The sequence below is a fragment of the Amblyraja radiata genome, chromosome 24 (genome assembly GCF_010909765.2).
Source record: "Amblyraja radiata isolate CabotCenter1 chromosome 24, sAmbRad1.1.pri, whole genome shotgun sequence".
In the NCBI taxonomy this organism is placed as follows: Eukaryota; Metazoa; Chordata; class Chondrichthyes; order Rajiformes; family Rajidae; genus Amblyraja; species Amblyraja radiata.
In genome coordinates this window covers 37527447-37644481 of record NC_045979.1, presented here as the reverse complement: position 1 = coordinate 37644481, position 117035 = coordinate 37527447, and the positions used below count along the sequence as shown (strand labels likewise).

Here is a 117035-nt window from a genome sequence, read left to right as displayed (position 1 = left end):
TATCCTATCGCATTGCATTATTGCTTGTGTGTATATTATACACACACATATACACACTAAACCTTTGTGTGTTTTTTTACTATGTTAAGGTATCTGTTATACTGCTGCAACTAAGAACCCCACTGTCCCATTTCAGGACATATGACAATAGAACGCTTAACTTGTCTACACTGAAAATTCAAAGAGGTGCACAACTTCAACACCAGAGGAGGTTTCTTTGCGCCACTTGCTGGTTCCAAATCGTGTTGCACAATTTCATTCAAAGCAGCAAAGAGAAAACATTGAAAATAGGCGATGAATAAAATAATCAAATGGACAGTTAGATAGCGGTAATGTGAACACCACGACAAATATCACCTGCTGTACTGTAGCAGTGTAGGAGAATTAAAAGACAACGTGTGGCAGCAGGTAGCGCATCCAGTGATCCGGACATTGAAGGAATGTTGCTTTACAAAGATAGACACAAAATGTTGGAGTAACTCAGCGGGACAGGCAGCGTCTCTGGAGAGAAAGAATGGGACTCGAACCGAAACGTCACCCATCCCTTCTCTCCAGAGATGCTGCCTGTCCCGCTGAGTTACTCCAGCCTTTTCTGTCAGTCTTACTTGAAGGAGTGCAGGCAGTGAGGGGGTGGGGGACGGATGACGGCCGGAACCAAGGGTCAGGATTGCCGCTCTCCACCCGGCGGAGCGTTAGTGGTGCAGCACAACCGCTCACTCCGCTCCTTCAGCTTGTCCCTTCACGTTGTAATATTCTCCTGGCTGCGGGCGGCGTCCTGCGGGCTGTGTCCGTGCCTTCCGGCCGCTCCCGGCGGCTGTGGCCGCTCCCTCCGGCCGCTGTTGACCAAAGGTCCTGTCGCCCCGGGTTCTTGCTGCTGACCGAGCGACTGACCGAGACGCCGCCGGTGACTGACTGACTGACTGACAGCGGATGCGGCCAATCAGTGCGGCGATGGTGCCGGAAGGGGCGTCGGCGGTGACTGACTGACAGCGAACGCGGCCAATCAGTGCGGCGATGGCGCCGGAAGGGGCGTCGGCGGTGACTGACTGACAGCGGACGCGGCCAATCAGTGCGGCGATGGTGCCGGGAAGGGGCGTCGGCGGTGACTGACTGACAGCGAACGCGGCCAATCAGTGCGGCGATGGCGCCGGAAGGGGCGTCGGCGGTGACTGACTGACAGCGGACGCGGCCAATCAGTGCGGCGATGGTGCCGGGAAGGGGCGTCGGCGGTGACCGACTGACAGCGGACGCGGCCAATCAGTGCGGCAATGGCGCCGGAAGGGGCGTCGGCGGTGGCCGTGCCGGTGACTGACAGGAGAGGGGGCCAATTGGGGTTGAGGTAGTGCCGGAAGGGGCGGGTTAAGTACACTGTAGGCCGGGAGTGAGGAGGTGAAGCCGCTCCCGCCCGCAGTCACTCACTCACTCGCTCGTCCGTCCGTCCGTCCCGCCTCGGCCCTCGCCGCTCCAGGCCACCGACCCGAGTACCGCCGTCATGTTCATCATCAGGTCCGAGTACGACAGGTGGGTGGCGCCGCTCGCTCGCTCGCTGCCCGGGCCCGGGAACCTTGGCCATGGGGCCTACACTACACCTGCACCTCCCTCTCTGTGGAGCTGGGCCTCGGCCGTGTGTGCGCCTGGGCCTCGGGGAGCTGAGCCTGGTCTAGGAGCCCCCGGGCCGCTCCCGCTCCACAACCAGCGCCATTACAGGGAGCGAGAGTCCTTTCACTTTCTGCCGGAGCCGCCGCCGCCGGCTGCTGAGTCACGGCCTGGGCCCACAGCCGGCTGCCTTGGGACAGAGGCCCAGGGTCCAGGGCCACCCGCCGGCTCCTCTCCCCGGCCGCGGCTGCAGGGAGCCATTGCACCCTGCACATAGACACAGCTATAGGATCTTTGCTGGAGACACGCTAATTCAAGCAGGAACACACCTGCATGATAATACACCTGTGTATAGTACACGTCTATACACTTGTATACAAAGGTACACAAAAATGCTGGAGAAACTCAGCGGGTGCAGCAGCATCTAAGGAGCAGCTCCATTGATGCTGCTGCAACCGCTGAGTCTCTCCAGCATTTTTGAGTACCTTCGATTTTCCAGCATCTGCAGTTCCTTCTTATACGCTTATATACATCCTAGACCCAGCTGCCGGGAGCTAAACTAAAGATCCTAGTATCTTTGAGCTAAACTCCATTCGGCCAGCAAGTTTCAAGGACAATGTTTCTTGGTCCTCCAAAATATTCCAAATGGAATTTAAACTGGAGGTGGTGGAGGGAGGACTTAAACCAGAAAGAGTTTTTGGGAAGAAAGAGCTACCTTAAATGTAGTTGCATCTGGTTTGGTAACTATGGTAGGGTGGAGATTACTCCATGCTTTGATTGTGCAGGGGAAGAACGAATTGTTGTACACATCTGTCTTGGTAGCTGGAATCTCAAATTGGATCGAATGCCCTCGTCTGCTCCTAATTGGTTTGGGTTTGGGAGCAGACGAATCAATTGTTCAAAGCAACCTTCAATTGTTCACATGAAGATAGACACAAAATGCTGGAGTAATTCAACAGAACAGGCAGCATTATTATCCATTAACAGAACTGACCTGGCAAACCCATTATTTCTGCCTGCTCCTGTCCCATTGAATTCGTTTCCACAGACCTAGACTCCATCCGATCCCCTCTGGATGATCCTTCCTGCACATCCAAATTCTCTCATGTCATGCAGTCAGGGCGCTTGTTGATCAGACTTGTGGCTTCCTCTCCCAGGTCCAATGTGTCTCCTAATGAGTGTTCCAGGATTTGATAGAATTTCTTCAAATTTAAACCATCGTAAAGTGGAGATTTCATAGGAAGGATCTGCAGATGCTGGTTTACACCAAAGATAGACACAAAATGCCGGGGTAAATCAGTGGGACAGGCAACATCTCTGGAAAAAAGGAATAGGTGACATTTTGGTTGAGACCTTTCATCATAAAGTTGACATTGACAGGTTCTTGATTAGTAAGGGTACCAAAGGATACAGGGAGAAGGCAAGAGAATGGGTTTGAGAGGGAAGGTTCGATCAGCCATGATTGAATGGCGGAGTAGACAAGAAGGGCTGAATGGCCTAATTCTGCTCCTTTGACATGAAATACCCTTCCATTCTCTGTTCTGCAGTACAGTGGTACCATATTGTTAGTTCTGGTCCCATCCAAGTTGTCTATCATCTTCCTGTTGCAACTGGACATTTGGTTGTATTTTTGAGTTCTTGGTACTGGGCCAAACAGATCAAGAGCAATGTGGGATTGATAGTTCTTAGTAGTTCTCACATGGACCTTGCTCTTCGTGTGAGTCTGATCATCAGGCCTCATCGTTTAATGTTGTGTATTGTATATATTGTTGATGTTCAAGCTTGATGGTTGCTTTGAAGAAGCTGTTCTTGAACCTGGTGGCCACAGTTTTCAGGTTCCTGTACCACCTTCCCGATGGTAGGAGTAAAATGAGAGGATGGCCAGTGTGATGTTCTCTGGAGAACATGGATAGGTGACATCTTAGGTCGGGTCAGATTCAGTCTGAAGAAAGGTCTCGACTGAAACGTCACCTATCCACGTTCTCCACAGATGCTGCCTGACCTGCTGAGTTACTTCAGCACTCTGAAACATCACCTATCCATGTTCTCCACAGATGCTGCCTGACCTGCTGAGTTACTCCAGCACTCTGTGAAACGTCATCTATCTATGTTCTCCACAGATGCTGCCTGACCCCTGAGTTACTCCAGCATTCTGTGAAACGTCACCTATCCATGTTCTCCACAGATGCTGCCTGACCCGCTGAGTTACTCCAGCGCTCTGAAACGTCACCTATCCATGTTCCTCAGAGATGCTGCCTGACCCGCTGAGTTACTCCAGCTCTTTGTTTCTTTCCTTGATAAACCAGCATCTACAGTTCCTTGTTTCTACACTGAAATACAAGTTCTATGATCTGGAGTTTAGTTTAGTTTTATTTTAGCGATACAGTGTGGAAAGAGAGCCTTCAGCCCACCAAGTCCGTGCCAACCAGCGATCACCCCATACGCTGAAACTATCCTACACACTCGGGACAATTTACAATTTTTACAGAAGCCAATTGACCTACAAACCTGTATGTCTTTGGAGGGTGTGAGGAAACCGAAGCACTCGAGCACACAGGCTGCAGAAGCAATTGGGAGAGGTGGAATTGGAGGAAGCACAAGGGTGAGATTGTGGAGCTGAACCACATTAGCTGGGCTGAGTGATCACCTGTGTTGCGTGATTCTCTTTGAAGAAATAACACACTATGGTTTCATTTTCCCTTTCAGAGGTGTTAACACATTCTCTCCAGAAGGCCGGCTATTTCAAGTTGAATATGCTATCGAAGCCATTAAGGTATGTTTCTGGTGTAGAATGGGTGGGTTAAGCCCAACGATAGTCTCATGTTCTGGGGAAACACACACTGGAAATGATGGTTAATTATTTTATTGGTTATACTTTTAATCTAAGGGAGAATTTCACACATAAAATTGTCCATTTCCAACCATGTTAAAACATAGCCATGTTTGTATTACACCTTTCAGTGCGAGTCGTCCTAACACACTTCACAGCCAGTGTTTAGAGAGTAATACTGTGTGGAAACAGGCCCTTTGGCCCAACGCCCACATTGGCCAACATGTCCCAGCTACACTAGTCCCACCTGCCTGCGTTTGGTCCATATCCCTCCAATCTTGTCCTATCCATGTACTTGTCTAACTGTTTCTTAAATGTTGGGATAGTCCCTACCTCAACTACTTCCTCTGGCAGCTTGTTCCATACACCCACCACCCTTTGTGTGAAAAAGCTACTCCTCAGATTCCTATTAAATTTTTTCCCCTTCACCGTGAACCTACGTCCTCTGGTCCTCGATTCCCCTACTCTGGGCAAGTGATTCTGTGCATCTAAGGATACTGCCTTTATGCTAGATGGGATGGGAGTTTTTTAAAAGGATCAAATGAACCATCAAGTTCTGTTGTCCTTTTTAAAGTCAAAACAACACAGGCGTCAGCAATGCCTCAGCAGTACGTTCTCGTTGCTGAGTTGGATCTTGGTCCTACCTCATTGTCATTCAGTTTACTTGCTTTACTTAATAATGTTTATTTTATAGATACAGCATGTAAATGGGGCCTTCAGCCCTCCAAGTCCACGCCAACCATCCATCACTTGTTCACACTAGTTTAATGTGTAGGAAGGAACTACAAATGCTGGTTTAAACCCAAGATAGACACAAAAAGCTGGAGTAACTCAGCGGGTCTGACTCACTGAGTTACTCTGGCTTTTTGTGTCTTTCTTCACACTAGTTCTATGTTATCCCACTTACTCATCCACTCTCCATAGACTAGTGACAAATTTAGAGACCAATTAACCTGCAGAACCCACACGTTTGAGATCTGGGAGGTTACAAGGAGAACGTGCAACTCCACACGTCTAGTAGCCAAGGTCAGATCACAAGCAGTCTCTGGTGTTGTGAGACAGTGGCAGCTTCATGATGTTAGAGAAGCCATCCTACTGTATTTTTAAACGAGGTCAATTTAATTTTGAAGAGATAGTGAAATTTATGCTCTTTCTGTTTCCACAGTTGGGCTCAACTGCGATCGGAATCCAGACAAGCGAGGGTGTTGTTCTCGCCGTCGAGAAGAGGATCACATCTTCACTGATGGAACCCAACAGCATCGAGAAAATAGTGGAAATTGATACACACATAGGTGGGTACATTGTGGAGGGGGGGGGGGGGGAGAGCAATCAAAGACAATCAAACTTTTGTTACTAATTCCGACGGACTATTTTTGGTTTATTATTGTCACATGTACAGTGACAATACAGTGAAAAGCTTTGCTTTGCATGATGCAATTAGATAGACAATTTAGATTAGATCCTTTATTTGTCATTCAGACCTTTCGGTCTGAACGAAATATCGTTGCCTGCAGCCATACATATAATAATAAACAACAAAACGCACAATAAACACAAATCACCTCCTCACTGTGATGGAGGCAAAAGTCTTAAGGTTGCTGTCTCTTCCCTCATTCTCCCTCTGCGCTGAGGCGATATGTTGTTACCCCACCGGGCGATGGTAGTCAGTCAGTAATCAACAGAGCTCCGCGAACGGGCCAGTTCAAGCTCCGCGGCCCGGGGTGGTCAAAGCTGCCGCCCTCCAGTCCAGCGGACGCAGCTGTTGCCGCGGGAGCTCTGGAAAACAGGCATCAGCCTGTGACCAGCGATAAATATATACATAAATACAATCAAAAGTACAATAGGTAGAGCAAAGGAGAAGATACTGAGCGTGGAATATAGTTCCCAGCATTGTAGCAATATTCTGGTTCGTTTACTGAGGATAGACAATTTATAATTTTGTATGTTAAAAATAATTGATGTGCATTAAATATAAAAATGTTTGAAGTGAAACTACAAAACCTTTCTGTAAGGTTTTGTACTAAATGTTAATTTTCTTTGTAGGATGTGCAATGAGTGGATTAATAGCTGACGCCAAAACCTTGATCGACAAAGCACGTGTTGAGACGCAGGTAAATGTAAAGCCACGGATTCAACTTTGTTGTTGAAGTTTCTATGAGATCAGGTGTCCGCTGATTATTATTTGTGTTGACGTGGTCTTGGAAGAGCGCATGCTTTTTTTATCGCGAATATTTTATGTTCACTTTTAACTATTTTAACTTGAAGTTTCTTAAATAGGTGAAATGAATATTTTTTTTCCCAAAGATAGACTAAAGTGCTGGAGTAACTGAGGGTGTCGGGCAGTATCTCTGCAGAAAAAGGCAAGGTGACGTTTCAAGTTGGGACTAAGCCCTTTTCTCTAGCAATGCTGTCTGCCCAGCTGTGTTACTCCAGCACTTTGTGTCTATCTTTGGTATAAACCAGCATCTGCAGTTCTTTATTTCTAAAACATATTTTCCGTTCTTTAGAATCACTGGTTTACCTACAATGAAAACATGACGGTTGAGAGTGTGACCCAGGCCGTCTCCAACCTGGCCTTGCAGTTTGGTGAAGAAGATGCAGACCCTGGTGCAATGGTAACAGCCCCGGCTACATCTGTACCCACTGTATCACACGACTACACTATATCTGTACCCACTGTATTACACTACATCTATACCCACTGTATTGTTACGTGAACATTGTATCACTGAAGGTTGTAATGGTCGTCCTTCACCGTCAAAACCCATGAAACGTAGTTCAAGCAACAAACTCACACAGGAAATCCAAAGTGCTGAGAAAATAGCGGGTCAGGCAGCATCTGTGGAGGAAGTGGACAGATGATGTTTCAGTTCAGGACCCTTCAGATGGTGAGGGGGGGGTGTAGGAGGAGGAGGTGGTAAAGCTGGCAAAGAGGGAATGAGGTGGGACAAAGCCTGGCAAGTGATAGGTGGGAGCAGGTGATTGGCAGATGGGTGAAGTAAATGACAAAGGCTGGAGGTGAAAAGGAGACAAACGGGTGTCAGATAAAGAAAGACGAGTGAAATGTAACGCTAGAGGGAGGGGTATGGGTGGAAGAGGAGGGGGGGCATTAAATGGGGGACGGGGCTGGGAGATGTGTGTACAGAGGAGAGGAAAGGAGCAAGTGACTGGGAGGAAGGAGTCCATGCTGTGATACAGGTGGGGGGGGGGTGGTTGGATATTACCTGAAATTGGAGAATTCAATGTTCATTCCATTGGCTTGTAAATTTATATTACCAGCATGTTTAATTTTGAATTGGCCAAATTGATATTTGCTGAGCACACTTTGAGTGGAGGTATTCGTGTTTGATCGCACGAGTCCTCCATGAAAATGTTCCAACATGCACTATTTTAAACTGAGGGAGGCAGAGAAACGTAAAAGTAGGAATAGGCCATTCAGCCCCTCGGGCTGCTGCACCATTCAATAATTCATGGCTGATATTTACCTCGGTACCACTGTATTGTACAAGGTCGATATCCCTTGATTCTCCTAAGCTCTAATAATTTTATCACTCGCTGCAAGACTAATTTTTAATTATTATTTATGATGGTTTAGGCGGCATAGTGGTACAGCTGGTAGAGCTGCTACCTCTAGGCGCCAGAGACCCAGGGTCCTGCCTGTGTGGAGTTTCAACGTTCTTCTTGGATGTCCGATTTCATCCCACGTCCCCAACACGGGTTTGGAGGTCAATTGGCTTTTCTAAATTGCCCTTGATGTGCAAGGAGTAGATTAGAAAGTGAGGTAACGTAGAACATGTGTAAACGGATGATTGGTGTGGAATCGGTGGACTGAAAGGCCTGTTTGTGTGCTGTTAATTAATTAATTAATTAAAACTTTATCTAATACTATTTTGTTTTTCCCCCAGAGCCGACCGTTTGGCGTGGCGTTGCTGTTTGGAGGGATTGATGAAAAGGGACCACAAATGTTAGTGTCATTTCTCTTGAGAGTTTGTTATCTTATTCTAGATGGTTTATTCCAGCATGTTGAAAGTGCCATGGCATACTACTTAAACTTGGATGATAATCTTGAGTTTCTTTCTGACTTTGGTACTGAAGAAAAGATTCATGGTTTTGTAACTCCCTAGTGTGTAGGGAGTGGATGAGAAAGAGGGATAACATAGAAGTAATGTGAATTATGATTGATGGTCAGTATCGACTCGGTGGGCCGAAGGATCTGTTTCCATGCTGCCTGTTTCAATCAATCAAACAAATCATGGAGAAACAAGAGACTGCAAATAAAAAGACACACAGCACTGGAGTAACTCAGCGGGTCAGGCAGCATCTGTGGAGAACATGGATAGGTGACGTTTCACAGAGTGCTGGAGTAACTCAGTGGGTCAGGCAGCATCTGTGGAGAACATGAATAGGTGATGTTTCAGGTCGTGACCCTTCAGGGACAATGGGGTCCTAACCTGAAATGTCACCCATCCAGATTGTACAGAGATGCTGCCTATTCAACCCTGGATAACTACCCGGAGATAATAATAATAATAATACATTTTATTTATGGGCGCCTTTCAAGAGTCTCAAGGACACCTTACAAAAATTTAGCAGGTAGAGGAAAAACATGTAAGCGGAATGAAATAAATAGTAGAGACATGACTAGTACACAAATTAAAGACAGAATTCAATTCAAAACACAATATGAGGCAATTCAAGCACAGATGAAAAGGGAGGGGGACGTGGGGCTAAGGATAGGCAGAGGTGAAGAGATGGGTCTTGAGGCGGGACTGGAAGATGGTGAGGGACACGGAATTGCAGATCAGTTGGGGGAGGGAGTTCCAGAGCCTGGGAGCTGCCCTGGAGAAGGCTCTGTCCCCAAAACTGCGGAGGTTGGATTTGTGGATGGAGAGGAGACCGGCTGATGTGGATCTGAGGGACCGTGAGGGTTGATAGGGGGAGAGGAAGTCAGTGAGATATGGGGGGGCCAGATGGTGGAGGGCTTTGTAGGTGACCAGGATTTTGTAGGTGACCCGGTGGGAGATGGGAAGCCAGTGAAGTTGTTTGAGGACTGGAGTGATGTGATGCCAGGATTTGGTGTGGGTGATGAGTTGGGCGGCTGCGTTCTGGACCAGTTGGAGTCGGTTGATGTAGGTGGAGCTGATGCCAAGGAGAAGTGAGTTGCAGTAGTCCAGTCGGGAGGAGATGAAGGCATGGATGAGTCTTTCAGCAGCGGGAGGTGTGAGGGTGGGTCTGATTTTGGCGATGATGCGGAGGTGAAAGAAGGAGGTTTTAATGACATGGTGGATGTGAGGCTCAAGGGAGAGGGTGGAATCAAAGATCACGCCAAGGTTGCGGGCCTGGGGAGATGGGGAGACAGTGGTGCCGTCGATGGTGAGAGTGGGGTTAATGATTTTGCTGAGTGTGGATTTGGAGCCTATGAGGAGGAATTCTGTTTTATCGCTGTTGAGTTAGAGGAAGTTATGTTGCATAGATAGACTAGAACGGGAGTCAAGGGTTATGGGGAGAAAGCAGAAAAATGGGATTAGGTGGCAGAGATCAGCCATGATTGAATGGCGGAGTATACTCGATGGGCTGAATGGCCTAATTTACTCCTATAACGTGAACTAGAGAGCAGTCTGAGCTATCTTTAACAGACTTTACTGGACTTTATTTTGAACTAAACGTTATTCCCTTTATCATGTATCTGTACACTGCGACCGTCTCGATTGTAATCATGTATCAGCTTTTCACTGCATCCCGGTACACGTGACAATAAACAAAAGTGTTTCAATGTCTTGAGCAGGTATCACATGGATCCGTCGGGGACCTTTGTACAGTGTGTTGCCAGAGCCATTGGTTCTGCTTCAGAGGGAGCGCAGAGTGCCCTGCAGGAGGTCTATCACAAGGTAGGCAGCCACTCACCTGTCTGTGGGGGATGTAATCGCCCGTGTGTGGTACCCAGTCTCCGCTCCCACTGCCGCGATATTCTCATGGCCAGTCCAGCCGAGGTTCTGGCGTACGATGATGGCTGATTGCAGCGTTCAGGGTTGGTAATAAACCTTGCGGTGCTGTATCTTTCCCAAGAATTAATTTAGTCATTGAGCTGTGCAGCATAGAAACAGGCCCATCGTCCTATCCCATCCTTGCCCAATCCCATTAGGGTGCTCGCCCCACTTGCCTGCATCTATTCCATATCCCTCTGTGTGTGAGTATCTGTCCAGATCCTCTTGAGATAGTCAATAGTCAATTTTATTCGTCACATACACCCGATGGTGCAGTGAAATGAATTTGCCAGCAGCGGTACAATTAAAAAAGAACACACAATACACAATAAGATTTAACACAAACATCCACCACAGCATTCTTCACTGTGGTGGAATGCACAGTCAATCCTCCTCCTTGTTCACCCGGGGGCCATAAAACCCTCCATAGTTGTCGGATGTACAGGCCCTCTCATCGGGAGGGTAGAACACACTCCACGGCTTAGAGGTCCCAAATCGGCACTTCAGGATGTTGTAGGCCGCAGGCTGGCGGCCGGAGCTCTTCTCGAGCTCCGGATGGTAAGTCCACGCCGCGCCCGTGGCTTCAGGATGTAACAGTCCGCGGGCTAGCGCTCGGAGCGCTCCCTTCTGGCGACCCCCGGCAAGGGTTCACCCGCTCCGAGGTGAAAAGTCCACGCTGCGCCCGCTGCTGAAACTCCGGGCCTGACTTCGGGAAAGGTCGCTCCAATCCATTGTGGTAAGCGGCGAGGGAGGCGACATGAAAAAAAGTCGCCTCTCCGTGGAGGAGGAGGCCAAAAGCGGTTCCCCCCCTTCCCACCCCCCACACAAGACACACCAAGAGACACCAAAAGAAACACTTGGACACACTAAAAAAAAAAAACAAAAAAGGAGAAATAACGAACAAGCTGCTGGCAGGGCAGCCATCTCACAGCGCCCCCACCGACCTATATATTGTTGCTATTCCTGTTTCCACATCATCTGTAGATCATTCCCGTTACCAACTGCTCTTTGTGTGAGCCATTTACCCCTTAGATTCCCTTTAAACCCCCTAGATTTGCACACGTGGGAAACAATATCATCATCATTTTATTTACCTCTGTCATGTCACCTCTCGGCCTTCTTTGCTCCAGGGAAAACAGACCTCGTCAGTACAGACCCCCTGCTGATAACTCTGATTACATGGGTAGGACAAGCTACATGTGTAGGACAGGTTTGGAGGGATATGGACCAAGCGCAGGTAGGTGGGACTGGTGTAACTGGGGCAAGTTGGGCCGAAGGGCCTGTTTCCACACTGTATGACTCTGTAACTCGATCCCTCCAATCCAGTCAACGTCCTTGTGAAGATTCTTTTTATGCTCTTACTAATTTAACCATGTCGTTCTTATTGTGTGGTGACCTGAACTGTATACTACGTTTCAACCTTCACAGGTGTTTTGCACAGCTGTAACGTGATGTCCCAACGTTTGTACTTGGTGCCTCCACATTGACAGCAAGCACGCCATGCCTTGCCTGCTTTCCCTGCCCACGCCTTCCCTGCCCCGCTCACTCGTATTATGGTTTTGTAGAACTAAATCAAGAGATTTAAATTGATCTCTGCTTAATTGGCTTCCGGTGTTATTGCTGTCATTTTTATGGAAATATATTGCCCTTTCTATTGAGTTAACACGTTTGCTACACGTTGTCTGGCTGGCCACTTGCAGGGGATACATTTGAGCTGCAGTTTTAATGAGCAGCTGTTGTGATGAGTTTAAACCAACATTGGTAGTGGATGCACAAATGATGTTAACACTTGATTTTAAAATTTCAGTCGATGACATTAGACGACGCAAAGAAGGAAGCGCTCACCATCCTCAAACAAGTCATGGAGGAAAAGCTCAGCGCGACTAATATTGAGGTATGAACATTTGCGCTTGATGATGCAGAAGTTCACATGTTATAGGAGTAGAATTAGGCCATTCGGCCCATCGAGTCTACTCCGCCATTCAATCATGGCTGATCTCTGCCCCCTAATCCCATTTTCTGCCTTCTCCCCATAACCCTTCACACCCGTTCTAATCTGCCTTAAAAATATCCACGGATTTGGCCTCCACAGCCCTCTGTGGCAATGAGTTCCACAGATTCACTCCCCTCTGACTAAAGAAGTTCCTCCTCGCTTCCCTTTTAAAAGAGCACCCTTTAATCCTGAGGCTGTGACCTCAGGTCCTAGACACTCCCAGTAGCGGAAACAACCCCTCCACATCCACTCTATCCAGGCCTTTCACTATTCTGTGTGTTTCAATGAGGTCCCCCCTCATTCTTCTAAACTCCAGTGAGTACAGGCCCAGTGCCGACTAACGCTCATCATAGGTTAACCTCATTCCTGGGATCATTCTTGTAAACCTCTTATGGACCCTCTCCAGAGCCAGCACATTCTTCCCCAGATATGGGGCTCGAATTTGCCCACAGTACTCCAAATGCGGCCTGACCAGCGCCTCTTGGAGCCTCAGATGCAGTAAGCCGCCAGTGTACTGGGACACTGCACTTCCAATTAGTGACTAAACACTGGCTGCTGAAGGTTGGGAAAGTTTATGCTGATCACCTGAGCATGTGTGAGTGACGGGCAGCTATTTACCCACTGTGTCCCCTCGCAGCCCAAACCCCCCTCCCCCTCCTCTGAGAGCCTGCCAAAAGTTGCCGCAAGATACTAGGAAGATGCCAAAGTCTCCTGCCTTGTTCCCGTAAGTTCCAGGGTATTTAATAAAGCTTAGAGCTGTACTGTAGCTGGTAAGATCTGCAGTTTGCCAGACTCTGTTAACTGCTCCATTCTCTTTTCAGCTCGCAACAATAGAGCCTTTAAAAGTATTCCACATGTATACAAAGGAAGAACTGGAGGAGGAAATTAAGAAAATTTGAATTTGGGCCCTGACTATTGTTTCCTTGAGCATCAATTCAAGCAATCGAAGTTCCAAGCTCCGGAGATTTGTGGAATAGAACTTGTTGTAGGACTGAGCAATTTCAGATAAAGTTACTGCATATGTAATATGTTTTATCCAGTTTTTTTGGGAAATCTCTGTACATAGTGCATTGAAAACCATTATTATCAACCAAATGGGACGAAATAAATTTTTGTTACTGATGCTGAGTTGTCAAATCTTCTGTTCAAGCGCCTTGAGTATTAGAAAGGCGCTATATAAATCCCATCCATTATTATTTATATTATTAAATATATAAACTCTTGTTAAAAGTTATAATTAATTTACTTGTCAATTTGTCCGACCAGCTGAGTCCCTCCAGCACTTTGTTTTTCTCCAGATTCCAGCATCTGCACGACAGGCAATAGACAGGGTGCAGGAGTAGGCCATTCAGCCCTTCAAGCCAGCACCGCCATTCAATGTGATCATGGTTGAGGCTTGCATCTGTGGATGTTTTTGGAAGAGTGAGGGGACAATTGAAACCCACGATCCTGAGGGTCTTCTCGGTGAAGGGAGAGGATGGTTCCTCAAGGGGATTCCAGAACCAAGGATTGCTGTTTAAAGATAAGGGAGTTACCCAGTTAAGATCAATGAGATTATACTGTTTCCAAGGGTTGCGAGTCTTTACAACTCTCTTCCACAAAGGGGCAGTAGAAGCAGAATGTTTTATGATCCGTTTGTGTTCACATACTCGGGGACACAATTATCTGCTTGTTAGAGTTATTGTGCTTTCAGCTGTGAATAAGCAATTGAGGAAAACTGAAAAAAGGATCATAATGAACCCTTTAAAGTAAATATAGTATTCAATGTAAAAAGATTCAAAGTGCTGAAGTAAATCAGTAGGTTAGGTAGCATCTCTGGAGAGCATGCATAGGAGACCTGTAGGGTTGGGACCCTTCCTCAGACTGGTAGGTCTGAAGAAAGGTCCTGACCTGAAACGTCACCTATCCATGTTTTCCAGAGATGCTGCCTAACCGGCTGATTTACTTCAGCACTTTGTGTCTATTTCAAACTCCTATAGAGCCGCATCATGACTCTTATACTCAATCCCCTGTCCAATCAAGACAACCATACCTTCTTTACCTCTCAGAAGATAAACACAAATGCTGGAGTAACTCAGCGGCACAGGCAGCATCTCTGGAGAGAAGGACTGGGTGACGTTTCTGGGTGTAGACCCTTCTTCAGACTCGACCACTTGGGCTCCCATTTTTAAGAACTCGCCTCATTGATTTGTGTGGTTGGGGAAATAGCGTCATGGAGTCTTTCAGCGTGGAAACAGGCCCTTCGGCCCAACTTGCCCGCACTGACCAACATGCCCCATCTGCACTAGTCCCATCTTCCTGCATTTGGCCCATATCCCTCTAAACCTGTCCTATCCATGTACCTGTCTAAATGTTTCTTAAACGTTGGGATAGTCCCAGCCCCAACTACCTCCTCTGGCAGCTTGTTCCATACACCCACCACCCTTTGCGTGAAAACGTTATCCCTCAGATTCCTATTAAATCTTTTCACCTTAAACGTATGTCCTCTGGTACTCGATTCCCCTACTCTGAGCAAGAGACTCTGTGCATCTGCCCAATCTATTCCTCTCATGATCTTATACACCTCTACAAGATCACCCCTCACCCTCCAGCGCTCCATGGAATAGAGACCCAGCCTGCTCAACCTCTCCCTGTTGCTCACACACTCTAGTCCTGGCAACATCCTCCTAAATATCTGCACCCTTTCCAGCTTGACAGCAAATGAGAGAAATAGACACGGATGTGTTTGAACAGCAGACGTTACCGAGGTGATGAATGTTGCACGGAGTGGAGTGTTCCTGCTTGTGATTATCCTCAGTTTGTCCCGGTGTTATCACTCTCAATTGAAGGGTATGCATTTAGTGCTGGTGTCAGGAGCTAAAGTGCAGCAGGATATCCGATGAGGCACTCGGCCAAAACATCATCTGTTTGAAATGAACCGTCACTGCTCGAGCAGGGACTTTCCTGTGTGTGGTTTTGTTAGTCGGGCGGGCGGGGGCGGGGGGGGGGGAATGACCCAACATTCTTCCCTCTGCGTTCAAGAAGGAACTGCAGATGCTGGAAAATCGAAGGTACACAAAAAAGCTGGAGAAATTCAGCGGGTGCAGCAGCAACTATGGAGCGAAGGAAATAGGCAATATCTCGGGCCGGAATCCTTCAGACTGAAGAAGGGTTTCGGCCCGAAAAGTTGCCTATTTCCTTCGCTCCATAGATGCTGCTGCACCTGCTGAGTTTCTCCAGCTTTTTTGTGTACATTCTTCCCTCTGCCGCATTCTCGCCACTGACTCGGTTTGACGAGAGAGTTGGCGGTTGTGGCTCTAGTGTATTAATGCCAGGCTCCGTCCAGATGAGTCTCTGGTGTAGGTTTATTATTGTCATTGTGGACGGAAGTTGAGTGAAAAAGGATGCTATCCAAACAGTAGATCATACTACACATAACTACCATCAACTCAAATCCAAGTACAATGGGTAGAGCAAAGGGGCAGATACAGAGCGCAGAATATAGTTCTCAGCATCGTAGCGCATCAGTTCCAGCGACAAGGTCCAATGTCCGCAATGGGGTAGAGGTGAATCGGACATTACCCAACATTCAGGTTGATCAGAATAAATTACCTGTTATAAAAACAAGAAGTTGTATGCCTTTATGTAATTTACATATGTGCAGACACATCATAAATAACATCAATTAACCCAGGATTAAGACGGGAATTTCATATGTTGTTCAAAGCCAACATTCACAATTAAGTGCCATCAGCTGTTTAATGCTCTTGTTGGTTCTGAGGTCACTCTGTCCCAACACACAGTTTGACAGCTCCATTGCTTTTTCACAAAACGTTGTGATCTACGTGCATGTGTAAATAAACTCTCTTGCTTTGCTGACTATTAGCGACTCCCTTGTTCAACCCCACCCATGCGGGTCCTGTGGCTTTACATCACAGATGTCACTATGTCTATTGTCAAAGTGGGACCAGCATTAACGCTGTGATATTAATCTCTACATCTCCAACAAGCACAGAAGCATTCACTTTCGGTTTAGATGTTAGGTTTAGATTTATTATTGTCGTGTGTACCGAGGTAACGTGAAAAGCTCTGTTTAGCATGCTATCCCAATAAATCAGATACATAAATATAATGAAGCCAAGCTCACGTACAACGCAAAAAGAAATGTACAGAATTTAAAATAGTGTTCTGAGCAGTGATCACGTTGCTCCATAAGCTATGAGGTTCAGGTGAATTATTGTCACCTGTGCCAAGGTACAGTGAAAAGCTTTGTTTTGCATGCTGTCTAATTAGATCAGATAATGCTGTCCATAAATAAAACCAAGTGGAACTCACATACAATAGGTAGATACAGGTAAATATAGGTAAAGGAGAAGATACAGAGTGCAGAATATAGTTCTCAGCATCGTAGCGCATCAGTTCCAGAGACAAAGTGCAATGTCCGCAATGGGGTAGAGGTGAATCGGTCAGTACCCTGGCTTCTGGAAGGACTGATAACAGAGGAGAAGAAGCTGTTCCTGAGTCTGGTGGTGCGCACTTTCATGTTTCTGTGCCTTCTGCCGGACGGGAGCGGGGAGAAGAAGGAATGACCGGGGTGGGACATTTCTTTGATTTTTACTTTTAGATGAAAGTAGAACCTACAAGAAACAGTCAGTAGGTGTGACAGACATTGGCTGATATGAGGTTCGTTTCCAGTATCTGGTGTTTTGATTTCCTTTGCTGTTGAATTCACTTCCAGGAATGCCAACCATGAAGCCTTATTCCCCCTCTGTGGGTCTCTCCCCATCCTGCTGTCACTGAATTCCACAACCACTTCTCCTTCCTTGACACCAGGGTGATGAATCTGTGGAATTCTATGCCGCACACGGCTGTGGAGGTCAAGTCAATGGATATTTTTAAGGCAGAGATAGATAGATTCTTGATTAGTAAAGGTGCCAAGAGTTATGGGGGGAACACATGAGAATGGGGAGAGAGAGATAGATTAGCCATGATTGAATGGCGGAGTAGACTTTTTTAGTTTTGTTTTAAATTTAGAGGTACATTGCCCTTCGATCCATCGAGTCTGCACCGACCAGCGATCCCCGCACATTAACACTATCCTACACACACTAGGGACAATTTATACTTAAACCAAGCCAATTAACTGACAAATCTGTACATCTTTGGAGAGTGGGAGGAAACTGAAGATCTCTGAAAAAATTCACGTCGTCAATGGGAGAACGTATAAACTCCGTACAGATAGCACCCGTAGGCGGGATCAAACATGGTTCTCCGGCACTGTGAGGCAGCAACTCTACCGCTGCGCTACCATGCCATCCTGAAGGGCTGAATGGCCTAATTCTGCTCCTATCACTTATGACCTTATGACACATGTCTCCAGCCAATGAGATAGTTTCAGAAACATTGGGATTCCCTAATTGGAGATATTCTTTCTATTCCCACCGCTCCCTCTCTGCCGCAGAAAGCAAACATGATTCCTCACTTCTGAAGAAGTGTCCCGATCCTTTCTCTACTGCTGTTGCACTATTGTGGTCATATTGCTGTAGTTGTACTGTTGTTGCTGTTGTTGTTGTACTTGTTGTAGTACCATTGTTGTACTGTTGTGGTAGTACCATTGTTGTTGTGGTACTATTGTTGCTGTTGTAGTACCATTGTTGTTCTTGTACTGCTGCAGTAGTACTGTTATTATTGATGTTGTTGTTTTGTAGTAATATTGCTGTTGTTGTATTATTGTTACTGATGAAGTACTATTGTCCTGGCAATTTGTAACTTTTTCAATGTCCAACTTTCCGTTGCCATTACTACACGGGAATGTGGGAGTGATCTTACGCAGCCAAAAGAATTGATCTTCTAGACGTTATTTCCAGCGTTCTTTATTAAAGTAGTTGTACAGACAAAAAGATGAACATACCAGATCCTTTTTATTCTTATACAAATTATAGCTTTCCGTTCTTACTATCTGGTAAGAACTGTGTACTCTCCAACTCCCGTGGCTGGTCTGATCTGGCCACTCCCTCTCCAACTATTATATATGCCACAGGGCGCAGAAGATTATTGGGACACTGCTACCAGCCTTGGAGGGCATCTACTACACACGGTGCCTCAGGAAGGCCGTCAGCATTCACAAAGATTCCTCACACCCTTGTAATAGTCGTTTCGAACTCCTACCTTCCGGCAGACGTTACAAGGCCTTCTACGCCCGCACCTCCAGACTCAGGAACAGCTTCATCCCCAGAGCTATCGCTGCTCTGAACCGGCCCTGCTGAGTGCCCCCCCCCACCCCCATGAACTGTTTCCCTCGAGTGGTCATGTCGCACATCGGCCCGACACAGACATATTTGCACTTTAGACTGTGTTACTGTTCTTTTTTTAAAAATAAATCATGTTTCTCGGGGTATCTAAATTTTATTAGTTGTTTCAGATTCAGATTCAACTTTATTGTCATTGTGCAGTGTACAGTACAGAGACAACAAAATGCAGTTAGCATCTCCCTAGAAGAGCAACATAAATATGAGCAATAAATAAATCTATTTACGTGCATACAGTCAAAGTATTTTTTTCCTGGTGGAGGAGTGTCCGGGGGTGATTGGCAGTCACCGAGGTACATTGTTGAGTAGTGTAACAGCCACAGGGAAGAAGCTGTTCCTGGACCTGCTGGTCCGGCAACGGAGAGACCTGTAGCACCTCCTGGATGGTAGGAGGGTAAACAGTCCGTGGTTGGGGTGAGAGCAGTCCTTGGCGATGCTGAGCGCCCTTCGCAGACAACGCTTGCTTTGGACAGACTCAATGGAGGGGAGTGAGGAACCAGTGATGCGTTGGGCAATTTTCACCACCCTCTGCAGTGCTTTCCGGTCGGAGACAGAGCAGTTGCCATACCATACTGTGATACAGTTGGTAAGGATGCTCTCGATGGTACAGCGGTACAAGTTCACCAGAATCTGAGGAGACAGATGGACCTTCTTCAGTCTCCTCAGGAAGAAGAGACGCTGGTGAGCCTTCTTGACCAGAGTTGAGGTATTGTGGGTCCAAGAGTGGTCATCGGAGATGTTGACCCCCAGGAACCTGAAGCTGGAAACACGTTCCACCTCCGTCCCGTTAATGTGGATGGGGGTGTTATGACTATCGGATGGAAGCTGCATACCAAACCTCGCTGCACCATTGTCCAATGAATTTATTATTGATGTTGATGTTGATGGTGTTGATGTTGATGGTGATGGTGCTGCGTCACCAGCAGCGCGGGGGCGGTCCCAGCGCCAGGTCACGTGGCCTGATTGACGCGGCGCGCGAGCAATGGGCGCTGGGCCCGGGGGCGGGACATCCGGCGGCGCTGGGGCGGGGGCGGGACATCCGGCGGGCGGGGCGGGGCTGAGCGGTCGCCATGTCGGGCTGTTAGTGTCCGCGTCTCCGCCTCGACATGAAGACGCCGCCGCTGTTGGCGGCCAGGACGCTGCTCGTCGTCGCCCTCGCCCTCCGGCTGTCCAGCGGGGTCACAGCGACGGACGACGGGGTCGCCTGTCAACCGGGCAGCGACTTCCAGGGCGACCTGATCAAGCACACGCACGAGGTGAGCGCGCTCCCGCGGCAGCGCGGCCCATGTACACCTGTCACCACCTGTCCCACCTGCCCCATCCCCACCTGCCCCATCCCCACCTGCCCCATCCCCACCTGTCCCATCCCCACCTGCCTGTCCCATCCCCACCTGTCCCATCCCCACCTGCCCCATCCCCACCTGCCTGTCCCATCCCCACCTGTCCCATCCCCACCTGCCCCATCCCCACCTGCCCTGTCCCATCCCCACCTGTCCCATCCCCACCTGCCTGTCCCATCCCCACCTGCCCCACCCCCACCTGCCCCATCCCCACCTGCCCCATCCCCACCTGCCTGTCCCACCCCACCTGCCCCATCCCCACCTGCCCCACCCCCACCTGCCCCACCCCCACCTGCCCCATCCCCACCTGCCTGTCCCACCCCACCTGCCCCATCCCCACCTGCCCCATCCCCACCTGCCCCACCCCCACCTGCCTGTCCCACCCCACCTGCCCCATCCCCACCTGCCCCACCCCCACCTGCCCCACCCCCACCTGCCCCATCCCCACCTGCCCCATCCCCACCTGCCCCACCCCCACCTGCCTGTCCCACCCCCACCCCCACCTGCCCCATCCCCACCTGCCTGTCCCTGCCCCACCCCCACCTGTCCCCGGGCCACCGGTCCCAACATCACCTGTCACATCCCCACCTGCCCGATCCAGGGTCACCTGGGCCATCCCCACCTGTCCCATCCCCACCTGCCTGTCCCACCCCCACCTGTCCCACCCCCACCTGTCCCACCCCCACCTGTCCCACCCCCACCTGTCCCATCCCCACCTGCCCCATCCCCACCTGCCTGCCCCATCCCCCCCTGCCTGTCCCATCCCCACCTGCCCCATCCCCACCTGTCCCATCCCCACCTGTCCCATCCCCACCTGCCCGATCCAGGGTCACCTGGGCCATCCCCACCTGTCCCATCCCCACCTGTCCCATCCCCACCTGCCTGTCCCATCCCCACCTGCCCCATCCCCACCTGCCCCATCCCCACCTGCCCTGTCCCATCCCCACCTGTCCCCGGGCCACCGGTCCCAACATCACCTGTCCCATCCCCACCTGCCCCATCCCCACCTGCCCCATCCCCACCTGCCCCATCCCCACCTGCCCCATCCCCACCTGCCCCATCCCCACCTGTCCCATCCCCACCTGCCTGTCCCATCCCCACCTGCCTGTCCCATCCCCACCTGCCCCATCCCCACCTGTCCCCGGGCCACCGGTCCCAACATCACCTGTCACATCCCCACCTGCCCGATCCAGGGTCACCTGGGCCATCCCCACCTGTCCCATCCCCACCTGCCCCACCCCCACCTGCCCCATCCCCACCTGCCCCATCCCCACCTGCCCCATCCCCACCTGCCCCATCCCCACCGGTCCCATCCCCACCTACCCCATCCCCACCTGTCCCATCCCCACCTGTCCCATCCCCACCTGTCCCATCCCCACCTGTCCCATCCCCACCTGCCTCATCCCCACCTGTCCCATCCCCACCTGCCCGATCCAGGGTCACCTGGGCCATCCCCACCTGTCCCACCCCCACCTGTCCCACCCACACCTGTCCCACCGCCACCTGCCCGGCCCATCCCCACCTGCCCGATCCAGGGTCACCTGGGCCATCCCCACCTGTCCCATCCCCACCTGTCCCAGGGCCACTGGTCCCAACATCACCTGTCCCATTACCACCTGCCTGATCCCCACCTGCCCTACCCGGGCCACCTGTCACCACCTGTCCCAGGGCAACCAGCCCCACCTGCCCGGTCCAGGGCCGCCCATGCCATTACCTGCCCTACCAGGGGCTACATGTCCATCACTTGCACTGCCCTGGATGGTGCATCCTCTTTCTCGATCTGAGAGGCGGGTGGTGCAGTTGTGGAGACTTTATTTAAAAAGTAAAAACAACCTGCTGGAGGAAAACATGAGCAAACAAAGTGCTGGAGGAACGCAGGTGATCAGGCATCTTCTGTGGAGGGGTTGGACAGATGACTTTTCAGGTCAGGACCTTTCTTCAGACAGTCCATTCCCTCCCCAGTTGCTGCCTGACTCATCATTCTGAAGAAGGGTCTCGACCCGAAACGTCACCTATTCCTTCGCTCCATAGATGCTGCCTCACCCGCTGAGTTTCTCCAGCATTTTTGTCTACCTTCGATTTTTCCAGCATCTGCAGTTCTTTCGTAAACACTGAGTTCCTCCAGCACTTTGTGCATTGCACAGGATTCCAGCATCTACAGTTGCTTGAGTCTCCATGCTGGGGGAACTCAGTGAATCAAGCAGTATCTGTGAGTCCTTTGCCAAGGTCTCCAACTGAGGCGTGGACCATCCTTCTACCTCCACAGATGCTGCTCAACCTGCTGAGCTCCTCCTACAGTTTGCAGATGATGTGATCTGGTGTAAAAAAAAAACCAATGTTGGAGTAACTGGAAGGGTCAGGCCGCATCTGGAGGTAGTGAGATGGCTGACATGTCGGGTAAAAACCCTTGCAGCAGGGCTGCCAAACAATCGCCACCAATGGAGTCACGAGGTGTTTTGTTCCAGATTCCATCATCTACAGTCTCTTGTGTTTCCAGATGTAGAGATTGTTGCATTTAGTGTTTATGTTTCTTGTGCCAACTGCGGCACCTACCGTGACCAGATCTGTTAATGTTGTAATCTGTTAATGTTGAGGCAGGTCGTACTTTCTGTCTGATGTTGCCATCTGGTCGACAGGAGATTTGTTGTGATGTTTTAATGAATGGTTGGTTATCTGTTGGCATCTCCAGTGTCGGTGGGAGTTCTGCACTGTCCAAATGGTTGCCAGATGCGGTGGGTGATGTGGTCTCCGGCCCTGGTTCTGGAAGGATTCCATTCCATTCTCCCACTCCACTGATTCGATCACTCAGGTGCTTTGTGTACCAATGCTTCCAAGATGTTTTTCTTAACTCGGTCGGCATGGTGACGCAGCGGTAGAGTTGCTGCCTTACAGCGCCAGAGACCCGGGTTTGATCCTGACTGCGGGTGCCGTCTGTACGGAGTTTGTACATTCTCACCGTGACCGCGTGGATTTTCTCCGAGATCTTTGGTTCCCTCCACACTCCAAAGACGTAAAGGTTTGTAGGTCTGAAGAAGGGTCTCGACCCGAAACATCACCCATTCCTTCTCTCCAGAGATGCTGCCTGACCCGCTGAGTTACTCCAGCATTTTGTGTCTACCTTTGATTTAAACCAGCATCTGCAGTTCTTTCCACAGGTTTGTAGGTTAATTGGCTTGGTATAAATGTAAATTGTCCCTAGTGTGTAGGATAGTGTTGGCGTGCGGGGATCGCTGGTCAGTGCGGAACTGGTGGGCGGAAGGACCTGCTTCTAGACTTTAAACTAAACTAAAACTAAACTCCCTGGTTTTCCCTCCACTTTGACGTGCTTGTCAATATTGTCCATTTCCACCTCTGCTCACACTCAGAGGAAGGATTGGGTTCATTATGTGGTGGCATTCCACCTGGCCCAACCTCCGCAGTTGGCAAATTGTCCTCCCTGAATCTCTCGGCTTTAGTAAGATTCTATCACCAGGCAGATCCTCTCACTTGTCCCCTACCAACCTTTGAAAGAACCAATCCGTCTGTGACACTCATCCACCAACACCACTGTTGTCACTTCCCCTTCTCACCGCACCTTCCTGTGTCAATAATATCACTATTCCACTGCTTGCATTGTTCAGTCCATCTTGGTTTGCACCCTCTCGTAATCTTTCGTGCTTTTCTCATTACCCTGTTAATAGATGTAGCATTGGAAGTTCATATGAATGAGGCCTTGAGCCAGGGCTTCATCCTACTCGATGTCATGTTATGAAGTGTTGTTTCCTTGAATGTAGGAGCAGGGGATTGATTATCCAGTGTATTCCAGCTAATGGGTCTCGACCCAAAACGTCACCTATTCCTTTTCTCCAGGGATGCTGCCTGACCCACTGAGTTACTCTAGCTTTTTGTGCCTGACCTCAGTTTAAACTAGCATATGCAGTTCCTCCCCACATATATTCCAGCTATTATTCTCTCTGTGACCAAATTAGATCATCTGATGATTATCGCTTGTTATTTGGGAACTTGCTGTATGCTTGTCTTGTTTTGTATGTTGCAACAGTGACTGCGCTTACGAAAATACTTAATTGGCTGAAAAGTATTCTTGCTTCAGCAGAGATAGACACAAAAAGCTGGAGTAACCAGCTCAGCAGGACAGGCACCCTCTCTGGAGAGAAGGAATGGGCGATGTTTTGGGTCGAGAACCTTCTTCAGACTTCAATCTTGCTTGAGCAGTGATTGTTTTTAATGATTTATTTACCAGTGTTTGCATTTGAAGTGTTTTATAATGTTCTGGGGTCTGACAATGCTCAAGAAATTCCTCCCATTCTCTTCCTAGGATTGCCAGTCTTGAAGTTCGGTTTTACTCTCTTGTATTGCTTTCTTTTTGCATTGGGTCAGACTGAAACTTCCTTGTGTCAGACTGAAACCTAACTTGTCTCGATAGGCGCAGCAGCTGGCCTGTTGAGTATTGCAGCTTTCTGCATTACTGAGCCAACCATAGATTATAAATGAAAGCAGAACAAGTGTACATACAGTGCCCTCCATAATGTTTGGGACAAAGACCCGTCATTTATTTATTTGCCTCTGTACTCCACAATTTATAAATACGAGGTGTTGTTTAATCATTAGAACAATCTTGTTTTACACAAAAAAATACAAGGTGCTTGAGTAAGCGGGTCAGGCAGCATCTCTTGAGAACATGGATAGGTAGCCCGAAATGTCGCCTAATCATGTTCTCTGGAGATGCTGCCTGACCTGCTGAGTTACTCCAGCACATTGTCTTTTAATGTTATGTCAGAATTTAAACTCTTAAAAGGTTATTAATGAAATGACACTCCTGTAATCCTGTTCGTGCAGTTGAAAATCCTTTGTGAAAGAATTGTGAACATACTGGTTTTTCACCTCTAACACACCCCATATTCTTTCAAAAAAACTACTTTTAATGAATGTAATTCTGTATCCACCATGGGCGTACAAGATTTACATTTAATTGATATATCTGGCAGGAGGCTAGACGGTTTATTCCATGAAATGACTGTTATTGGAAATGTGCTGTCAAGTCTGTTGTAGGTCAAGCTCATGGGACGTGTTTTCAATGTTTTAAGGAGGAATTTCTTTACACAGAGGGTGGTGAATCTGTGGAAATCATTGTCACAGATGGTTGTGATGTCCAAGTCATTAGGTTTTTTTAAAGCAGTTATTGATCCGTTCTTGATTAGTAAGGGCGTCATAGCTAATGGGGAGATGGGTGGGGTTAAGAGGGAAAATCAATCAGCTATAATCGAATGGTGGAGTAGACTAGAGGGGCCGAATGACCTAATTCTGCCCCTATTGCATATGGTCTTGAACTTGGTGTGTATAAAATAACATTTATGCTCCCTGTATAAACTTTGCTTTATACTTTGTAAAGTGTGGTTAGATGCCGAGTGAGGTCAGTAATTGAGTAGTGGTACAGGGTGTTTCACCTGTTCCTTTGTTTTAAGTCTTGTGTATTTTGGGAAATACTAACAGGCATGTTGAAAAAAATCATGTTTTGGGTCCTAAACATTCGTTTGGTTTAAAAAAAAATTAATTTGATTTTTGTTTCAAACCCTGATGATTCATAAATTGCAGCTGTGAAAGTATTGATAGTTTTTTTTTGTCAGGTAGGAATTAATCTGCTTTCCTTAAAGTGTGGGGGAGTCTGATGTTGCAGTTTCACAATTAAACTTGCTTTTGCAGAGGTTGCCAGGTTGATAACATGCTGAGTTTTGCTGCAGTATTTGTGCTGATTACTGTTCAAAGCAGTCTTAAATTTATGTACAAGTATAATAGCAACTTCGAGTTCTAAAATTGTTTCAGAGTTCCATGACTGAGGAATCTCTGTTTGAGTAGAAAATTGCTGTTTGTAATCTGAGCAGTACTTATCTCGCCATATCTAGCTGAGCTTTTAATTATTTAATCCATTGTGCTGTTGCTGCAATCACTCGCATTGTCAATGTTTAATCCGTTTGTACTGATGGCATCAGTCAGTTTTACTGATGCTGGACATAAAATGCTGGAGTAACTCAGGGGAACAGGCAGCATCTCTGGAGATAAGGATTGGGCGACATTTTGGGTCAAGGCCCTTTTTCGTTCCTTCTCTCGAGAGATGCTGCCTGTCCTGCTGAGATACTCCAGCATCTTCGGTTTAAACCAGCATCTGCAGTTCCTTGCTACGCAGTTTTACTGATGCATCAGACTGGCTTGCTTTTCACCTAACTTTGTTCGTATTTTGTTTTCTTTTTTGAAAAATCCTGCCTCTACCGCAATTTGCCTCAACGTCCAGCTTTGTTGGCTTTAATAAATTAATTACTGTTCAATGTGTCGCCAGTTGTTGGCTCATTTTGATTTCAACAAGATGCTTCTTGTGTGGCGTTCTGAGCATCTGAGAAGTTTGCAAAAAAAAAAATAATTCAGGAGGCAGAAGCTGTGGTTCTAATAGTTTAAGGCAAAACATGATTACATGCTGAGTGAGGTCAGTAATTGAGTAATAGTACAGGCGCGGTGGAGTTGCTGTTAGGAAACCTGAACGGAAACCTCTGGAAGCTTTGCGCCCCATCAAAGGTTTCCGTGCGGTTCCCGGAGGTTGCACGTGGTTGCCAGAGGTTGCAGGTAGTGGAAGCAGATGGGGAGACGGACAAAAACCTCCGGGAACCGCACGGAAACCTTGGGTGGGGCGCAAAGTCTCCAGAGGTTTCCGTTCAGGTTTCTTAAGTGGGACAGGGGCATTACAGCGCTAGAGCACCGGTTTGATCCTGTCTACGGGTGCAGTCTGTACGGAGTTTGTTACGGGTTGAGATCCGAAACTTGCCTATTTCCTTCGCTCCATAGATGCTGCCTCACCCGCTGAGTTTCTCCAGCATTTTTTCATTTGTTTTGATTTTTATGTTGGCAACTAGAATTATTTTGCTGAACCCTTTCTTCCTTCTAATTTTAATTTACTGAATGGCAGTAATGTTACATAAATCTAAACAGAATATCTGATTTAAAAACAATCTTCCATAGTAAAAGAAAAAAAGTGTTTCCTATTCTGAATTACTAAAACTCGAGCTCAACTACAAGTTCTGTTAATTTATTTTAGTTGTTGCTTTAAAGATTTTGGAGGTCTGTTAAACCAAAAGCTTGGTTAAAGTCAAATAATGGACAAAAACTGAAGGTTATATCTGAACTTGTTTTAGTTTAGTTTATTATTGTGTAACAAGGTACAGTGAAAAGTTTTTGTTTGTATGCTATCCATTTGAAGAAAAGACTGAGCATGATTACAGAAAGATACAGTACAGAACAGAAATGAACCCTGTGAGTGCACCATTTCATCAACTGCCCATTTACACTAATCCAACGTAATCCTTTTCCAAAATTGCACAACTCATCATTGTCTCCTAATTCAATGCGTTCCACATCGGTTGAATTCATACAGCATTTTGTGTTCTGCACAAGATCCTGGCATCTGCAGTTCCTTGTGCCCCCAACACACTCAGATTATACCACTCAGCGACACACTTGAGGACAATCCACAGCGGCCAGTTAATCTACCGACCAGCGACTCGCTGAAAACACTGCCGCGAGGGAAACAGTTAACATTCTCGGTCAATGACCCATTTGGAACCCGCTGACCGGTTGTTGTCTTTGCAGATTTCAAGTTTAACAGGGTTTTAAGAAAAAGGATACCGCAAATAAGATTGAATGTGCTTGGCCTGTAGCTTGCCTTTGCTTTCTGGTTTTGGTTGTCATGGTAACATGGGTTGTCATGGGAATTCTCTGCCACAGAAGGTGGTTGAGGCCAGTTCATTGGCTATATTTAAGAGGGAGTTAGATGTGGCCCTTGTGGCTAAAGGGATCACGGGGTATGGAGAGAAGGCAGGTACAGGATACTGAGTTGGACGATCAACCATGATCATATTGAATGTCGGTGCAGGCTCGAAGGGCCGAATGGCCTACACCTGCACCTATTTTTTTAATGTTTCCATAGCTCCCAAAACCGGACATCTCAACAGGATATAAATTGCCATGTACACATTAAACTCATTTTTCAACTTTGCAGAATGTTTGCGGGGCATGATACCATAAAGCCAGCTGCACAGTTCACTTTAATTTGCAAGATTATTGAATTTTTCTGTCTGATACAAAAGTAGATATCCGGTGTTGTCTGCATTTGAATACAGAAGATTATTATGTAATTGGGTCCCTTCCTAGTTCAATGTCCGTACTGTGACTTGGTTTTGTTTCATTGTACGTTGAGTTTGGCTGTTTGGCAGAGTTTTCCATTGGTATGGCAGGTTATCAAATACAAAATAGACAAAAATGCTGGAGAAACTCCTCGGGTGAGGCAGCATCTGGAGCGAAGGAAATAGGCGATGTTTCGGGTCGAGACCCAAGGGTTGTCATGGTAACCCTTGGATCTCGACCCGAAACGTCTGCCTATTTCCTTCGCTCCATAGATGCTGCCTCACCCGGGGAGTTTCTCCAGCATTTTTGTCTTCCTTCGATTTTCCAGCATCTGCAGTTCCTTCTTAAATACAAAATAGATGTTGTTTGTGAATTTGAACTTCATGTAGGACAGGTCAGCGTTGTGGTACAAAGATCTCCAGAGAGCTGTAGAAACAAGTAACTGCAGATGCTAGTTTACGAAAAGAGACACAAAGTGCTGGAGTAACTCAGCAGGTCTGGCAGAATTCCTGGAGAATCAGAGTGAAGTCACACGGCAATTGGAGGGCGAGCACCTCATATTTTGCTTGGGTAGCTTACAGGCCCGGCGGCATGAGCATTGAATTCTCAAGTGTTAGGTTCCTTCTCTCTCCACTGGCTCCCCGTGCAGTTCCGTATACATTTCAAGACCCTCCTCTATGTCTACAAAGCCCTCAATGGGCTTGCCCCTTCCTACATTAAAGGTCTTCTCACCCACCACTCCACCTCCAGGTCCCTCAGATCGGCCGACTTGTGGCTGTTGAATATTCCACGGTCTAGGCATAAGCTCAGGGGCGACCGCGCCTTTGCGGTTGCAGCTCCTAGACTGTGGAACAGCAGCATCCCCTTTTCCCATCAGAACTGCCCCATCCATCGACTCCTTTAAGTCAAGACTAAAAACTTATCTATACTCCCAAGCCTTTCCTGACGTCCACTGAGCGCAGGCTATACGTATATATGTATGTAGTTTGTTTGTTCATACTATTCTTATAACAAATGTAAAGCACTTTGGCCAACGAGAGTTGTTTTTTAAATGTGCTATATAAATAAATGTGACTTGACTTGACTTGACTTCTCTCCAGAGATGTACCCATTCCTTCTCTCCAGAGATGCTGCCTATCCCACTCCAGCTTTTTGTGTCTATCTTCGGTAAATTCTGCATACATACTCCCCTCTCCCTCTCTCTCTCTTTCCACCCCGCCCACTCCCACCACTAAAAGTTGGTTAACCAGTTTGATGTTGACAATAATGTATCCTATTTGGGTTCACACCTGACTCTAGCCAACAATTCACCTATCGGGGAACCTCCTTGTCTGAGGTCATTTACTGCCAGCCCGATTTGTCCTGTTTTCTCTCGCTTCCTATATATCACCTTCACTACAATCAGTCCAAAGATGGGTCCCGACCTGAAACATCACCTCCATTTTCTCCAAGGATGCTGCCTGAACTGCTGAGTTACTCCATCACTGTGTCTTTTTTTTCTCCAGAGAGGTGGTAATTTATGATTGCCTGTTGATGGTCCTTGCCGCTGATACCAAATCAACTCCTCCTAGTGCAGACATCTTCTGTGCATAGATCAGATGTCCTTATTTTTAACCTCTCGCACCCTGTTTCCTGTGTTTCTCCGACTAGTTACAGATGTCCACGTGTATTTACTCTGCTAGCTCATTGAGCCCTTACACGCAAGTTGCTCTTCATATTTGTTTTATTGAAACTAGCTTATGACTTGAGCCTTTTGAAACCAATCAACGGGAAAGCTAGAAACGCTGTGACTAACTTGTTATTTGAATACATTTGTGTACGCAGATTATTCTGGATTGTAGCTCAAGGGCATTTGAATACTTCACCAGTGTTGAACTTCAAAAGAGATATCGTTGCAACAAAAAATATTGCATTAGTTCCTTTACCCAAGTGCAGGACCAACTGAATGTATTGACTGGTTCTATAGTTGAAGAGTAACACAGCTTGGAAACGGGCCCTTCGGCCTAGCTTGTCCATGCTGACCGTTGTCCATCTAAGCTAGTGCCATTTGGCCCATATCCCGTAAAACCTTTCCTTGGTGTGTACTTGGCCAATGTCTTTTTCAATGCTCTTACTATACCTGCCTCACCCACTCTCTGACAACTCGTTCCATGCATGCAACACCCTCTGTGACAAGACGTCTCTTTCTTTTCCCTCTCCCCCACCTTCCACCCAGCCTACATGCATGCCCTGGTTTTGTCAGTGTTAAGCTTCTCAGCGCTTTGACTGAAGGACTAGAGTTCAAGTTCAACCACAACTGCTGGAGAAATGCATGAATCTTAAAAATGTAGGATTAAAGTGCTGCTTTCAGCAATGGTGACTATGAAATGTTGCAAACAAACACTTTGCATAGGTTTTCCCCCATCGCAACGGAAGTTGCTCGTACAAGAAGCAATTGAACTTGGTCTGTTAATGCTGCCATTGCCTGCAACACCCACATCATATGAAGGGAGACACAAGGACCAGGAACAATACACAAAGACCTGGAGGAGCTCGGCTGGTCAGGCAGCATCTGTGGATGGAATGGACGGACGATGTTTCCAGTCAGGACCTGGATTACGTCTGGAGAAGCATCTCGACCCGAAACGTTGTCTGTCCGTTTCTCCCCAACCCAATTGCTGCTTGAACTGATCTATTTACTGCGCAAAGATAGACACAAAATGCTGGTGTAACTCTTTGGGCAGGGAGCATCTCTAGAGAGAAGGAATAGGTGACCTTTCTGGGCAAAACCGTTCTTACTGGGCAGTTGGTTGTTCACATCACCCAAATGTTGGTCTAACAAATATTGGGTCCGTTTTTCTCAAGTAAACACCATATTCTGCACTCTGCATATTCCGAATCTGACCTTTCTGGCCTGGACCTCCTCCATGGCCAGAGTGAGGCCCACCGTAAATTGGAGGAGCAGCACCTCATATTTCACTTGGGCAGTTTACGCCCCAGCGGTATGAACATTGACTTCTCTAATTAAGGTAGTCTCTGCTTTCTCTTCCCCTTCCCAGCTCTCCCTCAGCCCACTGTCTCCGCCTCTTCCTTTCTTCTTCCCGCCCCCCCACACCCTCACATCAGTCTGAAGAAGTATCTCGACCCGAAACATTGCCTATTTCCTTCGCTCCATAGATGCTGCCTCACCCGCTGAGTTACTCCAGCATTTTTGTCTACCTTCGATTTTCCAGCATCTGCAGTTCCTTCTTAAAAATATTCTGCACCCTGGTATTTTTCTCTTTGCACTGCCTGTTGTACCTGTGTACGGCTTGTTTTGTACACGTATATTATGATTTGACTGCATAGCACGCAAACAAGGTTTATTGCTGTGTTTTGGTACATGTTTGAGCAATAAACCTTTACCAATGTTGTGAAACAATAGGGTTTGTTTCACTTCTATGTATCCTATCTTGTTTGTGATTCTAGATTAACAACGTTTGTGTGTTGATTTAAGGGTGAATTATGGTATTGTTGTGAATAATTATGTTGGACTTTGTTTCATTTCCTCGTGATTGGGGAATCTGCAAGTTTAATCTACATTTTTGTTTTATGCCCTATGGGGTTGCCCTAACGAAACATAGTTGGTTGAACTGTAATCTTAATTCTTTCAACTGCAGGACATGCATCTCCCAGAGTTAGTTTTCTGGCCAGTGTTTGTGAAATTGAACTAAAACAAAGAATGCCCTAACTGAATGGCCAGTTAGTTACCCTTGACAAGGAGCTTCAGTTGAATCTAAAGTGGCATCTCCCAGGTCTTTCATTTATTTGTAGATCTGGTTTGTTTTTTTTGGAATGAGGTAGTTACCTTATGTTGCGTTTGAAATGTTAAGATACATTCAGTTTAAAACAAAAACTGCCAGTTTGAAAATCCCTTTCAGAGTTGAATCTCTGCTTGTCCTTTGAGTATATTTGCAAATTAATTGTTATATATGGAAAATAAGGGCACTTCTGATTATCGGAGTAGGTTGCCTGATTTGGAAATTTAGTCAAAATCGCCCCTCCTAACACGCGGTGTCCACGGGGAGTTTGGAGGCCTTCCGTGAACGCTGGTCGCCGCGCGCGGGAGGTCGAGTGTTTTGTTGATAAAGTTGGCAATATATTAATTTGATGATCGTTTGTTTGTAAACTGTCAACATAGGCAGTCTTTGATTGTGTTAATACTCTGTATGTTTATTTTTATTTTTTGAATAAAAGTATTTGTATAATTTAAAAAATGGTGAAATGGATTGCAGCCAACAAAATGCCAACTGCAGAAGTTTCTCCTTGTCCCTCTTGGATGACCTGTATTTAATTAAAGTTCCATCACTGTTGTGTTTTTGTTAGTATGTTTTTAGAATCTGCAATAGTTGTTTCAATTCATTCCAGCACTGTTTTTCTTCAGCAAAAGGTTTACAAAAAACCTGTGGGAATACAGTACAATATAATTGTGTAGAAATAATGTAAAATTGTAATTTAATCCATTTCTATTCAGAGTACTGGTGGAAACATGTACACCAGTACAGTGAGATGTCAGTTTAGGACAATCCAAGCTGCTTTTTTTTTTTTTCATCGTTTCCAGTCTGCCCATTCATTTCTGTAAAGGTAGAAAGGAAGATAAATCATTAAGGTAGATCTGCACATTTTAAAAGCAAAATCAATGTTGCTGTCACCACTAGGGCCTGTTTTCATTGCCTGATATCAATCGCCTTTGATAAGGTGACTGTGAGCTGCTGCTGTTCTTATCATGATGGCCATCCCACAATGCTGCGATTATATGTCCACATCAGTAAGTGATTGGGAAGGTAACCACAGGTTCCTCCGAATAAAATGAAGTACCTTTAGAGAGGAGATGAGGAGCAAATTCTTTAGCCAGTGGGTAGTGAATCTGTGGAATTCGTTGTCACAGACGGCAAAGTCATTGGGTATTTTTAAGGCAGAGATTGAGAGATTTTTGATCAGTAAGGGCGTCAAGGATTATGGGTAGACGGCAAGAGAATGGGGTTGAGGGGAAAGATAGATCCGCCATGATTGAACGATGGAGTAGACTTGACGGGCCGAATGGCCTAATTCTGCTCCTATGATTTCTGAAGTTGCTACTTTCATCAGCATTGATACAGGTCATTGATTTAGGAAGTGCTGTCAGGGAAGCCTTGGATAGACGATTACAGGTGATGAATTAATATTTCGAGGGAAGGGTTGGGTGCTAATGACGAGGGTTGCCTTGGCCTGGATAGTTTCGGATGGTTGGAGCTGCACTCCTCTGATCAAGTGGGGAGCTTTCGATCTTGCTCCTGATTTGCATCTTCTATTAGTGATGGGAAGTTTAGGAAAGTTGGGAAGTGGGTTGCTGACATGTTACCCAATCTCTGATTAGCTATTGTCACCGTACTATTTGTGAAGCTGGTTTCTGGTCATTGATTCTTGTGGCGGTGGGATCTCAGTGGTAGGTCATAGTATTTGAAGGATCAATGGTTATTTGGCGAATGTGTTGCGATTGGAACTGCAACTTGCAGGATATCAGTATATCCTGTATACCACCAGTATATCAGATCCAGGCTGATCTGATCCAGGCTTGGGTGTTGTTTACCTCTCTGGCCCCCATAACCTTCTGTTCTTGCTATTAGTTTCGTATTGTCATGGATACCGAGGTACAGTGAAAAGCTGTCCATCCACAGATTTTTTCTCTCAGTCAATCTTGATCTTGAATATAATTAATTTGTGTTTCAGCTCCTGCTAGTTAGAGAATTTCAATGATTTACATCTCTCTCAACAAATAAATGATTCCTTTTTAATTGCATGATATCTCATTGTGAATTGATGTTTCCTAGTTCTCTATCTCCACAAGGGAACCATCCTCCCAGAATCTTAAGATGTTGGGTGCTTATCGAACCATTACTGTGCTTCAATAAAATAACTCAAATAATATCAGCCGAATTATTGATCCTCTCATTTTCTTAGAAAATACAAGAATACGATTCACGATCAGCTTTCAACAACTATAGTGATATTAGCCAATCAATCTGCCAACCTGTGCAACTTTGGGAGGTGGCAGAGAACTGGGGAAATTCACAGGGTAACGGGAAGAACTTGCAACCTCCACATCACACTGCAGCTCAGGAGATAAAGGATGGATGACGCTTCTAGTCAGGACCTTTCTTCAGACTGCTCAGGACTTAGTGCGCTGATTAGAGCTTTTGGGTAGCTTCAAGACAATTACTACGGGTGTCAGATGTTATGGGGAGGTAGGAGAATGGGCTTAGGAGGGAGAGATAGATCAGCCGTGATTGAATGGCGGCATAGACTTGATGGGCTGAATGGCCTAATTCTGCTCCTATCACTTATGACAAGACCTACCGTGTCCAACAGTATAAATATAATGCGGAATATGACAGGACTAACTTTTTAGTTCTTTGCAATAAAAATGCTGAATGTATTCTTTATTTCTGCAGTACCGGTTTGTGGATCTGAGTGGAACTGTGACGTTGGCATGGGTCGGCGATGGAACTGGTGTAAGTATTAACTGAGCTGCATTTTTAGTTTTACGTGTGTGTGTGTGTACGTTGGTATGCGGTTGTATCCACGGAAAAAATAGCTCTGTAAATTTTTTCTTGCTGAAACGAAGAAATAACTCTCAAGAGCTGGGCAGCTATTTAAAACAAAATCTTTAATGTCTCACATCAAAGAAAGTTTCTGTGTGTAGGAAGGAACTGCAGATGCTGGTTTAAACCAAAGATAGACACAAAAAGCTGGAGTAACTCAGCGGGTCAGACAGCATCTCTGGAGAAAAGGAATAGGTGACGTTTCGGGTTGAGACCCTTCTTCAGACTCAAAAAGGGTCTCAACCTGAAGCGTCACTTATTCCTTCTCTCCATAGATGCTCTGACCCGCTTAGTTACTCCAGATATTTGTGGCTCTATCATCGAAAGAAAGTTTCTAGATTGTTTAAACATAGATCTCGTGGAATGTAAGGTAAATCTGTTTAAATTTGAGAAAACAGACCTTAGATTTAACCAGCGCACATGTTGAAATTTCCATTAAGGTATTGGGTGACTGAAATTTAGTATTTGGGTCACGCAGCATCTCAGGAGAGAAGGAACAGTCTAATGAAGGGTCTTGAGGTGAAACGTCACCTATTCCTTTTCTCCAGAGACGGTGCCTGACTCGTTGAGTTACTCCAGCATCTTTGTGGGCAACACATTGCTTTGATCATGGGCTGGTGGAGTTAAATAATGGGGTTTAACTGTATTTAATTTGTTTTTCATTCGCAGGTGCTCTTAGCATTAACCACATTTCAGGTGCCCTTCTTGGGAATTAAATTTGGACAGTCACGGCTGTACAGAAGGTAATGTTCGTCTTCATCTTTCAATGTCTTTTGAAATGGAAATTTGGACTGTCTATGGTAGTTACTTTAAAAAGTTTGAAAGCCAGTTATTGATTGTTGCTCAATTGGAAGGTGTGATGCTGAGAGTTGGGTAAGTGTAAGAGACCAAGGGCAGAAGTTGGAGTGGAATGGAGATGGAAGCAACAGATAAACATAGAAAATAGGTGCAGGAGGAGGCCATTCGGCTCTTCAAGCCAGCACCGCCATTCATTGTGAGCATGCTGATCGTCCCCTATCAATAACCCGTGCCTGCCTTCTCCCTATATCCCTTGATTCCACTAGCCCCTAGAGCTCTATCTAACTCTCTTAAATCCATCCAGTGACTTGGCTTCCACTGCCCTCTGTGGCAGGGAATTCCATAAATTCACAACTCTCTGGGTGAAAAAGTTTTTTCTCACCTCAGTCTTAAATGACCTCCCCTCCTAATAACTAGGAGTTCAGATCACCCTTGGTGCAGATTGAATAGTGCTGTTCCCAAAAGGGTTTGCCTGATCTGCGTTCAGTATCCCCACTGTAGAGGATGCAGTTTAGTTAGGCTGTTGAGTCACTGTTTGGATAGTTGACACAGCGTAACAATTTCTTCCGGAATAGCATGACATTTTAACTATTAAATGTATTCCTGTTTCAAACCTGTATTTTCTAAACATTAATGGCTGCCCATTTGCTGGGATTTTGATATAATCGTGGCTCTAATTTGAGTAGAATAGATTTTGCTTTAATTTAATTACCTGTTCTTCGGGTAGTTAAAATTAAAAAATAACATTAAAAGTAAAATTAAGATCTTGGCAGGTTGTGTCCAGGATGTGACAAGAGTAGGAAAAGAAAAGGTGCCACAGACTAGTTCACCTGATGTATCAAATTGCTGGAATCTATCATTAAGGATGTGCTAACATGGAATCCAGTTGCTGTAATGTATTTGGATTTTTAAAACAAAGCACCAAGCAAGAATGTTTGCGGCTCAGTAAAGGATTGCAGGCTGTGTATTGGCATGGGCAGTGAATCAGTGGAAGAGCAGTCAGGAAACAAGGGTTATTGTTAGACTGGCAGGCTCACTAGGATGTTGCAACATTTACAATTTGTCAATATAATCAAGATGAAAATGTGCAGGATATGCATGTTTGCTCATGGTGCAGTGAAAGACTGAGCTGTGAGAATTTGCAAGTTGGCAGAGTGAGGGCAAGAGAGGGATTAACAGGGCCAGACTATGGGAGTCTGTTTCCAACCAGCTAGTGCACCCACCCTTCTCAGGAGAGGGGCTCCAGCACTTGTAAATGGGAGATATTTTTAATGGAGAGTCTTTAGAGTCATTCATTAATCCCAACATAACTCAATCATCCACTACCTGGAATATGCTTTAGGACATGGAATCCCAGGAATTGGGGATGAGGTGACCAGGAGGCACTAGATCAGCTCCATCTTGGGAGGCAGTGGATCAGGCATAAGGGTGACATGGCCTACATCTGCATTTCTTAATTTCCATTGTTGATGTTCTAGGACACGATGTGGGTGCAATATGTTAATTAAGGCATTTTTAATAGTTATTTACTTTATATTTAGCGTCACATACTTTAAATGTCTTTCAGCGATAATTACGGGAAGAACTTCTCTGATATTACAAAATACATCAACAATACTTTCATTCGCACTGAATTTGGAATTGCTATTGGTCCTGAAAACTCTGGAAAGGTAAATTCCTCTTGCTTGCTAGAGGATCCATTCGTAATGACTGGCGACTGGAAGTTCTGGGTTACCCCTCCTTGAGATGATGTATGGAGAAATCACCCAATCTTGCCTTTTAGAGTCATAGAGAGAGGGCAGCGCAGTGGCACAGTAGTAGAGTTGCTGCCTAACAGCACCTTGACCCAGGTTCAATCCTGTCTCCAGGTGCTGTCTGTACGGAGTTTGTCCATTCTCTCTGTGACCGAATGGGTTTACATCCGGTTGGAAACCTCCAGTTTCCTCTCACATTCCACATTGAATAAATTGGGATTTCAATTAGATGCACATCTGTCCACAGGCATTCAGTTGATTTGAAACGTCTTTGTGAAGATGGTATATATCAACTTGCTTTTGTAAATGTGTGGCTATTGGTTAAACCTCGTACTCAGAAGCACGTTGTTAATGTGGATCTCTCAGAACTCGGTGGCAAAGCACAGAACGGGACTTTTGACCCACAGAGTCCACGCTGGCCACAGAGTCCACGCTGGCCACAAAGTCATTGCTTATTCTAATCCTATTTTATCCTATCTCATTTAATTTCCCTCTCATATCCAGGAATTGTCCTTGAGATTCTACCACTCGCCCACATACAATGGGCAATATACCCTTTTGGGAGCATGCTGAGAAAAGCCACGTGGCTGCAGGGATAATGGTCATTCTATAGTGACTGCATGTGGTCATGCCCATTCCATAGGGACAGCACTAAGGTCATAAGGAATAGGAGTAGAATTAGGCCGTTCGGCCCATCAAGTCTACTCCGTCATTCGATCATGGCTGATCCATCTCTCCTAACCCCATTCTCCTGCTTGCTCCCCATAACCTCTGACACTATTCTTTACTATTCAAGAATCTTATCTATCTCTGCCATAAAAATATCCACTGACTTGGCCTCCACCACTTTCTGTGGCAGAATTCCACAGCTTCACCACCCTCTGACTAAATACATTTCTCCTCATCTCCTTCCTAAAAGAACGTCCTTTAATTCTGAGGCCTCTGAACTCTGGTCCTAGACTCTCCCACTAGTGGAAACATCACACTAGAGTTGGGATTGAACCAGAGCTGTGAAGCAGCAGCTTTATCTGTCCCAGTGTACCTCCCATACTGTGAGAGGATTGACAAAATAACTTGACAACATGGCCTGCATTTCAAATCTGACTTTAAGTGTGTGGCTTTTAAATTCTGAATGTGTGTTCTTTACAGGTGATCCTTACAGCTGATGTGTCTGGAAAGAGCAGTGGAGGAAGAATATTCAGATCAAGTGACTTAGGAAAGAATTTTATCCCCACAAACCTTCCTTTCCACCCACTGTTGCAAATCCTTTATCATTCAACGGATTCGGAAAATCTGCTGGCATTAAGCATATACGTAAGTGATCTGAAGCGAAAATGGTTGTTAATTGTTTAGGAAACACAAAATGTTTTCAATTTCCAGTTAAGGCTTCACTGAATAAGAGATACATTATTGTTTCATACATGAAAAACAGGTACATTTAGTATTTGTACATTGGCAGTATACTTAAATTCTGTGCTATACAAAACAGTCACAGCCACCCTGTACCCAAAAAGGTACAGTGGTGCAGTGGCAGAGTTGCTACCTAAGAATGCTCGAGACCTGAGTTTGATCGTACGGAGTTTTTACATTCTCCCTGTGACCACGTGGGTTTTCCCCGGGTGCTTCTGTTTCCTCCAAAGACGAAAAGGTTTGTAGTTTAATTGGATTTAATAAAAATTGTAAATTGTCCCAAGTACATAGGATAGCGTTCGAGACCATACTGATCGCTGGTCAGTATGGACTCAGTGGGCCAAAGGGCCTGTTTTTGCTTGGTATCTTTAAAGTTAAAGTAGTCCCTTCTCAAATCCTATAATCTCATGAAATGGCTTTGGCATTTATTTCTCCAGTGATGTGGCCTGGCCCGCTGAGTTAGTCCAGCACTTTGTCCTTTTGTTTGTGATCTGCAGCTCCTTGCGTTCACAGTTTGTTATCAACTAAGTTTGCATCCAACCTATGCCCTGTTTGAAGACCAGATTTTCTCCCCTTTATCCACCTCTTTGGTTGTCACCGTCAAGATTAATCTAACATTGATTTATTACTGGAATTGGAGTTGAGCAGAGAGAGGGGGAGGGAAATAAGAAAAGGCCATTGTTTCAGCCAAAAAGTATCCAGTTTTGTTAGGGGTTTCAAATTTAATTTTGTCAGTGAACTGGGAATGTTTAAACAACAAAAACCCTGGCATTTGAAATGTGCATGCTGATGCAGGTTTATACCATTATACAAATAAGAACATTTTAGCATTTAGTTTATTCTTGACACATTGATTTATGCGATTGATTTTCTGCCTGACTTATTATTCGTGACATTCCAGAACGTGTTGTGGTTTTCCTCTGATTTTGGTGAATCGTGGAAAAAGATTCATGACTTTGTGTGTCTTGTTAAGTGGTAAGTATAACTTGTCTGGTAGTTGTCTTAGTGATGGAGCTTATTTACATTTGCAGTAAATAAGTAGATGAATTCTCATTTAACTTGGCAACATTTTCAAGTATAATATGGTCCAAACTCTCTGTAAAAGTGAAGTGAAAAGACAATTATAATATTTGGAAGTAGTCAAAAGTGCTGGAGAAACTCAGCGGGTGAGGTAGTGTCTCTGGAGCGAAGGAAATAGGCTATCATTTAGAGGATGGGGAGTTTATAAAGCAGGTACAAGGAGTTTGTTTGAAGGTCTTATTCCAGTTTGTATTAAGTGGAAGAGATTACATGGGCAGAACTGAAGGTTACCGGTTGAAATATTACGGTGTAGCGACAGCAGTAATTCAACGGAGGCGAAGATATAGGGATTTGCAATTTGAGAACGAGGAATTTGAATTTAATTTTTTGAAAAGGAAAAGCAATTTGGGTTTGTTCGCCTTTCTTAGTTATTTATTGCCCATCCTTAAATGGAAGAAAGGCCACTTGAAGTAGCTGAGAATAGTTGGCCTGGCCAGTGGGCTGAGGCAAGTGGCCTTCCATCCATTTAAAGATCAGAGGTGAGGATGTTCTGTTTAAGGTGAGAGGGGCAACATTTAATAGCAACATAAGGAGCGAATGCTTCACTCAAGGTGGTGGGTACAGGGAAACCATGTTCCAGGGGAGGTCGTTGTGGTAGAAGCATTTAAAAGGATAGGAAAGGTTTAGGTGTATACGAGCCAAATGAGATTAACTTAGATGTTGCATCTTGGTCAGTATTCACAAGTTGGGCCGAACGGCCTGTTTCCGTGTGGTATAATTCTTGTATTGGTGTTTAGCAGGCGGCTTGTGTCATGGGCCTAATATTAGTATATTGAGCTATTTCAAAAACAATTGGGGAATGATGAATTAATATTGGCTATGTAAATTATGAAACTTGGATGTAATGCCATTTGCTCCTTGTCTGACCAGTTAACCTTGTGATCGTTATTAATCTTATCAAAGAAACGCTGTTTGCTATTTGCTGTTGGCAAAGGTAAACTATTGGTATCTGATAATGGGCGTAAGTTCTCCTGTCTATCTGATGTACACGAGGAAAACTAAACCCGTTTCATTTATTAACTATTTAATGACAATGTAAATTAATGTTTCAAACTCAAAGGTTTTACTTCCATTGCTTGATTTATTTGCAACTTTTAATACCTTTTATTTCTTCTGCTTCAGTAACATTATTTTCATTTGTTTCTTTGTGTTTTTTTACCCCTCCAGGGGACCAAATAATACAATTTTCTTCACTACCCATCCGAATGGATCTTGCAGTAAGTTACCTCCACCATGTCCTTAAATCCCATTTCCTAATACCTCAAGAGGAACTCGTTAATGTTTCCATCCTGCTTCATAGTTCAAGGTGTAAGGTTGATACACGGGTCACATACTCTTTGCTCTTGAATGCTTCTGGGGTATGTTTGTATCTGTTGAGAGTTCGTATGAATGATTAGGATTTAATCATGTCGAGTTAAGCAGAAGTTTGGTATGAGGGTCATGGTTTGAGTTAAATCATGGTTTGTCTCCATTCTCAAACTAAGCTACCTCCATCAGTCTTTGTGGCAATAAATAAAACAGCAAAAATACCGACAAACACTTGCAGTACCCTCAAGTTTATTTAAATAGTGTGCAACCTCACAGAAGTGCTTGCCTCTCTTGTTCAGTTTTGTTGGCTGAGTTACCTAGACAACATCCTTGGTGCCACTTTAAAGGGAAATTAAAGGTATCAGTTATTTAAAATGTTGTTGCAAAAATAATCAACTTTTCTGTACATCTCTTTTGCTTCATCTGTCCAAGAATCTCTTGCTTCTTGTGTGCATGGTTACAGTTAACTGCAGCGGTCTTTTAACCTGTGTGATCTTCCTGCCTGGAACCGACTGCATCCTTAAGGGCCAGTCCCACTTTTACGACCTCTGCCGAGTTTGCCCTTGACTCACACTCGCAGCATGGTCGTCACGAGGTCGTAGGTAGGTCGTAATAGGTCGTGATGCTAGTCGTAGATACTCGTGGCGTTTTTCTAACCTGATGAAAAATGTCCGCGAGTAAAAAAGGTAATGAATTAGGTCGTGAAAGTGGGACAGGCCCTTCAACTGATGAGCAAAATAGTTGGCACCTGAATCAATGTATCCATCCGCAATAATGGCATGCATTAATTTTCTTTCATTATACTTGTGAATGCTGATTTTTAGTTGATGTAGCTGTTTTTAGAACACCTTTTTTAGTTGTTTTCCCATTGTCGTTAGCATTGAGCCCGCTTGCAGAATCACAGTTCAGCATCAAGTCATTTTCTACTCAGCACCAGAGACACACAGTAAGGATTTGGCTTTAAAACACAAGAGATATTTTAACTGGGTGACCAGCTTTTAGTTTGTCATGCAAAACTATTTTTGTTCAAATAAACTGAAGCTGATGCTTGTATTTGTTCCTGCTTCGCAAATTGATGTTGTAAATATTCTAGTAAATTCAACGTGTGCAGTCTGTCTGATAGAGCGGCACGGTGGCGCAGCGGTAGAGTTGCTGCCTCACAGCACCAGAGACCCGGGTTCGATCCCGACTACGGGCGTTGTCTGTACGGAGTTTGTACCTTCTCCCCATGACCTGCGTGGGTATTTTTCCAAGATCTTCGGTTTCCTCCCACACTCCAAAGACGTACAGGTTTGTAGGTTAATTGGCTTGATATAAATGTAAATTGTCCCTAGTGTGTGTAGGATAGTGTTAATATGTGGGGATCACTGGTCAGTGCAGACTCGGCAGGTCGATGGGCCTGTTTCCGCACTGTATCTAAAAACTAAAAAAAAAACTAGTGTCTATGGCAATTTTCTTTGCAGCTGCAAGGGGCATGTTGGAGCTTAGAAGAACGGACGATTTTGGAAGTACAATCAAGATACTTGCATCAAAAATTTACTCATTTGGACTAGGAGGATGTTTCCTCTTCGCTTCAGTTATGACAAACAAGGTAAAAATTCATGCAATATTTCCAGACATGTTCCTACCAATATTTAAACCGTTTTTTATTTGGCTTTGAAAGGTTTTATTTTCTCCTCTAGCTGGTTACCTCTTTATTTCTCCCCCCCACCCCCCACCAGTATTTCTTCAGAGATGCAAGAACTGTTTATCCACTGCAGTTGTGCACCTTTCTTAGGCTTGGATAATCAAAGTGCAACTTTATGTATATCCATTCATTCTGTAAGCTTTAACTTTAATTCTAGTTCAGATTAGTTTACTGTTGTCACATGTACTGAGGTACAGTGAAATGCTTTATGAATGCATGCTATCCAGTCAGCGAAAATACTATGCATGATTACTATCAAGTCTTCCACAGTGTCCAGATACAGGATAAACGTTTAGTGCAAGGTAATATTTTGAAAGTCTCCAATGAGTTAGATGGGAGATCAGGGCCACAGTCTAGTTGGTGAAGTTAGATTGTTTGATTTTTCTCATCATTGATAATGAAGATGAGTTTCATTGTTTCTATCATCACACAGGGCAATCTAAGGGCCCTCCATGTATCCAAGGATATGGGAGACACCTGGAATATGGCGCAGTTGCCGCACGTAAGCGCTGAACAGTTCTACTCCATTCTGGCTGCTAACGATGACATGGTATTTATGCATGTCGACGATCCTGGTGGTAGGTCTCACGATAATATTCATTCTAAAGCTGTGCTTTAAAAAAAAAACATCTCCCAGAGCTGGTTTGAGATTTTCTTAACCATGTTAACCATGATACACAACTAACGCGTTACATTCACTGTTATTTCCACACCCCATCCAGACACGGGCTTTGGCACCATTTACGCTTCAGATGATCGTGGAATAGTGTATTCAAAATCTCTTGAGAGACACTTGTACACAACGACAGGAGGCGAGACCGATTTCACAAATATTACTTCACTGCGTGGAGTGTACGTTAGTAGCGTGCTTGCGGAAGGTATGTAAAACTTTGTTTACAGGGTTATTGGTGGGCAAGCTAGTATAAAAACATAGAACATAGAAACATAGAGAAAGAGGTGCAGGAGTAGGCCATTCGGCCCTTCGAGCCGGCACTGCCATTCAATATGATCATGGCTGATCATCCAAAATCAGTATCCCGTTCCTGCTTTTCCCCCATATCCCTTGATTCCTTTAGCCATAAGAGCAAAATCTAACTCTCCCTTGAAAACATCCAGTGAATTGGCCTCCACTGCCTTCTGTGGTGGAGAATTCCACAGATTCACAACTCTCTGGTATTAATTGTCCTTGATTGCCTTGAACCTCTGCAGACTACAGTCTGATGGGAGCCCTACAGCACTATCCTACACCCTTGGGCTATCTTTAATCAGACTTTAATCTTGCACTAAACATTATTCCATTTATCATGTATCAGTACGTTGTATACGGCTTGATTGTAATCATATACAGTCTTTCCGCTGACTGGATAGCGCACAACAAGAAAGGTTTTCACTGTACCTTGGTACACATGACAATAAACTAAACTGGTAGATAGAGGTGAAGGATTTGGATCCCATTACAATGAAGAAAGCACATTAAAAAATACCAGTAAAATCACCCCCTTCTGTAAAAATAAATATATAAAATTGCATTATATTAAACAAAATTATTTGGAATTACTGTTATGAAATGACATTTGAAATTTGTAGTATTAAACAAGCGGAAGATGACGGAACTTTATTGCCTTCCCTCACAGTGGGAAACGTTGATTCCTGTGTGGGGATGTTTATGTTAAATCCTATCGTGTATTGTGTTCTTGTTATTCATACGGCTGTATGGCAACTCAAATCTCACTGTACCAATTGGTGCATGTGACAGTAAATGTAACTTGAACTTGAAGAGATTTGTTGGCAGGGTGGTAAACCGTCACCTGTTCATGTTCTCCAGCGATGCTGCCTGACCCGCTGAGTTACTCCAGCAGTCTGTGTCATTTTTGATTGGGCTGGTTTTGTGTTTGTTAAGCTGCACTGAGAAGTTGCTTAATGGGTTTATTTTTGTTTCCTTCACCATCCTTGCTTCATGTGGAAGGGCTTGAAGGGCCAAATGGCCTATTCCTGCACCTATTGTCAATGGCCTGAACTGCTTTCTGCTTGTTTGCGTTGGCCACTAAACTGCACCTTAAACTAAGCATTGGGGGCTCTGTGATTTGGCCGAGGGCCAAGGAATACTATTACAGGTTGTATGGAGATGGAAATGTCTATTACTGCCACTTGTCTTGCAATTTAATGTCCCTTCACTGCTGAACCTTGCCACCAGTAGTCATTAGTTTGGGAATCATGTCTAGACTACTAAATACTAAGTTTTCATTTTCTCCTAGATGGTTCTGTTCAGTCTGTCATTACGTTTGACAGAGGCGGAGAGTGGCAGCCCTTGAGAAAACCAGAGGACAGTGACTGTGACTCAACTGCCAAAAATAAGGATGAGGTGAGTATGAGCTGAAGATGTGAACTGATGTACACACCCTGAAGCCGCCTGTTCTGGATATGGAGTAAATGTTCTGATGTGCAGAATGTTAATGAGGGGGTTTGAGCTTAATTTGAGCCTTTTTGGGAAGAAGAAAGTAAGGTAACGGGCCCTTCAGCCCACCGAGCCCACGCGGGCCATCAATCAAGTTCAAGTGAGTTTATTGTCATTGAGTCCCTGATAGGACAATGAAATTCTTGTACAGGCTAGTTCGATATTCTACCATTGTCTCATCCACTCCCTGCACTAATGGGGCAATTTTACAGAGGGCCAATTTACCTGCAACCCCGCACGTCTTTGGGACGCGGGAGGAAACCGGAGCACCCGGAGAAAACCCACACGGTTATGGGGAATTTGCAAACTCCACACAGACAGCACCCGAGGTCAGGTTCAAACCTAGGTCTCTGCCGCTTGAAGAATGATAGAACGTACTTTAACACTAACTTCCACTGAGGGTAGCAAACATGCTTAACATTAGGAGGCTATGCAGCCTTTGGAGTCTGTGCTGACTCCGTGGGGAGCAATCCCATTCCCTTTCTCATTTCCCTCTATCCCTACAATTTATTCTCTTTCAGATCCAATTCCTGAAATATCTTGGAATGCGGAACTAATTGTTTAATTGACTGGACATGCCAAATTTGGGGTACACTGTCCATTATATCAATAATCATAGCGTCTGAGCCTTTCGGCCCAACTCGTCCATGCTGACCCATTTGCCCACCTTTGGCCCATATCCGAAACCTTTCCTATCCATGTACCTGTCCAAGTGTCTAATAAATGTTGTTATAGTACCTGTCGCAACTACCTCGTCAGGCAGCTCGTTCCACCCTCTGTGTGGAAGAAGTAGCCCCTCGGGTTCCTAGTAAATCTTGCCCCTCCTTAAATTTATGTCCTCTGCTTCCTAAGTGCTTTTGAGTAATGTGATGCGTTTATAAAATATTAAATCTATAAAATTTGGGAACCAAGCTGTGGTAATTGCGACATTGTTTAAGAGCCTTGCAGCTCTAGATTCATAGCCCTGTGGATCCAGATTCTTAAACTGCACTGCCAAGTGTTGGCATAAATATGTTCATAAGCGATGGGAGCAGAGTTAGGCCATTCAGCCCATCAAGCCTATTCCGTCATTCAATCATGGCTGATAATGAGGGTTCTGATTTTGCATGGACATTTTCTTCCTCCTCCAATTACTTTAAATCCATGCCCCATAAGTAGAAACATAGAAAATAGGTGCAGGTGTCAAAGTTGGTCTCTAAAAAGCAGACAGCAACAAAATTGTTAAAGGTAAACTAAGCCAATCTTTAATCGATTAGTCAGACGGGAGTGGCAAGATCTACATAGAGCACAAACATTGCTCAGTGCTACTCGGGCTCCACTCACAGAACCAAGGAAAGTCAGTACAATTATACATTTTCTTATCAGTAAAACACTCCTACCAAGTCTGAATATGGCATGATTGAAAGATTCTATTGCCTTTCAGAATATAGGGGAAAGCTGTGTCCAAACCAAGCTCATCCAATAACAAGTTATTGCTTATCTCTGGAGCGTCAGCTATTTTTTCAATCTTGGCTTCTTTATGGCCTTGAAAGAAGCACATGTTATTACGCAGGTTTCCATCTCAATATCTTTATTAAAAAGACGACTTGTCCTCCATATTGGGTTCCATATAATTTACAAAGTCATTCAGACGGCACCGAGCCATTCTTTTGTTCTACTATGTCATTAAAATCTCCTTCTTTCATCTCCGCAACATCGCCAAACTCAGACCCTCTCTCACACCTCCCGCTGCTGAAAGACTCATCCATGCCTTCATCTCCTCCCGACTGGACTATTGCAACTCACTTCTTGGCATCAGCTCCACCTACATCAACCGACTCCAACTGGTCCAGAACGCAGCCGCCCGACTCATCACCCACACCAAATCCTGGCATCACATCACTCCAGTCCTCAAACAACTTCACTGGCTTCCCATCTCCCACCGGATCACCTACAAAATCCTGATCCTCACCTACGAAGCCCTCCACCATCTGGCCCCCCATATCTCACAGACCTCCTCTCCCCCTACCAACCCTCACGGTCCCTCAGATCCACATCAGCCGGTCTCCTCTCCATCCACAAGTCCAACCTCCGCAGTATTGGGGACAGAGCCTTCTCCAGGGCAGCTCCCAGGCTCTGGAACTCCCTCCCCCAACTGATCTGCAATTCCGTGTCCCTCACCATCTTCCAGTCCCGCCTCAAGACCCATCTCTTCACCTCTGCCTATCCTTAGCCCCACGTCCCCCTCCCTTTTCATCTGTGCATTAATTGCCTCATATTGTGTTTTGAGTTGAATTCTGTCTTTACTTTGTGTACTAGTCATGTCTCTACTATTTATTTCATTCCCCTTACATGTTTTTCCTCTACCTGCTAAATTTTTGTAAGGTGTCCTTGAGACTCTTGAAAGGCGCCCATAAATAAAATGTATTATTATTATTATTACTAGACCATGTTTTTGTAGAAGAACGACTCCATTTTCTAAACTAGATTAGATTTGACTATTAACTCTTTCCCAGAGCTATATCTAACTCTCTCTTGAAAACATCCAGTGAATTGGCCTCCACTGCCTTCTGTGGCAGATTGTGTTCTGTGTCGCCCCTCTGCTAGGATATGTGGTTATTCTGATATTTTCGTTTACTTTTTAAATGTTTTTGTCTTGTAGGTAGTGCGTGTGGATTCATTATTGAGCAATTCTAATTTTTGTCTTTGATTCTTCAGTGTAGTCTGCATATCCATGCATCCTACAGCATCTCACAGAAACTCAACGTGCCAATGCCTCCGCTGTCTGAACCCAATGCTGTCGGTTTGATCATAGCACACGGTATTAATCTCTTAAACTTACTTATTATCTCAATCAGTTTCTCACTGTAAGCACTAAGATAACTCAAAATTGTTAATTTTATTTTCTGGCAGTTTTCAACACATGTTTTCTCAAAGATAGACACAAATGCTGGACAACTCAGCGGGACAAGCAGTATCTCCGGGGATAAGGAATGGGTGACATTTCGGGTCAGGACCCTCCTTCAGACCGACCCGAAACGTCACCCATTCCTTCTCTCCATTTCCCGCTGAGTTAATCTCGCATTTTGTGTCTACCTTCGATTTAAACCAGCATCTGCAGTTCTTTCCTACACACTTCAGGTTTCCTCCTTTGATTGAAAGATGCAGCATGGAAACAGGCCCTTCGGCCCACCGCCGATGCTAGTTCTATGTTATCCCTCTTTCTCAACCATTCGCTACACACCGGGGGTACATTTTAGAGGCCAATTAACTTACAAACCCGCACATCTTTGGGATGTGGGAGGAAACTGGAGCACCCGGAGGAAACTTACGGGATCACAGTGAGAACGTGCAAACTCCACACAGACAGCACCCAAGGTCAGGATGGAACCTGGGTCCCTGCTGTGAGGCAGCGGCTCCACCCGCTGCCACCCTAAATTGTACATCACTCTATTTTATTTGACTTGCTTATTTTGAATCCTTGCTTTTTTCCCCCCAAATGTCCAGCCACTTTTGAGTCAACATAATGAAAGCTTGTCCCACCCCCTATCATTCTTCCTTTCTGCTCCTGTCCAGCAGAAAGTACAGAAGCTTGAAAGCGCGCACCATCAGACTCAGGAATAGCTTCGTCCCCTCTGCTATCAAGCTTCTGAACAGTCCTTCCATAAGCTAGGGTACTGTCCGATTCACCTCTACCCCATTGCGGACATTGGACTTTGTCTGTGGAACTGATGCGCTGCAATGCTGAGAACTATATTCTACACTCTGTATCTTAGATTAGATTTAGATTATACCTTTAATAATCCTTTTCAGGAAATTACAGTGCCACGACAGCTTCAAGACAAACATAACACCACACATTTCCTCAAATGGCTTCCATACTTAACAAGTTAAAATACGTTAAAATACAAGTTAAAATACAATTAATTTAAAAAAAGTGCAATTATTTATGCGCATTATAAAGTCTTATAGCAGCTGGTAAACAGGACTTCCTATATCTCTCCGTTTTGCACATTGGTGCAATCAGCCTCTGACTGAAGATGCTGCTCTTGATCACCTTCAGGGCATGGAGTGGGTGAGTGGGGTTTGTCATTATAGAACCTAGTTTATTTAGAGTTCTGGCCTCTGCCACCTGCTGGACCGTTCGTTGCTCAGCCCCGACCACTGAGCCGGCCTTCCTGATTAGTTTGTCCAGTCTGTTTTTATCCGCTATACGGGCGCCATCTCCCCAACAGGCCACAGCAAAAAACAGAGCACTGGCCACCACTGAATGGTAGACACTGCACAGTAGGGGTTGGCAGATATTAAATGACCTCAGCCTCCTTAAAAAATACAGTCGGCTTTGTCCCTTCCTGTACACCGCCTCCATATGACACTTCCAGTTCAGCTCACTGTCAAGCTGCACCCCAAGGTACCTGTGATTAGCGACCACCTCCACCTCAGTGCCCTTAATGGTGATCGGCGTTGCTTGAGTCCTCCTCCTCCCCCTCCTGAAGTCCACAACTATCTCCTTTGTTTTTTTGGTGTTAAGATGGAGGTTATTGTGTGCGCTCCACTCCACAAAGTTACTTATTATGTCTCTGTATTCCTCCTCATTGCCCCCTTTAATGAGGCCGACAACAGCTGTATCATCCGAAAACTTCTGCAAAAAGCAGCTGTTGGTGTTACATTGGAGATCCGCTGTGTAGATGGTAAACAGGAACGGAGCCAGCACAGTTCCTTGTGGAGCCCCTGTGCTGCTCAAGATGGTGCCCGAGACACTGTTCTGTAGGCGCACGTACTGTGGTCTGAGGGAAAGGTAATCCAAACACCACAGTACCAGTGATGGATCCACTTTCATCTTCTCCATCTTCTCCCCTAGCAGTCGGGCTGAATTGTGTTGAAGGCGCTTGAAAAGTCAAAAAAAGTAATCCTTACAGATGCATCAGTAGTGTCCAAATGTGTGTACACCCTCTGCAGCATGTAAATGAGGGCATCATCGACACTGATGTTAGGCTGATATGCAAACTGTAAAGGATCCATTTGATTTGACACACTAGTCCTGATGTAGGAAAGGACAAGTCTCTCAAATGTCTTCATTATATGTGAAGTGAGCGCTACTGGTCTGTAGTCATTGTGGAGAGTGGGATGGGTCTTCTTTGGAACAGGTACCAGGCAAGATGTTTTCCACAGCCTTGGAACCCTCTGTAGACGCAAGCTCAGGTTGAACAGGTGTGTTAGAATACCACACAGCTCTGAAGAGCAAGTCTTCAGTAGCCTTGGGCTGGTGTCATCAGGCCCCACTGCTTTCCCTGGCTTCAGTCTGTCCAGCATCACCTTGACCTGAGCAGTATGAAGAGTCATGGGTGGGGCTGCCGGTGGAGTGGGAGGTGGAAAGAGGGGACTCCGTACAGGTGACATCTCAGGAGTGATGGAGAGAGGGATGGGAGGTGGAGAGGAAGCAGCAATGGTCAGCAGACCAGGTGGGGGAGGCTGGGGTGGTGTGGAGCCGTCAAATCTGTTGAAGAATCTGTTCAGATCATCAGCCAGACTCTGTTCACCATCAGGCAGTGTACCACCATTCTGCTTCATGCCCGTGATCTTTCGCATTCCAGCCCATACCTGCTTCACACCATCTTGCTGCAGCTGTCGTTCCAATTTGAACCTATAGGCTTCTTTCCCCTCCTTAATCCTCACCTTCAGTTCCTTTTGAAGTTCTTTGATTTTATTCCTGTCGCCCTCCCTGAAAGCCTTTTTCTTCTCATTTAGTAAGGCCTTCAGGCTGCTGGTAATCCAAGGTTTGTTATTAGGGTAGCAACGAATTACCCTGGGTGGCATGATGTCATCATAACAGAAATTGATGTAATGGGTAATGCATTCTGTTAGGCCGTCAATGTCTTCCCCATACTCCTCACAGAACGCATCCCAATCTGTTGTCTCAAAACAATACCTCAGGGCTTCATCTGCCTCAGGATACCAGTCTCTTGATGTTCTGATGGTGACAGGCAACCTCTTGGCAGCTGGTGTGTAGGAGGGAGAGAGATGTAGCATGTCGTGGTCTGATCGACCAAGAGGGGGCAGTGCAGTACATTTGTATGCATTTTTGACATTTGCATACAAGAGATCCAGCGTTTTATCACCTCTGGTTGTACAGTCAATATACTGTTTAAAGGTGGGCAAAGTCTTAGAGAGACAGACATGGTTATAATCTCCAGACACAACAATGAACGCCTCTGGGTACTTGGACTGGAGTCCCCTTTGTTCTACCTATTGTGCCCGTTTGACCATTGTATTTATGTGTAGTATTACCTGAACTGATTAGATAGCATGCAAAACAAAGCTTTTCACTGTACCTCGGTACACGTGACAACAATCAAGCTAACTTCATAGCTTATAGTCCAACGTGATCAAATATACAACTGAGCAGCAAGCGGGTCTCTGCTCAACCCTGGCAGGAGCATCATCTGCTATTTTCACAATCAAAGGTAGACACAAATGCTGGAGAAACTCAGCGGGTGCGGCAGCATATAGATGCTGCTGCACCCGCTGAGTTTCTCCAACATTTTTGTCCACCTTCGATTTTCCAGCATCTGCAGTTCCTTCTTGAACATTTTCACAATCAATGTCCTGAGATTAATGGCAATTGGCATGCCACTGTTTCTAAAGTTTATAACTTTGTTGTGGAATTGTCTTCTGAAAGGGGACAATCAACCATGATCACAATGAATGGCGGTCCTGGCTCGAAGGGCCGAATGGCCTCCTCCTGCACCTATTTTCTATGTTTCTATGAAATTGAATACTTACATTGTGCAGCTTTGGTGCTCCATGAGGTAGATGCTGGTTAAAAATAATATTAATACCATGAAGTTGAGGTAAACCCAGGTGTTGTAGAGCATCTTGCTAACATCTGTAGTTTGAATGCAATTAAATACTTTTATTCAAACCTTGACAATAGCAAAAAACTGATTTTCTCGAATACCAGTGTAAAAATGTTGGACATTTTTTAACGCTGCTCCTTGCAGTATAGGAGATGGCAATGTTTCCAAATTTGAGCAACAACGTGTTTGTTATTAAGAAGGAACTGCAGATGCTGGAACATCGAAGGTAGACAGAAATGCTGGAGAAACTCAGCGGGTGCTGCAGCGTCTATGGAGCGAAGGAAATAGGCGACGTTTCGGGACGAAACCCGGAAGGGTTTCGGCCCGAAACGTTGCCTATTTCCAGAAGGGTTTCGGGACGAATCGTTGCCTATTTCCTTCGCTCCATAGATGCTGCTGCACCCGCTGAGTTTCTCCAACGTGTTTGTTATATTGGACTGTTCTGACCTATCCTGATCTGATCTTTAAAACATGGCTTTTAAATACAAAACTGAAATGTACTTTCTCAGTTAGCTGTTGCTGACATTCCTATTGAGTGGGAGTAAATCTAATGAATAAAGTTTCATAGTAAGTTTCATTATTTATTGATGTTGCAACAAAGACAGTAGAACTGGAGTGGCTCATACACCATTCCCAGCGATCTGGAATTGTATCACAGGGAGATAAGTGTGCAGGTTTTACTCCCGCAGCGGTTGTAAGTTGTGTTTTGTCGTTTCCAGGGAGTGTTGGGGATGCCATCTCGGTAATGGTCCCAGACGTGTACGTGTCTGATGATGGTGGCTACTCTTGGTTTAAGGCTCTAAAGGGACCCCATTACTACGCCATTCTGGACTCTGGGGGCTTGATAGTTGCCGTGGAGCACAATATATACAAAGGTGTTGATGAAATAAAGTAAGTATTAGTGCTTGATAACTCACACCCCTGTGTTTGCGGAATTATTTCATCGTCAAACTCTCGCATGGCTTGCTCAGTGCCGGAGGCTAGAAGTGTTATTCCTCCAAGTAGCATTTGCGTTTTTGCTCCCACTGGAATATTTCTGGCATTAAGTTGATATTGTAGGCTTGTCGGCACAATTTGAAGAGGAAAATCTTCCCCTGGGCACTTTTACCCAGCAAATCCCTCCTGTCCAGTGCTCTGGGTGTGACTGAGTGAGTAACAAGCACTTCAGTAATGAAAGGTCGATGCAGTTTGAGGGTGAAGGGAGTTTATCGAGGGCAATCTGAATTGTTCAGTTGGAGGTAATAAACAACGCTCTGCAACATTAGTTTGTCTCGCTGCAGTAGCTTGTCTACCATCATGTAGAGAACAATTTATTGTTGAGTGTAAAAGATTAAGAATAAGTAAAGGGGGCCAGTGGGTTAGTTATGTGTGATGCATTTAAACTAAACACTCCTATAACTTTAGGTAGGCAAAAATGCTGGAGAAACTCAGCGGGTGCAGCAGCATCTATGGAGCGAAGGAAATAGGCAACGTTTCGGGTCGAAACCCGGAAGGGTTTCGGCCCGAAACGTTGCCTATTTCCAGAAGGGTTTCGGGACGAATCGTTGCCTATTTCCTTCGCTCCATAGATGCTGCTGCACCCGCTGAGTTTCTCCAGCATTTATGTCTACCTTCGATTTTCCAGCATCTGCAGTTCCTTCTTAAACACTCCTATAACTTTCCTTGTTTATCTCCCCCCCCCAAACATTAATCTCCCAAGCCCTGTAATGCTGTTTGCCCATTGCTTTCTCGATCGTAGTTATAGACAATAGGTGCAGGAGTAGGCCATTGGGCCCTTCGAGCCAGCACCGCCATTCAATGTGATCATGGCTGATCATCCCCAATCAGTACCCCGTTCCTGCCTTCTCCCCATTTCCCCTGATCTTGAACGTTACCACGGTCTGTTTGATTGGTATCCAACATAGTAGGGTCATCAGTTAAGCCCTTTTCACTTACGTGAGGCAACCCTTTGCGGTTTGCTCGTTCCATTGCTTTGGCTCAAGATTCCACCATCTGCAGTCTCTCATGCCTTTTGAACATCGTTCCCTTGTAACAAATGCGGTAAACAATCTCTCCTGAATTTGCATGTTTCATAAGTTTCTTTTGATTCCTAGGTTTTCAATTGATGAAGGCCAGTGCTGGTATTCCTATCAGTTCACCAAGAAACCCATTGTCTTCACTGGCCTTGCATCAGAACCAGGGGCTAAGTCAATGAACGTCAGCATCTGGGGATATGTGGACCTCATCATTACACAATACTGGGTATCTTTCACCATCGACTTTGAAGAGCTCCTTACAAGAGATTGTAAGTTCAGATTCCTTTAGACGGAGAATCAGTACCAGTTGATTAAAATATCTTGACAGCTATTAAAGTGCTAGAGTAACTCAACGGTTCAGGCAGAGAAAAAGGATGGGTGACGTTTTGGGTCCGAATCCTTCTTCAGACTCAGGTGGATGCTAGAACCCAAAATCTATCAGCAAAATGTCAGTCTGAAGAAGAATTCCGACCAGAAACGTCACCTATCCATGTTCTCCAGAGATGCTGTCTGACCCGCTGAGTTACTCCAGCACTTGGTATCTATCTTCACTATAAACAAGCATCTGCAGTTCCTTCCTACACATCACTGACAGCTATCACATTTGGCCTGTTTTGTTTTTGCTGAATTTTGGTTAAAGTGGCCGCAGGTACTTGAAGGTTTGCGGGCTGTAGCTGCAAAACCGACATTTGCTTATTTTGATTGCTTAGCCCAGGATCTAGAATGAAGGTTTCTCGTTATGATCCTGATGTTTTCCATTTGCTGTGGAGAAAAGTTACTTGAACCATTCGGGGATTTGATTTTGGGAACTGTGCAGTATTTGTCTCAATGAAGTAAAAGTTAAAGGTGGATGGTAGAATCCCAAATCTACCCTGTAAAAGATGTAGGAAGTCAGTAACCAGACTCCCACTGACCCAGTCTACCCCAGCACAAGCATGTGCAGAGTGGTTTCTTACACATTCTGTCCTCTGGTTTGTGTAGGAAAGAACTGCAGACGTTGGTTTAAATCGAAGGTAGACACAAAATGCTGGAGGAACTCAGTGGGACAGGCAGAGTTCAGACTGAAGAAGGGTCCCACCCCGAAACGTCGCCCATTCCTTCTCTCCAGAGATGCTGCCTGTCCCGCTGTGTCCCCTGATTTCACAGCTGTCCTGTAACCCGATGCATTGGCACACTTTGGATGCCCCACGCATTCATTCCCCACCTTCCACCACCATCCTGAACACATGACCCAGTCTGGGCCAACCTTCCAACTTGTCTGCTTAAGCCTCCTCACCAATGGTTGCCTTCACCCTCAAGCTTTATGGCTATCCTCTCTGATGCTGGATTAGAATTTTCAGGTACAGGGAGAAGTTGGGTAGATTTTCTCTGTAACATCGGACTTTGAGGGGAGACTGGCAAGAGGCATATAAAAGGCATAGATAGGGTAGACAGTCAAAACCTTTTCTCCAGGATAGGCAATAGACAATAGGTGAAGGAGTAGGCCATTTAGCCCTTTGAGCCAGCGCCGCCATTCAATGTGATCATGGCTGATCATCCCCAATCAGTACCCCGTTCCTGCCTTCTCCCCATATCCCCTGACTCCGCTATTTATAAGAGCCCTATCTAACTCTCTCTTGAAAGCATCCAGAGAACCTGCCCCCACCGCCCACGGCAGAGAATTCCACAGACTCACCACTCTCTGTGAGAAAAAGTGTTTCCTCGTCTCTGTTCTAAATGGCTTACTCCTTATTCTTAAACTGTGGCCCCTGGTTCTGGACTCCCCCCAACATCAGGAACATGTTTCTTGCGTCTAGCGTGTCTAAGCCCTTAACAATCTCAAGTTCAAGTTCAAGTTCAAGTTAGTTTATTGTCATGTGTCCCTGTATAGGACAATGAAATTCTTCTAATAGACATATTGTTCCCCAGATCCTGTATTTGTACACTGGATGCCGTGATTGTAGTCCCGTATAGTCTTTTCACTGGATAATACTCAACATAAAAGCTTTTCACTGTACCTCCGTCACTAACAATAATAAACAAAACTCATAGATGTCCAACACTAGAGGGCGTAGCTATAAGGTGAGAGGGGGACAGTTTAATGGAGATGTACAGGGCAAGTATTGTTACACAGAGTTGTGGGGGCCTGGAACCCACATTTTTGCTAAGGAGAAATGTTTAGTGCTATCTACATGTGGTCCTTAGCAAAACCACAGGTCATCGTTTTGAGAGAAACAATAAAAGATTTAGAGAGGGTTTGAAGAATTGGATGGTTGGTATCTGGAAAGCTGCCTGGGTGAGAGGAGAAGGCAGAGACTCACTGTATTGAACTAGTTTTGTTGAGCAGTTGAAATGCCATCCCACAGAAGGCTAGAGGACGTGAGCTGGGATTTGTATAGGTGAGTGTTCTATGAAGGGCCAAGTTCCCCTCTCATTCTGTAAACACTTGCTTCCCGTTCCCCAGGTTCTGATGATGACTACATCCAATGGCTTGCTCATTCCAGTAACGTTAACGACCCTAACGATGGCTGCATGTTGGGTTACAAGGAGAAATTCCGTCGCTTGAGGAAGTCCTCCCTCTGCCGCAACGGACACGACTATGTCGTCAACAAGCAGCCCAATGTCTGTCTCTGCACCCTGGGCGACTATCTGTGGTAGGTTGCTGCTGCTGCTGCCGCCTATCCTATGGTTCAAGTTCAATCCATTGATCATCAAAATGGAAAGAGTGCAGAGAAGATTTACAAAAATGTTGCCAGGACTCGAGGGTCTGTACTGTAGGGAGAGGTAGGGCAGAATAGGACTTTACTCCTTGGAGTGCAGGAGGTTATGGGATGATCTTATAGAGTTGTATAAAATACTGAGGGGAATTGATAGGGTGAATGCCCACGGTCTTTTACCCAGGGTAGGGCAATGAAGAACCAGAGGACATAGATTGAAGGTGAAGAGGCGAAAATGTAATAGGTATCTGAGAGGTAACCTTTTCACTCAGAGGGTGGTCAATATATGGAACAAGCTGCCAGAGGAGGTAGTTGAGGCAGGTATTATAACAACATTAAAGACATTTGGACAGGTACATGGATAGGAAAGGTGCAGAGATCTGTGGAGAAAATAGGACCAGCTTAGATTGGGCGTCTTGGTTGGTATGGGCGCGTTGGGCTGAAGGGTCTGTTGATGTGCCGTATGACTTTATGACTGATCCATTCTAAGATTAAATAAGTAGCAGATAGGAAATCAACAGACTATGACCAAATATCTAGAAATCTGTCAAAATATCTTGTATTGGGCAGGAAATGTCCATTCCTGGTTGGGTTCCAACATGTCGTTCTATTCAGCTTCAAAAGCCTCGAGTCCCCTGGCAGTAGCTGTTGATGAGTGTTAAGGTTTTACATTAATAAATTGTCCAGGAACAGATCTGTTACTTGAGTTTGTTACCTTTTTTCCCTCTCCAGTGATTTTGGATACTATCGAAAGGAGAATAGTCTGGAATGCATAGAACAGTCCGATCTACGAGGCCACGACCTGGAGTTCTGCTTACATGGAAAGAAAGAAATATTGAAGACCAATGGGTAATGAGTGTACCTTAACCAAAATGATACAGAGGGACAGTATACACCTGTGTGAACATTACTCCTCTAGTGAACAAGCGCAATGTGAGAGTAAGGGCACATAAATCAAACTTAAAACAGCGATTAGTGTGATCCAGACTGGCTCCATTTATATTTTAGTTTTAATTTAGTTTAGAGATTTGGCACGGTAACAGGCCCTTCGGCCCATCGAGTCCGCGCCGACCAGCGATCTCTACACATTGACACTAACCTGCACACACTAGGGACAATTTTACATTTGTACCAAGCCGATTCACCTACGAACCTGTACGTATTTGGAGTGTGGGAGGAAACCCGAGGATCTCGGAGAAAACCCACGCAGGTCACGGGAAGAAGTTATAAACTCCCTACAGACAAGCACCAGTAGTCGGGAATCGAACCCGGGTCTCTGGCGCTGTAAGGCGGTATCTCATAACACTAGGCCACTGTGCTGCTCCCATACATAGTTTACTTTATTGTCACCTGTACTACGGTACAGTGAAAAGCTTTTTGTTGCGTGCTAACTGGTAGAAAGACGATACATGATTACAATCAAGCCATCCACAGTGCACAGATTCAAGATAAAGGTATAAACTTTAGTGCAAGGTAAAGTCTGATTAAAGATAGTCCGAGGGTCTTCAATGAGGCGACTGATCTGAGAGGCGATTAAGAAGATCATAGTTAAAGTAAGAAATGCTGCAGTTGGAGTAGAGGTTTACACGAGTGGAGCAATTGTAGTGAGTGATTGCGGCTCCACTTTTGGGCCCAGCGTGCAGAGACTCGCCTAGCTTGGGTGCCATCTTTGTTCTTGTCCTGGGTGTCTGATCAGATTAAGATGAGAGAGGGTGATTTTCAGTGAGGCTTGGGCTCGGCGTGCGTTTATTTCTAGGTCGATAGCATAGTTGCTGCCATACTGTAGCAAGGCCATCAGACAGCCAAGCCTGGTGATTTGTATGTCAAAGGCCATTGTAATTACATACTGGAAATACCAAGGTAATCCAGCGGTTTACTGTAGTTTAAGCAATTATTTCACAGAGGCACTGTCAGAATACAAGTTCCCAGCCTCCGGACACCGACTGGCTGTTCTCTGGAATGCCGGAGGTTGTGGAGGGACCTGATAAAGCATGTACAATTATGAGAAGCACGGATAGGGTAGATAGAACCTTTTTCACAGGATGGCAGAATCAAATCCTGGAGGGCATAGGTTTAAGGTGAAAACATGTAAATTAACCTCTCCATTGTAATTAGACAAGCACATTATTCTAAAAATGTGTAAATCAGGCGCGTGTGAAACACAAGGTGTATATTTGAGATCTTCAGGTCGACCATTAACTATTTTTGAGCAGTTTGACATAAAATGATGTGTTAATTAAATGGATGCTCAGAATTAAAGGACGTTCCTTTAGGAAGGAGGTGAGGAGGAATTTCTTTAGTCGGTGGTGAATCTGTGGAATTCTTTGCCACAGACGGCTGTAGAGGCTAAGTCAGTGGATATATTTAAGGCAGAGATAGGTAGATTCTTGATTAGTACGAGTGTCGGGTTATGGGGAGAAGGTAGGAGAATGGGGTTAGGAGGGAGGGAGAGATAGATCAGCCATGATTGAATGGCGGAGTAGATTTGAAGGGCCGAATGGCCTAATGCTGCTCCTATCACTTATGATATGATCTTAATTTTTCCAGCTTGTCCATGAACTAAAGACCAGTTTCCGTGTTTAATTTATTCAATATTCCCACTAAATCTTTCCAGACCGTTATAAAGGTTGACAGTTGCAAAAATCTTGTCATTTAGATACCGGAAGATTCCTGGAGACCATTGTTCCGGAGGCGTGAAAGTGGATCGCACTGTGAAAGATATCAGCAAGAAGTGTGTCAGTAATTTGATCGAACCGATGGAACTGGTAAGTGCCGCTTGAACGGTACAATGTGCACAAGGACAACATGGTGACTTCTTAGAGGGAAGCAGAAATGGCCATTTTTCTTGGATGATAAATATCTTGTTAAAATACACACCGGTAATACATCCCCAGTTACTGGTTTTTAATATTGTGGCTGAAGAAAGTGCTAATGAAATTGCCAACAGCCACATGGTCAGGCTGTAAAATGGATAGCAGGAGGCACAGATTGACGTGGGATTGTGTGGAAAGGAAATGGGTCCAATTTAATGGAGTTGTATAACACTGAGGCCTACACTGTGCTTTCCCCTGGCATTGAAGTTTTCATCAAACCTTTCCATCAGTTAGAGCCGTTGAGGATTGGCACTTACCACGGATAGGTACAGAGTGCTGGAGTAACTCAGCGGGTCAGGCAGCATCTGTGGAGAACGTTTCGGGTCCTGAAACGTCACTCATCCTTTTTCTCCAGAGATGCTGCCTGCCCCACTCAGTTACTCCAGCACTTTGTGTCTGTTGTAAACCAGCATCTGTAGTTCCTTGTGTCAACATGGCGTATGATTTGGTTGCAGTGACATTTCTTTGATTGGAGGAACAGAGATAGTAGATTCTTTTTATCTGTGCCAATTAATTATTGGTATTGATCTGTTATCGTCACATGTATCAAGACATGGTGAAAAACTGCCTGCAATCCAGTGAAATTGTACCATATGTGAGTACAGTCGAGCCACACATAAGTACAACAGGTGGTGCAAAGAGAAAATAGTTTTAACCGCAGTAGAGAAGGTTCAGATTAAAATAAGCATGTGGTTGGCTGGAATATTGAGGCATCACCTGAGCTTATCACGGAACCGTTCAATAGTCTGATAACAGCGGGGATAAATGTGGTGATGTGAACTTTCAAATGTTTGTATCTTCTGTCCAATGGGAGAGGTGAGAAGAGCATGTGAATTGTGTCTGAAGAAGGGTCTCCACCCAAAATGTCCCTCATCCCTTCCCTCCAGAGATGCTGACTGTCCCGCTGAGTTACTCCAACTTTTTGTGTGTATCTTGGGTGAAAGTGGTCCTTGGTTATGTTGGCAGCTCACCCAAGGCAGGGTGAAGTGTACAGAGTTGTCGCTGCGATGCTGCACAGGGAAGCTTGAGTGTGAGATGTGATGAATCCCGATGGGATGCTTTGGTGCTTCTGTAGAATTTGGTAAAAGATGTTGAAAACCTCTTCATCTTCTACAGACACAAAAAGCTGGAGTAACTCAGCGGGACAGGCAGCATCTCTGGATAGAAGGAATGGGTGATGTGTCGGGTCTAGACCCTTCCTCAGACACTTCACTTGCTCTTCTCCCCTCTTCACTTCATTTGAGTCTGAAGAAGGGTCTCGCCCGAAACATCATCCATTCCTTCTCTCCAGAGATGCTGCCTGTCCCCCTGAGTTACTCCAGCTTTTTGTGTTTATAGAAGATGAAGAAGTTCAGCTTGTTTTCAACAACTTTTACCGACTTCCACAGAAGCACCAAAGCATCCTACCGGGATTCATCTTTGATTCATCTTTGTGTCTATCTACGGTTTAAACCAGCATCTGCAGTTCCTTCCGACATACTTCATCTTCTAAATGCTTTTTTTTGGCTGCGTTCTGGTGTTATAAGTACGTATTGCTGGAACTTTGTTAAAATATTTGGTTTTAATACAATTTCCTTTAATTTCAGCTCGATGCACACAGCACCAGCTCTCTGCCAATCATTGTCACAGTAATAGCATTTTTGCTGATTTTGATCATCGTTGGAGTGATCTTCATTAAGAAATATGTATGTGGTGGACGGTACGTACACTTGATTTAATGGACTTTTTTATTTATAGTTAAATATTAGAAAACAGTTAATTATCCACTTGGGTCGTTATCCAGTTTGTAACTGATTTTAATAAAAAGGAACTGTTGATGCTGGTTTAAAGCAAAGAAGGACACAACATGCTGGAGGAACTCAGCGGATTAACCAGCAGCTGTGGGGAAATTGGATGATCTATTTTACTGATTAAAATGACCTGCTGAATTACTCCAGCATTTTGTGTCTATCTTTTGTAACTGATTTTGATGAGGAAAAAGAACAATGCAAGATTTTCTCAGTGGGTGGGAGGACAGATGCAATGTACAATGTTTTTCAAAGAAATTACCATTTTTCATCGATATATCTCCCTCGGGCTTTATATTTCATTCTCTCATTACCTTTGATCCAATTTTCATCTCTAGTCTTTGTCCACCCATCTGCCAATGAAGTGCCCCTCACCTGTAACCACCTATCACTCGCCAGGCTTTGTCCCATCTCAACCTCTCTTCCAGCTTTCTCCCTCCCTGCTACAATCAGTCTGAAGATGGGTTCCTACCTGGCCCAAAACGTCACCTATCCATGTTCGTCAGTGAAGCTGCCCGACCTGCTGAGTTACTCCAGCACTCTGTGAAACGTCACCTATCCATGTTCTCCACAGATGCTGCGCGACCCACTGAGTTACTCCAGCACTTTTTGTGTTCTTTTAAAACACATAATTGAATTATACTTTGGTTATAAATTTGCACATTGTTTGAGGATTTATATTAGTGCACATGTTCTACTCGTGGCTAGTCTCTAAGGTGTAACTTTTGGGGGTTTCAGCATATTTGCAATCGTGTAAATGAGATGTTTTTTTAAGTTAAAGCGTGGGTTCAAAAGCTGCTGCGCTGGTCACCTGGAACAATTGTTAACTTAGGGTCCGGCTTCATTTCCTTTGTCTTGATAGGAAGAACAAATAGAAAGAAACATTGAAGATTTTAGATACGTTATCTGTTGCACTGGTTTCAGTAAGGCTGTCATTTAGCATTAATATCCAGCCATCTTCCTTTGGTAGTATAAATCTAGTCAGACTGAAATACAGGTTACACTGGGTACTTGCATAGGTGGAGTTTAACATTGCCATTACTTTGAATCTCATTGGGCAGATTCTACATTGGCACTTAAAGCTAAACGGTGTGAAAGCAGAAGAACTATTTATTGGGGAAATTCAGCAGATGATGATAAAATGCAAATGAGGTCCAATTTTTCCATTGGGAACATTTTACATGCTCCTTGGAATTCTGCAGTCTTAAGTCATTTACAGCGTGCTATCCTTTATAGATGGCAGTTAATAAATACATTTTACAAATGTTAATTTATTAATTGGCAGTTAATTAATAAATGTTCATCCATTTTTCTCGCCCGTTTCCAGTTCGCATAATTTGCGAAATCTTGAGGAAAATAATTTGAGGAAAAATGATTTTTTTTCTCCACTCTGATGCAATGGAAATCCTTGAAATCTGTATTTTACTTCAATGATTCAATTCAGTGGTTGTTTACATGCATACAGTTCAGTAATACATACACAGGCACAGTCATGCTCATTTACAAGTGTGTGAGAGTAATAGTTATAGTCTGAAGCTTTATTCCCTGACACTGTAAATGGATCGATTGTAATCATATGTAAGAAGGAACTGCAGATGCTGGATTAAACCGAAGATAGACACTGAAGTCTCCCATTCCTTCTCTCCAGAGATGCTGCCTGTCCCGCTGAGTTACTCCAGCTTTTTGTGTCTGTCCTCGATTATAATCATGTATTGTCTTTCCACCGACTGGTTAACACACAGCAAAATCTATTCACTGTACCTCGGTACACGTGACAATAAACTAAACTGAACTGAACTGAAAATACACATCAACTGAGAGACCCAACAGATACCCAAGATTTAATTAAAATTCTAGCTAAAATATTTCCCATTCCACAAATATTATTTCTGCGGCTTGTTCTCATTATTTGAGGATGCTGGAGAGCTCGTTTCTTCTTGCACATTTTCTTTAATCAACGTGGATTTCATGTGTAAAACTAATAACCATGTGTGACTAGCTATACTTTCTCAACATTGGTTTTAATGTTTCAGATTTTTGGTGCATCGGTACTCGGTCCTCCAGCGGCAGGTGGAGGCAACTGCTGATGATGAACTGGACACATCTGTACCCGTCAATAAACCAGAGTTCCACGATGACTCCGACGAGGCAAGTCTAATATAGTTTAGTCTGAAGTTTGTCCCAAGCAACTCTACAATTTGTTGCTGCCTCATTTTCCTCTTGCTTGGATTGATGGCACTTTTGTATACAAAGAAAAAATAGGATCAGGACCTCAGGCATTTGAGAAATTAGTCGATCTAGACACTTCATGAGTTTGTTCTGCATGGAAACAGGCCCTTTGGCCCAACTTGCCCATGACAACCAAGATGCCCCATCTACACGAGTCCCACCTGCCCGCGTGTGGCCCATATCTCTCTAAACCATGCATATTCATGTGCCTCTCATAGAGTGGTACAGCGTGGAAACAGGCCTTTCGGCCCAAATTGGCCAACATGTCCCAGCTACACTAGTCCAACCTGCCTGTGTTTGACCCATATCCCTCCAAACCTGTCCTACCCAATGTATTTTAAATGTTGTTATAGCACTTGCCTCAACTATCCCCTCTGGCAATGTGTTTTTTTTTTAAGATTCTCGTATGCAAATGAAATGTTAAAAAAATTGCTTGGATTAGAAAAACGTTATCTTTAGTAATTTGAAAGTATTTTGTTGCATAGTGATTTTTAACTAAAAATCACTGCTTTTTCTCTGGAAACCCAAACTTGTTTCTCTTCACAGGATCTTCTGGAGTAGAAAATAATATTTTTGAAGTTACGATGATGCTGTTCTTGCCATACGAACATCACCGTAGTTCTTCGAGATGTTGCTGCCTCCACCCGACCTTCCCTGAAGACTAAATTCTAGTTTGAGTGCAGGCGCTGGTGATGTGACGATGTTTTAATGATTGTGGTGTTTCTACATCTGCGGTCACTTGAGACTATATTGTATCCTGGTTTACTGGAATTGCTTTAGATAGCCTTGTTTTGAGGAGGAATGAGTGAGAGGTGAGAAGAGATTGTGCTGACCAGAGGTGTCTCTTTTTTTTCTTAACGAGGGGGAAACTTTTGTTTGTGATTTTTGGATTTCTTTTTTTTGAGCTTTTAAAAAAAATCTTGCTTCTGGGTACATAATGCTCTAATGAACATATTTTTATATGACTGCCGTTCTTGACAAAAGACTGCACTAACTTTATTTTGTGCTGAGACTAATTGTGTCGCACGTTTAATGAATAGAAATGTATTTGTAGACCAGTGCAAATAGTGCAACGTGGAAAGTGCCACTGACTCCAGAGCCCAGATACACTTCCATGCTTGCGTTTTAAAAGCAGCATTGCTGCCGCGCTTCTCCCAAAACTACTCCATGTTACCTAACTTTTCTTTATTGGTCTGGGAATCTATCTTGTTTTACACGTTTAATTAGGCACCTTGAGTCCTGAAAGGCAGTGTTCAGATAGGAACTCTCTTATAGAGATATTACTCTGTGTACAAGGACTAAATTAGAGATGCACAAACTGACACACACAGTGCCCACCATAATGTTTGGGACAAAGACCCATCATTTATTTATTTGCCTCTGTACAATTTGAGATTTATAATAGAAAAATTCACAATTGGTTAAAGTGCACATTGTCAGATTTTAATAAAGGCCATTTTATACATTTTGGTTTCACAATGTAGAAATTACAGCAGTGTTTATACATAGTCCCCCCATTTCAGGGCACCATAATATTTGCGACACAGCAATGTAATGCGAATAAAAGTAGTCATGTTTAGTATTTTGTTGCATATCCTTTGCATGCAATGACTGCTTGAAGTCTGCGATTCATGGACATCACCAGTTGCTGGATGTCTTCTCTGGTGATGCTCTGCCAGGCCTGTATTGCAGCCATCTTTAGCTTATCCCTGTTTTGGGGGCTAGTCCCCTTCAGTTTACTCTTCAGCATATAAAAGGCATGCACAATTGGGTTCAGATCGGGTGATTGACTTGGCCACTCAAGAATTGACCATTTTTTAGCTTTGATAAACTTCTTTGTTGCTTTAGCAGTATGTTTGGGATCATTGTCATGCTGTAGAATGAACCGCCGGCCAATGAGTTTTGAGGCATTTGTTTGAACTTGAGCAGATAGGATGTGTCTATACACTTCAGAATTCATTATGCTACTACCATCAGCAGTTGTATCATCAATGAAGATAAGTGAGCCAGTACCTTCAGCAGCCATACATGCCCAGGCCATAACACCCCCACCACTGTATTTCACAGATGAGGCGGTATGCTTTGGATCTTGGGCAGTTCCTTCTCTCCTCCATACTTTGCTCTTGCCATCACTCTGATATAAGTTAATCTTCATCTCATCTGTCCACAAGACCTTTTTCCAGAACTGTAGTTGCTCTTTCAGGTACTTCTTGGCAACCTGTAACCTGTCCATCCTATTTTTTAGCAGCTAACCAGTGGTTTGCATCTTCCAATGTAGCTTTTGTATTTTTGTTCATGAAGTCTTCTGCGGACAGCGTGATAACGTTCCTTTACTTAAAAACAGACAACACACAATGGGTTAGGTAAACCAACTCAAGCGTTACTGAATCATCAGCTGGCGGAAGTGTTGGGGATACACCAGTCAAGTAAGCAACAGACACTTGACTTCCCCGAACCACCGCTTCAATGAACATTATACTGTGTGTCACTTAGTCATATTCCAAAGCCATTAGTCATGGTCACAAGATGCAGCCAATATATATCACTCCAGGACCAGTCTGAGCTTGCCTCTTATCAGTTGGTACTTTCCCACTAGAGAAAGCCTGCTTAAGAAGAAATACAAAGCTACAAAATAGTCCCTTAATGTATCTATTATATATTTAAAGCAAGTGGTCATTGACAAATCCACACCTGAAGAGTGTTTCTGATTTGTCGGACAGGTGTTTGGGGATTTTTCTTTTTTATAGAGAGAATTCTTCTGTCATCAGCTGTGGAGGTCTTCCTTGGCCTGCCAGTCCCATTGTGATTAGTAAGCTCACCAGTGCTCTCTTTCTTCTTAATTATGTTCCAAACAATTGATTTTGGTAAGTCTAAGGTCTGGCTGATGTCTCTAACAGTTTTATTCTTGTTTCTCAGTCTCATAATGGCTTCTTTGACTTTCATTGGCACAACTTTGGTCCTCATGTTGATAAACAGCAATAAAAATTTCTAAAGGTGATGGAAAGACTGGAGGAAAGACTAGGTGCTGAGAGCTCTCTTATACCTGCATTAAGGAGGCAATTAAACACACCTGAGCAATTACAAACACCTGTGAAGCCATGTGTCCCAAACATTATGGTGCCCTGAAATGGGGTGGTCTATGTATAAACACTGCTGTAATTTCTACATGGTGAAACCAAAATGTATAAAACTGGCCTTTAATAAAATCTGACAATGTGCACTTTAGCCACATGTGATTTTTTTTTTCTATTACAAATCTGGTTGTGGAGTACAGAGGCAAGTAAATAAATGATGGGTCTTTGTCCCAAACATTATGGAGGGCACTGTAGATGGGAATTGTATTAAATGAGATGTACTGTTGATTTGGGTGTTAATTCACCACTAAAGTGTTATGGCTCATGAACCCTGACGACACAGCTAATGTGAGTATTTTCACATTTAGAATAAATCCTAATCAATTGGCGATTGTGATTTAATTTTTAATTAAACTTCAATGCTTGTGTTCTGGCCTGCTATACTTTTTCTGTTTTTTTTTTTTTTCTCATTGCTGCTACTAAAAAAAGGCATATTTAAAAAGTGAATACAATAAATTAACATTGAATAACGTCTGATTCATCCCCAGAGTACCTTTTTTTGTCATTCCATTAAGAGCTTCGATCATTTCAGCTGACGGTTTGTCTTCCACCAGTTCATTGGTGAATTAGGAAGCGATGTAAAATTGCTGTGCTCGTGTCTTCTAGGATATTGCATCTCCATGTTATTCGTTTTCAGAAGTGGCACATTATTTGAGTGTGGAAATTCTGTTGCTGGGCTTTAGTCCACGGCTATTCATTTATTTGTCGGCAACATTTTGTGCTTTCACTTTTTAAATTCAAAGGCTTATGTTCCTTTTTATAATCTGCGGAGTTTCTTTTTGCTTTTTAAATATTGGATTCCCCCCCCATGTTTTACAGCTCTTGTGAAATGTTGTAGAGAAAAAGTAACAAAAGATATGTCTCTGAATTGATATTGTGATATATTTAACGCATAACTTTCATGAGACAAGTAAATGCTCTCATTGTACATGCAGTTAGATGAGCTGACAAAGGCTGTGATCGTTTTTGAGTACAGTCACTTTTGATTCTGCTTCAAGTGCTATTTTGGCCCCAATGTAGCCATTCCGTTGAAAGGAATGTGTTTACATCCTAAATCAATAAACAATAGGTGCAGAAGTAGGCCATTCAGCCCTTCAAGCCAGCACCGCCATTCACTGTGATCATGGCCGATCATCCACAATTAGTACCCCGTTCCTGCCTTCTCCCCATATCCCCTGACTCTGCTATATAAACATTAGATTGTTTTAGATCAGAATAATTTTCCAGGAGAAATATGCACATGCCAACTTTCACAAGTTAATTATTTATATTAGGGTAGATTTTGTGCATAATGCTTTTTTATGATCCCTATTTCACCTTTGACTACAATGAGCAAAGTGCTAGAAGCCATGACATTAAATGTGTTTGCTTACGTTGTGAACAGCCTTCAATTGAAATAGAACTATCTGTACTCGTTAATGCATTCAAGCAGTCTCTTGGAGATACAGAAACACAGAAACTGTTTTTTTCCAATTGACAAACTCTCAATTGTAAAACCATGAATCCATATTTAAAGGGATCTTGATCGTTATATTTGCGGGTTTTTTTAATTGAATGAAAAGGATGTTTAGTTAAATCTCTGCTTTTAAGCATCCAATATTATTGGAAGAATGAATTGGTTAGTGGAAGGCGATATCACTGTCTATGATGGCTCTCTATCGCTGCTGTTCTGTTTTATACAGCTGTGCATCTTTGTTTCAAAAACCGATCCTGTTTTCTGAACATGTTCTGATATCATGGCATGAATCTGTTGTATCCATCCTACTGTTTGGAGCTACAGTAGGTGGATGTTTTAACTTTAGAGATACAGCGTGGAAACAGGCCCTTCGGCCCACCGAGTCCGCACTGACCAACGTTCCCCGCACATTAACACTATCCTACACACACAATGGGACAATTTACACTTATACCAAGTATACAAACCCCAAGCTAATTAACCTGCAAACCTGCACATTTGGAGTATGGGAGGAATCTGAAGATCTTGGAGAAAACCAACTCTGTCACGGGGAGAACGTACAAACTCTGCACAGACAGTACCGTAGTTGGGATTGTCCCGGGTCTCTGGTGCTGCAAGCGATGTAAGGCAGCAACTCTACCGGTGTGCCACTGTGCCAGATGAAAGAATGGATCGACTGGGCTTATATTTACTAGAATTTAGAAGGATGAGAGGGGATCTTATAGAAACATATAACATTCTTAAGGGATTGGACAGGCTATGTTCCCGATGTTGGGGAGTCCGGAACCAGGGGCCACATTTTAAGAATAAGAGGAAGGCCATTTAGGACTGAGATGAGGAAAAAAATTTTCACCCAGAGTGTTGTGAATCTGTGGAATTCTCTGCCACAGAAGGGAGTGGAGTTAGATTTAGCTTAAATGACTGACTCCTGCACCTATTTTCTGTTTTCCATGTGCCACCCTCAAGCAGTTTTGGATAAATCTAAACCATATCTGAAAGCAAGTCAAAGTGGGATGTTATTGTCCTAAATGGATGTACATAAATCATTGTTAATTTACCTGTTGGTAGGAGGTTCTCCCCATTTTTATACGCTGCCTGCCATCTAGAGTGTTTGCCTTTGTACACTTGGGTTAAGCAAGGGTGTTGCAGAATGGGTGCTGTGTGTATGGAGTTTGTACATTCTCCCTGTGACCTTGTGGGTTTTCCCCGGGTGCTCCAGTATCTCCTCACACTGTAAATACAGGTTTATAGGTTAAGTGGTTTGGGTAAAAATTGTAAATTGTCCCCAGTGTGTAGAATGGTGCTAGTGTGTAGAGATTGATGGACAGCACGGACGCGGTGGGCCGAAGGGCCTATTTCCACATTGTATCACTAAACTAAACATCTAAGCTAAACTAAACTTACTGAACTGCAAGATGGTCTTTACTTTGACTTGGTTAACCATCTATAGACGTGGAAAACAATTTTGTATTACCGAGGAGAGCACTTGCAACGTTTTGTTATCGTGCTTGAGTTTTTTTCTATCTCTGCCTTTGCTTTTTTCCATCCCAGCTATGGGGATTGAGGGAACAATCAGGAACACATCGCGGAAACAGCCCCCTCTGCCCACCGAGTCCACGCCAGCTTGCGATTCCCACACATTAACACTGTCCTATACAATTCGGGGCAATTTATAATTTTTATTTTACCAAAACCAGTTAACCTACAATCTCTGGAATGTGGAAGGAAAAGCAGAGATCCTGGAGAAAACCCATGTGGTCACAGGGAGAATGTACAAACTCCGTACAGACAGCACCCATGGTCGGGATCGAACCCAGGTCCCTGGCGCTGTGAAGAAGTAACTATCTGTAGGTGATGTTTTCAAAAGAGAAACTTGTAGGCAATTTTCGAACAGTGCATGACTTTATTATACTTATAAAGAAATGTGAGTGATTTGCTACTTGGATTCTGTAGATCCATTCATGCTGGGAAGCAGATTTTTACTTAAACAAATTGGGTTCATTCTTTGAGAAGTTCAGACACATTTCACTACCTAATATTATTGCAGAAATAAGTGTTAGCACAGGTAAATTGCACAAGAATACTTCCTGTTTGGGTCTCAAATTATTTCCCAATTAACATGTCGCAGGCAAAGGAAAAAGTGCCAAATATTGCAAATGTCTCGATGATTAGTATTAATGATAGAGCAATGTTTGGGTACCTTAAAGTCCGAATCCAGCCCTCACAGCCACTTCCTATTGACTTTGCTGTACTAAATATCAAAGTTGAGATTGTAATTCTAAGATTTGAATGTAAGTACTGTCTACAAAGTATTTCAGGAGTGGTGTGTGAAATAAAAACAGGAAGAGGAGAAAACCTCCACAGAGCATCATGTGGTACTAACGTTTCACATCCCTTCCCTCAGCTGCAAGCTTGAGCCACAGTTGCACAATATAGATACACGCCCTTCAAAGAGTCATAGTCACACAGCATGGAAACACCAACTTTTGTCCATGCTGACCAAGATGCCCCATCAACACTAGTCCCACCTGCCCCTGTTTGGCCCACATCCCTCTAAACCTTTCCTATCCTTGTACTTGTCCAAGTGTCTTTTAAATGCCATTACGGTACTTGCTTCAACTACCTCCTCCGGCAGCTCATTTTTCTCACAGAGAGTGGTGAGTCTGTGGAATTCTCTGCCTCAGAGAGTGGTGGGGGCGGGTTCTCTGGATGCTTTTAAGAGAGAGCTAGATAGGGCTCTTAAAAATAGCGGAGTCAGGGGATATGGGGAGAAGACTGGAACGGGGTACTGATTGGGGATGATCAGCCATGATCACATTGAATGGCGGTGCTGGCTCGAAGGGCCGAATGGCCTACTCCTGCACCTATTGTCTCATTACATATACCCACCTCTCAGGTTCCTATTAAATCTTTCCCCTCTCGCCCTAAACCTATGTCCTCTGGTTCTTGAATCCCCTACTCTGGGCAAAAGATTATGTGGATCTATTCCCTTCATGACTATAGGATCGCCACATCCTCCTGCGCTCCAAGGAATAAAGCCTTAGCTTGATCGACCTCTTCCAGTTAAGAGCCTTGAGTATTAGAAAGGCGCTATATAAATCCCATCCATTATTATTATTATTCCTATAGCTCAAGCGCTCAAGTCCTGGCAATATCTTTGTGCATTTTCTCTGTACTTTCTCCAGCTTAACATCTTTCCTACAGCATGTCCCATCACATCCATGCCCACCGTTTTGATCATTGACATTAGTCCTATCTGCCTGCATTGGGATCATATCTCCATCTCCTTAAGCACCTGTCTAAATATCTCTAAAATATAATAATTCTATCTAACCTTGCCACCACCTCTGCAGCGAGTTCCAGATATCCCACTTTATATATTTCATTTTAAAAGCAAAAAACTCCTCAGATCCACTTTAAACTCCTTCCTCTCAACCTAAACCTACCCCTTGTTCTTGATGCCCTGTGATAGGCAGTTCCAACATTTCATGCACATGTACCTCTGTATCTCTCTAATAATGCTTTTCTTTGGAGTTGTGCCTCTCCTTGTCTCCCCCCCCCCCCCCCCCCCCACTAAAATCTACCATTTAACAACAACTATATATCCATCATCCCACAAGCATGCCCCGGTCTCCTTAGAGTCTACTGTTAACCTCCTCACACTTCCCTCTGCTTCCATCAACAGATTTATAAACCAATCTGTACCCCAACTTCAAAAGTAGCGCAGCAGGTTTGAATCGCTGCCTCACAGCGCCAGAGACCCAGGTTCGTTCCTGACCTCGGCTTATGTCTGTTTGGAGTCTGCACCTTCTCTCCACGACCGCGTGGGTTTCCTCCAGGTGCTCTGGTTTCCTCCTACGTCCGAAACGAAGGTTTTTAAGGTCTTTTATTGTCACGTGTACCAATTAAGGCACAGTGATATTCGCGTGCGTGCGCGTTTTCAGGTAAATTGCCTTCTGTATATTGCTACGTGTGTGTAGGATGAGACGGATGAGCTAACATAGAACTAGTGAGAACGGGTGATCGATGGTCGGCATAGATTTGGTCGGCAAAAGGGCCTCTTTCCATGCTGTATATCAATTTTATAGTGTATTCTACTATAATATTATCAGTGATGGTGGTGCTGCCATCTTGCTCCAAACTCAAGCAGAAGCTGCTTTCCCCTATACTATATTCTCTGAGTGTGTAAATATATCTTGCTCATAAATAGAGCCTCTTCTTGTTCCTGATTTGCAGCTATCGGTGATACACATTATGGGGGGGGGGGGGGGGGGGTGGGGCGGGGGGGGGGGGGGTGGGGCGGGGGGGGGGGGGGGGGGGCACAGGAACTGCCAGGTGTGGTAGTGGAGGCACAGACGATAGTGATAGGATTAGATATGATAGCAACCTTTTCACGTAGAGGATGGTGGGTTTATGGACTTATGGCACCATAAGCTGTCAGAGGGTGTAGTTGAGGTATGCGTAGACATGATTGTGGCATAGGTGCATGTGACAGGAGCAGAATTTGGCCATTTGGCCCATCGTCTACTCCGCTGTTCAATCATGGCTGATCTACCTTTCCCTCTCCCTCTCAACCCCATTCTTCTGCCTTCTCGCCATAACCCCCGACACCCTTACAAATCAAGAATCGATCTACCTCTGCCTTTAGGAATATCCATTGACTTGGCCTCCACAGCTGTGTGTGGCAATGAGTTCACCACCCTCCGATTAAAGAAATTCCTCCTCATCTTTCTAAAGCTACGTCCTTTTATTCTGAGGCTGTGACCTCTGTCCCTAGACTCTCCCACTAGTGGAAACATTCTCTCCACATTCACTCCATCCAGGCATTGGAAGGGTTTCAGATAGGTAAACGGATAGGCAGAGGCGATTAGTTTAACTTGGCATCATGTTTGGCATGGACATTGTGGGCCGAAGGGCCTGTTCCTGTGCTGTACTGTTCTATGTTGTTATCTCTGCAGACTGCTGCATTCCCCCTTGTAAAATCCAACGGCCCAAAGGGGGAGGATAGGAGAGCTGAAGGTGAGAAAGATTGACCAAGATGTGACATCAGCTGGGTCATGAATTGTAGAAAGGGGTTAAGCAGCATCTCTGGAGAAAAAGGATGGTGACGATTCGGACTGGGACCCTTCTTCAGACTTAAACATCCAGTCTGAAACTTTCAATCTAAAGAAGGGTCCCGACCCGATACATCACCCATCCTTTTTCTCCAGAGATGCTGCCTGACCCACTGAGTTACTCAAGCAGTTCCTTTCAACACACTCATGAATTGTAGAATTGTACAACATAGAACCAGGCCCTTCAGCCCATCAAGAGGTACTGGCCATCAACTACCAATTCACACTAATCCCATTCATCTTCTCCATATAATTACCATCTGCTCCCTGCAGATTCTACACGGATTTTCCACCCAAGTGGTCATGGTTCATAAAACATATAAAATTATAAAAGGACTGGATAAAGCTAGATGCAGGAAAAATGTTCCCAATGTTGGGGGACTCCAGAACCAGGGGCCACAGTCTAAGAATAAAGGGGAAGACATTTAAAACTGAGATGAGAAAAAAAAATGTCACACAGAGAGTTAGGAATTTGTGAAATTCTCTGCCACAGAGGGCAGTGGAGGCCAATTCACTGGATGAATTTAAAAGAGAATTAGATAGAGCTCTAGGGGCTAGTGGAATCAAGGGATATGGGGAGAAGGCAGGCACGGGTTACTGATTGTGGATGATCACAATGAATGGCGGTGTTGGCTCGAAGGGCCAAATGGCCTCCTCCTGCACCTATTTTCGATGTTTCTATGTGACACTCGTACCAGTTTTATTGGCTAAGAATACTGAACAAATCCTCACCAGATTTGGTTAAGAAAGAACTGCAGATGCTGGTAAAATCAAAGGTAGACACAAAATGCTGTAAAAACTCAGCGGGTGAGGCAGCATCTATGGAGAGAAGGTAGTCTCGAACTGAAACGTCGACAATTCCTTCTCTCCATAGATGCTGCCTCACCCGCTGAGTTTCTCCAGCATTTTGTGTCTACCCTCACCAGATTTGGAGTAAGCTTTGACTTTATTAAATGCGGAGAAGAATTTTCAATTTGACATTCATTGCAATTTTGATCATTCACTAATCAAAACTGAGCTGGAGTTTGTGCTGTCTTTAATTCCCCGACTGGACAGTGAAGTAGCAACAACCTGTAGTTGAAGGAACTGCAGGTGACAGGGAAATGGGGTACAAATGATAATTGTTGACATTCTATCTTCCACCAAGTTTGGGGGAAGCTCAGGTTTGTGGGGCAAAGTCCTGAGACGGTGGCTGCAGCTGGACTCATGATTTTATTGATGATTCGATGAGGTGGGAAGTAGAGTTGAAAGTGGGAAAAATCAAACGGATATCTGGTTGGTAAATTGGAGATTAACCTGCAATCTTGTGCATTGGCCAGTTGCAGCACTTGCAGGCATCGTAGAACACCAGGCCGGTTGGACAATCTCTCCAGAAGGTTTGGTGCCTTGCGCATATGTAGAACTTTGATTTGTTGTGTCGGTCACTGTAAAAACCATCGGGTTTAGAGCTGCACCAGTCTGATTGCCTAATGTCCTTAAATTGGGGCCATGTACAACATTTGCACTCCTCGCCAAAGACCATCTTCTCAGGGCATCTCACGTGAATGGCTGTCTTGGCACAGCGGTAAAACTTGTTTCCATCTGTTGGGTCAAGGTAAACGCCTATTTCTCTATTAGTGCACCACCCAGCATCAACTCCAGCGTTGACAATGGCAAACTCCTTGCTGTCATCACTAAGGTTAGTGGATCGAGGGTGTTCGGATGGGGATGATGTTGGGATCATAGGTGGGGGTATATACTGCTTTTCACAGCCTGCAAGACAAAATATGTATTATTACTGATTCAGGGACAGTTTCTTCCCAGCTGTCATCTGGCAACTGAACCATCCTCTCACCAACTAAAGAGCGGTCCTGACCTTCCATCTATCTCTCGTTTTTCATAATCTCATTTCAATCCTCTTGTTTCCCTCTCCCCTGACACTTAGTCAGAAGAAGGGCCTTGACCTGAAACTTCACCTATTTCTTTTCTCCATAGATGCTGCCAGACCCGCTGAGTTACTCCAGATTTTTGTGTACCACCATCTATCTTATTGAAGACCCTCCGATTATATTTAATCTGGCTTTACTGGACTTTATCTTGCACTAAACATTATTCCCTTTATCCTGTATCTGCACACTGTGGATTGCTTGGTTGTAATCATGTATAGTCTTCGCTGACTGGTTAGCTTGCAATAAAAAGCTTTTCACTGTATCTCAGCACACGTGACAATAAACTAAAGATTCATGACAATGCAATTCAGGAATTACAGTGCCCTCCATAATGTTTGGGACAAAGACCCATCATTTATTTATTTGCCTCTGTACTCCACAATTTGAGATTTATAATAGAAAAAAAAAATCACATGTGGTTAAAGTGCACATTGTCAGATTTTAATTAAGGCCGTTTTTATATATTTTGGTTTCACCATGTAGAAATTACAGCAGTGTTTATACATAGTCCCCACATTTCAGGGCACCATAATGTTTGGGACACTGCAATGTCATGTAAATGAAAGTAGTCATGTTTAGTAATTTGTTGCATATTCATTGAATGCAATAACTGCTTGAAGTCTGCGATTCATGGACATCACCAGTTGCTGGGTGTCTTCTCTGGTGATGCTCTGCCAGGCCTGTATTGCAGCCATCTTTAGCTAATGCTTGTTTTGGGGGCTAGTCTGAATTTCCCTGAGGGGATCAATAAAGTATTTATTATTATTATTATTATTATTATTATTATTAGTCCCCTTCAGTTTTCTCTTCAGCATATAAAAGGCATGCTTAATTGGGTTCAGATCGGGTGATTGACTTGGCCACTCAAGAATTGACCATATTTTAAAAATCTCCTTTGTTGCTTTAGCAGTATGTTTAGGATCATTATCTTACTGTAGAATGAACAGCCAGCCAATGAGTTTTGAGGTATTTGTTTTGCACAGAATGTCACTTTATGGAATGCAGCTTTGTATAATGCAATGCACAGCATTCTATAATTGCTTTGTCATCACACGCCACTGAGTGTTTCTGGCAGTCCCTGTGTTTTTATTGCCTATTATCAATCCTTCTCAATGTACAGTTTAGTTTATTATCACGTGTACCAAGGTGCAGTCTTCTTCTTGCGTATGGCGTGCACAGCCTAAAGTTGTAGGACAACTTGTTCTATTTGATCTTATTTGATTGTGCACACCGGGTTGATTGCATTCATCGAAACAGGGCGGGCCACGTGAAGGTTGCGGTGAACAGCTCTCATCTGAACCATGCTGACCTTAGTTTGTCACCTTGGGCTCCATCCAAGGAAGACGTTTAGGTTAGGTTTATTATTGTCACTTGTACTGAGGTACAGGTAAAGCTCTCATCTCCCCATATAAAGTGACATTCCATTCAAAGCTTACCTGATCTATCTTCCATAAATCATGTTTAATGTAGGGATACAATGCAAAACAGGCCCTTCGGCCCACTCAGCCCGTGCTGACCAACGATCACCCCGCACACTATCACACGCGCACACACACACACGCGCGCACACACACACCAATTTATAATTTTAGTCAAAGCCAATTAACCCACAAACCTGTACGTCTGGTATGTGGGAGGTAACTGGAGCACCCAGAGGAAACCCACGCAGTTCTGTAGAGACAGCACCCGAGGTCAGGATCGAACCCGGGTCTCTGGCGCTGTAAGGCAGCAATTCCACCGCTGTGCCACCCAACTTGGATACTGCTGCCTGAGCTGGCAGCTGCCAAGCTCTTCTTCTGTTTTGATCTTAAAGGATTATATTGCTACACACATGCATGGTGCCTCCTCAAAGCCTTATGTTTAGCAATTATATTTTAAACCAAAGAGAATTATTCCAAGCTTCAAAATTCATCAGTATATCCAGTATGTCATCATCATCATCTATCTATATATTACTAAAACTCTCATCTTGATTGTTTGTATGCATACGTGCGTGCGTGTGCGTGATATTTAAGAACCCCGCCAAAACGGTACATGATAGCACTACAACCTTTGGCCCACCTTACTCACCATTGTACTGGGATGTAAGTGAAACAAGTTTCGATTGATGGTATATTTTACAAGTTATTGACATTTTAAACTTTACAAAAATCATTTTTCAAACCACTTTTCCACTTGCCCTGCCCGTCAGCCTCGTCACAATGGCATCCCGAATCTCATTTACGTAAAAAATCGCGATTTTCTAAAAAAAAATCAGTTTTAATCAAATTCTTCCGTTTTCATTAACAGCTAACATTGTGTTTAGATTATTTTAAAGAATTTTTTTTTTTCATTGCAGGGGGGAGGTTTTATTAAAAAAACATCGCGATTTTCTTTGTGGGGAAGGGGGGTGGGATGGGGGGTAGGTGAGGAGTGGGAGCAGGGGGATAGAGGGAGAGGAGGGGGTAGGAAGGGGAGAGGGGTTCTGGAGGGAGGGTGTGACTGAGGGTAGGTGTAAGGAGAGGGAGGGGGAGGTGAGGAGAAGAAGGGAAAGAAGAAGGCGGGTGAAGAGGAAGGGGGGGAGTGCTGGGGGATGAGGAAATGGAGGAGGATAGGGGCAGGAAGAGGTAATGGAGGAGGGGAGGGAGGGGGTGAGGGGAGGCAGCAGAGGAGGGTGGGTGGGGAGAGGGAGGATGATGGAGTAGGGGAATAGGGGACTGGAGAGTGAGATGCATTCACATTGATCTTATATTTTACAGGTTATTACCATTTTGAACTTTAAAAACATCGCAGTCGCGCTCCCACTTTCCGGCCTCGCCGGCGCAGTTGGGGGAGGGTTGCCGTGACTCGCGTCACAACGGGAGTTGGGGGCTATGGGTGTGTGGTGGAATATTGCGCTGGGGGACGAGACCCAACGGGTCCGCACCTGGTCTAGTATCTTATAAACACGGGTTTGGTAAGTACATTAAATAAAACAAATATCCATCCCGGTTAGCCTTTGATCTGAGATGATGATAAATGCTTCACCTGGATTAATCTCGAGCAGTTTGCGTAGCCGGTTTGTCAGGGGCAACACTCCCTGCTTGCAATGGTTGTTTAGATCGTCGAGGTCTACTGTCCACACAAAAGCCCCTCCAAAATTGTTGCTTTTTATCCATTGCACCTACAATCATAAATTAGTAGAGACATATTTATCAATAACATAGAAACATAGAAAATATGTGCAAGACGAGGCCATTCGGCCCTTCGAGCCAGCACCGCCATTCAAAATGATATTAGCTGATCATCCAGAATCAGTACCCCGTTCCTGCTTTATATCGCAGATATAACGTTTCTGTATTTTGTTACACATCGACAGTCATTATTCTTTACTCAAATGATATAGTTGTGTGCCATGTGGCTGGTCCATGGACTGAAACAATAAATATATTACATTCATGTAACGTGGGGTATTGGTGATAGATGGCACAGATCTAATTTAACAATAACTCTTGCATTTCTTTAGCACCTTTTAGTATAGAGATACATCTTGAAGGCAGGCCCTTCGGCCCACCAAGTCCATGCCGACCATCGATCACCCAGTCAATATTTCAGTGTCTGCAGTCTCTAGTTTCTCCAAGTGACCTCTAGATCTTTGACACCGAAGGACATGGAAGTAGTTTCGTTTTTCGAGATGCAGCGTGGAAACAGGCCCTTCGGCCCACCGAGTCGATCATCGATCACCCGTTCACACTAGTTTCCTGTTTTCACACTTTCTCATCCACTCCCTATACACTGGGGCCAATGTACAGAGGGCAATTCACCTACGAACCTGTACGTCTTTGGGATGTGGGAGCAAACCGGAGCACCTGGAAATTAACCCACGAGGTCTTGAGGAGAACATGCAAACTCCAATAGGACAGTGGCCATCACCAGGATTGAGCCTGGGTCTCTGGCGCTGTCAGTCAGCAGCGTTACCGCTGAGCGGGATAAAGGGTACAGTTCCAAATCAGACTGGCCCTAAAACAGCTTAGGCAGCTTTTCGGATGATGAACCGGGATAGGCTCCAAGGAATGAGATGTGGACCAACACTTTTCATCTACAAACGCACAGCACAAATGCTGCATAAACCACAAAGCCCTTTTCATACGTCAGGACAATTCAACACAATCCTGCTTTGAATCTCTCTGCAACATTGTGGAACTCGTTGCCACAGACGGCTGTGGAGGCCAAATCATTGGGTACTTTTAAGGCAGAGATTGACAAGTTCTTGATTAGTACGAGTGTCGAGGGCTATAGGGAGAAGGCAGGAGAATGGGGGTGAGGGGGAAAGATAGATCAGCCATGATTGAAGGGCTGGGCGATGGGCCGAGCGGCCTAATTCTGCTCCTTTCACTGCAAATATCTTCAACTTGACTAAATTGAAGAATCTGGGAACAACAAACCGTACTTTGATTTCATAGCTGTCGATGTCATCGTATCCGAGCCAGATCTTCTCCTTGGGCGGCTTGGTTGATTTGTGCTCTTTCACCGCTTCCATTTTAACCTCTTTCAAAAAGTCACAGATCTGCCAATGAAAAGATTTGGACATTGTCATCTGATTACATCCAGTAGGTGCATTATGATGATGAGAGGTGTTGAGGACTTGGTGTCCAGAGAGATCTGGTGGCCTTTGGTCATGTATCGCTAAAATTAATGTGTAGGTTTAGAAGTGTTTCAGGTTTTGAGATACACCATGTAAATAGGCCAATGAGTCCACACCGACCAGCTACATTAGTTCTATATCGCACTGTACAGAGGGCTAATTAACCTACAAATCCACATGTCTTTGGGATGTGGGAGGAAACCCACACGGGGAGCGTACAAACACCGCACAGACAGCAGCCATGGTCTAGATCAAACCCAGGTCTCTCTCGTTGTGAGGCAGCAGCAGCACTACTGTTGTGCCACCCTATGAAGAAGACACACTGTACGATGGACTTGAGCAAAACCCAAAATGCTGGAGGAACTCGAGATTCTGACCTCAGACCATAGGACTTTGGTCGGGCCGCATGTGGAGTATTGCCTGTAGTTCTGGTCGACCTCATTACAGGAAGGATGAGGGGGCTTTGGTGACGGTGCAGAGGAGGTTTACCAGAGCACTGCCTTGATTAGAGGGCTTCAGCTAACAGGGAGAGGTTGGACAAACCTCTGGCTTGTTTCATAAGGTAGCATCTGTGGAGGGACAAATTGGGCCGAATGGCCTATTTCTGTACAGTATCTCTGTGACTCTAACACCCCAGGCATCCATTCAGTGCATCAGTAATTCCCTTCTCTGTTGGTAACAATGCAGGAAACATGTTCCCAATGTTGGTCCAGAAGCAGGGGCCACAGTCTTAGAATAAAGGGGAGGCCATTTAAGACTGAGGTGAGAAAAAACGTTTTCACCCAGAGAGCTGTGAATTTGGGGAATTCCCTGCCACAGAGGGCAGTGGAGGCCAAGTCACTGGATGGATTTAAGAGAGAGTTAGATAGAGCTCTAGGGGCTAGTGGAGTCAAGGGATATGGGGAGAAGGCAGGCACGGGTTATTGATTGGGGACATAGAAACATAGAAAATAGGTGCAGGAGGAGGCCATTCGGCCCTTCGAACCACCACCGCCATTCATTGTGATCATGGCTGATCGCCCCTACCAGGCATGATCACAATGAATTGCGGTACTGGCTCGAAGGGCTGAATGGCCTCCTCCTGCACCTATTTTCTATGTTTCTAATGTAAAACAAAGCGACAACTGGCTCATGTTCTCCCTTTGGTAATCTGCCCCCCCTCCCCCCCCCATTTCCATTTAATTATTATTGTATCGTCTATTAATTGACCTCTCCCTCTGGAGATTACTGACCCAGGGATGGCCATGCTACAATATCAGATCATGGTGTACAGTTGAGTACCAGGAGCAATCCTGGCCCCTGGATGGAGAGGTGGCAGATGCTGAACAAAGGGCCTGATAGGAAGAACTGGAGGGAGGGGGGGGGGGGGGGTCTTACCTTCTGCACCCTCGAGGTCGGCTGTGGGATGTGCCCCCCCCCCCCCCCCCCCCCCCCCCCGGGGAACAAAGCTGAAGAGGGTAGACACAGAATGCTGGAGTCACTCAGCGGGCGATCGCCCATTCCTTCTCTCCAGAGATGCTGAGTGACTCCAGCATTTTTGTGTCTACCTTCGATTTAAACCAGCATCTGCAGTTCTTTCTTACACAGCGGTGAAGGGGGTCGGGCGAGGAGAGGGACGATGATTCACGGGATGACCGGAATGGAAGCGACGGTTGTAACGGGCCTTTGTGGCCAGCTCAAGCTGGGACTGTAAAATAATGCCTCTTGCATATGGACTTGCTGGGCTGTTGTGTATATTTCTGCACTAACATTCTGCTTCTGCCTGGTGATAGCTTTGCAGAGCTGTACGCTTCTTCTTCTTGCGTAGGGCGTGCACAGCCTAAAGTTGCCGGACAACTTGTTCTATTTGATCTTATTTGATTCTGCACGCCAGGTTGATTGCATTCGTCGAAACAGGGCGGACCAGGTGAAGGTTGCAATCTCCCACCCCAGAGCTATACGCAGGAGAGTGTTTCACTGGCCCTTGGGACAGGTGATAACGAAGAAGCCATTGTTATTACCTCATAGTACGCCCAGTATCCCGGGTCTCTCGAGCTGTTGCCTGGTGGACCGGGACCGGCGATAGGGATCCCCAGGCTCTGATTGTTTGATTTGAGCGAGAACGTGCGTCCGTACGTTGGGAATCCAATGATCATCTTGTGCGACGGTAACCCGTTGTCTCTCCAGAATTTAGCTGCTGCATCCTGCAGTGGGAACGAGCGGAAGAACGAGTCACGTTTGTATAAGACTTTGGCGAGACCGCATTTAGAATATTGTGTTCAGCTCTGGGCACCGTGTTATTGGAAAGGTGTTGTCAAGCTGGAAAGGGTTCAGAGAAGATTTACGAGGATGTTGCCCGGACTAGAGGGTGTGAGCTATAGGGAAAGGTTGAGTAGGCTGGGACTCTATTCCTTGGAGCGCAGGAGGATGAGGGGAGATCTTATAGAGGTGTACAAAATCATGAGAGGAATAGATCGGGTGGATGCATAGTCTCTTCCCAGAGTAGAGGAATCGAGGACCAGAGGACATAGGTTCATGTTGAATGGGAAAATATTTTAATAGAAATCTGAGGGGTAACTTTTTCACACAGAGGGTGTATGGAACGAGCTGCCAGAGGAGGTAGTTGAGGCTGGGACTATCGCAACGTTTAAGAAACAGTCAGACAGGTACATGGATAGGACAAGTTTGGAGGGATATGGACCAAACACAGGCAGGTGGGACTAGTGTAGCTGGGACATGTTGGCCAGTGTGGGCAAGTTGGGCCGAAGGGCCTGTTTCCACACTGTATCACTACGTTTTATTCTGGATCACACAGGCAGTGAATTTTGTTTATAAATTTCTGTAACTCTGAAACTCCTCTAAAACGTCTGGTTTCTCCGTTACATTGAAGGATGTGGAGGCTTTGGATAGGGTGCAGAGGGGTTTTACCAGATCGCTGCCTGGATTAGAGGGTTTCAGCGACAGGGAGAGTTTGGACAAACTTCTGGTTAGTTTCAGAAGGCAGCATCGGTGGAGAGAGTGGACAGACGATGTTTTGGGTCAGGAACCTACAAACTTGGATTGTTGGACATCGGTGGTTGAGGGGAGAGACTTGATGGATGTCAAATTGTGAGCTTTTGTGCAAAATGATGAGAGGCATATTTGGGAGAGACGACCTTTTTCCCCAATACTAGAGGGCGCAGCTATAAGGTGAGAGAGCGAAAGTGTTTAGACAGTCGGTGCTGGGGGCGTGGATCGCGCTGAGGATCGAGACCCTCAGTAATCGGACTCATTGGAGACCCTCAGTAATCGGACTTTCCTGGACTTTATCTTGTACTAAACATTAATCAGGTTTATCCCCTTTATCATGTAGACAAAAGTGCTGGAGAAACTCAGCGGGACCAGCAGCTACATCTATGGAGCGAAGGAAATAGGCAACGTTTCGGGCCGAAACCCTTCTGGAAATAGGTAACGTTTCGGGCCGAAACCCTTCCGGGTTTCGGCCCAAAACGTTGCCTATTTCCTTCGCTCCATAGATGCTGCTGCACCCACCGAGTTTCTCCAGCACTTCGATTTTCCAGCATCAACAGTTCTTTCTTAAACCCTTTATCGTGTACCTGTACACTGTGGATGGCTCGATTGTAATCATGTATTGTCTTTCCAATGACTGGATAGCGTGCAACGAAAAGCTTTTCACTGTACCTGGGGGCAGTGTTAGCTGTGAGGAGGATGTTAGGAGACTGCAAGGTGACTTGGATAGGCTGGGTGAGTGGGCAAATGTTTGGCAGATGCAGTATAATGTGGATAAATGTGAGGTTATCCATTTTGGTGGCAAAAAACAGGAAAGCAGACTATTATCTAAATGGTGGCCGACTAGGAAAAGGGGAGATGCAGCGAGACCTGGGTGTCATGGTACACCAGTCATTGAAAGTGGGCATGCAGGTGCAGCAGGCAGTGAAGAAAGCGAATGGTATGTTAGCTTTCATAGCAAAAGGATTTGAGTATAGGAGCAGGGAGGTTCTACTGCAGTTGTACAGGGTCTTGGTGAGACCACACCTGGAGTATTGCCTACAGTTTTGGTCTCCAAATCTGAGGAAGGACATTATTGCCATAGAGGGAGTGCAGAGAAGGTTCACCAGACTGATTCCTGGGATGTCAGGACTGTCTTATGAAGAAAGACTGGATAGACTTGGTTTATACTCTCTAGAATTTAGGAGATTGAGAGGGGATCTTATAGAAACTTACAAAATTCTTAAGGGGTTGGACAGGCTAGATGCAGGAAGATTTCTCCCGATGTTGGGGAAGTCCAGGACAAGGGGTCACAGCTTAAGGATAAGGGGGAAATCCTTTAAAACCGAGATGAGAAGAACTTTTTTCACACAGAGAGTGGTGAATCTCTGGAACTCCCTGCCACAGAGGGTAGTCGAGGCCAGTTCATTGGCTATATTTAAGAGGGAGTTAGATGTGGCCCTTGTGGCTAAGGGGATCAGAGGGTATGGAGAGAAGGCAGGTACGGGATACTGAGTTGGATGATCAGCCATGATCATATTGAATGGTGGTGCAGGCTCGAAGGGCCGAATGGCCTACTCCTGCACCTAATTTCTATGTTTCTATGTACCTCGGTACACGTGACAATAAAATAAACAAGATAAACATTGTGGGCCGAAGGGCCCGTTTTTGTTTGCTATTGTTCGATGTTCATAAGAATCATCAACTTTTGTCTTGGTTCAAGAAGTCATTTATCATCAAACACATGTTGAATAATAAAGTTCCATCTGTTCTCTGCCATCAGCTCGAGAACAGGGACAGTTTCTTACCGGCTTTTATCGGGCAACTGAGTCATCCAAACACAACTAGAGAGAGGTCCTGAACTACTATCTACCCCATTGATGACCCTCGGACTATCCTCGATCGGACTTTACTGGCTTTACCTTGCACTAAACATTATTCCCCTATCATGTATCTGTACACTGTGGATGGCTCGATTGTAATCATGTATTGTCTTTCCGCTGACTGGGTAACACGCAACAAAAGCTTTTCACTGTACCTGCAAGGAAGGTTGAGGTGGGGACCTCATTGAAACGTACAGAATAATGAAAAGGCATAGATAGAATGGATGTGGAGAGGATGTTTCCACTGGTGGGAGAGTCTAGGACCAGAGGGCACAGCCTCAGAATTAAAGGGCGCTTTTTTAGAAAGGAGGCGAGGAGGAACTTCTTTAGTCAGAGGGTGGTGAATCTGTGGAACTCATTGCCACAGAGGGCAGTGGAGGCCAAGTCAGTGGATATTTTTAAGGCAGAGATAGATAAATTCTAGAACGGTGTCAAGGGTTATGGGGAGAAGGCAGGAAAATGGGATTAAGAAGCAGAGATCAGCCATGATTGAACGGCGGAGTGGACTCGATGGGCCGAATGGCCTAATTCAACTCCTATAACAGGTGAACGTGGCACACGTGTCGATAAAGGAAACTGAACTAGCCCCAACTAGTGACGAATGCGGCGTTGGCAGTGGACACACACGCACCATGTTAAAGAAAGATGACTCGAGCTGCGTGGGCAAACTCCGGTGACCAGTGAACGCGTTCCACGCACCGTGGAAATCGTACGCCATCACGTTGAGAAAGTCCACGTATCTGTGGAAATAACCGCAGGTTTAGAAATCGCCGTCACTTCTTTGAAAAAACCCCCACAAATACTTGCATTTCCAAGACGTGATTCACACTCTCCACAGCCAGTGAAAGGTCGTCACCACTAGAATACGGGTGGTGAGTCCACGGAACTCAAGGCTGTGGAAGCCAAGTCCATGGATATTTTAAAGGCAGAGAATGGTAGATTCTTGATTAGTACGGGTGTTAGGGGGAGAAGTCCTGATCAGATATATCCGAGGACATTGCGGGAAACTAGAGAGGAAATTGCGGGAGTAATTGAGTAGAAGTTGGGAGGTCATGTTGCAGTTGTATAAGACGTTGGTGAGACTGCATTCAGAAGACTGCATACCCGCTGTGTTTCTCCAGCTTTTTTGTGTACATTCAGAATATTGTGTTCAGTTCGGGGCACCATGTTATCGGAGAGATATTGTCAAGCTTGAAAGGGTTTAGAGAAAAGATTTATGAGGATGTTGCCAGGACTAGATGGTGTGAGCTTTAGGGAGTGGTTGAGTAGGCGGGAGCGCAGGAGTATGAGGGGTGATCTTATAGAGGTGTATAAAATCATGAGAGGAATAGATCGGGTAGATGCACAGAGTCTCTTGCCCAGAGTTGGGGAATCGAGGACCAGAGAACACAGGTTCAAGGTGAAGGGGAAAAGATTTAATAGGAATCTAGGGGCGATGTACTTGTTACCGCCACCAAACATTCCTGTGATATCCAACCGTACAAACCGCACCCCCAAAAAATTCTACCATTGAAGAAATAATACTCACTGTCCAACTTTAATCATCTCGAAGCCAACCTCAAATTTATCTTTACTCGCGGGGAAAGCGGCTGAAAATAGTAGCCGCCGTTTCCCGCTTAGTTTTGTTTCCTCTTGCATGGCTTGTCTCAGTTCCTGGAAAAGAAACCAGCTTTTGGTGTGGAATAATAGAAACATAGAAAACAGGTGCAGGAGTCGGCCATTCAGCCCTTCGGGCCAGCACCGCCATTCAATATGATCATGGCTGATCATCCAAAACCAGTACCCTGCTTTCTCCCCATATCCCTTGATTCCGTTAGCCCTAAGGGCTAAATCTAACCCTCTGTTGAAAACATCCAGTGAATTGGCCTCCATTGCCATCTGTGGCAGAGTTCTGGAGATAACATATCTCTGATGTGTTATCTATTCTCATCCAATGTCTTCTACAATCCTCCGCTACATTCCCATCGAGTGTAGTTACATCAGCAAACTTGGAATGTGACATTCGGAACTTTTAGACAAAATGTGGACATAGATATGGTGGCATGGTGGCGCAGCGGGTAGAGCTGCTGCCTCACAGCGCCAGAGACCCGGGGGCTGTTTGTGTGCAGTTTGTATCTTCTCCCTGTGACCTGCGTGGGTTTTCTCCGGGTGCTCCGGTTTCCTCCCACACTCCAAACATGTACAGGTTTGTAGGTTTCAGTAAAAGTTATAAATAGCCCCTAGTATGTAGGATAGTGTCAGTGATAAGGGATCGCTGGTCGGCATGGACCCGATGGGCCAAAGGGCCGGTATCTCTGAACTAAACTAGTGCATGTGTGTGTTTGACATGTGCGTATCTGTGTACATGTCCTTGTGTGTGTGTGTGTGTATATCTATGTACGTGTTTGTGTATCTGTGTGTGTGTGTCCTTGTATGTGTGTATCTGTGTGTATATAGGTCTGTGTGTCTGCATGTTTCTGTATGTGTGTGTATGTCTATGTACATGTTTGCATATCTATGTACATGCGTGTGCATGTATATCTCTACACGAGTGTGTATGCATATCTATGTACACGCATGTGTCCACATATCTATGTACATGCGTGTGCATGTATATCTCTACACGAGTGTGTACGCATATCTATGTACATGCGTGTGTATGCATATCTATGTACATGCGTGTGCGTGTGTGTGTTGGGTGCCGGGCTTGCGCACAACATTGTGTTTGATATATTTGTTGGTTCCAGAGAAAGGTGTCCTAATAATTGAGTCCATTGGCCGTGACCTTGGCCCCGGGATCCATGACCAGACCGGATCTTTGCCACAAGAAGGGAAAGGGAGAAATAGAACATATTTCTACCCACCTTTAGTAGAAGTGTGTACCGTTTTTTATCTTCAAAGGAATTTTCTTTGGAGCCGGGATATTCCCAGACGAGGTCCAAGCCGTCGAAGTCGTGCTTCCTGAGGAATCTCGTGGCGGAGTTGATGAAGGTGGCACGGTTTTCCTTGCTGGCCGCGGTGCTGATCAACCTGCGGAGGAAGCGGGATGTTTACACTCCTCACACACTCTCCGCTAACCTTCCACATCTGGGACGGACGGAAGAGATCCCGGTGGAGAGCCCAGCCCTGAGATGGAGTGGGCAAACATTGCTAATCTACTTATGGGATGTTACACCATGGGGTGGCTCGGTGGTGCAGCAGGTAGCACTGCTGCCGTCTCACAGCTCCAGAGACCCAGGTTCAATCCTGACCTCAGGTGCTGTCTGCCCGGAGTTTGTACATTCTCCCTGTGACCGTGTGGGTTTCTTCCGGGTGCTCCAGTTTCCTCCCACATCCCAAAAAACGTACGGGGGGAACGTACAAACTTAGTACAGACAGCACCTGAGATCAGGATCGAACCCGGGTCTCTGGCGCTGTGAGGCAGCAACTCTACCGCTGCACCACCCTGCGGCCCTTCATTGTATTGTACGGTTATATCTGACCTGTTCTAGACATCATTCTACACAAAGCTTTTCCCTGAACCTCGGTAATAAAACCAAACCTAAACTTGGTCAAATAAAAACTGATGTGAAAGGCCGTCACTTTCACCTCGACTGTTGTCCAAGTTTGGACCAAGGCTGGGATGAGGTCTGGACCTGGAGCTGGTCTTTGGTGAACAAGCACGACCAGCTACCACTTCGACCACAACTTCACCAGCTGGTCAACACCGCGTGATGACTAAAGACCAATTTGTCCAACACTATTTCTACACAGACTGCTCTGGGTGCCTGGGGTGGTGCTGGTGATGGCAGAGAGGATAGTTTAAGAAAGGACTGCAGGTGCTGGAAAAATCGAAGGCAGACAGAAATGCTGGAGAAACTTAGCGGGTGAGGCAGCATCTATGGAGCGAAGGAATTGGCGACGTTTCGGGTCGAGACCCTTCTGCAGATAGGATAGTGGCATTTAAGAGGCTTTTAGCTCGGCATGGAGGGGATGGAGGGATACGGATCACGTGCAGGAAGAGGGGATTTGTTTAACTTGGCATCATGTTCAACATGGACATTGTGGGCCGAAGGGCCTGTTCCTTTGCTATTAACACACATTAGACGCAACTGTGCTGTCAAATGTTTTTGTGTTCCTTTGTGAGAGAAGGTTGCTGTTTGATATAATGTTCTCACCTCTATAGGGGCAGGAGATCCTGAAAGTTTAATGTGTTGGCAGCAAATGTGTTTGTGTGTTGATGTGCAAAGAACAAGAACATTTCATCCTTTCCAGAAGTTATTGTAACCTCCAGTGCTGGCCTTAATGAACATATTAACATTTCTACATGTACGAATCATTCAGCGAAACTAATAGCAATGTAAACTCTCAACCTGAATTATTGATTGAAAGATACATCATAGAAACAGGCCCTTCGGCCCACCAAGTCCGTGCCGACCATCAATCACCTGTTCACACTAGTTCTATGCTATCCCACTTTCCCATCCACTCCCTACACACTAGGGGACAATTTACAGAGGGGCCGATCAACCTACAAACCCGCACGTCTTTGGGATGTGGGAGGAAACCGGAGCTCCTGGAGGAAACCCACCCGGTCACAGGGAGAACGTGCAAACTCCACACAGACAGCACCTCAGGTTAGGATTTTAATTTGTTGAGGATTGAAAGAACGCATCCATTCGATTCTACACACCACCTCTGAAATTAAACTTGACCAAAGTGGCACAGCAGGTGGAGCCACTGCCTTGCAGTGCCAGAGACCCAGGTTCAATCCTGACCTCAGGTGCTGTCTGTGTGGAGTTTGCACGTTCTCCGCGTGACCGCGTGTGTTTCCTCCAGGAGCTCAAGTTTCCTCCCACATACCACTCTGACAATGGAGGAGGCCCAGGACAGAAAGGTCAGATTGGGAATGGGAGGGGGAGTTGAAGAGCTGAGCCACCGGGAGATCAGGTAGGTTAAGGCGGTCTGAGCTGAGGCGTTCAGAGAAACGATCGCCGAGCCTGCGCTTGGTCTCGCCGATATACAGGAGTCCACACCTGCAACAGGTGCAGTAGATGAGGCTGAAGAAAACATTACCTTTCAGGATTAAATCCTCCAATAGCCAGGAGCGTCCTCAAGTTTGGATTCCTGTCAGTAAAACAACATTTATCATGATTAATATCTCATTTTAGTGACCAACATAAACCAAATGTCCCAACCCTGGAATCATCACGGAAACAGGCCCTTCAGCCCAACTTGCCCATGCTGACCAAGTTCCCCCATCTACACTAGACCCATCTATCTATGGTTAGCCCATATCCCCCTAAACCTTTTCTCTCTACATCCCTGTCCAAATGTCTGCAAGTGCTGCTATAGTCCCTGCCTCAACTACCTCCTCTGGCAGCTCGTCCCATGCACCCACCACCCTCAGAGTACAAATGTTGCCCCTCAGGTTCCTATTAAACCTTTCCCCTCTTACATGAAACCTATGTCCCCTGGTTCTTGATTCCGCCGCTCTGGGTAAAAGATTCTGTTCATTCACCCTATAAATTCCCCTCGTGATTTTATAAGATCATCCTTTATCTTCCTGCACTCCAAGGATTAAGGTCGTATCCTGCCCATCCTCTCCCTGTGACTCAGGCCCCTCGAGTCCTGGGCGGCACGGTGGCGCAGCGGGTAGAGCTACATCCTCACAGCACCAGGGACCCGGGTTCGATCCCGACTACGGGTGCTGTCTGTGCGGAGTTTGTACGTTCTCCCCGTGACCTGCGTGGGTTTTCTCCGAGATCTTCAGTTTCCTCCCACACTCCAAAGACGTACAGGTTTGTAGGTTAATTGGCTTGGTATAAGTGTAGAATTGTCCCTAGTGTGTGTAGGACAGTGCTAGTGTGCGGGGATCGTTGGTCGGCGCGGACTCGATGGGCCGAAGGGCCTGTTTCAGCGCTGTCTTGATGGACATGCGCTGGTATCTGGGGACGGGCTCGGCTTGGCTCCTGCTTGTTGGATCTTCATCAGTGGACTGCCAGCTCTCTCTAGTGGCAGGAAGTCCATGATTCCCAGCTGAAGCTTGATGGTGTGGCCAACATTCCTCCCTCCTACCACATACTCACTCAATCCCTGCACTCCAGCACGCCATCCCAATATTCCTGAGCCCACTAAATGTTGCTCTTTCCATTTCACCTCTTCAATTATAGTAAAGTCTAGAAGTGGAATTAGTAAATATACTAGTAATGCTGGTGAACAGTAGTAGAGTTAGTAAATGGACTGGTAATGCTAGTAATGTAAGTAAGTAGAGAAACTAGTGATGTGGGGGGATAGTAATGATATTAATTAATGTAATAGTACTTTGAATAATGTTTAAGAAGGAACTGCAGATGCTGGAAAATCGAAGGTAGACAAAAATGCTGGAGTAACTCAGCGGGTGAGGCAGCATCTATGGAGCGAAGGAAATAGGCTACGTTTCGGGTCGAGACCCTTCTTCAGACTGATGTGGGGGTGGGGGGTGGGAAGAAGAATGGAAGAGGCGGAGGCAGTGGGCTGTGGGAGAGCTGAGAAGGGGAGGGGAAAGAGGGAGAATGCAGGGACTACCTGAAATTGGAGAAATCAATGTTCATACCGCTGGGGTGTAAACTGCCCAAGCGAAATATGAGATGCTGCTCCTCTAATTTATAGTGAGCCTCACTCTGGCCATGGAGGAGGCCCAGGACCGAAAGGTTGGATTCGGAATGGGAGGGGGAGTTGAAGTGCTGGGCCACCGGGAGATCAGGTTTAAGTGTTTAAATGACAGACACTGGATGGAAATGGTCAAAAAGAAAGTTGTCAGATTGATGAGCACTGGAATGTGATTGGTTGAGTGTGGAGTGGGGCCAACACCAACGTTAACAGGCCCAGGAATCTGATGGTATCTACAGAAAGGGGAGGAAGGGGAGGAGGAAGAGCAGGCGCTGGCTTTCATTGGTGACTCTGGGCCTTGCTGCCACCATGGGCCTCACTTTGTGGATCTCCATCTCTCTCGTGGCCTTGCCTGCTGTAACTAGAACAAGCCTCCTCATGTCCAACAACAATATTCCAGCCGTCACCATTCACTAAAAACTCAACTGGTCCATCGCGCCAAACCCGTGGCCGCAAGGTGTTGCAGCGGGTGGAGCTGCTGCTTCACAGCGCCAGAGACCCGGGTTCGACCCTGACCTCAGGTGCTGTCTGTGTGGAGTTTGCACGTTCTCCCTGTGACCCGCGTGAGTTTTCTCCCGGTGCTCCGGTTTCCTCCGAAGGAACGTTTGCGAAGGAACTGCAGATGCTGGAAAATCGAAAGTAGACAAAAATGCTGGAGGAACTCAGTGGGTGCGGCAGCATCTATGACATTTCTCCAGCATTTTTGTCTACCAGGTTTGTAGATTAATTGGCTTTGGTAAAATTGTCCCTGGTGTGTGTACGAGAGTGCGAGTGTACGGGGAGATTGCTGGTCGGTGCAGACTCGGTGGGTCGAAGGGCCTGTTTCTATGCTCTAGCTCCAAACTATGATAGCTCAGCGCTGACCTACACACGGTTAAATCGGGAAGGGTCTCCAATGAGGTCGATGGTAGCTCAGGCCCACTCCGGAGCAGGGAGGGATAATAATTGCTGGCCTTTACAGAATAAAAACAGTACCATTCTCCAGTCCTGAACACATTCTTGTAACTCTTCTCTTAATTCCTCATCTTAGTGAGATCACATCCGTACTGAAGTCAACAAATTAAATTGATCCTTAACTGGTGCGGTCTCACAGCCACTGGGAGATTCATTAGTTATTAATTCTTGATTGATTCTTGATTAGTGCGGGTGTCGGGGTTATGGGGGGAAGGCAGGAGAATGGGGTTAGGAGGGAGAGATAGATCAGCCATGATTGAATGGCGGAGTAGACTTGATGGGCCGAATGGCCTAATTCTGCTCCTATTTCTTATGATCTTATGATTGCGAGGGGTTTTGATAATGGAACTGAAGGTGACCATGGTTATAATGGTATATGGACACACTGATCTGTTCTGTATTTATTTACGTCTACTATATTCTGTTGTGCTGAGTGAGGCCGGAGGAGAGGAGAGGGAACTGGGATCTGGTCCACTGTGCCCTCCAGCTCGGCTGTGGGAGGCTCCCAGTTCCCAGGGACCAATGGTCGTGTGGATCGACCAGGGCAAGGAGAGGGTCGTGCGTTCACTGGTCGATCCACACGACCAAGGAAGGCGACGGATGCCTGGGACTCGCCTGGATCGGGACCCGCTCTACGAGACACAGAACACAGGCTGGACTTGGAAAAATGGTGCCAAAACATGCGCCTCTTGCATGCAGGATCTATTTCTGTACACTTGCTAATCGGGGATGTGCTTAGGAACCGAAATACTCCACTGGGAAAGAGTCAGCTGTGGACACCAACAAATGATCAACAAATGATCAACAAGCTCATCGGGAAGGCTGGCTCCACCCTGGGGCTGGAGTTGGAGTCGGATTCACGGGAGGTTGGTCTTGGAGGGGAGGATGCTCCACAAACTGCGGAACATCCTGGACAATACAGCTCACCCCCTCCATGACACACTGGTCAACCTGAGGAGCACCTTCAGCAACAGACTGGTTCCACCAAGATGCAGCACAGAACGCCACAGGAGATCCTTCTTCCCTGTGGCTATCAAACTGTACAACTCCTCCCCCTTCTGTCGTGGGGTAGACTGAGACTGACTCCCCCCCCCCCCCCCCCCCCCCCCCCCCCCCCAATCCTTTCCACTCGTCACTTTAATTTCATGTTTCATGTATCTTGGGAAACACTTGGGAAACAAGGAAACACTTTTTCTCACAGAGAGTGGTGAGTCTGTGGAATTCTCTGTCTCAGAGGGCGGTGGAGGCGGGTTCTCTGGATGCTTTCAAGAGAGAGCTAGATAGGCTCGTAAAGATAGCGGAGTCAGGGGATATGGGGAGAAGGCAGGAACGGGGTACTGATTGGGGATGATCAGCCATGATCACGTTGAATGGCGGTGCTGGCTCGAAGGGCCGAATGGCCTCTACTCCTGCACATATTGTCTATTGTATTATTGTCTATCTTGTGTGTTTATGACAGTTGGCAGATCAATTTCCCTCCTGGGATAAATAAAGTTCAACAGTATCGTATCGTAAAAGCACCATTGAACATTGCTTCCACACTTGCTCCGGTTAAGAGATCACTTTGTAAGTCAAGAATCTCCTTTTGGGAATATTTAACTTAAATAGGTTACGTTTCATGTTCCTCCTGTCTTCTCAGCAAAGTCACACAATGTCTCTAATTGCTTTTAAGACAACAAATTAACTTCTGTTTAGATCCTCAAGACACTCAGTTAGTTCCTGTTATTTGATAAATGTTTAAACAACTATCTTCCAATCATTTATTTAGACAAGGCTGAGCACGTATTTTATCTGCTCGTTGCAACTATGTTCTAAGTCGGTGCAGACTCACCCGGTTCAAATCCCACCCCAGGGCAAACCTGAGCCCCAGCTTGGGACCTCCCCTCCCGCCCATCGACTCCATCTACACCTCACGCTGCCTCGGCAAGGCCAACAGCATCATGAAGGACCAGTCTCACCCCGGTCACTCCCTCTTCTCCCCTCTCCCATCAGGAAAGAGTGTGAAAATGCACACCTCCAGATTCAGAGACTACCCGGCTGTTATCAGGCAACTGAACCATTCTATCACCAACTAGAGAGCGGTCCTGACCTCCCATCCACCTCATTGGAGACCCTCGGACTATCTTTAATCAGACTTTACTGGACTTTATTTTGCACTAAACATTATTCCCAATATCCAGCATCTGTACACTGTGGACAATGGATTGTAATCATGTATAGATTCTTTCCACGGAACACCCAGAGAAAATCCATGCGGTCACAGTGAGAACGTACAAATTCTGTACAGTAGTCAGGATCGAACCCGGGTCTCAGGCTTTGTGAGGCAGCAACTCTACCGCTGCGCCACCGTGCTGCCTGTTAGGTTCTGTGGCTGTGCTCACGTTCCTGACCTGCATTAGACATAGTGTTGACAACTGTCCCGTATTAGCCGGGACATCCCGTATATTGGTCTAAATTGGTTTGCCCCGTACGGGACCGCCCTTGTCCCGTATTTGACCGCTACTACTCGGGTCGGGTTGGAGCGCCGCGTCCGGCCCCGCCTCACCCGTCCCGACATAGTGCAGCCCATGGAGTGCAGCAGCAGCAGCAACAGCAGCGCCTCGCCCGTGGCCCCGTCGGTCGGTCGGCAGCCCGGCCAGCTGTCCGACCTTCGGACCTTCGCTTACCGCCGACACCACCACCACCCCTCCTTCTCACGGCCGATCATCGGTTCATGAGTTAGACGGGGCGCCGGACTTTGCGCGCGGCCCCCAGGCCAAAACTCCTCAGCTGGCCCCGCCGGCTGGGCTTTGTGTGTAGTCCAGCACCCGGGGCCAACTCATCATTCACCCAGCCACGGCCAAGTCGGTTAACAAATTGCCGTTGGGAATTTGTCCCGTATTTTTACCTTTTGTCCCTTATTTGGGAGTGAGAAAGTTGGCAACCCTAACTGGACAGTGTGTGGAATATCCAATTGTATTATTTTCTTGAGTTAGGAAGAGGGACATATTGGGATTAGCTCCTATCTTTTAATGGCTGAGGCGAGTTTTATTGGAAAAAAATATGCACTTGGACAACTTGGAGAAAAACCACGAAACTCAGAGAGCCTTCAACGGAAAAATCACAACATGTTCCCGGAGTTGGGGGAGTCCAGAACCAGGGGCCACAGTTTAAGAATAAGGAGTAAGCCATTTAGAACGGCTTTTTCTCACGGAGAGTGGTGAGTCTGTGGAATTCTCTGCCTCAGAGGCAGGTTCTCTGGATGCTTTCAAGAGAGAGCTGTATAGGGCTCTTAAAAATAGCGGAGTCAGAGGATATGGGGAGAAGGCAGGAACGGGGTACTGATTGGGGATGATCTGCCATGATCACATTGAATGGCGGTGCTGGCTCGAAGGGCCAAATGGCCTACTCCTGCACCTGTTTTCTATTGTCTATTGAAATGTAGATGCTGGTTTACAAAAAATATACCCAGAGTGCTGGAGTAACTCAGCGGGTCAGGCAGCATCTGTGGAGAACATGGATAGGTGACGTTTTGGGTCAGGACCCTTCTTCAGCGATAGGTGGATACAGATGAGGGAGGTTCGACTGGCAGGTGCTTGGACAAAGGCCAGAGATGAAGAAACAAAACAGGCTGTGAGATAAGTAGATAAGGACAGAGAGGCGCGAATTGTGAAGCCAGAGGAGCAGATTTAGGTGGGAGGTGAAAGGGGGGGGGGGGGGTAATGTACAGGAGACATGTGTGCGTATCCAGGTGGATCTGGGCAGAGAGGGGATGTTGCCAAACGTACACTGGTCAGCATCAGTGTGAGTGGGAGTAGAGAGAGACTGTGGGGATTGTTGGGGTGGGAGGTGGCTAGAATTTCAAGTGAAGGATAAGAACAACAGTGTGCGTGTGGGGGGGGGGGGGGGGGGAGGAAGTGGTGGAACCCAGAACTTCAGCTGAGAAATACGTGACTCACTTTTTCTTGAGACCATTGAATGAGATGTAGAGTTCCTCGTCGTTGGGTTCCTTGATGGAGATCTTGTAGGTGTTGTCGATGATGGCAAAGGCGTAGATGAGGTGGGTGCAGAGACAAGGCGGGATGTTCTCTGGGACAAACCTGCCGATGGTCGCTCGATGTTGAGCCCAGTTGGTGAAGTAACAGAAGAGTTTGTAAGCCGTGCCTGAACTCAGAAACAAAACACACACAATGGCGTTAACATTGGGACACACGGAACTGCAGATGCTGGCTTACATACAAAACGCACAGAGTGCTGGAGTAACTCAGCAGGTCAAGCAGCATCTCTGGAGAACATGGATTGATGACGTTTCAGGTCAGGTCCCTTCTTTTTCTCTACATGTTCTCCACAGATGCTGCCTGACCCGCTGAGTTACTCCAGCACTCTGTGAAACGTCACCTATCCATGTTCTCCACAGATGCTGCCTGACCCGCTGAGTTACTCCAGCACTCTGTGAAACGTCACCTATCCATGTTCTCCACAGATGCTGCCTGACCCGCTGAGTTACTCCAGCACTCTGTGAAACATCACCTATCCATGTTCTCCACAGATGCTGCCTGACCCACTGAGTTATGGTGCAGCAGCATCTATGGAGCTAGGGAAATAGGCAACGTTTCGGGCCGAAACCCTTCTGGAAATAGGCAACGTTTTGGGCCGAAACCCAGAAGGGTTTCGGCCCGAAATGTTGCCTATTTCCTTAGCTCCATAGATGCTGCTGCACCCGCTGAGTTACTCCAGCACTCTGTGAAACGTCACCTATCCATGTTCTCCACAGATGCTGCCTGACCCGCTGAGTTACTCCAGCACTCTGTGAAACATCACCTATCCATGTTCTCCACAGATGCTGCCTGACCCACTGAGTTATGGTGCAGCAGCATCTATGGAGCTAGGGAAATAGGCAACGTTTCGGGCCGAAACCCTTCTGGAAATAGGCACTTGGGCTCGACCCATTCCACCAAAATCCCTCCCTCCAGCATTACATTTCACTCCTCCTCTTCTCTCCTTATCTGACGCCCTTTTGTCTCCTGTTCACCAACGGCCTTTGTCACTTACTCCACCCATCTGCCAACCACCCCCTTCACCTGTACCCACCTGTCACTCGGCCCCACCTCTCTCTTCCAGCCTTCTCTAACCCCCCCCCCCCCCCCCCCTCGGCTCCAGCAGTCTGAAGAAGGTTCCTGACCCGAAATGGTGCCTGTCCTTTCCCTCCACAGATGCTGCCCGACTTGCTGAGTTCCTCCAGCAGTTTGTGTTTTACATTAACAAAGCTGTTTCCATTTCTGCTCAGTGCCACAATCACCCTGCACCAGAAGCACGACTTACCCAGTTGTAGCTGAGACAAGAGGAAGAATCCGGCTGGATAAAGGAGAGAGAAAAAAACTTGAGGTTTATTCAAGTACGTTTGCTGCAGAATACAATAATGTGCTTTAAATTGTGAAAATGTTTTCACACGTCACAAGTTACAGGGGTAGAATTAGGCCATTCGGCCCATCATGTTCACTCCACCATTTAATCATGGCCGATCTCTGCCTCCTAATCCCATTCTCCTGCCTTCTCCCCAAAACCCTTGACACCCGTTCTAATCAAGAATGTGTTTATCTCTGCCTTAAAAATATCCACTGACTTGGCCTACACAGCCGTCTGTGGCAATGAGCTCCACAGATTCACCACCCTCTGACTAAAGAAGACTGACTAACTACGCTGAATAAAGATATTGTAGTATTGTGTTGATTTATTCTTTTCAACATAAGTTACAGGTGGTGCAGCGGGTAGAGCTGCTGCCTCACAGCGCCGGAGACCCGGGTTCGATCCTGACTATGGGTTGCTGTCTGTACGGAGTTTGCACGTTCTCCCTGTGACCGCGTGGGTTTTCTCCGGGTGCTCCGGTTTCCTCCCACACTCCAAAGACGTACAGGTTTTTATGCTAAGTAGCTTGTGTAAAATTGCAAATTGTCCCTGGTGTGTGTAGGGTAGTGTTAGTGTACGGGGTGATCACTGGTCAGCACGGACTCGGTGGGCCGAAGGGCCTGTTTTCGCGCTGTATTTCTAAACTAAACTAAGTTCTGAGAAAGTACAGTTTATTCCATATGACAAATTTGTGGGTGTTGCTTTGTGAATTCTATATCCCATCTCCAACATCCCTCTTGAAGCTCATTCCATGTACCTACCACCTACTCTGTGAAATGTTGCCTCTCAAGTCCCTTTTAATATTCCCCCTCTCACCTTTATATCTGCTGTCAATGGAGAAATACTGTGAGCACCTTCCTTATCTCCCCTCATCATTCACCAACCTCCGTGAGGTCTCCCCTCCTACGCACCATTGAGAACAACCCCAGCCTATCTAATCTCTCCTTGTAGCTGAGAACCCCCATTCCAGGCGGCATCCCGGTGAACCTCGACTCCACCTTCTCTGGGCTCATCCATGTTTTGTGTCGTGTGCGGTGACAGGAATTCAGCAAAATATTCCCGTTGTGGCTTAATCCGTAATGCACCTGGGCTGAATCAATGCTGACAACTGTACTCTGCACTCTGCATCTTGCCATTTGTTCAAGAGTCGAGTGTTTTATTGTCATTTGTCCCAGATAGAACAATGACATCCTTACTTGCTGCAGCACAACACAATGTGTAAACATAATAAATAATATAACAAAAACACAGAAAAAAGAACAAATGATAACAGTGCAATAATAATAATAATAATAATAATAATAATAGTCTATTGTAGTTCAGAGCATATGAGGTTGTCGTGTTTAATAGCCTGATGGCTGTACTTGAATTTAACTTGTTGGTGTGTGTCTTTATATACATATGTGCATGTGTGTGTTTATGTTTGTGTGTGTGTATATATACACATATATATGTATATACACACACACATATACATACACGCGCACACAAACACATATATATGTATATATGCACACACGGGATATCTAAATCCAAATGTTATTAGTTATTTATGTTATGACATCGGTTGGAAGCTGCAAATCAAATCTCGTTACGCTTATGTGCAATGACAATAAAATATATTATTATTATTATTATTACATGCGTATGTATAGACATATATATATATATATATACACACACACACACACACACATATATATACACACATATATATATACATATACGCACACACACACACACACACACACACACACACACACACACACACACACACACACACACACACACACACACACACACACACACACACACACACACACACACACACACACACACACACACACACACACACACACACACACACACACACACACACTTGATATTGATATCCAGCAAGCTAAATACTTTCTTCACTACCTTTCCCACCTGTGTCACCATTTTCAGGGAGCTATGAACTTACACCTCAAGGTCCCTCTGTACATCAATGTTTCTAAGCTCCCTGCCATTTCCTGTACATATCTGGCCAGTATTAGATGCCGGGATTAAATCACAGTGTCACAGGGTCATACCGCACAGAAACAGACCCTTTGACCAAATGACCAAAGCTGGTGAAAGTGCCCGCGTTTGGCCGCTGTCCCTCTGAATCCTGTTCATGTACCTGTCTGAATATCATTTAACCGTTATAACAGTACCTGCCTCAACCACTTCTTCTGGCAGCTCATTCCATATACCCTGTGTGAAATGTTGCCGCTCAGGTTCGCCATCATCCCAGGCCCAGACCATTTACTGTGCAAGTCCTGCCCTGGTTTCATCAGCATGCAGATGACCAAGTTAAATTCCATCTGCCATCCTTTGCCCAGTTCCCCAGTTGATCTGAACCCTGCAGTAATCTAGTGTCCATTCTGCCACCATTTTTGGGGAAATCTGCAAAATTACTCACCATGTTAACGACATTTTCATCCAAATCGTTAATGTAGATAACAAAGACCAATGGACAGGACTGAACCCTGAAACACACCACTGGTCACAAGCCTCCAGTCTGGTACAGCCCTCCACTATCCCGCTGTGAATCGCAACAAGCCAATGTAGCATTCAGTTAGCCAGCTCACCCTATATACGTGTAAGAAGGAACTGCAGATGCCTGTTTAAACCGAAGATAGATACAAAAAACTGGAGTAACTCAGCAGGACAGGCAGCAACTCTGGAGAGAAGGAATGGGTGACGTTTTGGGTCGAGACTGTCTGAAGAAGGGTCTCGACCAGAAACGTCACCCATTCCTTCTCTCCAGAGATGCTGCCTGTCCCGCTGAGTTACTCCAGCTTTTTGTGTCTATCTTCACCCTGTATACGTGCGATTTCACCTTCCGGACTAGCCTAATGTGTAGGACCTTGTCAAATCTATGTCGATACCTTAGGTGCAAGAAGAGCCCTGACCCAAAATACCATCTGTCCTTTCCCTCCACAGATGCTGCCTGACCCACTTACTCCAGCACTTTGCCTTTTCCTCAAGATTTCAGCAGCTGCAATTTCTTGTATGTCTGGAAGATTAACAATATTGTTTTCATTACATTTCATGGCTTTAATTAAAAAGAAACATATACTTACCTATTAAAAATAATCCTCCCTTCATGTTTTGGGTAGTGGGTTGTGTACGGGGCCCTCCTGCTTCCAACCCTTAATGAAAATGAAGGATCAGAGAGACCACGCACCAACTCACACCTACAACAGATAATCATTGACATGAAAGTTAAGGAGAGGGCCAATAGATAAAAGAATGGTAAACCTTTGGAATAGGCTTCTGGTTAATGAGCAGGAGTTAATGACATCAAAGTAGAACACCTTGCGCTGTTTGTCACATTGAGTGAATTGGGATTAGTTTATATTTGTCCCTGTGAGGGGTACTGGTTTTGTTTATCATTGTCTTGTGTGTGTGGCACTCTGACAGGGTCAACATTTAATGGCCTCTGGTCAAAGCCATTTGGTGCAATTGAGTGGCGAGCATCCATTTGTTCTAAACCATCCCGTGGTTTTAATGGGTTTTTCTGCAGATGAGCAGCCCACTTCAAAGAGCCGCAATTCATGGTGTATGTTTTACCGACGCACCCTGCTCATGTCTTTTCATCGAAATCCATCAGTGGGATCCTCTGTGCCACTCATTTCAGTTTATCTGCAAACTGACTCTTACCTGATCTCCCGGTTGCCAAAGACCTTTACTTCCCCCCACACCCTCCCATTCACCCCACTGACCTTCCTGTCCTGGATAGCTTTTTGTGTCTATCTTCACTGCACTAACAAGATTGTCATCCAAATCGTTAAAGCAGGCAACTCATCACAATGACCAATAGATCCCTCTTTCACATCACTAGTTCATACCTCCGGTCTGTACAACAACCCTCCACAACCACCATCTGACTCCCATAAAGCCATTTAGCATCTAGTTAGTTAGTTAACTTGGATATATTTAAGGTGGAGATTGATAGATTCTTGATTAGTATGGGTATCAGGGTTTATGGGGAGAAGGCAGGAGAATGGGGTTGAGAGGGAAAGATAGATCAACCATGATTGAATGGCAGAGTAGACGCGATGGGCCGAATGGCCTAAGTCTGTTCCTATCACTTGTGAACATGAGCTCACCCAGGATCCTGTCTGGACTCGCCTACCTGTAGGCAGGGCCGGCCTTAAGCCAATTGGATCAATTGCTCCCAATTGGGCCCCGCACCAGAGTAATCTACTCTCGGCTCGGGTAGATCTACGCCAGGTGGAGGGGGGAGAGAGGGGTGGAGAGAGAGTAGAGGGGTGGAGAGGGAAGAAAGGGGTAGACGGGGAGGGGGGTGTGAGGGGGAATGGAGGAGGGGGAGGAGGGTCGTTCCCTCATGGTCCCGGGGCAGCACTCCCGCCCCTCCAGTCGCCGTGCTTCACGCACATAGCCCCGGCTCCTCCCCGGGGAGACGTGGTGAACAATACAGGGATGGCCGGGCCGGGGGTTGGAGCAACGTTTACAAACCTCGGCCTCAGCTCACACCCGTCCGCCCGGACCCCGGCATCCGCTCCTGTCACCGGCCCTCTCCCTCCCTTCTCTCCTTCCCTTCTTCCCTCCCTCCCTTCTCTCCTTTCTCTCTCTCTTTTCCCTTCTCCCCATCCCTCCCTCCCTTCTTTCTCTCCTTCCTCCCTTCTTTCTCTCCTTCCCTCCCTCCCTTCTTTCTCTTCTTCCCTCCCTTTTCTCCTTCCCTTCTTCCCTCCCTCCCTTCTCTCCTTCCTCCCTTCTCTCCCTCCCTCCATTCTCTCTTCCCTCCCACACGCACGCATGCGCACACACACACACACACACACACAAACGGCCAAAGCGTAGGATGGGGCTGAAGCCCAAAATTTAATGCCTGGACTGGCTTTTCGCCAATGGTTATTGGTTTTCCGGAATCTAGTTAATTGAATAACTTTTTTTTCAGTCACTAAAACAAGTGATATTGTAACTATTTACTTTTCATAGGTGATCTACACATTTTGTTTGTTACTTGTAGGCTTACATGTGTGCAATTTTATATTAAAATGTAGCTTAGATCTGTTTGGTCCATGAACTCGCAGGCACTTTTTAAGCGCACATTTTGATTACTTTCCATTCTACCATAGAGATATGAAGACTATAATAGGCTTTATTTATATTTCTACGATTCTACAGACCTTGGCTGGGAACCTGGGGCTCACCAAAATTGTTCCCAATTGGGCCCCGCACCTCCTAAGGCCGGCCCTGCCTGTAAGGCCAGGCTACAGTCTATGTAGACCCTTTAAGACTTGGTGCACGGTGGCGCAGCAGTAGAGTTAAGGGCCTGTCCCACCTGGGCGTTATTTGTGCGTCATTTCCGCATGGCGCGTGGTGAGACGTGGAGGCGAAGGCAGTGACGCGGATTTTGGGATTCACATAATCTTCGCACGACACCTGCGTGACGGGCAAATTACGCCCAAGTGGGACAGGCCCTTTATGGTGCCAGAGAACCAGGTTCGATCCTGACTACGGAGTTTCTCCCTGTCTGTACAGAGTTTGTACGTTCTCCCAGTGACCACGTAGGTTTTATCCAGGACCTCCGGTTTCCTCACACACTCCAAAGGTTTGTACAGGTTTGCAGGTTAATTGGCTTGGTAAAGATTGTAAGATGTCCCTAGTGTGTGCAGGATAGTGCTAGTGTAGGGGTGATCGCTGGTCGGCGCGGACTCTGTGGGTCGAAGGGGCTGTTTCCGCACTGCATCTCTAAACTAAACTCAAGAGGAGTTCGAACCCAAAACATAATCTATCCATTCCCTGCACAGATTCTCGCCCTTAAATGCTTGTCCAATCTCCCCTTAAATGCACCCCCACTGTTCTCTGTGGAAACAAGGAACTGCAGATGCTGGGTTTATTAGAAAGGACACAGAGTGCTGGAGTAACTCAGCGGATCAGGCAGCATCTGTGGAGAACATGGAGAGGCGACATTTCGGGTTGGGCCCCACTGTTCACTGCAGGAGAACAGGTTCCACATCTCGTGTCCTTTGGGTCAAGTTTCTACTCAGGTACTGGCCGGGGATTACTCGGTGACGATCCGACAATGAGAGTGTCTGTTCCCGCTCCTCCCCACAAGGTGAAACTCCCTCCTGCAACGCTGCCCGGGACCGCGTGGGCTTCCTCCCTGAGCTCCGGCTGCTGTAGACCCTGGAGACTCCCGGTTACCGGTGACCCGGGACCCCGCGGGGAGGAGAGGGGGGGCTGTAACACCTCGTCTCCCTGGCAACAGGTTGTAACAACTCGTCTCCAGGGCAACAGGTTGTAACAACTAGTCTCCCTGGCAACAGGCTGTAACTCGTCTCCAGGGCAACAGGTTGTAACAACTCGTCTCCAGGGCAACAGGTTGTAACAGGGCGATGTCGGCGGCATGGAGCGGTGAGTGGGGAGGGGAAGGGGGTGAGGGAGCGGGAAGAGGGAGGGAGGGCGGGTTGAGGGTGTGAGGGAGCGCTGAGCGGGTGAGTGAGCTCCGCTGCGCTACATTGAACTGCTGTGATGTTTTCCCTGTTCCACCAGCTTCACGGAATGCGCTGCCCCTGGACATACCCGAACGAAAGCTGTTTCCACTCCACTGGGCGAACGACAGACTGGGGAACGAGTTCCCGCCCATCAGAGGAATCCCCAATTGCGGACCTGGTCGCTACGACACCTTTTCTGTACGGTTAAAGTGATTATTAATTATACTCAACAGTGACTTTAAAGACACTCACGGCATAGAAACAGGCCCTTCAGCCCACCATATGCACCAGGATGTTTGGTTTGGGAACGGCTCCATCCAAGGCCGCAAGAAATTGCAGCATATTGTGGACGCAGCCCAGACCATCACACAATCCAACCTCCCTTCCATTGACTCAATTTATAGGCCCCCTCTCCCATCAGGCGAAAGATACAGAAGTGTGAAAACGCACACCTCCAGATCCAGGGACAGTTTCTTCCCGGCTGTTATTAGGCAACTGAACCATCCTACCATAACCAGAGAGCGGTCCTGAACCTCATTGGAGACCCTCGGACTATCATTGATCGGACTTTGCTGCCTTTACCTTGCACTAAACATTATTCCCTCATCATGTATCTTCTATACACTGTAAATGGGTCGATTGTAATCATGTCTTGTCTTTCCGCTGACTGGATAGCACACAACAAAAGCTTTTCACTGTACCTCGGTACACGTGACAATAAACTAAACTGAGCTGAACTGAACTGAGTCCGCAACGACCAGCGATCACCCGTTCACACTAGTTCTATATTATCCCACTTTCCCATCAAGCCAAGTCAAGAGTGTTTTATTGTCATATGTCCCAGATAGGACAATGCAATTCTTACTTGCTGCAGCACAACAGAATATCTATCCACTCCCTACCCACTAGGGACATTTTACAGAAGCCAATTAACCTACAAGCCTGCAGGTCTTTGGAGTATCGGAGGAAACCCAGGCAGTCACAGGGAGAACGTACAAACTCCGTACAGACAGCAACCATAGTCAGGATCCATTGTCCTAGCCTTCATTAGGTTTGTAGAAATAAAGAACTGCAAATGCTGGTTTACACCAAAGATAGACACAAAATGCTGGAGTAATTCAGTGGGTCTGACAGCATAGAGTCATAGAGAGTGGCCCACACTGACAATGTCCCATCCTCACTAGTCCCACCTGCCTGCATTTGGCCCATGACCCTCTAAACCTGGCCCATCGGTTTACCTGTCTATTTTTTTCTTAAAGGTTGCAATAGTCCTTGCCACAACTACCTCCTCTGTGAAAAAGTTACCCCTCAGTTTACTATTAAATCTCTGGAGACCAAACATCGTCTAGACGACCGTTTCGTTAGACTCTTGTGCTCGGTCCACTGATGCTAACAGCATCTCCCGGTTGCCAAACATTTCAACACCCATTCCCACACGGACCTTTCTGTCCTGGGCCTCCTCCATTGCCAGAGAGAAGCTACAGGCAAATTGGAGGAATAGCACCTCGTATTTCACTTGGGCAGCTCACAATCCAACGGTATGAACATTGAATTATTTAATTTTAAGTAACTTCTACTAACACTCCTCTCCCCTCACCCTTCCTCCACGTTAGTGATTTAAACAGTTCCACAGTTCTCCACATTGTATTCCTCTTGAGATCACATCTTCCCTGGCCAACAATTGGCCTAGCTGGGCACCTCCCTGCCTGTGGTCCTTGCATAGCCTCCAGCTCTTCACCCCAACCCCCTCCACCCCCCTACTTTCAGTCTGAAGAAGGATCTCAACCCAAAATGTCACCCATCCTTTTTTGGCTGCCTGACCCTGTGTTACTTCAGCAATTATAGTCATAGAGTGAGATAGTGTGGAAACAGGCCCTTTGGCCCAACTTGCCCACACCAGCCCACATTGTCCCATCTACATTAGTCCCACCTGCCTGTGCTTGGCCAATATCCCTACAAACCTGTCCTATCCATGTACCTGTCTAACTGTTTCTTAAACGTTGGGATGGTCCCTGCCTCAACTACCTTCTCTGACAGCTTGTTCCATACACCCACCACCCTTTGTGTGAAAAAGTTACCCCTCGGATTCCTATTTAATCATTTTCCCTTCATCTTGAATCTATGTCCTCTGGTCCTCGATTCCCCTCACTCTGGGCAAGAGACTCTGTGCATCTACACAATCTATTCCTCTCATGATTTTATACACCTCTGTAATATCACCCCTCATCCACCTGCGCTCCAAGGAATGAGTCCCAGCCTACTCAACCTCTTACCATAGCTCACACCCTCTAGTCCTGGCACCACTTTGTGCCTTTCATTAGATTGTATTGGGATTGGTCTGCTGTTCATTATGTTTCCAATTTTTCCATATTTCCACTTTTTATTTTATAGAAAAACAGTCTGTCGGCTAACCTTGGGAAGAAACCAGAGAGTAAAATGGGATACACTCTGGGAGCAAGAACATCGGTTCGATTCTCGTCTCAGGTAGACAATGAATTGGCTTGAAACAATTACTTATGTTTAGTGATAAACATTGTGTATAAAGTTTCTGTGGAGTGTTTTCAGTGGAACAGTAAATGTTTAGCAATTAAGCAGACAATAGTTCAGTTCAGAGATACAGCATGGAAACAGGCCCGTCAGCCTACTGAGTCCACACCGACCTGTTCACACTCGTTCTATGTTATCCCACTTTCTCATCCACTCCCTACACATTAGGGGCAATTTACTGAGGGCCAATTAACCTACAAACCTGCACATCTTTGAGATGTGGGCGTGTGTAATGTACTAATCTTCAACTCTTGGACTTAGTATGATTGTGTCCATGAATAGTAAGGTTTTATATTGACCTGTATGCAAAGAGGAAATATCACTCTACCTAGGTATACGTGACAATGAAACTGGAGCACCCGGAGGAAACCCATACTGTCACCAGGAAAACGTGCAAACTCCACAAAGACAGCACCCGAGGTCAGCATCGAACTTGGGTCTCTGGAGCTGTGAGGCAGTAGCTCTACCAGCTGTGCCACCTTTTGTAAACAGAATCGGGGCTGCTGTTATTGTGGGCAGTTGGTTTGTGGAAGTTGTCAGTTTCAGTTTCAGTTCAGTTTAGTTTATTGTCACGTGTACCGAGGCTTTTGTTGCGTGCTAACCAGTCTGCAGAAAGATAATACATGATTACAATCGAGGCATTAGTGTATAGATGATACATGATAAGGGAATAAGGTTTAGTGCAAGGTAAAGCCAGCAAAGTACGATCAAGGATAGTCCGAGGTAGATAGTAATTCAGCACTGCTCTCTAGTTGTGGTAGGATGATTCAGTTGCCTGATAACAGCTGGGAAGAAACTGTCCCTGAATCTGGAGGTGTGCGTTTTCTCACTTCTATACCTTTTGCCTGATGGGAGAGGGGAGAAGAGGGAATGGCCAGGATGCGACTGGTCCTTGATGATGCTGCTGGCCTTGCCGAGGCAGCGTGAGGTGTAGATCGGGTCGATGGAAGGGAGGTTGGTTTGTGTGAAGGTCTGGGCTGCTCCCACAATTCGCTGCAATTTCTTGCGGTCTTGGATGGAGCTGTTCCCAAACTAAACTGTGATGCATCCTGATAAAATGCTTTCTATGGCGCATCTGTAGAAGTTGGTGAGAGTTGTAGGGGACATGCCCAACTTCCTGAACATTCTAAGGAAATAGAGGTGTTGGTGTGATTTCTTGGTCATTGCTTCAATATGGGTGGTCCAGGAGAAGTTGTTGGTGAGATTGACTCCCAGGAATTTGTTTTCAACCATCTCTACTTTGGCACCATCAATGCAAACTGAGGTATGTGAACCGCTTCACTTCCTGAAGTCTATCACTGTCTCCTTTGTCTTGCTGACTGAGAGAAAGGTTGTTGTCTCGACACCAGGACGCAAGGTTCTCGATCATCTTCCTGTGCTCTGGCTCATCATTAATTGATATCCGGCCCATATTGGTGGTGTTGTCTGCAAATTAGATTTGTACATGACTGCACCTTCGTGGGTGTACAAGGAGTAAAGAAGGGGGCTGAGAATTCATCCTCACGGAGTGTTGAGGATTATCATGGAGGTTGATTTGTCCCCTATCCTCATTGATTGTGGTTTGTTGCAGACCACAGTTGCAGAGTGCTGACACCAAGTCCCACGAGTTTGATGATAAGCTTGGATGGTATAATGGTATTAAAGGCAGAGCTGTAGTCTATGAGTATGAGATGTGTACTGAACGCGATGCTGTATCTGCTCCAGGAATTCTGTTCCCACTGAGCAAACCAAATATTGGAAGCGTAGGTAAATGATGATGTTTGATCATCATGGGTGACTGAAGAGCGTCCATCTATCCTGGTTCACCTGTGTAACGATATCTGTACAGTGGCGCAGTGGGTAGAGCCATTGCCTTGCAGAACGTTCTCCCTGTGGCTGCGTGGGTTTCCTCCCATGTCTCAAATATGTGCGGGTTTGTAAGTTAATTGGCCCTCTGCAAATTGCCCCTAGTGTAGGGAGTGGATGAGAAAGCGGGATAACATAGAACGGATGATTAATGGTCAGCTTGGTCGACTGAAGGACTCAGAAAAAGGGGGATCCTTGTCAGTTCCATTAACTCTGCAGATCATGGCTGACGTATGATCCAACCACACAGATCTATTTTTGTCCTGCCTCCAATACCAGTGGCTGACAAAACTACATCAGTGGACACGCAAGGAATTGCAGATGGTGGAACCTTGAGCTTGTGCTGGAGGAACTCAGCGGTTCAGATAACATCTGTGGAGGGAAAGGACAGGCGACGTTTCGGGTCAAGACCCTATATTAGTTACAGGTTTAAAGTTGGCGTCAAATTTTACTCATTCGCTGTCCTGATGTTTTGCAAACTATCCTTAGTGTGTTAATGTGTTCTTTGTAGAAGACTAGATCTCCCGGCCCCGCAGTGTATCCTAAACGGTTTGGAAGAGATCAGAGTTTCAAACCATCAAGTGCACCCTTTGGTTCCTCTTCTCAAAGGAGTAAACCGTTCCCGTCGAGTAAACTTCACGTTCCTGGGTAGGTAAAGCGATCTAAAAATTCACCGTGCCTCCAGTAATCTCTGTTCTTGCTTTCTTCATCCATGAGTTTTGGCCCAGATTCACTTTTGGGCTCACACCTGCTTCTTGCCTTTGTCCAACAATCTGCCTATCAGGGAACCCCCTTGTCTGAGAATCAGTCTGAAGAAGGGTCTCGACCCAAAACGTCGCCTATTTCCTTCGCTCCATCGATGCTGCCTCACCCGCTGAGTTTCTCCAGCATTTTTGTCTACCCTTGTCTGAGGTCATCCGTTGCCAGCCGTGATTTTCCGGCCCCTTCACTCTTGCGGTTTTCTTTCCTGCTCCCTCCCTGCAAACAGTCTGAAGAATCGCCACCTATCCATTTCTCCAGGGATGCTGCCTGACCTGCTGAGTTACTCCAGAATATGTCATTCTTTGGTAAACCAGCATCTGCAATTCCATGTTACTACTTCAGAGATTCACTTCCAGGTCCCAGTTGCTCCTGCTCAACTTAACCCTTGCGATACTTTCACATCATGGTATGACGGCCTCCACAGCCGTCTATGGCAATGAATTGCACAAATTCCACCCCTGACTAAAGAAATTCCTCCTCATCTCCTTTCTAAAGCGTCCTTTTATTCTGAGTCTAGGGCCTCTGGTCCTAGACTCTCCCACTAGTGGAAACATCCACTCCACATCCACTCTGTTCAGGCCTTTCACTATTCGGTAAGTTTCAATGAGGTTCTCCCTCATCCTTCTAAACGCCAGCGAGTACGGACCCAGAACCGTCAAAACTTATTAGATCCTTTCCTATAAAAAATATATATATTACACTTGTTTTTAATTGATGTTGTACTTAGCCAACAAAATTAACCTGAAAATGATTTGTTTCCCCTTATTTGTAGTCCTGGCACGTATGACCCCCTCACACCAAGAAACAGGCATGTTACTTGGCCAATGAAGTTTGATTCTCCAGACTGGAGTTTAGTCCCTGCTCCAAAAAAGCGTACGTTGCGGATCGAGGTATGCCTACTGAAGTTGGAATGTTCTTGGAGCTGAATTTGTCATCCGCTCCAAACACTGCTAGTTCAAAATATTATAATAGGTTGCTTATATCTTGCGTGGAAGTAGAAAAGGCTTCAACCCTTAAAATGGTGGACGCAAAGTGTTAGAGTAACTCAGTGGGTCTGGCAGCATCTCTTGAGAACATGGATAAGAGATATTTTGGGTCAGGACCCTTCAACTGATTTTGACAAAGAAATTGTGATAATATTCAGAGCTTTCCTTTAGTTGATGAATGGGTGACTTGGCTAAAGGAGCTGAGTTTTTGGTTGGCAAATTTGCTGATGATACAGGGATAAATGGGTTACAAAGTTGTGATGATTCAACAAGCTTGCAAAGAGATACAGATAGTTTAAGTAGGCATAAAACTGATATATACTGTTTGATGTAGGTCTGAGATTGAGTATAGAAGTTGGGAAGTCATGTTGCAGTTGTAAAAGACGTTGGTGAGAGCGCATTTAGAATATTGTGTTCAGTTCTAGGTATCATGTTATAGGAAAGATGTTGTCAAGCAGAAAAGGGTACAGAGTAGATTTATGAGGATATTGCCAGGACAAGCTGGGTCTGAGCTAAAGGGAGAGGTTGAGTAGGCGGGGCCTCTATTCATTGGAGCGCAGGAGGATGAGGGGTGATCTTATAGAGGTGTATAAAATCATGAGAGGAATAGATCGGGTAGATACAGCGTCTCTTGCCCAGAGTAGGTGAATCGAAGACCAGAGGATATAGTTTTAAGGTGAAGGGGAAAAGATTTAATAGGAATCTGAGGGGTAACTTTTTTACACAAAAGGTGGTGGGTGTATGGAACAAGCTGTCAGAGAAGGTAGTTGAGGCTGGGACTATCCCAACGTTTACGAAACAGTTAGACAGGTACATGGATAGGACCGGTTTGGAGGGATATGTACCAAATGCAGGCAGGTGGGACTAGTGTAGCTGGGACATGTTGGCCGGTGTTGGCAACCTGGGCCGAAGGGGCTGTTTCCATGCTGTATAACTCCATGACTCTATCCACTTTCATAGAGAGAATGTTAAAACAAATTACTTAAATGGAATTAGACCTCATAATGTTCTGATAGAGATTTCAGGGTTCAAGACAGCAAACACAGTTGGCATGCAGGTCCTGCAAGTGATTAGCCATAGAAGGCTAATGGACCGATGGCCTTTATTTCAAAGGAAATGGATAATTATATGGAAGCTTGCTTTCATCCAGCCTCGTGAGGGGCTAGTGAGACTACACCAGGCACGTGCCGTCAGGATAGGCAAGGTAGGCACTGCCCACCCTGACTAAAATTATAAGATGATAATTATTAAATATAAATAATAATGGCACAGGAGAATTATGCCTACCGAAGAGATCGATCTCTTAGGTAGGCATAATTCTCCGTGCCTTTCATCTGCAGTACATGTAACACGCAAAGGTCTGTGCAGCTGACGTGCTGTTGACGCTGCTTCAAGCCTTCAATGACAAGGGGAGCTGAAGGCAGCTGAAATTCCGCCTTTGTAGCGCGGACTGCGCATGCGCAGCGCTAGTTTCTTGGGGTTTTTTTCAAACATGGATTGTCATTATCTTAAGAGTATCTTAGGAGACATAGAGAGAAGAATGGAGTTTGTGTACAAATAATATGGTAAGTAGAGCTATATGTTTTTAAATACCATATTTCCGGCAATGAAGACGTTATTTTTTTACCCAAAAATAAGGCACGAAAATGTACCTGCATCTTGGGGGCCGAAGGTTAGGTTGTTAGCCAAGAAAGATAGACTTGGCTGTCCCTCAGTACAGCGACATCAAGAACAATGTTGCTTCACTGAGGGATAGCCAAGTATATCCCTCATTGCTAGCAGCTGATGGGAAGCGGGTTTAAAAGGACAGCGCCGCTGGGGGGGTAGAGAGTTCCTTTCACAGCGTGTGGGGAGTCTGGCCGGGGGAAAGTTGCGGGGACAATTCCCCTTGCGGTATCCAGAAGTTTGGGCCTAATTTCAGAATAGGCTCTTGACACTTCTCGACTTAAATGTAAAGGCATTAAGAATTTTGTAGATCATATTAAAATTGATTTGATAGCAAGGATGGAAACTTTTGACTAAATGTTTTATTTTTAGCTTGCTAGTGACAAGGAATTTCGTAAGCACAGGAACAGAGTGGCATATTTCAGCTTGTACTACAACTGATAACATCAAAGACGGAATGGTCATGGAATATCATTCACTGCAGCATCATCGGAACCAACAATGGGTGAAAATAGTGATAATTGGACCATCTTTTATAATGCTGTCCGCAACATACTCTGTAAATGTGTCAGTATAATGTCTTATTAAACAAAAGCAACTTTGTCAATTTATCTTTTGTAGTTAGAAAGTTGTGTGTTAATTGACAACTGCCTGTGCTTGGAGTGTTCTCACCAACACATATTTCAACCAACTCACTAAAACAGATCTGTATTGTTTGTAACTAAGTTGTGTGTTGGTCTCCCTAAATCTATGGATTATGATGATGAACTGAAGTTCTTACTTATAACTCTGTAGGTTGTTTTATGAACTTGCAGAGAAAAGATGTTTGTTCTTAAGGGGAACATGGGACATAATGATGGCAGAGGGCAATTCTGTGTCTATGGAGGTAGGCTGGGGGGGGGAGATAGAGAACACAGATAGGTCCATTCACAATTCTAAAGGCTTATTTAATCCTTGAGAACTTATTTTTTAAGTTAATAAGTTATAGGAACAGAATTAGGCCATTCGGCCCATTGAGTCTACTCCGCTATTCAATCATGGCTGATCTATCTTTCCCTCTCAACCCATTCTCCTGCCTGCTCCCCATAACTCCTGACACCCGTACTAATCAACAATCTGTCAATCTCTGCCTTAAAAATACCCAATGACTGCCTCTACAGCCATCTGTGGCAATGAATTCCATGGATTCACCACCCTCTAGCTCAAGATATGTTACCCCAATCATTAAGATAATATGGGGAGCCATTGTTTGTCTCCTATTTATGCTTGTGGGAAATCCTGTCTAAAAATCTGACCCAGTCTTTCCGGTAAGGCACCATGTAAGAGCATTGGAAATTACAATTGACAGTGGGTTCACTTTAAATCTGAGGTCGACAATATTTTTATTAACCAACAGACAGTAAGGAATATAGAGAAGTGAATAAAAGTATCTGGAACTAGCTCAGAGATCAGTCATGTTCCCTGTTTGAGAGCTGGATAGTTCTCTTTGCCCTTCCCAATTTCTACCAACTTTATTGGGCAAAAGTACAAACCATTGCTACTCTTGAGTCTCAGCTTCCTTCTGTTTAAACCATGATGGTTAATCTCCAGCAGGAAATTCAGCACCAAGTTCTAATGCATTGTAAATCTCTAAATTTTGAAACCTGTTATCTTTCCATAGACCAGCTATTATGGGGCTTTTGGTTTGTGTAAGGCTAAAGGGCCTGTTTCCGTGCTGCACGACTCTGACCAGCTTTATTTCTCACTCGTAATCCGATCCAATTTCACCATTCCATCTTAAAAAACGTATTCCTGTTTGCTGACTTTTCACAAATATTGTAGAATACAATTTATGTAATTTTTCCTCATAAAATAACATTTTAGTTGGTTCATCCCAGATTACAAGACCACTATTTCTCAGCAAACCGTTTGAAAAGTTCTTGCAATAGAATGTATAAACATACAATTGAGGAGTTGGCCAGTCCAAACCAGCTCAGACTTTAGACTGACTTTCAGTACCTTGCTGGATTTTTGTTAGGACTTGAAATGTTTCAATGTACTGTGGATGTGCGTGCATAACAGAAATATTGATAAGTACAAGAAACGAGATTTGTTTTCATGAATTCTTGTTATTTTTATGTAATAACATAAATCTTCTTACATGTATAAGAGATGTGTACATATTAAATTGATAGAACTATATTTCAATGAGATTCACAGACTTGCACTAATATAATAAATAACTGGGTCTGCAGGAAATACAGGTTTTGAAAAAATGGAGGGAAACAGTTTAACACACTAATATAATTTACTTTTTTCAAAATGACAGTATCAAACATTGAATATTACTGAAGAATGCACATCTCTATTCTCTCGTTTCTCCTTTGTGTGCTATTCAATCTTGGTGGTTAGGACATTAAGAAGGTTGATGGAGAATGAAGACCATATCTTCAATACAAAATGCATAATGCACTTTGGAAATACAACATGACTGAAAGGCAGTCAGTTTGAAAGAAAATCAGTTTAATGTTTCGAGATCACTTCACAAATGAACATGAATGAACATGCATTGTGATCAGATTATAAAACACAATGAACCCCTTTAACCAAATACTTGTTTTGTGGATGATTTTTAAAAGTGTTCATTGTAAAAATGCCAATGAACGTGTTTTTTTCTGAACACATTCAATATAATTTTATTTAACACAGATAAGAATATTTTTTTAGCATTAAACTTGCCTTTCTTATAGTGTTCTAATTTCTACTTCAGGCCTGAAAACCGTATTGTAATAAATACAAAATATTCAGGATTTGATTGAAGCCACCATTAAAATGAGGAAGGAACAGGTCAAAACGTCTAATGCTGTATTTGGATGTACAATGGTGTTGCTTTATGCTGGCAATTTTTTAAGAAAATAATCTACAGCCAACATTTTGTTGTTGATAACACACATTTTATCCACTGACATTCCACTGGTTGGTGGCTTGGTGGCTTCTACTGATTTACTAGCTTCACACAAATTTATGAATTTGGTGATGGGTCACGGAATGTTAGTAAAAGTAAATTTTAAATCACTAATGAAGCAAGTTTTGTTTTAACCCAATTCAGCATCAGAAGTACTTTGGAAACACTTTGAAGAAGTATGTTCTAGTGGCAAAGTGTGTAAACTTGCTTTGATCTTTTTGCTTCCTGAAAAGAACTTCTGCTTGCTGTTTCACCATCACTGGGCCAGTTACAACATTTTTCCTTAGCATAGAAGAATCAGGTTATTCTTAGTAATGATAAGCAGATTCGTTGACATACCGTCTTCCTGATGCACAGCCTTCACTAAAACGTTTAGTTCTTCAGGAGTGCTCCTGGTAAGTTATTGCTAGGTAGGAGCTTCCGGGATAGTGCGAGTAAAATCTGTTGTTGCGCCATCAACTCCCATCATTACTGTACCAGTATTTATGCTGTCTGTATTATTGCCATCATTGCTAGGAATGCCTTCATTGCAAGTGTCTCTAACTGCAATCCTAATAAGAAAAAGTGTGAATATACATTCCAGAATTATATGTAATAATAAAAATGAGTTGTATTTCCTGCTACAAGTTCAGAGTCGCATATAAATACTAGAGGACTTCTAACCTTGACTGCCGAGAGCTGAAGATACAAAAATTGAATCTGAAACTTTGCTGCTGTATGTTGGGAGATTTTGTTATTATTTGAAGATGATTACACAGGCACAATGGGTCATAATAAAGACCTAGTCTTATCTCAGGAAATTATATTCTGTGATTCACCTGATTTTGCTTGGAAAGGAGGACTATCGTCATGGCGAGAAATCGGTTTCTTTTCTCTTGCAGCCAAGGAGACTGAGGGGTGACCTGACACTGGAATATAAAATTATGAAAGGCACAGATAGAGTAGATAGTCAGAATCTTCTCCACAGTAGGGGTGCCGAAAGCAAGAGGGCATTGATTTAATGTGAGTGGAAATAAGGCAATGTCCATAACATAATAGAAGTGAATGGAAGCCTAGTCACAGGCCTCTAGTCCAAGAAGCATCACCCTCTGCTTCTTTCATTGACGCCAATTTTCTATCCATTCAGCTATCTCTCCTTGAATCCCATGGGATCTAACCTTCCAGAGCAGCCTATCATGCGGAACTTTGTTGAATGCCTTGCTGAAATCGATATATATATATGTCTACAGCTCTGCCTTCATCAACCTCTTTGGTCACATCATGAAAAAAATGTAATCAGACTCGTGAGACATTTCTGACTTTGCCATGTAATCCTGTCAAAACTTGGCGAGGACTTGTATATTATTATAATCTTTCATAATAGTCATTCCAGAAATTGCAGTGACATTTAAGGCTCTGATATTACAATTAGTGCATGCATTAATATTACCTGGTTGCATATACACAGCAATACAGTTATTACCTGAAGCTACTGAAAGCTGCATTTTCAATCTTGTCACTAACGGAGAGAATCCTTGTTTGCAGCTACCCATTATATCATCATAATCAAGCGTCCATACTGCTGCTCCACCAAACCTTTCAGCCCTTAGCCACTTGACCTACAAAGATAAATTAACTGTCAACCATTTTAGGAGTTGTTCAACTGTAGAACAAACTTAACTACTTTATGAAGTCTGCATTATCTCTTCAGTGGCTGCTTCTACACACACCATAGGATGATGGAAGGGAGAGCGAATAACATATCAAATTTGAATTTTTGTCTCAATTCTTATTTTAATATTACTGACAAAACATCAAAAAACTATTGCTTAAGAAGCCAAATCTGGCCAGCCTTAACTTTTTGGAGAATCAGAGTATCTACATTTACAATCAACCATTGCTACACTGTTAGCTGAAACAAACTTGATTTTTTTGATTCAGTTGAAAATGAAAAAAAAAAGTTATTAAAACATTGATGTCGTATGAAAACGGGGCAGAAATCACCTTATGGAGTTATTTAATTACAATGGTTTACAGGATTAGTCTATGATTGTATGAAT

At 45.2% G+C, this 117035-nt stretch overlaps 3 protein-coding genes and 1 pseudogene across 3 annotated transcripts; 3 read left to right on the top strand and 1 right to left on the bottom strand.

Moving 5' to 3' along the window:
• The first annotated feature begins 1357 nt into the window (after window positions 1–1357).
• Window positions 1358–13526, top strand: psma5 (proteasome 20S subunit alpha 5). Its single transcript, XM_033042964.1, has 9 exons — window positions 1358–1521; window positions 4303–4369; window positions 5592–5718; window positions 6470–6537; window positions 6934–7041; window positions 8332–8390; window positions 10212–10314; window positions 12218–12304; window positions 13225–13526. The coding sequence occupies exons 1-9, from the start codon at window positions 1493–1495 to the stop codon at window positions 13300–13302; spliced, it is 726 nt and encodes a 241-aa protein (XP_032898855.1). The 5' UTR covers window positions 1358–1492; the 3' UTR covers window positions 13303–13526.
• A 6188-nt stretch (window positions 13527–19714) lies between these two features.
• sort1 (sortilin 1) lies at window positions 19715–67346 on the top strand. The gene is made up of 20 exons (XM_033042951.1): window positions 19715–19946; window positions 34646–34705; window positions 35465–35538; window positions 37161–37263; window positions 38497–38661; window positions 39659–39732; window positions 41005–41054; window positions 42609–42736; window positions 43266–43410; window positions 43555–43710; window positions 45088–45194; window positions 47985–48087; window positions 52843–53014; window positions 54217–54407; window positions 56582–56771; window positions 57567–57683; window positions 59491–59599; window positions 61294–61406; window positions 63528–63642; window positions 64270–67346. Exons 1-20 carry the CDS (start codon window positions 19797–19799, stop codon window positions 64282–64284), a joined length of 2337 nt encoding a protein of 778 aa, XP_032898842.1. The 5' UTR covers window positions 19715–19796; the 3' UTR covers window positions 64285–67346.
• A 17986-nt stretch (window positions 67347–85332) lies between these two features.
• Window positions 85333–98892, bottom strand: LOC116986655 (annotated as a pseudogene).
• Window positions 98893–104072: 5180 nt separating this feature from the next.
• pifo (primary cilia formation) lies at window positions 104073–112663 on the top strand. The gene is made up of 6 exons (XM_033042965.1): window positions 104073–104167; window positions 104306–104445; window positions 106639–106731; window positions 109151–109287; window positions 110174–110291; window positions 112425–112663. Exons 1-6 carry the CDS (start codon window positions 104149–104151, stop codon window positions 112491–112493), a joined length of 576 nt encoding a protein of 191 aa, XP_032898856.1. The 5' UTR covers window positions 104073–104148; the 3' UTR covers window positions 112494–112663.
• Window positions 112664–117035: the final 4372 nt, after the last annotated feature.

What these genes read in the sequence shown, in the direction of transcription:
- psma5 (XM_033042964.1), top strand. Translation starts at nt 1,493, where the DNA reads ATGTTCATCATCAGGTCCGAGTACGACAG. An exon ending in ATCAGGTCCGAGTACGACAG is followed by an intron (nt 1,522 to 4,302) that starts GTGGGTGGCGCC and finishes TTTCCCTTTCAG; the next exon opens with AGGTGTTAACACATTCTCTC. An exon ending in AAGCACGTGTTGAGACGCAG is followed by an intron (nt 6,538 to 6,933) that starts GTAAATGTAAAG and finishes TCCGTTCTTTAG; the next exon opens with AATCACTGGTTTACCTACAA.
- sort1 (XM_033042951.1), top strand. Translation starts at nt 19,797, where the DNA reads ATGAAGACGCCGCCGCTGTTGGCGGCCAGGACGCTGCTCGTCGTCGCC. An exon ending in CTTCAGTTATGACAAACAAG is followed by an intron (nt 42,737 to 43,265) that starts GTAAAAATTCAT and finishes ATCATCACACAG; the next exon opens with GGCAATCTAAGGGCCCTCCA. An exon ending in AAATATGTATGTGGTGGACG is followed by an intron (nt 61,407 to 63,527) that starts GTACGTACACTT and finishes TTAATGTTTCAG; the next exon opens with ATTTTTGGTGCATCGGTACT.
- pifo (XM_033042965.1), top strand. An exon ending in AGTAAACTTCACGTTCCTGG is followed by an intron (nt 109,288 to 110,173) that starts GTAGGTAAAGCG and finishes CCTTATTTGTAG; the next exon opens with TCCTGGCACGTATGACCCCC. An exon ending in AGCGTACGTTGCGGATCGAG is followed by an intron (nt 110,292 to 112,424) that starts GTATGCCTACTG and finishes TTTTATTTTTAG; the next exon opens with CTTGCTAGTGACAAGGAATT.